The sequence below is a fragment of the Salmo salar genome, chromosome 03, assembly GCF_965601325.2.
Source record: "Salmo salar chromosome 03, fSalSal1, whole genome shotgun sequence".
Lineage (NCBI taxonomy): Eukaryota > Metazoa > Chordata > Actinopteri > Salmoniformes > Salmonidae > Salmo > Salmo salar.
Window position 1 is genome coordinate 51659694 of NC_138293.1, and position 112807 is coordinate 51772500.

The following is a 112807-nucleotide window of genomic DNA, read 5'->3' on the forward strand; positions in this document are numbered from 1 at the left end:
ACCTGGAGATCACTGACATCATGATTTGCCCTCGTTTTTTTTGCGAGTGTCCTAGACCTTTTGCAACGCCCACTTCCGCTCAACACACAGCTTCATGTCCTGTACGCTTGATTGTAGCCATACTAGCCTCTAAGTCTCGTATCATTATTTCAGTATATTAATATTTCATTTCTCTAGTTTTTTTTTAATCATTATTATTAAAAATTCTCCTTATCGGTTCAGTTAGATTTTTGTAATTCGGTTGTGTTCTTTGTCTCTTAGCTAGCCTCTCTTGGGTAGGGGGCAGTATTTTGACGTCCGGATGCAAAGCGTGCCTGTAGTAAACTGCCTGCTACTCAGGCCCAGAAGGTAGGATATGCATATTATTAGTAGATTTGGATAGAAAACACAGAAGTTTCTAAAACTGTTTGAATGATGTCTGTGAGTATAACAGAACTCATATGGCAGGCAGAAACCTGAGAAAAAAAGAACCAGGAAGTGTGGAAATCTGAGGTTTGTAGTTTTTCCAAGTGATTGCCTATACAGTGACTTAGGGTTCATTTTGCACTTCCTAAGGCTTCCACTAGATGTCAGTCTTTAGGACGTTGTTTCATGCTTCTACTGTGAATGGGAAGAGAATAAGAGGTCTTGGAATCAGATGACTGAGAAAATGACATGAGCTCAGTGGCACGCACTCCCGTGAGAGTTAGCTGTGTTCCTTTTCATTTTTGAAGACAAAGGAATCGTCCGGTTGGAATATTATGGAAGATTTATGATAAAAACAACCTAAAGATTGATTCTATACATCGTTTGACATGTTTCTACGAACTGTAATATAACTTTTTTGACTTTTCGTCTGAACTTACTGCGCGAGCACAGTGCATTTCGGTTATTCGACTGAACGTGCGAACAAAAAGGACGTATTTGGACATAAATATGGACTTTATCGAAACAAATGAACATTTATTGTGGAACTGGGATTCCTGGGAGTGCATTCCAATGAAGATCATCAAAGGTAAGTGAATATGTATAATGCTGTACTCAGATTATTGTAAAGTGTGCTTTCGCTGTAAAGCTTTTTTGAAATCTGACACAGCGGTTGCATTAAGGAGAAGTGTATCTATAATTCTTTGAATAACAGTTGTATATTTTATCAACGTTTATGAGTATTTCTGTAAATTGATGTGCTCATTCACCGGATGTTTTGGGAGGCAAAACATTTCTGAACATTACACGCCAATGTAAAATGGGGGTTTTGGATATAAATATGAACTTTATCGAGCAACATGAAGTCCTATGAGTGCCATCTGATGAAGATCATCAAAGGTTAGTGATTCATTTTAGCTATATTTCTGGTTTTTGTGACGCCTCTCTTTGCTTGGAAAATGGCTGTGATTTTTCGTCTGGGTGCTGTCCTAACATAATCTAATGCTATGCTTTCGCCGTAAAGCCTTTTTGAAATTGGACAGTGTGGTTGTATTAACGGTAAGATTATCTTTAAAATGGTGTATAATACTTGTGTGAGAAATGTAAATTATGAGATTTTTGTTGTTTTGAATTTGGCGCTCTGCTATTTCACTGGCTGTTGGCGAGGTGGGACGCTACCGTCCCACATACCCTAGAGAAGCTAGCTAAACTCAAACTTAACATGTGTAAATATTTGTATGAACATAAGATTCAACAACTGAGATATAAACTGAACAAGTGCCACAGACGTGACTAACAGAAATTGAATAATGTGTCCCTGAACAAAGGAGGGGGAGGGGGGGGGGGGGTCAAAATAAACAGTCAGTATCTGGTGTGGCCACCAGCTGCATTAAGTACTGCAGTGCATCTCCTCCTCATGGACTGCACCAGATTTGCCAATTATTGCTGTGAGATGTAACCCCACTCTTCCACCAAGGCACCTGCAAGTTCCCAGACATTTCTGGGGGAATGGCCCTAGCCCTCACCCTCCGATCCAACAGGTCCCAGACGTGCTCAATGGGATTGAGATCCGGGCTCTTTGCTGGCCACGGCAGAACACTGACATTCCTGTCTTGCAGGAAATCACACACAGAACGAGCAGTATGGCTGGTGGCATTGTCATGCTGGAGGGTCATGTCAGGATGAGCCTGCAGGAAGGGTACCACAAGAGGGAGGAGGATGTCTTCCCTGTTAACGCACAGCATTGAGATTGAGCTTGTTGTCATTGCAGGCAGTCCGATGATGCTGTGACACACCGCCCCAGACCATGACGGACCATCCACCTCCAAATCGATCCCGCTCCAGAGTGCAGGCCTCGGTGTGTCGCTCATTCCTTCGACGATAAACGCGAATCCGACCATCACCCCTGGTGAGACAAAACCGCAACTCGTCAGTGAAGACCACTTTTTGCCAGTCATGTCTGGTCCAGCGACGGTGGGTTTGTGCCCATAGGCGACATTGTTGCCGGTGATGTCTGGTGAGGACCTGCCTTACAACAGGCCTACAAGCCCTCAGTCCAGCCTCTCTCAGCCTATTGCGGACAGTCTGAGCACTGATGGAGGGATTGTGCGTTCCTGTTGTTGCCATCCTGTACTTGTCCTGCAGGTGTGATGTTCGGATATATACCGATCCTGTGTAGGTGTTGTTATACATGGTCTGCCACTGCGAGGATGATTAGCTGTCCGTCCTGTCTCCCTGTAGCGCTGTCTTAGGCGTCTCACAGTACGGACACTGCAATTTATTGCCCTGGCCACGTCTGCAGTCCTCATGCCTCCTTGCAGCATGCCTAAGGCACGTTCACGCAGATGAGCAGGGACCCTGGGCATCTTTCTTTTGGTGTTTTTCAGAGTCAGGTCACTGAAGAGGCCTTTCTACTAAGCTTTCATAACTGTGACCTTAATTGCCTACCGTCTGTAAGCTGTTAGTGTCTTAACGACCATTCCACAGGTGCATGTTCATTAATTGTTTGTGGTTCATTGAACAAGCATGGGAAATGGTGTTTAAACCCTTTACAATGAAGATCTGTGAAGTTATCTTTGAAAGACAGGGTCCTGAAAAAGGGACGTTTCTTTTTTTTGCTGAGTTTATTATCGCGCTAACTAGTAAGGTGGCTAGCAATTAGCCAACGCCCCTGTCCCTTACCAACCATGGCACTGTTTTACTCAAGGAGCTTGCAAGAGCTGCCAAAGATAACAGTGACGGATGTACATCGTCTGGCCAAGACAAGTAGCAAAGCACCAAGGATTCAAACAGTCTCCAGTTATCTTTTCAACTATGAAGGTAAGTATAGCCAATTTGCCTATCAGACCAGACAAGGACTTTTACTCAAAGCTGTAACGTAGTTTAAGACATGCATTTTACAGTAGCTAGGTAACATTATGATTGCTCATTCTTTTTATTCCAAACAATTTTCGAACAGGGACAAAGTGACAGGAGAGGTCAGCATAGGGGCTTGCTGCTACAGGTCCATGAGGAAAAATGAGAAACCACAGTTTGAGTGTAGGGTGAAAAGTCAGCTGTTTGTGACAGACTACATGCCGGTTACACAGTCAAGAGATGAAGCCTAGTCTTAGACTAAGAAGTTCCTGTCAATGGAGATCTGCATTAAGAGGCATTGCTTAGTCTAGGACTAGGCTTAACCCATATCTATGAAACCGTTCTTAGTGTAGTAATTGTTAAGTTGTCTTCCTTGCTGTTTATGTAAGCTCTTATGTTGGACGCATTAGATTCAATTTAAACAAGGGCATTTACCCTTAATAGAAAAGTTTAAACCCGTATTGCTGTAATGAATTTAGTGGCTGTTGCATGTTACGCCAGTCACTTCTGTTTGCCGGTCGTGACACATGTTGAGTGATTTTTTTTTTATAGTGAAATTGTATTTTTATATCCCCACGTAGGTTGTACTTAAGCCCTAAGAGCCAGTAACAATGACACAACATCACTGTTCATGTGTTGCTGGCACTGCATTATGCAACCACACAGTTGCATTACTATTCCAGTCTGCACACTATTCCGAGATGGGAACACCAGTCGTCCCACCTGTGCACAGCTGCACAGAGGCCTAGCAGCAGTGGCATAAGCCAAGAACTATGGCATGTTTTAATAGCTATACCAAATAACATATGGTTATAGTGTCATAATGCTAATAAATTATTTAATGAAAATGTAAATCGTCTCGTGATTAGATTTAGAATAGTGCCCCTGTACTGTCTTTTTACAGGGTCTGCAACCTTGGGCCCATAGGAAAAATGACCATCACCAAAAAGCGCATGGCAGGAGGAGGGATTAGGTGAGTATTACCTAATAGCCAGTATAGTAGGTAGTAGCTGGTCATATCCTATCACACTTTGACTATATCAAATTATTTAATTTCAGGTGGTTTCAAGTACATTGTCTAGATTGGCTAACCACAGCAGCTGCTGTACACTACAGCGCCCTTGTTGAAACACTCCCTGACCTCTCAGTTCTCCAGATAGAAGAGGCATACAAGAGCTTTGACCCTCTATCCAAGCCATTGATCTGCAGCATGGGGATGTCTGCTGAAAAGCATTTAGTCGACTTCCACTTTGGAAAGGTACAGGTGGGGAGCCTCCTGTCTTACCAGCAGCCTCCAATCACAACGTGACACACAGTTCACCATAAGGAGACACCACCATTCCCGTCACTGCCCCTGGATGGCAACTTTCAAGGCTGCACATTTGTGCTCAGTGAAGAAGACCTGCTTCACATAGTTTCTTCAGGTGAGAGAATACAGAGACCCAGTGGTGTTCTCACTAATTAGAGAGAAGGGTGACTGATACTAATGTGTACATGCAAAAGTTCTTAGGCAGGAAAGACTAAACAAGGGAGAGGCTCCTTTATCTTTCAATTAATTAAAGAGAAACAAACAAACCAATCTCTGAAATTAATTTAATAATTCAGTTACGTGTTTCTGTCCTCTTGTCTGTGTAAATAAAAACTCTTTAACATTTTGTTCAGAGTATAAGCAGAGGTGTTAAATAACAAATGGACTACAGGGTGTAAGACAATGGATGATCACAGCAAAAAAAGTAAAGATGCATTGCAGTAGTAGCCGATTGCTCCTTGGCCCATGCCTTCACAAGAGGCCTGAACGGATAAACATAATTTAAAACATGAATGATATAAAAAAAAAAAGCTATAGAAATATGATTATATTTATATACTGAGGTAATGATAAAACGAGCGACTTCGAGGCTAGTATGGTATAATCAGGCTGACAGGAAACTATGTATAGGGTAGGAAGTTGAACGGAAGTGGGCGTTGCTACGTTGTGCAAAAGTTATGTTGTCTTGAAATCCACATGACGACACAAACAGCAAGTAACACGTAGCTAGTTGCGTCATTACGCTACGCAATGTGCCAAATCTGGAGGGAAAAAAGCAAGCAGAAACGTTTTAACTAGCTAAGAAATGGTGTCAGCGGAAGAAACACAGATTCGGAGGTTCGTTTCTGGACAACTCCGTGATTGTCCTGACCTAAGGTAAACTCCCTTTTGCAGTTTCTTTAGACGAAGTCAAATCATGCATGGAAATTCCTGCTAGCTTGTGGCAAAGGTTTAACTTACCATAACCGGTCTTGCGTGGTAAGCTTGCATGTTCCCCTGTATGCCGTGTCTGCTCTCTAACGCCAAGGGCCCGGTTTCCCAAAAGCTAAGTTCATCATTATAACCATAGTTAAATCTCGAGCTGTTTCCCTAAACCATAAACGCGTATTAATTACCGATTGCCTCAGACCACTCGAATGCCTCGTTCACAATACACATAAGCACTTCGTTTAGTGATGCAGTTCGCGAACTATTCGTTATTTTTGAACGACTCTTTTTACTGACTGTAAAGTCGTTATTTTTTCTTAATGACTCGTTCATAAAAGGCGATGCATGGTCATTCAGACGTCTGTATTGAGGCCCCCCGAAGGGCGCTGTGGTCTAAGCACCTCATCTCAGTGCCAGAGGCGTCACTACAGTCCCTGGTTCGAATCCAGGCTGTATCACATCCGGCCGTGATTGGGAGTCCCATAGGGCTGCGCACAATTGACCCAGCGTTGTCTGGGTTTGGCGGGGGTAGGCCCTCATTGTAAATAAGAATGTGTTCTTAACTGACTTGCCTAGTTAAATAAAACAATTCATTTTGCAGAAGTCAGAGCATTCATACTTTGCAGCAGAGCTCTTGTGGAGAAAGTTGTCCTTCAGTGGATTTTATATGGTGGTTGGCAACCAACTTTAAGGTTAATAAGGTGCATTATTTTTTTAATTTAACTGGGTAAGTCAGTTAAGAACAAATTGTTATTTACAATGATGGTCTACCCCGGTCTAAACCCTACCCAATAATCTTGTCTCTCTAAGGAAATTAAATATATAATACTACATCCCCTGAAGATTTCCTCAGCACTACGTCATATTCGTTTTGGGGAAGATTCTTGAAACATTCCAAAGAATATACCGTCTCGTCATACTGTCTGTCTGTTTCATTGAAAATGTATGTATTTCATTCTCTTTTTTTCCCCCCCTTACTCTGTCTCCTAGCACATTGACTCTTGGCATCTTAAGAGGGCGATATTTGGCATGTGTTGGTCGGGACTCACTAAACCAGGAGGACAGACAGTTGATGAAGAGAGTGGTAGAGGAGGAACTGATGAGGATGCAGGTAAGGACATTCGTGAGTAGATACGATTTTTGTCAATCAATACATCTCCCTCAGACCTGGATCAAATAGGTAAGTACTTGAATTAAACTCAATTTAGTTTGCCCAGTACTATGGAACAGTCTCAAAGGTGCAAACCCTCAAACTAAATCAAGCTGATTGCAAGTACTTTCACATGTAGCCTATGTCTGTATGTATTTGTAAGTAAAGATTTTGACATGTATTTGACCCAGAGCTGCTGTCCTACAATCTTTCACAGTTTGAGGCCCCATAACTTTTGATAAAATATTTTCTTTCTCCGTTGAGTACACACAGATCTGAAGTGATTAGGTGAAAAGATGACCACTACAGCTCTTGGGTGGTCAGGAGTGTGGAAGGAATATTTTTAAAGTACATTTCGTTCTTAAATGCACTGAACAAAAATATAAACGCAACATGTAAAGTGTTGGTCCCATGTTTCATGAGCTGAAATAAAAGATCCCTGAAATTTTCCAGACGCACAAAAAGCGTATTTCTCTTAAATTTTGTGCACAAATTTGTTTACATTCCTGTTAGTGAGCATTCCTCATTTTCCAAGATATGCCACACCTGTCAGGTGGAAGGATTATCAAGAAGCTCATTAAACAGTATGATCATTACACATGTGCACCTTGTGCTGGGGACAATAAAAGGGCCTTATAAAATATGTGGTTTTGTAACACAACACAATGCCACAAATGTCTGTTTTGAGGGAGAGTGTAATTGGCATGCTGACTGCAGGAAGGTCCACCAGAGCTTTTGCCAGAGAATGTAATATTAATTTCTCTGTCATAAGCTGCCTCAAGTCGTTTTGGAGAATTTGGCAGTACGTCCATCCAGCCTCACAGCCGCAGACCATGCAGTTTGTTGTCGTAACCGACTTCAGTGGGCAAATGCTCACCTTCGATGGCCATTGGCACTCTGGCGACGTGTGCTCTTCACGGATGAATACCGGTTTCAACTGTACCGGGCAGATGGCAGACAGCATTTTTATAGTGTTGTTTAGGCGACGGTTTGCTGATGTCAATGTTGTGAACCGAGTGCTCCATGGTGGTGTTATGGTATGGGCAGACATAAACTATGGACAACAAACAGAATTGCATTTTATCAATGGCAATTTTAATGCATTGTCGTGCCATTCATCCGCCTCATGACTTCATGTTTCAGCATGATAATACGCAACCCCATGTCGCAAGGATCTGTAAACAATTTCTGGATGCTAAAAATGTCCCAGTTCTTCCATGGCCTGCATACTCACCAGACATGTCACCCATTGAGCATGTTTGGGATGCTCTGGATTGACGTGTACGACAGCGTGTTCCAGTTCCCGCCAATATCTAGCAACTTCACTCAGCCAATGAAGATGAGTGGGACGACGTTCCACAGGCCACAATCGACAGCCTTATCAACTCTATGCAAAGATGTCGAGCTGCATGAGGCAAATGGTGATCACACCAGATACTGACTGGTTTTCTGATCCATGCACCTAACTATTTGTATTTTTATAATTTGTAGTGTATCTGTGACCAACAGATGCATATCTGTATTCCCAGCCATGTGAAATCCATAGATTAGGGCCTAAAGAATTTACAGTACATTCGGAAAGTATTCCCCTTGACTTGTTCCACAATTTGTTACGTTACAGCCTTATTCTAAAAGGGATTGCATTTCCCCCCCCCCCCCCCTCAATCTACACACAATACCCCATATTGACAAAGCAAAAACAGGTTTTTTGAAATATTTGCACATTTTATAAAAATAAAAAAACTCACATTTTAGCATTCAAACCCTTTACTCAGTACTTTGAAACACCTTTGGCAGCAATTACAGCGTCAAGTCTTCTTGGGTATGACAGTACAAGCTTGGCACACTTGTATTTGTGGAGTTTCTTCCCTTCTCTGCAGATCTTCTCAAGCCCTGTCAGTTTGGATGGGGAGCATCGCTCCAGAGCTATTTTCAGGTCTCTCCCGATTATGTTCAAGTCCGGGCTCTGGCTGGGCCACTCATGGCCATTCAGAGACTTGTCTTGGCTGTGTCCTTAGGGTCGTTGTCCTGTTGGAAGGTGAACCTTCGCCCCAGTCTGAGCGTTCTGGAGCATGTTTTCATCAAGGATCTCTGTACTTTGCTCCGTTCATCTTTCCCTCGATCCTGACTAGTCTCGCTGCCACTGAAAAAATCCCCACAGCATGATACTACCACCACCATGCTTCACCGTAGGGATGGTGCCAGGTTTCCTCCAGACGTGACACTTGGCATTCAGGCCTAAGAGTTCCATCTTGGTTTCATCAGACCAGAGAACCTTGTTTCTCATGATCTGAGAGTCTTTGGGTGCCTTTTAGCAAACTCCAAGCGGGCTGTCATGTGCTTTTTACTGAGGAGTGGTTTCCGTCTGGCCACTCTACCTACCATAAAGGCCTGATTGGTGGAGTGCTGCAGAGATGGTTGTCCTTCTGGAAGGTTCTCCCATCTCCACAGAGCAACTCGGGCGCTTTGTCATAGTGACCATTTGGGTTCTTGGTCACTTCCCTGACCAAGGCCCTTCTCCCCCAATTGCTCAGTTTGGCTGGGCAGCCAGCTCTAGGAAGAGTCTTGGTGGTTCAAAACGTCTTCCATTTTAAGAATGATGGAGGCCACTGTGTTCTTGGAGACGTTCAATGCAGCAGACATTTTTTTTTGTACCCTTCCCCAGATCTGTGCCTCGACACAATGCTGTCTCGGAGCTCTACGGACAATTCCTTCGACCTCGAGGCTTGGTTTGTGCACTGTCAACTATGGGACCTTTATATAGACGGGTGTGTGCCTTTCCAAATCATATCTAATCAATTAAATTTACCACATGTCTACTCCAAGTTGTAGAAACATCAAGGATGATCAATGAAAACAGGATGCATCTGAGCTCAATTTCTAGTCTCATAGCAAAGGGTCTGAATACTTATGTAAATAAGCTATTTCTGTTTTTTTTTATTTTTATAAATGTGCAAAATTGTCTAAACCTGTTTTTGCCTTTACATTATGGGGTATTGTGTGTAGATTGAGGGAACATTTTTTTTTTTAATCCATTTTTGAACAAGACTAACGTAACAATGTGAAAAGTCAAGGGGTCTGACTTTCTGAATGCTGTGCATTTCAATTGACTGATTTCCTTATGAACTGTAACTCAGTAAAATCTTTAATTGTTGTGTTTTTATATTTTTATTTCGGATGAGAACTCACTACAGTTTTCCAGTCCCAATTACATTCATGTTATTGCTCCTGGTAGGTGCATGCTGTCACGACAGTCCCGAGCTGTTGCATTTATCTCGATTTTAGCTGGTTTCAATTATAATCTGACCTGGGACCTCTGCCCCTCTCTCAGGACAGTGACAGCAGTGACAATGAAGCCATTATTGTCGTTACCCCGACGCCTCTCCACAACAAACGGAAGAGGGGTGAGGAGGAGGACAAAACAGAGAAAGCAGGCAGGACCAAAGCAGATGGATCCAAGGCAAAGAGATCTCGGCGTCAGTCGGCCCAATCAGGTCATTTTCAATAGTAGTGGCTCATTGAAGTTCTCCTCACTTAAAACGGCACAGAACTGTTAAAAAAAATACTGTCTGCCGTACTATTTATTTATATTAAACTTTTTGTTTAAAATGTCTGAAAAGGTATATTATCCAATAACTTGAGTTAAAATGTGTCCACAGCTCAACTTATATTATGTGCAGTCCCATCTATTTAAGTTTTTAATTATAGCGGTGCAATGAAAATGCTGCCCTTTGTCATAGTGAAAGCCCACAGTGTGTGCTGCGGTTCATATTGCTGGTCAAATATTAACTTGAGACACATTTATTCAGATTTGTGTGAACCATACCTATTATGTAGTTTTGAGACTCACCCCATGATTTGTTTTAAAGAGTTAAGACTTACCATATCTGTGATAGCCACTGTATTTGAAGAAATACTTTCTCAATCTAATTTGGCCATTTTATTTCCTTTAACTATTTTAAGATTCCCCAGATTCTGGAATCGAGAGAGTGGGAAATGGAGAAAGGCAGAGGGCAGAAGAAGAGGGGAAGGACATTGGAAGTGATGAGCAAGTTTCCCAAATCGACACCAAGAAAAACAAAGGGGGACACAAAGGAGTACCAAATGGTGGGAAGACAGAAATTAGCTCAGAAAGTGATGTTGAGATCAAAACGGTGAATCGGAGGAAGACAAAACAAGACTCTGAAGTCGAAGAAGATTTTGAGGAGAACAAAAAGAAGAAACGAGATGAAACCCACAAACAGGAAAAGGACAAAGTCAATTCAGAAAGTGACTCTGAAGAGGATAAAAAAAGGAAAAGAACGGGAGGAAAAGAAAATGTGGATGTGAAAGTGAAAGTGCAGAGCAAGTGTTTGAAAAGGAACAGAGGGAGGGAGAGTGAAAATGAGGAAAAGGGAAAACCATTGCAGAGAAGAGAGAGTGTGCAGGTTGAGAGTGACTCGGAGCACATTGGAGAGGCTGAAGTAATGGAGCAGAAAAGGGTAAAAATACAAACAAATGACAACGACTCCAGGTCAGAGAGTGAGGGAGAAAAGAATGACGGTGCATCTTCAGAGGAAGCCAGCGGGGGAGCGGGTGAGTTATGAAGTGGGTGTGTTCATGAGCATGCATAATGTGTCCTAGTAAAGGCCCAAACATAGTGAAAAATCCAGGGATAGGATATCATTATGTAGCCCTAATGACAAGCGTTCAAGTAATGTACTATTTCCCCCTCCCTAAAGTAATTTTTCTTCTTTCTCAGATGAAACCAAAGAAGTGATGGCTAAGACGAAGGATGAGCCAGCCCAAGACTCTGACTCTGGCTCATCCCTCCCATCATTGGAGGACGAACAGGAAAGTGAGGTCAGGCCAGAACAGGTGAAAAAGAGGAAGTCTGTGGCGAAGCGGCCAATAAAGGGCGAGGGCAGTGAGAGTGGATCCAAAGGTGGAAAGGTGAGGCCAGCGGCTTCTATGCCAACTCAAGCACACAGTAGGCACAGGTAGTTGCCAACACATTTTCACATTCGCAATGTACCTGGTTCAGACCTGGTTCAAATACTGAAGTAGTTCTGAAGATATTGGCTCAATATAATATGCAGTATGGTGAAACTACAAGCCAAAGGCAAGGTGGAGCTACTGCTATATTGCCCATGCATCCCCAAATCCCTTCTGATCTATACAAAGTGTTGTCTGGAAACCCAACGTTGAATTGCATTTAATTCTATGTTGGGCAGAAGTTAGCGTTTTGAATCAGGAAAGTTTCCCATCCTGACCTCTACAAGCCATAATGTTTAATAAAATTGAATTTTAACGTTGATGTAATTATACTTTCCTGTGGATATATTGTCTCGCATTCCCTACCACCAAAAGGACCTACTGCATGGACAACCGGTAAAGTATGTTAAAATATAATTTTATTCAACATTCTGGTTTGTAGAGGTTTTAAGAGGAAACTTTCCTGACTCAAACGCTAATTTCTACCTGACGTAGAATTCTGTACACTTTTATGTCTGGTTTCCAGGCAGTATAAAGTGTAGAGGCAAGGGGCTCTTTCTGGAGTCGGCCTTACACCGAACCCAAACTGGCTGCGCGCATGTGCCATTGTGCGCTATCGTGCATACATTTATTTTGTCCCCCTACACCAAACGCGATCACGACACGCAGGTTAAAATATCAAAACAAACTCTGAACCAATGGCATTAATTTGGGAACAGGTCGAAAAGCATTAAAAATGTATGGCAATTTAGCTAGTTAGCTTGCTGTTGCTAGCTAATTTGTCCTGGGATATAAACATTGAGTTGTTATTTTACCTGAAATGCACAAGGTCCTCTACTCCGACAATTAATCCACACACAAAAAAGTCAACCGAATCGTTTCTAGTCATCTACACCATCTTTGAACTTATATGGTGATTGGCATCTACACTTTCATAGTATTACCACGACAACCGGCAAAACGGTTCGTCTTTCAATCACCCACGTGGGTATAACCAATGAGGAGATGGCACATGGGTACCTGCTTCTATAAACCAATGAGGAGATGGGAGAGGCAGGACTTGCAGCGCAATCTGCATCAGAAATAGAATTGACTTCAATTTTAGCCCTTGGCAATGCAGACAGACGCTCATTGGGTGCGCAATAATTGAATAACATATTTTCCTACATTTATTTTGCAACGCTCGCGCATGCAACGTGAGCGGTGTAGTCATGGTATTAGCCTAGGCTAATCCTGAAAATGTGCTCCATCCATGTAACATGAAGGACAACGAGGCGGTAGCCAGGCTGAAGCGTTACATCGCCCTCTGTGGTGTGAGACGGAACTACAAGAAGCTCCTGGATGGCTGCCACTCCATCAAGTCAAAGGTGGCTGTGCTGAAGAGGGAGCTTGAAGAACTGGGTGTCGAAGGTAATTGGGGAGGCAGGGGAAATGAATTAGAATTCTCTAATTTGGTCCATATGCTCTCGCTCACTCCACCAAATTGAAAATATTTCAATGAACTGGATAGGTTGTATGCAATAGCTCCATGTAGCCTTTCAATTGGTTAAAGGGCGAATCCACTTGATTGTTTACACCTATGTGATGCTCTTAAAGTCATGTTTATACCTAGCGCTAATATGTGTCCTTTGGCCTGATCTTGTCAACATTCTGATTGTGCACACATTTTGACATACACATGGTATAAAAATGTCTCTGTCCACTGTGCCGCATTGTTACCAGATTTCCAGAACCCTGCCTGTATGCGTAATTGTTTTAATAATGTTAAATGTATTTAAAGACTCTTATTGATGTCATAAGTCAATTGTGCCACCTGTCAATGATTTGAGGGTGAGATGACGATGATTTAAATGGTTTCACTGTCCAGATGCGTCTACACTTGTAAGTATATCCAGACACGATGCGTGCCTGAATTCCTCAATGTGATCAGATCTTCCTAATAACCATCATCACAATGCGTCTTTTAATCGTCTACACCTATATAAAAATTGGGGACAATCAGAATGTGGACAAGATTAGTACAAAGGACACATTAGCGCCTGGTATAAACGGGGCTGATATCTGTGAGGTGGAGTGAGCCATGGTGGCATTGCTGGACAGTGGAAAACTTGCCGGGGTCTAATGGCTTCTCTCTCTCCCCCTCAGGCCAGCCTTCTATAGAGAAGTGTAAGAAAGCCAGACTTAAGAGAGAGGAGGCTCAGGAGTTGGCAGACCTAGATGTCGGCAACATCATAACAACACAAGGTGACATTTTCGCCCACTCCTTAACCTCTCTGGGGTATGTGGGACGCTAGCGTCCCACCCACGGGACACACTATTCAACAGCCAGTGAAATAGCAGGGCGGCAAATTCAAAACAACAAATTTCATAATTCAAATTTCTCAAACATACAACTATTATATCCCATTTTAAAGATACACTTCTCGTTAATCCAACCACATTGTCCGATTTCAAAAAGGCTTTATGGCGAAAGCATAACATTAGATTATGTTAGGACCGCACCGAGGCAAGAAAAACCACACAGCCATTTTCCAAGCAAGGAGAGGCATCACAAAAACCAGAAATACAGATAAAATGAATCACTAACCTTTGATCTTCATCAGATGGCACTCATAGGACTTCATGTTACACAATACATGTATGTGTTGCTCGATAAAGTTCATATTTATATCCAAAACCCCCCTTTTACATTGGCGTGTAATGTTCAGAAATGTTTTGCCTCCCAAAACTTCCGGTGATTGAGCACATCAATTTACAGAAATACTCATCATAAACATTAAAATATTCAACAATTATTCAAAAAATTATAGATACACTTCTCCTTAATGCAACTGCTGTGTCAGATTTCAAAAAAGCTTTACGGCAAAAGCAAATTTTGCAATAATCTGAGTACAGCGCTCAGACACCAACAACAAGCAATACAGATACCTGCCATTTGAGTCAACTAAAATCAGAAATAGCATTATAAATATTCACTTACCTTGGATCTTCATCAGAATGCACTCCCAGGAATCCCAGTTCCACAAATGTTTTATGTTCGATAAAGTCCATAATTTATGTCCAAATACCTCCTTTTTTGTTTGTGCGTTTAGTCCACTACTCCAAATGCAGGAAGCGCACGCAAAATGTCACGACAAAGTCAAAAAAAGTTATATTTACGTTTGTAGAAACATGTCAAACGATGTATAGCATCAATCTTTAGGATGTTTTTATCATAAATCTTCAGTAATATTCCAACTGGACAATTCCATGGTCTTCAAAAAGGAAAAGGAACGCAGCTAACTCTGACGTGAGTGCGCGCCTCTGAGCTCATGTCATTCTGTCATCTGACTCCAGGACCTCTTACTGTCTTCCCATTCACAGTAGAAGCATGAAACAACGTCCTAAAGACTGACATCTAGTGGAAGCCTTAGGAAGTGCAAAATGAACCCTAAGTCACTGTATAGGCAATCACTTGGAAAAACTACAAACCTCAGATTTCCCACTTCCTGGTTGGATTTTCTCAGGTTATTGCCTGCCATATGAGTTCTGTTATACTCACAGACATCATTCAAACAGTTTTAGAAACTTCAGTGTTTTCTATCCAAATCTACTAATAATATGCATTTCCTACCTTCTGGGCCTGAGTAGCAGGCAGTTTACTACAGGCACGCTTTGCATCCGGACGTCAAAATACTGCCCCCTACCCAAGAGAGGCTAGCTAAGAGACAAAGAACACAACCGAATTACAAAAATCTAACTGAACCGATAAGGAGAATTTTTAATAATAATGATAAAAAAAAAACTAGAGAAATGAAATATTAATATACTGAAATAATGATACGAGACTTAGAGGCTAGTATGGCTACAATCAAGCGTACAGGACATGAAGCTGTGTGTTGAGCGGAAGTGGGCGTTGCAAAAGGTCTAGGACACTCGCAAAAAAAACGAGGGCAAATCATGATGTCAGTGATCTCCAGGTTGGAGCTCTGGAATTCCGAGTTGGACGACCGTTCAAAAGATTTTTCTCAAGTTCTGTCGTCTTGAACGCACTGAAGTTGGAAGTCTTTCTTTTACGCCTGCTATGTTAGTTTCGTCACTAGTTAACAGCCACAAGAATGGCTAAACCCCGCCTCTCTACAATTTATCTTAAAATGTTATTTTAAACTTAACCCAGTGCATGATTTAGGCAGAAGCTCATAGGAGCAGAGTATTGGAACCATAACATTTCTACTACTTGAGCTTCTGTTCCTATTATAGAATCTCAGCAAAAGTATTATGGAGCTCCTTCACCTGAATGTAAACAGTACCGTCATCCAAAATGAGTACCTGCAACTATTTCAGTCCAAGTCAAGCACTGACCTGAAATTTACACACGGCTAACCTTATGCCTAACCTTAAATTTAAGACAAAAAGCTATCCAATCTAGCGAGTCTGGCCATTGCCAGAGGGGGGAGAGAGAAGAGATCAAGGTAGCCTATACAATTTGATAGACCACAACATTAACGAGTTGTCCTCTTACCAAATATATTTTTCTTACGTCGGTGATAAGGCTACACAACGTTCCTGCAGATTTTTTGGGGGTTCTTTAAACCATTATTTTGTCAACAGTATGGTGCAGTAACCTGCTTCCTGTAATGAAAGTATCTGCCCCTATTTCGCTTCTCTTGCACTCCCGCTCCCCCATTGCACACAGAGTAAAAGGAAAGTTGCAACTCTAGTTAATGTTGTAAATACTACCACCATAACTGTTAACGTACCAGCATTTACACCCGGTGCACATGACCGTAAGAAAGACTGACTAATGGGCCCCAATTGGCCTATTTAGTGTCACCATGTAATTCTGAGTTCAGTCGAACAAATAATGGAGTGAGCGTGCCTAAATATACAATTGTGTGTTGTCTTTGTGACCGGTATAGTGTTTCATCAGTGATCATTTTTGTTTGCATTATTTTTGAGTTGGGTTATGGCCTATTTAGTGTCACCATGTAAGTCTGTGAGTGTTCAGACTTATTCTTTGACAGGTGTTGCTCGCATTTTGCGCAAGGAAAACAATACGTAATTCGATAAATTGAACTAATTCCTGCGCATAAGCTATACATATAGTGACGATATAGGAAAGATGGTTTAGAGACTTGTCAACCAAGCTCGAGTTATCAGTGTGGCCCTATCACCTGGACATGTTGAAATAATGTATCTTCACACAGAATAGAAACCTTCAGGCTTCTGTCATAACTGTCAATTTATTGGAAAAAAATGTACAATTACAGGGGGCAGTTTGGGGAAAAAAACTAATCCCGTCTGATTCGTCCTCTGGAATAACTAATCCTGTGCAAATAGGTCTTTGGTCACGTGCATGCGACGCATACATGTGTGACGTAAAGAGAACAGGTTGAGGGAATAGGGAATGTTTTTGTTAACAGAACTTTTCAAATGGCTTTATGTTGCAGCTTCAGCAACATGGACAGAGCGATAAACACTTTGCTCTGTTGTGGTGAGGAGAGAGTAAACAGGTGCTAGTCAGTCACTTGTCTTTTTTATTTTACTTTTTTTTTTAACAAAGCGCATCAAGTCAGCCCGGCACAATCAAATCAATTGCTGTTTGGACTCGCTCGTCATTTGTATGACTTAATTATTTAATCAAACCATGTGTTGAAAGCATCAGACATGCTCAGTGATATAGTTGATTTGATTGGAACGCATAGGATGTGTCAGTATATGAGAAAATATACATGGGAAAATGTAGTCCAATCGATTGGTTGAAATATTGTTTGGGGTGGGGGAAAGTCCTAAATTGAGAAGATGCGCCAACGGAGCGGAGCACCACATTTGCCATGGCTACATCAAGTAGCCTATATAGGCATACCAATGGAAAAAATTTGTAGGACATTACATTTACTGTTCGATCAATTGCATAGCCATCTAGCAACAATATCATATTTGGGGAGTTTCTCCCATTCTTCTCTGCAGATTCTCTCAAGCTATGTCCGGTTGGATGGGGATCGTCGCTGCACAGCTATTTTCAGGTCTCTCCAGGGATCGGGTCCAAGCTCTGGCTGGGCCACTCAGACTTGTCCCGAAGCCACTCCTGCGTTGTCTTGGCTGTGTGCTTAGGGTCGTTGTCCTGTTGGAAGGTGAACCTTCGCCCCAGTCAGGTCCTGAGCGCTCTGGAGCAGGTTTTCATCAAGGATCTCTCTGTACTTTGCTCCGTTCATCTTTGCCTCGATACTGACTAGTCTCCCTGCCGCTGAAAAACATCACGGCATGATGCTGCCACCATGCTTCACTGTAGAGATGGTGCCATGTTTCCTCCAGACGTGACACTTGGCATTCAGGCCAAAGAGTTCCATCTTGGATTCATCAGACCAGAGAATCTTGTTTCTCATGGTCTGAGATTCTTTTGGTAAACTCCATGCGGGCTGTCATGTGCCTTTTACTGAGGAGTGGCTTCCGTCTGGCGACTCTACCATAAAGGTCTGATTGGTGGAGTGCTGCAGAGATGGTTCTCCCATCTCCATAGAGGAACTCTGCAGCTCTGTCAGTGACCATCAGGTTCTTGGTCACCTCCAAGGCCCTTCTCCCCCGATTGCTCAGTTTGGCCAGGCGGCCAGCTCTAGGAAGAGTCTAGGCGGTTCCAAACTTCTTCCATTTAAGAATGGAGGACACTGTGTTCTTGGGGACCTTCAATGCTGCATACATTTTTTTTGGTACCCTTCACCAGATCTGTGCTTCGATACAATCCTGTCTTGGAGCTCTACGGACAATTCCTTCGACCTCATGGCTTTGTTTTCCTCTGATGTGCACTGTCAAGTATGGGACCTTTTTATATAGACAGATGTGTGCCTTTCCAAATCATGTCCAATTATGAGTTTACCACAGGTGGACTCCAAGTTGTTGTAAAAACATCTCAAGGATGATCAATGGAAACAGGATGCACCTGAGCTCAATTTTGAGTCTAATAGCAAAGGGTATGAATACTTATGTAAATAAGGTATTTCTGTATTTTGTTTGCCCCCAAATTTAATAAACTGTTCATTTTGTCGTTATGGGGTATTGTGTGTAGATTGATTTAAAACTTTTTTTTATCATTTTAGAATAAGGCTGTAATGTAACTGGTAAAAAGCCAAGGGCTTTGAATACTTTCCGAATGTACTGTGCTTAGTTACATATGAGAAAATCAGTCGAAGTAAATAAATGAGGCCGGTATCTATGGATTTTACATGACAGGGAATGCAGGTATGCATCTGTTGGTCAAACACCTTGTGAAAAATTGGCCCTCACAACGGGCTTCAGGATCTGGTCACGGTATTTTTGTGCATTCAAATTGCCATTGATAAAATGCAATGATGTTCGTTGTCTGTAGCTTATCCCTGCCCATACCATAACCCCACCGTCACCATGGGGCACTCTGTTCACAACATTGACATCTGCAAACTTCTCGCTCGCATGATGCCATACACATGGTCTGCGTTTTTGTGTGTGGTTGGACATACCGCCAAATTCTCTAAAACGACATTGGAGGCGGATTATGGTAGAGAAATGAACATTCAATTCTCTGACAACTTTGGTGGACATTTCTGCTGTCAGCATGCTAATTGCGTTCTCCCTAAACTTGAGACATCTGTGGCATTGTCAAAACTGCTTATTTTAGTGGCCTTAGGGTCCCCAGCACGAGGTGCACCTGTGTAATTATCGAATTTTGTCACATGCGTGAAATGCTTACTTACAAGTCCTTAACCAACAATGCAGTTCAAGAAATAGAGTTCAGAAAATATTTACTAAATTAAAGTAACACCGTAACAAGGCTATATACGTGGGTACAGGTTAGTTGAGGTAATTTGTACATGCAGGTAGGGGTGAAGTGACTATGCATAGATGATAAACGCCGAGTAGCAGCATTGTAAAAACAAAGGGGTTGGGGGGGTGTCAATGTAAATAGTCTGGCCATTTGATTAATTGTTCAGCAGTCTCATGGCTTAGGGGTAGAAGCTATTAAGGAGCTTTTTGGAACTGGACTTGGTGCTCCGGTACCGCTTGCTGTGCGGAAGCAGAGAGAACAGTTTATGACTGGGTGGCTGGAGTCTTCGCCAATTTTTTTGGGGCCTCCCTCGGACACAGCCTAGTATATAGGTACTGGATGGCAGGAAGCTTGGCCCCAGTGATGTACTGGGCCGTATGCACTACCCTCTTTAGTGCCTTGCAGTCTGATGCCGAGCAGTTGCCATACCAGGCGGCGATGCAACCGGTCAGGTTTCCCGAGTGGTGCAGCAGTCTAAGGCACTGCATCTCGGTGCAAGAGTCATCACTACAGTCCCTGGTTCGATTCCTGTATCACATACGGCCGTGATTGGGAGTCCCATAGGGTGGTGTACAATTGGCCCAGCGTTGGCCGGGGTAGGCCGTCATTGTAAATAAGAATTTGTTAACTGACTTGCCTAGTTTAAATAAAGGTTTAATTAAAAAAAAATTAAATGCTCTCTGGTGCAGATGTGCAACCTTTTGAGGATCTGGGGACCCATCCCAAATCTTCTGTTTCCTGAGGGGGAAAGGTGTTGTCATGCCCTCTTCACGACTGTCTTGGTCTGTTTGGACCATGATAGTTTTTTGATGTGGACACCAAGGAACTTAACTCTCGACCCGTTCCACTACAGCCCCTCGGTGAATAGGGTCATGTTTATCCCTCCTTTTCCTGTAGTTCACGATCAGCTTCTTTGTCTTGCTCACGTTGAGGGAGAGGTTGTTGTCCTGGCACCACACCCATCAGGCCTACCACCGTTGTCATCAGCAAACTTAATGATGGTGTTGTAGTCATGCTTAGCCACGCAGTTGTGGGTGAACGGCGTACAGGAGGGGACTAAGCACACAACCCTAAGGGGCCCCCATGTTGAGGATCAGCGTGGCAGATGTGGTTGCATACCCTTAACACCTGGGGGTGTCCTGTCAGGAAGTCCAGGATCCAGTTGCAGAGGCAGGTGTTTAGTCCCAGGGTCCGTAGCTTAGTGATGAGCTTTGTGGGCACTATGGTGTTGAATGCTGAGTTGTAGTCAATGAACAGCATTCTCACATACGTGTTCCTTTTGTCCAGGTGTGAAAGGGCGGTGTGGAGTGCGATTGAGATTGCGTCATCTGTGGATCTGTTTGGAATTGGAGTGGGTCTAGGGTGTCCGGGAGGATGGTATTGATGTGAGCCATGACCAGCCTTTCAAAACACTCATGGCTACTGGCGGGAGTCCTTTAGGCAGGTTCTTCGCCTTCTTGGGCACAGGGACTATGGTGGTCTGCTTAAAACATTTACAATAGGTATTACAGACTCGGTCAGGGAGAGGTTAAGAAATGTCAGTGAAGACACTTGCCAGTTGGTCCACACATACTAGGAGTTCACGTCCTGGTTATCCGCCTGGCCCCGCGGCCTTGTGAATGTTGACCTGTTTAAAGGTCTTGCTCACATTGGCTACGGAAGGCGTGATCACCCTGTCATCTGGAACAGCTGGTGCTCTCGTGCATGCTTCAGTGTTGCTCGCCTTGAAGCGAGGGTAAAAGGCATTTAGCTGGTCTGGTAGGCTTGCGTCACTGGGCAGCTCGTGGCTGGTTTTCCCTTTGTAGTCTGTAAAAGTTTGCAAGCCCTGCCACATCCGACGAGTGTCAGAGCCGGTGTAGTAGGATTTAATCTAGTCCTGTATTGACGCTTTGCCTGTTTGATTGTTCGTTTGAGGGCTTACCGGGATTTCTTATAAGCGTCCGGATTAGTGTCCCGCTCAATGATAGCAGCAGCTCTAGCCTTTTTGCTCTGTGTGGATGTTGCCTGTAATCCATGGCTTCTGGTAGGGATATGCATGTACAGCCACTGTGGGGACAATGTTGTCGACACAATTGTTGGCGACTGAGGTGGTATACTCAATGATATTGGATGAATCCCGGGACATATTCCAGACTGTGCTAGCAAAACAGTCCTGTAGCGTCCGCATCATCTGACTACTTCCGTATTGAGCGAATCACTGGTGCTTCCTGCTTTGGTTTTTACTTGTAAGCAGGAATCGGGAGGATAGAATTATGGTCAGATTTGGGCCGGGGTCTCGGAGAAGCAGTATATACTTTGCATCGGACTCATTAAAGAAAAAAATCTTTGTCCAGTTTGACGTGAGTAATCGCTGTACTGATGTCCAGAAGCTCTTTTCGGTCGTAAGAGACCGTAATAGTAACAACATTATGTTCAAAATAAGTTAGAAACAATGCGAAAAACACACAAAATAGCACAGTTGGTTACGAGCCCGTAAAATGGCAGCCATCCCCTACAGCGCCATTATATGTCATGCTGTTTAATCAGCTTCTTGATATGCCACACCTGTCAAGTCGCTGGATTATCTTGGCAAAGGAGAAATGCTCACAAACAGGGATGTAAACAAATTTGTGCACAAATTGAGAGAAGTGTTTTGTGCGTAATGAAACAAGGGACCGACACCTTGCATGTTGCGTTTTATATTTTTGTTCAGTGTAGATGACCAGCAGGGTCAAATAATAATCAATAAATAATCATAATAATTGGTTGTAGAGGGTGCAATTTTTTATTTAACTAGCCAAGTCAGTTAAGAACAAATTCTTATTTACAATGATGGCCTAACCCGGACGACGCTGGGCCAATTGTGCACCGCCCTATAGGACTCCCAATCATGGACTGGATTCGAACCAGGGTCTGTAGTGATGCCTCTAGCAATGAGGTGCAGTGCCTTAGACTGCTGCGCCACTCGGGAGCCCCTACATGTCAGCACCTCAGGAGTAAATGTCAGTTGGCTTTTCATAGCTGAGCATTGAGGTGGAGACAGCAGGTGCGGGAGGGAGAGATCCTGTGAACGGGTCAGGGAGCAGTTTGTTTTATTGACAAGGGTGCTGGCTCCACCAGTCCACACACATTGGACAACTGAGATATATTGTTATGCTTTTATTGTTGATCTTCGGTAATGTGTAACCAAACCCTGGGCCGGGAGATACCATTGATTTTTAATACAGAGTAGGTTTTTTTGACCACTTACATGTTAATGTCAAGTCTATTTCCAAAAATAGACATGATTAGAATATGGGCCAAAACAACAAATGCAGACGTAATGGTTTTATCAGAAACTTATCTAAAGAAATCTGTCAAATAACTTGATTTCTATGTATTTATTTTTTAACCTTTATTTAACAAGGCAAGTCAGTTAAGAACAAATTATTATTTTCAATGCCGGCCTAGGAACAGTGGGTTAACTGCCTTGTTCAGGGGCAGAACGACAGATTTGTACCATGTCAGCTCGGGGATTCGAACTTGCAACCTTTCGGTTACTAGCCTAACGCTCTAACCACTAGGCTACGCTGCCGCCCCTATTGATGGGTACACAGTTTTTAGAACGGACCGGATGGGTAAAGGTGGAGGGGTTGCAATTTATGTGAAATCTGAGTTTAACACCTCTCAAATTCTCTCGATTTACCAAAGCAAAACATTTTGAATTGCTTGCGGTTAAAGAAAACAACATAATATAATGACTCCCACATCACTGTAGTCGGCTGCTACAGACTGGCTTCGGGAGACACACTTAACTCTCTGATGCCCTGCACAAGCTAAATGACTCTGAATTCATTCTTTTAGGAGATTTGAGCTGGGACATGCTTACATCTCTATCGGACTCTTTTAAAGAACTGTGTGACTCTGAATCTTGCTCAATTAATTAATGCTCCTACAAGACCGAATCCCAGAGCATCTAACAAATCAACACTTATTGGACATTCTAACGAATACCCCTCAGTCTGATTCCCGATGTTGGGACTAGTTTTATATCAAATTTGTGATAAGCATGCCCCTGTGAAGAAATTTAGAATCAGTGGAAGGGACAATCCCTTGTTTTCGGATTACTTGGCAGAATTAATTAGAGATCTCTTGGGCTCAAGCTAGACATACAAATGCTCCTGTTGACTGGGCCTCCTTCAGAGCACTAAGAAACAAATGCACAGGATTGATCAGGAAGTCTAAATCAGATTACTATTTAAGTGCAGTCACAGAGAACCTAAACAACCCTACCAAGTTCTGGAAGATTATCAAATCAGTGTAGGGTTCTAATGTAACCAATTCCATACCCAGCATTTGGAAATCAGCTTATGACCTCCCACTGCTATAGGGTGGAGATCCCTCAGATACTAATAACTATCGTCCTATCTCTAAACTCCCTATCCTGGCCAAAGTCTATGAATCCCTAGTGAACTCATTTAAACTTCTTAATTGAAAAGAACATACCGAGCGGGGTTCAGTCTGGCTTTAGATCGGGGCACAGCACCACAACTGCAGCTATGGCAGTGGCAAATGACATCATTAATGCACTTGATAAAAAGCAACATTGTGTTTGGATTTATCAAAGGCCTTTGATTCAGTTGACCATGAATTGTTGTTAGCTAGACTCGGAAACATTGGTCTCAGTGAAGGGGCAGTAAATTGGTTTAGGAGCTATCTTTCTGACAAAACAATGTGTATATACTGACAATCACAAGTCTAGCTTTCTTGAGATTAATAGAGGTCTACCCCAGGGTTCCATTTTAGCTCCTGTGTTATCGATTTTTATTAATGGTTTGGGAAATGCAACCAGCAAACTTACATCTATATAGAATGTACAAATGTACCTTTACCAGAGCTAGAACTCTGCCAGAGAACATTAGCATTGTCACATCTGGTGACTTATCCATTGAAAAAGTGGCATCCTACAAATACCTAGGCATTTGGTTGGATGACAAGTTGTCCTTTAAAGTTCATGTGGATAGTCTTGTGACAGAGCTTAAATTGAAATTGGGTTTTTATTTTTGTAATAAGGCTTGCTTCCTGCTTATGGCTAGAAAGAAGCTTGTTCTGGACACTTTTCTCTCTGTAATTGATTATGGTGACTTGTATATGCATGCAACCTCTGTCTTACAGACTGGACTCTGTTTCTCATGCATCCTTGCGCTTTATTACAAATGCCAAGTCACTCACCCACCATTGTCCCAAATGGTAGGTTGGACCTCACTTTATATTTGCAGAAAGATACATTTGTGTTCATTTACAAAGCCCTTTTGGGTAAACTCCCTCCTTACCTCTGTAGTCTGGTCTCCTTCACCACCAGCAGTTACCATACCCGGTCTGCTAGGTGGTTGCTACTTAAAGTCCCCAGGATATTCACAGTATAAGGCAAGACTGCCTTCTCTTCTTATGCACCAATCGCATGGAATAATCTACAATCCATGCTTCATCTAGATATGTTAGTGCCACTGAATGAATTTAAATATTGATGGAGACTCTGTTAGAGTAGTGTAAATGCTTTTTTTTTAGGCTGTATCATGTTTTAATTATGTAATGAATGTTGCTGTCTTCTTGGCCAGGTCTCCCTTGAAAAAGTGACTGAGTATCAATGGGCTTTTGGTTAAATAAAAAAGAATACTTAAATACACACAGGATAAGACAGGACAATTACACCAGATAGGACAGAATGACCCTAGCCCCCTGGGCCAACAACGCAGGATAACCCCACCTTACTTTGCCAAAGTACAGCCCCCACACCACGAGTGATATCAAGACCACCAAGTTACTACCCTGAGACAAGGCTGAGTTCAGCCCACGAAGATCTCCCCACCGCATGAGGAGGCTTAAAACAGGACAGGAAGATCATGTCAGTAACTTAATCCACTCAAGTCGAGTATAACGAAAAAAGCCTGAAGTTACACCCCCTCCTAGAGACGGCATGGAAGAGCACTCGTAAGCCAGTGACGTGTCCCTCTTAATAGGTTCAGAGAATCCCAGTGGAGAGAAGAGAGCCGGCCAGGCAGAGACGGCAAAGGCGATTCGTCACTCCAGTGCCTTGCTGTTCACCTTCGCACCCCTGGGCCAGACTGCACACAATCATAAGACCTACTGAAGAGACGAGTCTTCAGTAAAGACTTAAAGGTCAAGACCGAGTCATCTGCATCTTTCACATGGATAGGCAGACCATTCCATAAAAATAGGGGAAAGCCCAGACTATACCTAGTTCTTTGCTCACTGAATAAGGGAATTATTTTATTGTACTTTTTGGTTGTAGGCTAATGTTATAGCATAATACCTCCAGGAGAGCTACTGGGCGTGTAGACTTTTGTTCCAGCCCTACTCTAAACACCAGATTCTACAAATCAACTGCTCAACCGGACCTTGTTAAGCTGACTTGGGTGTGTTTGAGCAGTGCTGGATCAAAAGCCTGCACACCCAGTAGCCTAGCTCTCCAGATGATGAGTTGACCACTTGTTTTATACTATAACAGTGCTGTATATTTGACTTTTAAGGCTTTGTTTTCAGTGGTATCGTTATGGTATTGACTATCATTATAGCTGGTATTGGTATCGAAGCCAAAATTCTTAGTTTATGATCTAGCTAATTGGAGTAGCCTAAACAAATGCAGATGGTCAACATCATACTTCAGCCATCTATAGCCTAGCCACTATGCTATTACATCCGTTAGGCTACAGGAGAATGCTCATTGCTAAAATAGCACACCTGCCTGAGGCTATAGCCTTTGACGCAAGAGCCATCCCTAAACATATGGCACTATTAGCAGGTGTGTGGCACGCAGACCAATTTTTATTAAATTGTATTCAAAATGGCATTAAAGATCTTAAGTCTCTTAAATTCAACTTCATGGAACCTGCAGATGCCGTGAATAAAATCAGATGCTATAGGCCATGCAAAAATGGGTCTCTAAACAGGATTTAAAAACCTCAGTGGTATCTGCCTCTCTTACAGGACAGGGTAAATTACCTCTGCTATAATGACACTGCTGCTAACTACTCACTCAACATAAATCAATGTGTCACTTTGTCTATTAATAAAGACCTATGAAGATAAAGTGGTAGGGTAAAACAAAGAATGTTCACATTGATGGATGTACTAACTGATAAATTAACTAATGTTCTCCCTCTCTCAGGTCGTCCAAAGCGGAGAGGGGTGTCCATATGGCAGCAACAGTCCTCCCCTCCATCCTCTGCTTATAAGCGTGTAGTCAACTCAAGCTCAGACAGTGAAGAGGACAGTCACGCAGGCAGGGGGTGCAAGAGAGCCACAGACTGGAGTAATCTGCAGGGGATCATCAGTGATGACACAGACAGCAACTGACAGGCTTTGCTCTTCTGGTCAGGAGGATCAAGTTGCCTCCAGACTAGAGGTCTTCACAGGTCCAAAAAGTTGGACCGGTTCTGAAATGGACCTGGGGCTGTCCCACCTGGACCCGTTATGCATAAAACATTCTAGACCCGTTCCTGGTCGGCTCCACACATTTTTTACATTTTACATTTTAGTCATTTAGCAGACGCTCTTATCCAGAGCGACTTACAGTAGTGAATGCATACATTTCATACAATTTCATACATTTTTTTTTTCTGTGCTGGCCCCCCGTGGGAATCGAACCCACAACCCTGGTGTTGCAAACACCATGCTCTACCAACTGAGCTACACCCAATCCGAATGAGAAAAGCAACAAAAGTATTTTTTTAAGCTACTTTATTAATTCTGGAAACGAACCCGACCGGGTAACGGGTACAGGTGGGTCTGTGAAGACCTTTTGCATTTTCCTCTACACTATGGAAGTTTTGTTGCACGTTGTTTACCGCCCATTTTAGCTTAATGTTGTCTGTATGGTTCTCTGATACACATGATTAAGGCCTAGATTCAATCAGACCAGCGATGGCAAACACTTGCATAGCAGATGTTTTGGTGGTGTCAGAGATGGAACTGTGTTAGCGCCGTCAAATCTGTGAGCTGTTGCGGTCATTGTCACAAAGCCACACCTGCCCCACTGGTATTAAAGTTCACAATGAGGAAGTGTCGGCTATATAGAAATAATTACACTCAAATTGAAAAATCATTAACAAAATAATTACGATTTTTATCATCCTAATCGAGGTGTAGATTACATCTCACATTCCAGTGTTCGAACTTGTAAACCAGGCTGAATGTTATGAGCGACTCCGTGCAGCCAATGGCAAAGTCCGCATTAGGTGTAATGCTTGGAGCCACTTGTGGATTTGACAGCTCTAAAACAGTTGGACCTCTGACACCACTTGTTTGCTAAAGCAGATCTGATTGAATAGAGCCCTAAATCAGTTTCTCCCCTCATTAAAACACTTAGTTGTAGGCTAAACAAACCTTTGCAATATAAGCTTTTGCCTTAACTACTTCAGTGTTGCCATGTACAAAGAAAAGAGGCATATTCTTGTATATAGGTACGCAAATATGACTACTTTCCTTCTATTGCCTTACAGTTTGAGACACGTTAGGTTAGCTGTTGAGTCAAGTGTGTGATTTATATTACTATTAGTGCTGTGTTCTGTTCCATTTAAGTCATGAATCAATAAAGCTTTGAATTTGTATAAATGGTAAGTGTGTTGTCCTTTTCATTGATCAAATAAGTTTGACACCGGTTGCATTTCAATTTGAACATTCTCAGATTTTAGGACACTAGCACCACCCTGCCCTAAAATTCCCATATTCAAATCCCCTAATCAAATCAGTGACTTTGCTTCACAATCAATTTTAGATACTTTTGGATTATTATTTGGACATGTGCGAAAAATGCTAATATCGGTATGACATGAATGGTATTCTTGCCACAATGGAAACGGTGCCAGGGAAATGAAATCAAAGCAAGGTTGGACAGCATTTGATGCTTTGGTTTCATTTCCCTGGCACCGTTTCCAAATGCTAATGTTTTAGCATTTGTGGCAAGAATACCATTCATGTCATACCGATATTAGCATTTTTCACACCTGGGGTGTTTACATTCCACTGATTCTGCTTGGATTTATTTATGTCGCACCACGTTACCGTTTGCTTTTGTCCAAGAAACGTTTTGTAACAGACTTGGTGGATTGACATTACCCCTGCTTACAGGGTAAAGAAATCAAAATGTATTTTTATTTGGGTGGCCTAACCCTTTAATTAAACCAAGCCTAAAAGTTTTGGAGAATGGAGATAATGTGTAAGACTAAGAGATCCAAATAACACATTTTTAAGAGGCTTAACATTGAGGCTAACTGTATATGTTTAGTTAATATTTAAACAAAATACAGAAACCACCTGGAGTACAGTGGAACGTAGAAAGGCAATAGATTATATGCTGGTACAACGCATTAGCAGACGGACTCATTCGTCCGGTCCGTCACGAGTAAGATCCGTCAAAGGTTGCAATTTGACAGGTCTGTATTTGCTACACGGTTATTTTATTTTCTCTTACCTACATTGTATCACGTATTAGAACAAATGAATGCATAACTTCTGTCCTCGTAAATCCTCAAGCGAGTTATGTCACATTGCTTGTTCGTTATAACAAGTAATAAAAGGTTAGCTCAGAAATGCAAGATCTCGTCAAAACAGTGGATCAGCACAGTCGGTCATCTCTCGTGGAGATGAAACCGCGAGAATCTGTGAAGGCTCACGTTTAATTATAGTATGGGTCATGGCTAGAAGGGATCCAGATTTTGTCAAATTAACGCGCATTTTAGCTAAACCTTTAATTAACCTGAACACAATTCTACTCATCTGCTACGAAAAGTCAAATCTGACGTTAATTTGACAAAAACTGGATCCCTTCTAGCGATGACCAGATTGTGATTATGAGCAGCAGTAGTTCCTGGTTTTTGTTATTGATTATTTGGACAAAGATTGGGCGAAGGCTTGATTTTGATCTGCCCGTGTGCAGATGATAAACGGTTTCAACTAGATTCCATAGCCACAAAGTCACAATTGGCTATATCATAAAACATTTTTGTTGCGCAAAATAGTACGCAGCATCACCTGGATATGTATGCAGCAAAAGTTCAACATTAACCTACCATTTCTGTCAAGCCGTCTATGCATACGTTTGATAAATCCAACATATGCACCACACCGAACGCTCTGCAACAATGCTGCAAGGCAAACGCAGTGTTTCATTGGAAATGAATGTAATTCTGGTGTACAAAAATGCAATTTTGCTGTCGGTGTGTTCTTAGCGTTACAGATTATAGTTTTGGAAACCGAAAACTGTATGGAGATGGGGGGCTTCCATAACGCAATTTAGGAAATGTCTGCCTGATTTTTCTTATTGCATATAGGTTGGGTATTTCCCCCATAAATTCAATGATTTACTCTGAGCATTATAGGCTGCATTTCAAACTCATAAAAGACACACCCTTGTCCACTTACCATCGCCTTATGCACTTGGGGGAATCCTCGCAGCCATATTTGTCTTTGGTCCTAATGATTAGCCAACGTAAGCCCCTCAGCCCTCACGATTTGGAAAGGCACACACCTGTCTATATAAGGTCAGACAGTTGACGGTGCATCTCAGAGCAAAAACCAAGCCATGAGGTCAACGGAATTGCCGTAGAGCTTTGAGACAGGATTGTTTCGAGACACAGATCTGAGGAAGGGTACCAAAACATTTCTGCAGCATTGAAGGTCCCCAAGAACACAGTGGCCTCCATCATTCTTAATTGAAAGAAGTTTGAAACCACCAAGACTCTTCTTAGAGCTGGCCGCCTGGCCAAACTGAGCAATCAGGGGAGAAGGGCCTTGGTCGGGGAGGTGACCAAAACTTGGTCACTCTGACAGAGCTCCAGAGTTCTTCTGTGGAGATGGGAGAACCTTCCAGAAGGACAACCCCTGCAGCACTCCACCAATCAGGCTTTTATGGTAGAGTGGCCAGATGGGAGTCACTCCTTGGTAAACGGCACATGACAGCCCGCTTGGAGTTTGCCAAAAGGCACCTAAAGGACACTGACCATTTGAAACAAGATTCTCTTTTCTAATGAAACCAAGAATGAACTCTTTGGCCTGAATGCCAAGCGTCACGTCTGGAGGAAACCAGGCACCGCTCATCACCTGGCCAATTCCATCCCTATGGTGAAGCATAATGGTGGCAGCATCATGCTGTGGGGATGTTTTTCAGCGTCAGGGATTGGGAGACTAGTCAGGATCAAGGGGGAAGATGAACGGAGCAAAGTACAGATGAAGTACAGATGATGAAAACCTGCTCCAGAGCGCTCAGGTTCACCTTCCAACAGGACAACGACCCTAAGCACACAGCCAAGATACCACAGGAGTGGCTTCAGGACAACACTCTGAATGTCCAAGAGTGGCCTAGCCAGAGTCCTGACTTGGACCCAATCGAACATCTCTGGAGACCTGAAAATAGCTGTGCAGCGACGCTCCCCATCCAACCTGACAGAGCTTGAGATGATCTGCAGAGAAGAATAGGAGAAACTTCCCAAATACAGGTGTGCCAAGATTGTAGCGTCAAGGCTGTAATCACTGCCAAAGGTGCTTCAACAAAGTACTGAGTAAAGGGTCTGAATACTTATGTAAATGTCATATTTCTGTTGTTTTTTTTATATATAAGTTAGCTAAAATTTCTAAACCTGTTTTTGCTTTGTCATTATGGGTTATTGTGTGTAGATTGATTCTAAAAATGTTTTTCCCTCATCAATTTTAGAATAAGGCGGTAACGTAACCAAATGTGGAAAAAGTCAATGGGTCTGAATCCTTTCCGAATGCACTGTATGTTGAAAGTTTATGAATGTCATTTGTAATAAACTAGCCTATATTGTAGTAAAAACTGAGTCATACAAAGATGAAACACCATTCAATTATATTTTTTCCAGAACAGGAATGTGTCGTTAGCTATCATCTTTCAATATTCCAGGTTTATTGATAGCCCTGATAAAGACTCATTAGATTATGTGCTGCAACAGGACTAGAGACTACTAGGCTATACTAACTGCATATTATAAACTGGGTAATTTGGCTCCTGCATGCTGAAAGCCGTGGCATATCAGACTGTATACCACGGGTATGACAAACCAATGATTTTACTGTTCAAATTACGTTGGTAACCAGTTTATAATAGCATTAAGTTACCTCGGGGGGTTTGTGGTATATGGCCAATATACTACGGCTAAGGGCTGTGTCCAGGCATAACGCGCTGCTTCGTGCTTATGAACAGCCCTTAGCCATTGTATTTTGTTCATATACCACACCCCCTCGGTTCTTATTGCTTAAATATAACACATTTCTTTATTGCCTAAATATATATTTGTTTTATTTCAAGTATGGAAGAGGACAGTCCGGAAGAGTTTCTTGCAGAGTTCAAGGAGAAACATCTAGGTGCTTGGGGAATTGTCCAGATAACTGCTGGCACAGGGCTAGCTGTCTATGGCATGTGGGCAGGGGTTCTCATGCCGGGATTTCGAAAAGTCCCTCTGAGGTTACAGGTAAGACCTGGGTTGTGTTCACTGGGGTGCAATTAAATTACAGAATCATCAGATATAAATATACTGAACAAAAATATAAATGTAACATATAACAATTTCAAAGATTTTACTGAGTTACTATTCATATAAGGAAATCAGTCACAATAAATTAATTAATTAGGCCCTAATCTATGGATTTAACATGACTGGGAATACAGACATGCATCTGTTGGGGACAGATACCTTAAAAAGAAATGCAGGGGCGTGGATCAGAAAACCAGTCCGTATCTGGTATGACCACCATTTGCCTCATACCTCATCTCTTTTGCGTAGAGTTGATCAGGCGGTTGATTGTGGGCTGTGGAATGTTGTGCACAATTTGAGAGAAATTAGCTTTTTGTGCATATGGAACATTTCTGCTATATTTTATTTCAGCTCATGAAACATGGGACCAACACTTTACATGTTGCGTTTTATATGTTTGTTCAGTGTATATTATGTAGATCAGACTTGTCTTTCTGTCATGAGGATTGGGGAATTGTGTCGGCTCTATAGTTTACACTTCACTTTAAAGCATCCAGGAATAATGCTTTATAATATGAGCCTTTATAATGTCTTATAATAAGGCTTATAATATGCTATTCCTGTCTTTATATCACATTTCTAAATGGGCAAGCTCCGTTCAATAACAAAGAGGGCTACCCGCCACTGTTTTGGTTAACAGCTGTGGGATGGGGCTGGAGAAATGTAATCAGTAACCACTCTCAAATTCATAGGCAGAGCTATGGATGCAAGGACTGACCATCCATGATACCAAAATGATAGTTTTAACCATGACGCTATACAGTGTTTGTTTACAATGACATTGTTTACAAACAATAGAGTAAAATAAGCTTATATTTTGGATTCTGCTGGGGTACGCACGACAGTTGAACTGAGCTCATGAGGCTTTTATAAGTCATATTCTTTGAGAATCTATGGGTTTATCATTAAATGTAAAAGTCCCAAAATGGATGTACTATTCACGGATTGCCATTTTTTTATTAAATCAGAATCATTATGAGATGATTATAAGACGGGGATGAGCAACTCCAGTCCTTGGGGTACCGGAGTGGTGTCAAACTGATTGCATTCTAAACTGAAGATCATCATTAGTTGATTATTGGAGTCAGGTGTGTTCGCTGGGGCTGGGGGAAAAAATGTGAGACCAATTAGGCCCCAAGGACTGGAGTAATTTAGCAGACACTCTTATCCAGGCCAACTTACAGTAATGAGGGCATACATTTTCGTACTCGTCTCCCGTGGGAATCAAACCCACAACCCTGGCGTTGGAAACGCCATGCTCTACCAACTGAGCCACATAGTACCATTTCTGCTTTTTTCTTGTTTTTCAAGTGAAGGTATTTTAAGGGAGTATGCGAGCACCTTCGTTCGGTTCGACTAGCTGAGGTCAGCTAGTCGCCAGCCGAACAGAAGCATGCTGACGCCTTTATAAGACAAGGGCGTTATACATGCTCATGACAACTCTTACAATGCATTATAACCACATCGTAGTACATTGCATCTGTAGGCTTTTAAGTAAAGTGTTAAAGACATTTCTGTCTCCTAGTTCTGATAACCGATGTGGGTTGCGATATTTTCTGCAGGTGCCCTATCTCCCCGCCAGCAAGAAACAAGTGCGGAATGTGATGGCACTGCTGAGTGGTCGACATGGTAACCTTGTGGACTTGGGCTCCGGTGATGGCAGGATTGTAAATAATTTAATTATTTTCTTAAAATAGTTCAATAAAAAACATGAGCTGGCGCACACCCTGAAAAATATGTTTGTGTGGAGGTGCTGACTATAAACTATCAAAATAAAGCGAGTCGCACACTCCATATATAAACTCCCAGTAATTTATTGGGTATTTACCAATGTTTCGGCACCACTGTGCCTTCTTCAGGGTAATGTCATGAACACTTGAACCAGGTTATGTAGACAAACATTGTAATTAGTGCAACCAATGACAATAGTGAGGGGAGTGTCATAATTATGAAGTTAATTAGTGAAACTGTTAAAAAAACAATAGTTTATGGCATATTAAATATATTAGGCTATTGTTATCATATAGAAACATAATTGAATATTGTACATAATACTAGCATCAACATGCATTATTGTTTAATTCAATTTCACATATTTAATTGTTTCATATTTCATTTCATATTTGTTACATGTAATCTTTTGGTTCAACCTTAATGCATAATAAGCATCATCAACCGGGGAACATATTAGGTGTATGCTAATAGGCTGTAGAAAGAATATATCAATTTATAAGACTTGTTCATAAAATTTAAAATTGTTCATAAGAAGGGCCTGAGATCAAAGTCAATATTCAAACCACTAGCGATCAATGTTTTAGATAGGATATCCAGTAAGCCTCCCTTTTTAGAAGTAGTAGGATCTCGATGTTACCTCCTCTACTTGGTAGAGCAACAGACTCAATGCCTGTGTATTTGAGGGAGGAGATTGGATGGTTAGCTTCAACAAAGTGAGACGCTGCTGGATAGTCATGCGAAATTGAATTAAACAATAATGTATGTTGATGCTAATATTATGTGCAATATTCAATTGTTTCTATATGATAACAATAGCCTAATATATTTAATATGGCATAAACGATTGTTTTTTTAAGTTTCACTAATTAACTTAATCATTATGACACACCCCTCACTATTGTCATTGTTTGCACTAATTACACTGTTTGTCTACATAACTTGGTTCAAGTATTCATGACATTACCAAGAAAGCACAGTGATGCCGAAATGTTGGTAAATACCCAATAAATTACTGGGAGTTAAAATATGGAGTGTGCGACTATTTATTAAAATAGTTTAACCTGCTTTTTTGCAATAATCACTGATCTGGCTTTCAAGTTTGTCTATGAAAATGCCCTTTTTGTTACAAATTTAACCAGAACCATGCATAATGCACATTCACTAATGACTAACTTATTGTAGCAGGCATTATAGAAAATGAACACAGGTCTCATAAACAATCTCTCAAGTACAAGCCCACATGCTAGTGAGTAGCCAGCTAATCTTTATATTTCAAGTTTAGACAACTTGGATCTATTTGCTAGCTAACAAGTTAGAACACTTGAATTGTTATGCCCTTCTGTCTCTCTCCAACTGTTTGAACAGAATGCTAGCCTGTCCACTTTGTTCAGATGTGGAATTAAGTCACCTACCTTATTTCTCAGAATGAGAACGAGTTGACAATTGCTTATATAATTGTGTTTTATGCTTATTGTACACTTATAAAACACAGACTAGACTGCTAGTATAACAGTCTTTGGCAAAAAATGCTACTAGCGGTATGTTATGCCTCCCGCTATAAACTGAGAATATATTTTCCAGAATGTTTATTTACACTCCTGTTTTAGTAGTGTTTGCTCTGTGGAGTGGAGACATAAATAGGGTATCGTTATAAAGGTTCACTTTTCCTTTATTACAGTAAAATAATGTCTCAATGTGTTTCAGTGTCCATATGACTGATTCTGTTGGACCAAACCTGAAATGCAAATAGCAAGTAGAAACAATAGTGTGTGATTGTGGCCCGTAATTCGGAGCGTTCTATGCCCCCCCCCCCCCCCCTCAAGTACCCTGTCTTCATGCTTGTGTGACACTTTTGATATTCTGGATTTCCCCTGATTGTCTATGTAGGTCAAAAGGGAAATAAAAGTATTATCTGAGTTTTTCGGGGGTGAAGGACGGCTGGCTAGCTAGCTACTGGTGTCGCTCCCGCCTGCTATGTACCGGAGCCCTCCTAGCTAGCTAGTTAGCACCCAGTGTCCTTCGCTAACGCCTGCTGAACACCTACCATCTTTAACAGAACTGTGGGAAAACAGTGCCTAACAGGGCTGTGTGTGTGTGTGTGTGTGTGTGTGTGTGTGTGTGTGTGTGTGTGTGTGTGTGTGTGTGTGTGTGTGTGTGTGTGTGTGTGTGTGTGTGTGTGTGTGTGTAAATAGTAAGCTTCACGCAGCACTGAAGGAGCGAAGGAGACGAGAACAAGCAGACATAAACGCTCATAAAAACATGATTATTGAGAAACATACAGTTGAAGTCGGAAGTTTACATACACTTAGGTTGTAGTCATTAAAACTAATTTTTCAACCACTCCACAAATTTCTTGTTAACAAACTATAGTTTTGGCAAGTCGGTTAGGACATCTACTTTGTGCATGACACAAGTAATTTTTCCAACAATTGTTTAGACAGATTATTTCAATTATAATTAACTGTATCACAATTCCAGTGGGTCAGAAGTGTACTAAGTTGAATGTGCCTTTAAACAGCTTGGAAAATTCCAGAAAATGATGTCATGGCTTTAGAAGCTTCTGATAGGCTAATTGGCATCATTTGAGAAATCAGCCAAGACCTCAGAAAAAAAATTGTAGACCTCCACAAGTCTGGTTCATCATTGGGAGCAATTTCCAAACGCCTGAAGGTACCACGTTCATCTGTACAAACAATAGTACGCAAGTATAAACACCATGGGACCACGCAGCCGTCATACTGCTCAGGAAGGAGACACGTTCTGTCTCCTAGAGATGAACGTACTTTGTGCAAATCAATCCCAGAACAACAGCAAAGGACCTTGTGAAGATGCTGGAGGAAACAGGTACAAAAGTATCTATATCCACAGTAAAACGAGTCCTATATCGATATAACCTGAAAGGCCGCTCAGCAAGGAAGAAGCATGAAAAAGCCAGACTACGGTTTGCAACTGCACATGGGGACAAAGATCGTACTTTTTGGAGAAATGTCCTCTGGTCTGGTGAAACAAAAATAGAACTGTTTGGCCATAATGACCATCGTTATGTTTGGAGGCAAAAAGGGGGAGCCTTGCAAGCCGAAGAACACCATCCAAACCGTGAAGCACGGGGGTGGCAGCATCATGTTGTGGGGGTGCTTTGCTGCAGGAGGGACTGGTGCACTTCACAAAATAGACAGTATCATGAGGAAGGAACATTATGTGGATATATTGAAGCAACATCTCAAGACATCAGTCAGGAAGTTAAAGCTTGGTCGCAAATGGGTCTTCCAAATGGACAATGACCCCAAGCATACTTCCAAAGTTGTGGCAAAATGGCTTAAGGACAACAAAGTCAAGGTATTGGAGTGGCTATCACAAAGCCCTGACCTCAATCCCATAGAAAATGTGTGGGCAGAACTGAAAAAGCGTTTGCATGCAAGGTCTACAAACCTTACTCAGTTACACCATCTCTGTCAGGAGGAATGGGCCAAAATTCACCCAACTTATTGTGGGAAGCTTGTGGAAGGCTACGTGAAACATTTGACCCAAGTTAAACAATTTAAAGGCAATGTTACCAAATACTAATTGAGTGTATGTAAACTTCTGACCCACTGGGAATGTGATGAAATAAATAAAAGCTGAAATAAATCATTCTCTCTACTATTATTCTGACATTTCACATTCTTAAAATAAAGTGGTGATCCTAACTGACCTAAGACAGGGAATTTTTACTAGGATTAAATGTCAGGAATTGTGAAAAACTGAGTTTAAATGTATTTGGCTGAGGTGTATGTAAACTTCTTACTTCAACTGTACATTCGAATTCATTTAATATATCGTTCAGCTCTAATTTTAAGTTTGGGCTCCTGCAGAAATGGAATGGGTATCAGTGTATGCTGAAGGTGTAAACTGCAACAGCACTTTGGTGTCCACAAGGTGTGTGTGTGCATGTGTGAAAGAGAGAGAAACGGTACCTTTGAGAACCAAGTTCATGTTTTTATCTTTTCAGGTGCTGGAAGCACACAAACACGGCTTTGGTCCCACAGTAGGATACGAACTCAACCCCTGGTTAGTTCGTCTAGCTAACTTCCACGCATGGAGAGCAGGTCATTATGGGAAGGTGTCGTATCGGCAGGAAGACCTCTGGAAGGTGTGAAACGGGCAGATGTTATGTCTTTTTCTCAACCCCAAACCAACTGCTAGCTTCTTCACTTCAGATCTAAGAGGATTGGATAGTTAAACAATATGGCCAATAGCTTAATCTTGCACTCTGATAGGCTTGTTGGAATTTTCAGCATATTGCTTACACCTATCCAATTATTTAAAAACGACATACATGTCCTGGGGGCAGGGGCTAGGGGTTGATTAAGTTTTGAGTTGAGTTCACATGTTTGGTTGTTGGTAAAACTCTTCCACATATTTTATACCTTTTTCACTATTACTAGTTCCACAAAGAGTTACTACTAGTTGTTTTACCAAGCCTTATTGTTAGGGCCCAGAGTTTTCCAGATTAGGTCAGGAAAAACACAGGACCCTACATACTGTAGTTTCTTGGTTACTCTTATTTGTTTTTGGTCACTGTTTGTATTGCTTTGTTCAGTTACATTCAAAGAGGACATGTTTACACTGTAAAAATACAATTATGATAAACATAAAATGTGGCTAATAGGTTTATTTTTGGATTATGATATTTGCATTTCTCATTCCAGGTGGACCTTACTGAGTGTAAGAATGTTACTGTGTTTTTGGCCCCCAGCGTGGTAAGTATTTTTTTGCATTGGCACACATTATTAATTAATGTGTGCAGACGATATGGATACTCAGCCATAGCGGTCAAACCATTTGCTCAGTAAGTTGGAGCATGGTGCCACTGGTGACGAGGATGAGGGTTCAATTCCCATATCATCTGGCTTCTCACTGCCGGAACAAAAACACCTGTTCGCTAGCAATCAATTAATACAGCTGCTAGCCAACTGATTTGAAAAACAAACAGCTGGATGAATATGTGTGTATGTGTTTGCCTAGCTCTCTTTACTGCAGGAGAAGATGGAGGCTGAGCTTCCAGATGACGCCTTGGTAGTAGCCGGTAGATTTCCCTTCACTGAGTGGACTCCATGCAGGATTGAAGGAGATGGTGTAGACAGAGCTTGGGCCTATACCATGCAGGCCCAAAGACTGCCAGCAGGGAGTGCTGTGCTACCTGTACCTAAAAGAGTTGAAATCACCAGTTTGAACTGAAAGTGAGAGAACTGTCTGGACCAGGAAGACATGAGCATGAGACATAAGCATGAGCGTTTGTCTGATGGAAGAAACCATTGGTAGTCTGAGGAGGAGGGACAAACCATTTTCATCTACATGGGTTGACACAAGTAGCTGACTGAGACCCACTCCTCACAGTGTTGAGTTGGTAGTTAGAGAAAAGAATTGAGAAAAGAACAGGGAGTGAGATGCCGTCTGAGTATATGAACCTGTCAACAGATAAACTACCAAGCACATAGTACAATCCAGACATCTTTAAAAACCATACCTTTTCCACATTATGTTACCTTACAGCCTTATTCTAAAATGGATTAAATAAAAACATGTCCTCATCAATCTACACACAATACCCCATAAAGACAAAGCAAAAACAGGTTTAGACATTTTAGCAAATTTATTCAAAATAAAAACCAGATACCTTATTAACGTAAGTATTCAGTCCCTTTGCTAGGAAACTTGAAATTGAGCTCAGGTGCATCTTGTGTCCATTGATCATCCTTGAGATGTTTCTACATCTTGATTGGAGTCTACCTGTGGTAAATTCAATTGATTGGACATGATTTGTAAAGGTACACACCTGTCAATGAAATAAACATCCTCTCACTGTCAACTGTTTATTTTCAGCAAACTTAACATGTGTATGTGAAAATATTTGTATGAACATAATATTCAACAACTGAGACATAAACTGAACAAGTTCCACAGACATGTGACTAACAGAAATGGAATAATGTGTCCCTGAACAAAGGGGGGCGTCAAAATCAAAAGTAACAGTCAGTATCTGGTGTGGACACCAGCCGCATTAAGTACTGCAGTGCATCTCCTCTTCATGAACTGCACCAGATTTGCCTGTTCTTGCTGTGAGATGTTACCCCACTCTTACACTAAGGCACCTGCAAGTTCCCGGACATTTCTGGGGGGAATGGCCCTAGCCCTCACCCTCCGATCCAACAGGTCCCAGACGTGCTCAATGGGATTGAGATCCGGGCTCTTAGCTGGCCATGGCAGAACACTGACATTCCTGTCTTGCAGGAAATCATGCACAGAACGAGCAGTATGGCTGGTGGCATTGTCATGCTGGAGGGTCATGTCAGGATGAGCCTGCAGGAAGGGTACGACATGAGGGAGGAGGATGTCTTCCCTGTAACGCACAGCGTGGAGATTGCCTGCAATGACAACAAGCTCAATCCGACAATGCTGTAACATACCGCCCCAGACCATGACGGACCCTCCACCTCCAAATCGATCCTGCTCCAGAGTATAGGCCTCGGTGTAACGCTCATTCCTTCGACGATAAACGCAAATCCGACCATCACCCCTAGTGAGACAAAACCATGACTCGTCAGCAAAGAGGGCGGCAGGTAGCCTAGTGGTTAAAGCGTTGGACTAGTAACCGAAAGGTTGCAAGATCGAATCCCCGAGCTGACAAGGTAAAAATCTGTCGTTCTGCCCCTGAACAAGGCAGTTAACCCACTGTTCCTAGACCGTCATTGAAAATAAGAATTTGTTCTTAACTGACTTGCCTAGTTAAATAAAGATAAAATGTTAAAGAGCACTTTTTGCTAGTCCTGTCTGGTCCAGCGGCAGTGGGTTTATGCCCATAGGCGACGTTGTTGCCGGTGATGTCTGTTGAGGACCTGTCTTACAACAGGCCTACAAGTCCTCAGTCCAGTCTCTCTCAGCATATCGCGGACAGTCTGAGCACTGATGGAGGGATTGTGCGTTCCTGGTGTGACTCAGGCAGTTGTCGTTGCCATCCTGTACCTGCCCGCAGGTGTGATGTTCGGATGTACCGATCCTGTGCAGGTGTTACAAGTGGTCTGCAATTTATTGCCCTGGCCACATCTGCAGTCCTCATGCCTCCTTGCAGCATGCCTTAGGCACGTTCACGCAGATGAGCAGGGACCCTGGGCAACTTTCTTTTTGTGTTTTTCAGAGTCAGTAGAAAGGCTTCTTTAGTGTCCTAAGTTTTCGTAACTGTGACCTTAATTGACTACCGTCTGTAAACTGTTAATGTCTTATCCGTAGTGCTCCGAGACAGGATTGTGTCGAGGTACAGATCTGGGGAAGGGTACCAAAACATTTCTGCAGCATTGAAGGTCCCGTAGAACACAGTGACCTCCATCATTCTTAAATAGAAGAAGTTTGGAACCACCGAGACTCTTCCTAGAGCTAGCCACCCGGCCAAACTGAGCCATCGGGGGAGAAGGGCCTTGGTCAGGGAGGTGACCAAGAACCCGATGGTCACGCTGACAGAACTCCAGAGTTCGTCTGCGGAGATGGGAGAACCTTCCAGAAGGACAACCCCTGCAGCACTCCACCAATCAGGCCTTTATGGTAGAGTAGTCAGACAGGAGCCACTCTTCATTAAAAGGCACGACAGCCTGCTTGGAGTTTACTAAAAGGCATCTAAAGACTCTCAGACCATGAGAAACAAGATTATCTGGTCTGATGAAACTAAGATTTAACTCTTTGACCTGAATGCCAAGCGTCACGTCTGGAGGAAACCTGGCACCATCCCTACGGTGAAGCATGGTGATGGCAGAATCATGCTGTGGGGATGTTTTTCAGCGACTGTGAGACTAGTCTGGACCAAGGGGAAAGATGAACGGAGCAAAGTACAGAAATCCTTGATGAAAATCTGCTCCAGAGCGCTCAGGAACTCAGACTGGGGCGAAGGATCTCCTTCCAAAAGGACAACGACCAGCCAAGACAACGCAGGAGTGGCTTTGGGACAAGTCTCTGAATGTCCATGAATGGCCCATCCGGAGCCCGGACTTGAACCCGATTTTAACATTTCTGGAGAGACCTGAAAATAGCTGTGCAGCGACGCTCCCCATCCAACCTGACAGCTTGAGAGGATCTGCAGAGAAGAATGGGAGAAACTCCCCAAATACAGGTGTGCCAAGCTTGTAGCGTCTTACCCAAGAAGACTCAAGGCTGTAATCTCTGCCAAAGGTGCTTCAACAAAGTACTGAGTAAAGGGTCTGAATACTTATGTAAATGTCATATTTCCGTTTTTTATTTTTAATACATTCACAAAACATTCTAAACCTGTTTTTGCTTTGTAGGGTATTGTGTGTAGGGTATTGTGTGTAGATTGAGGAGAAAAAACATTTAATAAATGTTAAGGCTAATGTAACAAAAAATGTAAAAAGTCAAGGGGTCTGAATACTTTCCGAATGCACTGTATATCACGATCATAAAGGTGTATGAAGTAACAAGTTATGGAGCAAACACATAGGTTGTAATATACGTAGGTTGTAATATGAATGCACACAGGCGCTAGCACAAGCACTCTACACACATGTACATTGTAATATTGTTGTATGGTGGTATTATACATTTTGTATTGTAGATATGTACTGGTGTAATAATGTTATGATGTACTGTTTTATATTTTGTTTTATGTGTAATGAAATTTCCTTAATGTGTTTGGACCTCAGAAAGAGTAGCTGCTGCCTTGGCAATAGCTAATGGGGATCGCTAATAAATACTAAAATGTTTGTTTTTTTAATGGCTTCCACAGTGATTTAACCCACGCTTCGCTACCGTTCTAGCCCTCAGTTAAGAGCTAGATTGTAGCTTCAACAGTTTTAAGACTAATAAGATTGAGTTTTCACCAGATCATCAAAAGTCAACCCAACCTTTGTTTTCCCTTTCAGAAAATGTTTTGGTGTTGTATGTGACATACAAAAATATATAGATCTGGAGTGAGTTTCACAAAAACATGAAGACCATTTTTAGCACTAGGCAAAGGACATGGGATGATTAAGGGCGAAACACACCTGATCAGGCACAAATGATCATGGTGAGGACATCATTCCCCAGGGGCTCCTTGTATGCCTGATTCTGAGTTAAGATTGGCGTGTGTTTATTTAGCCCTCTGTAGACAGAAACAGCGTCTAACTGGCAAGATTCATGTGGGTTTATAAAGCCCACTCGGGCCACTCCAGACAATGACAGTCAGAGCCAGATGGTGGCTGAGATTCAGACTAGTGTCTCTCAGCATCTCATATCGAATTTTTGGTACACCGGTGTCACTGCTCTGATGCATCACTCAGACATTTCTGGGGGTAATGGGCATTGCTGAGTATCTTCAAAGAAAGAAAAATGTGCACCGGGCCAAGGTTCTGATGGGGTGGAGGGAAGCATGTGGGGTTGATCTTGATGTGTGTGTGCTGTAAATTGATAACACAGAATTCCTATTCTAAATGTGACACCCTTGGTGGGGCATTTGCAAATATAGATAGACTTGTGAAAATATTTAATGTAATACGGTATATTTTGTTTGTGGCCGGCGGACTCATCCGGCTCAAGATTACAATGTTACTTCCTGTGGGGAGGGGCTGATTCACAGGGAGGAAGTTGCGACTGCAAGGCCTCAGGCTCAGTACAGCCGCTCCAAAGCAACCAGTTAGCTTAGCCAAAGCTAACACTGGGTCTGGGCAGGGCAGAGCCGCTTGAGGAGAATAACACAGAAAACAGGAACAAAGCACGCTGCTGTAAATTCAGTTTGTATTCGATTTTCCGGAGGACTTACGACGCAAACCCCTCAAACAGACAATCTTTAATGCGTGCTTTATTTTTAACCGGGGTTCCCACTGCAACAGCTAGGCAGAGTTAGCTACATGTCTGGTTCACCTCCACTAAACCCTGTGTAGCAACATTATCAACAATAGCAAGGGTCGTCTCTTAAAAGCCATACATTGTATCGACATCTATATTAATAAATGACTTTACCTGCATTTTTATGATGCAATGTCTTGTAGTCGCGAGTGGGCCCATTGCCACAACATGAGCCTCTGCCGGTGTAGCCAACACCTCAAGTAGCCTGCTTGCTACAAATATTTATTGGACGCCAGGAGAGCCATCAAAATTAACTCCGAACATGGTGAGTATGTGTTTTAGTTTGCCACATTATTACAGTTAATTAGCTAATTAACTAACATGTCAGGAAATGGATACTATTAAAAATCCAATACATAGCGGACAATGTAGAATAGATGCTGTAGACTTCAGCAAAGCGATAACTGAACAGAAATTGTCTATCCTTTACTGAGTATAATATTTGTATGAAAATGTGAAACCCTTAGTATTGAGTCATATCCATTTATTTCGCTGATCATTTGCATGTATGTGTTAGTTACCGGTATCGTCAAATGTGGCGTATCATAGCTTTAAAGCTTTCTAACTGATCTATTCAACGATATTTTCCCAGTATATAATTCCAGAATTCTGGAAGAAGATACATTTTAAAGAGCATTCAAACCCTGTCGCACAAGATAACGGTTCTTGTTTGTACTCCACACATGATTAGGCTACCTGGTTTCCGGGATGTGTGTCGAATTCGTCTGTCTGCGACACAAGACGCCCATCTTGCAAGACCAAGTATTTGCATTGAGTAATCCTTGCATGTTGCGGCCCATTTGAAGAATTCGGGCCTTTTGATCTGCAAGATGCTTCAGATATGCAGAGAAATCACTATATTCCTTTTTGCTATATGATATGCAGAGGAATCGCTATATTCCTTTTTGCTATACTGTCCTTCCTGACTCAAATGCTAATAATTGAACACAATTCTCTCTTAAATAGTGAATTGACATTTTAGTTGTCATCACAGACCCCTTTGCTGCTAGTTTAGTGCATACCATTATACTATGATTATGAATGGCAGTTGAGTGGAAATTACCAATGCGATGAGGAAGTTTGTGAGTATTTTCCATATGCGTCACAGTGAAGCATCTGTCCAGGGCCCTATGCAATTTGTATAAATTTGTGACACCCATTTGACCTTACTGCCCCTAAAGCTGTGTGTACACTACATTACTTTCAAAATCCTAACATTGTTGCGCCTCTCACATTAAACCATTGTCATTCCTGTCGTTTTTTTCACCCCCCCCAACGTAGTGGTGTGCAGACTAAACAATGTGACATAGACGGGGTCACACAAGATTTTTCACTTGGTCGTGAGGATTCTCGATACCACGCTGTCTTGCTAAAACATTGATGTGATTACATTTTAACGTAGTTAAGAATTAGCTGTGGCTCAAAGCTGCGGCTGGAGTGGTGTAACGCTTGCTGCTATTGGACTCCGGAGCAATGGAAACACCTTCTCTGGAGTAATGAATCACTCTGAATCACGCATTCTGACAGACAAATCTGGGATTGGAGGATGTCAGGAGAACGCTACCTTCCCCAATGCATAGTGCCAACTGTAAAGTTTAATGGAGGAAGGATAATGGTCTGCGGTTGTTTTTCATGGTTCGAGCTAGGCCCCTTGGTTCTAGTGAAGGGAAATCTTAATGCTACAGCATACAATGACATTCTACAATTTTGTGCTTCCAACTAGGAAAGGGGAAGGCCCTTTCCTTTTTCAGCATGACAATGCCCACTTGCACAAAGCAAGGTCCATACAGAAATGGTTTGTCGAGATCAGTGTGGAAGAACTTGAATGGCCTGCACGGAGCTCTGACCTCAACCCTATCAAACACCTTTGGGATGACTGCGAGCCAGGCCTAATCACCCAACATCAGTGCCCAACCTCACTAATGCTTGTGTGGCTGAATGGAAACAAGTCCCTGCAGCAATGTTCCATCATCTACTGGAAAGTCTTCCCAGAAGAGTGGAGGCTGTTATAGCAGCAAAGGGGGGACCAACTCCATATTAATGACCCTGATTTTGGAATGAGATGTTCGATGAGCAGGTGTCTACATACTTTTCGTCATGTGCTACCTGTCCCAGACCTGCTGTTTTCAACTCTCTAGAGACAGCAGGAGCGGTAGAGATACTCTCAAAGATCGGCTATGAAAAAAAACAACTGACACTCTTGTGTTACTGACTTGTTGCACCCTCGACAACTACTATGATTATTATTATTTGACCATGCTGGTCATTTATGAACATTTGAACATCTTGGCCATGTGCTGTTATAATCTCCACCCGGCACAGCCAGAAGAGGACTGGCCACCCCTCATAGCCTGGTTCCTCTCTAGGTTTCTTCCTAGGTTTTGGACTTTCTAGGGAGTTTTTCCTAGCCACCGTGCTTCTACACCTGCATTGCTTGCTGTTTGGGGTTTTAGGCTGGGTTTCTGTACAGCACTTTTGAGATATCAGCTGATGTAAGAAGGGCTATATAAATACATTTGATTTGATGTAGTGTGTGTAGCCTATATATTTTGAGTTCAATAACATTTCTTGTGAACTTCAGAGCTGTAACGATTTGATGCTTTGGTTAAAGGCTACAAACACATACTAGTAGTAGTCATCGCCCATGCTCGAGAGTATACACATTCTGGGTGATGCGAATCAACATTATCATCTCATTGGCTATTGCTGATCACTGTTCAAAATCTTTCGTTGCATATCTCACACTACAACAGCATTGCAGATTTTGTGCCGATAAAATCAAACATGTTTGAAAATATCCGTACAGCTCGAAGACTGGATCCGTAGCCCCTAGATTGTCTCTATGACCCACTCACATTCAATGAGCGTCGGTGACAGCCGCACGCCCCGAGTAGGCAACAACATCGGGATTTATTCTCTGATCTCAAACTAAATCGTGGCCAAAATCGTGTAGTGCATTCCCAGCTTAATGAAACTGTCATCAGTGTGCTGCTAACAGGGTACTTTCCTCTACTGTCCCTGTCCCCATACCGGGCTCGAACTAGTGATCCTCTGATTGCAAACACTCGGACCGCCCTTGACAACGTACCAACCAAAGGAGCTAAAGAAAACAATCCAATTCGCTAGCTCCATTGGCAAAATTGTAAGCTAGCTGTGGAGTGAGTTTAGTTCACATTCTTAACTTTGATAAACTAACAATATTTTCTTAAAGCTCTCTATCGCTCATATTTTCCAATTCCTATTCCCCGCCTTTCTATCATTCCTCCCTCCCTCGCTCCCTTCTTCCTTTGATCCGGCAGGCATCAGAGGAGAGCTCACTGCGCGCTCTGGAGAGTCTCATGACAGAGTTCTTCCACAGCTGTACAACCAACGAGCGTAAGAGAGAGATTGGTGAGTGTGGCACTGGTGGTAGTACCGTGCCTAAATTTGATATGGGTGCAGAAACCTCAATATTCAAAAGTATTGTTGTGCAACCTTCTGAGCAAGTCTGGTCACCCTTATGAAATTTGGCATTATAGTAGGATGGACCAGAGCCATGTACTGTGGTGCACTTGATATGTGATCTTAAAATTGTAATGGGTGCTGCTATGTTGGCTCAAAGTTCCATGATAATTGCATTCATTCAACTCTATTGTCATGGAACATTTGGTGGCGAAATGGTGGCCAGTTTGCGGAACTTTTTATATTGATTTGCTATGGACTATAGAGTGTGGATGCATTTTTAATTACAGATATATCCTCATATTTGTAAAGTAAAATAATTCAGTGCTGAGGCAAAAGGCTTGTAGTGAGGACGAAGGGCTACTACTCTGAACTGTGTTTGGTGAGCTTTCTGGCGCCCAGAGCTGCTGAGGCATCGCCCAAGTGGGTGCTGCACATTGTGAAGGAGGAGAGGTCCAGTAGCTACACGACAGACTGGTTCCGTAGTCCTGCACTAGACTCATCAACCATCGCCCTGACCATCTTCCTCTGATCATGTCATGAACTGTCTCTCTTCATCATTAGAGCATGCATGCACTCAGACTTGGCCTCTATTGGTTGACCTAACTAGCTAAGCTACTCATGATGATGTATTGCTTGTTTGTTTTTTGCATTTTAAGCGCTTTGACATTCTTATGAAAAGCACTATAGAAATGTTATTATATTTGTGATAAGTTGTCATAATTACTTTTTTTATGTAAGCAATGACTTGAAATGACTCCAAAAAATGTTTAATCTTGTACTTCCTTTATTTCTGCCCTTTCTGCAGAAGAGCTGCTGAATAACTTTGCTCAGCAGATGGGAGCTTGGCGCCACTGCTTGTTCTTCCTCTCCAACACTCGCAACGAGTATGTGATGATGTACAGTCTCACAGTGTTTGAGGTAAGTTAATTTGGTGAACGTTATGAATAGTCAAAATCAAATAAAATGTTATTGGTCACATACACATGGTTAGTAGATGTTAATGCGAGTGTAGAGAATTGCTTAGGCTTCTAGTTCCGACAGTGCAGTAATATGTAACAAGTAATATCTAGCAATTTCACAACTAGCTAATGCAACGAAATGTAAAGGGATGGAATAAGAATATGTACATATAAATATATGGATGAGTGAAGGCCGAGCGGCATAGGCAAGATGCAATAGATGGTATAAAATACAGTATATACATATGAGATGAGTAATGTAAGATATGTAGACATTATTAAAGGGGCATTTTTTTTAAGTCACTAGTGATCCATTTATTAAAGTGGCCATGATTTCGAATCTGTATGTAGGCAGCAGCCTCTCTGTGTTAGTGATGGCAGTTTAATAGTCTGATGGCCTTGAGATAGAAGCTGTTTTTCAGTCTCTCGGTCCCAGCTTTGATGCACCTGTACTGACCTCGCCTTCTGGATGGTAGCGGGGTGAACAGGCAGTGGCTCGGGTGGTTGTTTTCCTTGATGATCTTTTTGGCCTTCCTGTGACATCGGGTGCTGTAGGTGTCCTGGAGTGCAGGTAGTTTTCCCCCGTGATGCGTTGTGCAGACCTCACAACGCATCACCGTGTCCGGTAGTAATAAGAGCACACCATTACATAGCAATGGTTATTTTAATGGGGCTGCTTTCTGTTGATAAATAAACTCAAGAAATTCTCAGTACTTAATGCAGATGTCACACATTGACATTTTCAGAACATGAGACATTGTGGTAAAGACATCTCTTTGCTCGGAGATACAGGACTTTAAAGTATAGTTTATTTTATACTAAACTAACATTGGCTAACCTGTTGATATTTCAATTGGTACGGCTGTATTTATGGCTAAGCTTGTTGTGACTTGGTAGTGGTGTGAAGCCTGATTAGGTCAGTGGAAGGTTGACATGCTTTATTGTTTCTATGGGTTTTTGCAGCTGTGTATGGGCTACACTTTTTCAGAGTAGTAGTTTCCTGGGTGATGATTGTAGCGGCATAATTGGAATTTTGTACGTTGGTTTTGAATTTGTATTCTGTTCGTTGGAACTTGTACTGTGTATCTTTTCAACATCACTTTGCTTGATGATCATTTCCATGTTTCCATGGAAATGGGTCTCTCCAAGAGGTTCTTGGATGCATGTCCTTTGTGTAGGCTCATTGGTGTTTGATGACTGTTGTTGAAAACATTAACGTTGTAGTCATTATGCAGATATATTTTTGGAACCTCCAAACAAGAAGTTCCCTCGTGAAAATAAACTTATTCTAGTCTGTATTTTTATATGTGCATCAGTGCATGGCTGACTTCCGAACGTCGTTGCTGTAAATTAGTGTGTTCTCAGTCAACGAGAATGTGTCAACTTGCCTTGTAAAACAAGGGTTAAATAAAATGAGGCATGTCACAAATGAAACAATTTTCTTAGTTTAAACAATTTGAAAAAATTGTTTTTCCGTTTAAATTATAAGAAAATTCATAAAATACCATGTGAATTCACAATGTAGCTGCCAGCAACGGTTTGGGTCTTACGGTGCGTTCCTTTCAGATGGTTAAGCATTGCACCTGTACTAACATTACTGTACCTCAATTCCACCTCGCAAAGTTTGCATTTCCTTCTCATTTAACTTCTTTTAGTATTGCCTTACAGCACTTCGCTGCTGTCGCCTTTTTTCCATCTGTTAACAACAGTGACGTAGTGGTGGTGAGCCGACTTCAAAATAATTTATTCCTCCCAGTGTCGACTCCCATTTCTAAGTGTCAAGATTCGATTCCGCTATGAATAGACTCCTAAGACACTCACATCTTTCATAGCGAGCTAGCAAGGGATGGAGAGAGATGGGCACAGTATAGGCAGGTTGTCTGCCTAGTGGCCGGTCTGAATCGTGCACTAGGTCTATCGACAATCAAAAGCTGTATCTCGCAATTTCTTTGCTTGCAATGTTTTCAACTTCAGTAAAGCAGGGCCCATCAATGAATAGGCTAGGATATTGAGATGAGCGAGATGCAACACTGCTCTCACACAGTCACACAAAGTATCTGCGCATGTGCATGGGTTTACTTCACGCTGTTCACAGTATCACTAAATTGATCACTAACAATTTGAAGCTGAGCCATTTGCTCGTTCTCTGCTGCGCAGTACAGTCATATCGGACTAAGATCATAACATGGTGTCAGAAGTGCTTCAACCTTGTCAAATGTAAGACAGAAGAGATTATTTCACAGAAAATAATGTTCCTTGAGTTTAGACTGACGAAAAGTAGCCAACTGCTCTCTGTCTCATCATTGAGAAGAGCACCCCAAAGAGAGCCATTGCTATGGTTACTCACCGACTCAGCTGCCATGAGCAGAATGCATGCAGAGCGAGGTGCCTGCGCGCAGGGAGTCTGCGAGTGGGAGGAGCAGCTAATGGATTTACTAACAGAGGAAGTTATTTCTGGTTTCTGGCAGGGCTGGGTTTTAAATTTGGCAGAAGCAATCGGGTCTGGGTAGATTGGGTAGGGCCTGAATATCGCGGGCATGGGTAGGGCTTAAAATGCGTGCCTGTGCAGGGCTCTACGTGGTAGCCAGGGCACAAAAACAGCGGCGAAGTGCAGCCTTGCGCTCCACTCTTAGTTGTTGTGGAAATTGACCCACTATGCTGTTTACTTTCTGCATGTACGTGATATCGCGGAGTATAACTTTAAATGACACAGCTTTCCCAAGGCCTTTTATATCCTATCGTCTAGTTAGGCTGTAACACAGAAAATAATATTTTTAGTGTTAACTGCACTGTGATTTAAATTTGGTTTGTTAAGGATCCTAATTTAGTTTTAACATTTAAACGTTCACACCTCTTATAAAAATGGGTAAGATATATTATCGGGGCTAGGCTAAAGAAACGGACTGCCGGATCATTTTCTTATTAGATGAAACAAAAATTGAAGGCTCTCCACACTTGAAGACTATTTCCATCACTAATGCTTCATGAACTTTGGTGATAGCCTTTTAATGAGGAACTCATTTGGGGATTGGGATGAGTCTGCATCTTGTGGTCAGCCCTGGGTCCTGTGGCAATATAGCTTGAAAATAAGCTGCTGTTTTTCTTCATGATTTCCGAAAGTGTGCCGCCATCAATATTAAACATGCCATAACACAGGATTTTCTCTTAACACTGAACAGGTCATAAGAATGTTTTTTCTGAAACTGTGTTATGGGTACCTCTTTGGGTACTAGGAGAGAGCATCTGTAATGTAAGGTTATGGAGGCCTTTGCAATTGTTTCTGTAGCCTAAAGTATATTATTAAAGGGATACTTTTGGATTTTGGGAATGAGGCCCTTTATCTACTTCCCCAGAGTCAGCATTGGCTCGTGAAACTACATCTAACTTTCTTCATAAAAATGGTATCAATGAGTTCATCAGAATCTGGGGAAGTAGATAAAGGGCCTCTTTGCCAAAATCCAAAAGTATCCCTTTAATACATTTTTTTCTCACTGTAATTTATAATTATGAACATCACTAAAAGCCCAAAGATATAAGCTGTCCTCCATAACGGTTCATAAGTGTTATTAAGCTTCATAGCATGTGTCATAACTTGTCAAATATATATTATGACAATATAATTTCTTGTGTATGTGACTTTGGGTGTCTTGAAAAGCACTTCAAATTAAATGTATTATTATAATGCAATAAGTGCATATATTCATGCATTGTGACATATTGCGATATTCTTAGTCTTATGACACTTGATTATAACGGCTGCATAATAGCGTCAAGAAGTACTTCCATGGCACATGTAAAAACTGTCAGAAAACGTGTTGGATAGCTCATAATGTTGCAACATTTTAGGATTTTATGATCGTGTTATGATGCAGAACGGTAATTAATGGCTAAACCTACTCCAGGGTTCTCACAATGTACACCTTTTCCAAAATGTTAAAAAAAATTATCTGTTAAAATTTGAATTTCCCTCAACCCATAGTCATTTTATAACCCTTGTTATTGTTAACACATTGACATTACACATGTACCCAACCTAGTGGTGTGTTGCTGATGACTGGAATGAATATGCAAGAGAAGACACCCTACACTTTGAGTCTCAGCTATCACATTATAGGCCTAATTATGGTTATGATCATGATAAGTTATAATAGTGTTTTAAAACAAGTTTGGCTAGTTCAAATAAAGTTATGCAAAGTGGTCGTCATAACACCTGAAAATCTGCCCATTGTTGCCTTTTCAGAACCTGGTCAATAAGATGTGGCTGGGAGTAGCCTCACAGGACAAAATGGAGATCCGTAGCTGCCTGCCCAAGCTGTTGCTGGCCCAGCACAAAGCTATGCCCTTCTTCATACGCAACAAACTCTGTAAAGTCATAGTGGATATTGGTCGCCAGGACTGGCCCATGTTCTACCATGATTTCTTCACCAACACCCTTCAGGTGAGCCCTGCTAAAATTGTGTTAAATATGTTATGTTTGCTTTGCCAATATACCAAACGGTAATGCTTTATTTGATTAGTGCCTCTCAAATGGTTCATAGAGGTTCATCTAAATCTCCACTAGCCCTAAACCTAACTCAAGTTGTTGCATATCAGGAAGGAATAGGTGGCACCCCAGGTTTTCTGAGCCAAAAAATTAACTCAAAGTTGAGTAGATAAACATTTAATAACTTCCTAATATTGAGCTGAAACCTCCCCCCTCCCGTTTGCCTTCAGAACAGCCTCAATTTGTCAGTGCATGCACTCTACAAGGTGTTAAGCGTTCCATAGGGATGCTGGCCCATGTTTACTCCAATGCTTTCCACAGTTGTGCCAAGTTGGCTGGATGTTCTTTGGGTGGTGGACTATTCTTGATAAACTGTTGTGTGAAAAACCCAGCAGCATCGCAGATCTTTACACAAATCGGTGCGCCTTGCACCTACTACCATACCCTGTTCAAAGGCATTTAAAACTTTTTTGTCTTGACCATTCACCCTCTGAATGGCACACATACACAATCCATGTCTCAAGGCTTAAAAATCCTTCTTCAACCTGTCTCCTCCCCTTCACCTACACTGATTTGAAGTAGATTTAACAAGTGACATCAATAAGGGATCATAGCTTTCACCTGGATTCACCTGGTCAGTCTGTCATGGAAAGAGCAGATGTTCTTAAAGTTTTGTGCTCTCAGTGTATCCATTTGGGCCTCATGCGGTCAATTTGCAGTGTACAAATTATTTATGTTCCGGCCCCCCGACCATCCGCTCAAGAAAAGAAACGCCCCATGGCTGAATGTAATTGTGACCCCTGGAATAGGGGGAACTCTTGGTCACAATTAACAACTTCATACTTTATTTATCTAAATATTAAAATCACGATGTTTAGGCCGGCAATGGCCTTCATCGGAATGTTGCATATCAACACGTATACTCAGGCTGACTGGCTCTTGTTCAGGTAAATGAGAAATATGTGCACTCAGGCTATCCGGAAGGCCAAAGTTAGTTACTTTAAGGAGCGGTTCTCTCTCTGTGGGTCGAACCCTAAGAAGTTCTGGGAAACGGTTAAAGACCTGGAGAATAAACCTTCCTCCTCACAGCTGCCCATGTCCCTTAACGTTAATGATGTGGTTGTTATTGACGAGAAGTACATGGCTGAGCTCTTTAATCACCACTTCATTAAGTCAGGATTCCTATTTGACTCAGCCATGCCTCTTTCCCTGTCCAACATTTCCTCATCTCCCACCCCTTCTAATGCGACAAGCCCCGATGCTCCTCCCTCTTTTTCCCCCGCTACAAAGTTTCTCCCTGCAGGCAGTCACTGATTCCGAGGTGCTAAAGGAGCTCCTTAAACTTGACCCAAATAAAACATCTGGGTCAGATGGTCATACTATGGTATGCAATCTGGTTTCCGCTCAGGTTATGGATGTGTCACTGCAACCTTAAAAGTCCTCAATGATGTCACCATTGCCATTGATTCTAAGCAATGTTGTGCTGTTATTTTTATTGACTTGGCCAAAGCTTTTGATACAGTAGACCGTTCCATTCTTATGGGCCGGCTAAGTAGTATTGGTGTCTCTGAGGGGTCTTTGTCCTGGTTTGCTAACTACCTCAAAGAGTACAGTGTATAAAGTCAGAAAATCTGCTGTCTCAGCCACTGCCTGTCACCAGGGGAGTACCCCAAGGCTCAATCCTAGGCCCCACACTATTCGCAATTTATATCAACAACATAGCTCAAGCAGTAGGAAGCTCTCTCATCCATTTATATGCAGATGATAGTCTTATACTCAACTGGCCCCTCCCTGGATTTTGTGTTAAACGCTTTACAACAAAGCTTTCTTAGTGTCCAACACACTTCCTCTGCCCTTAACCTTCTTCTGAACACCTCCAAAACAAAGGTCATGTGGTTTGGTAAGAAGAATGCCCCTCTTCCCCACCAGTGTGATTACTACCTCGTGAGGGTTTAGAGCTTGAGGTAGTCACATCATACAAGTACTTGGGAGTATGGCTGGACGGTATACTGTCCTTCTCTCAGAACATATCAAAGCTGCAGGCTAAAGTTAAATCTAGACTTGGTTTCCTCTATTGTAATAGCTCCGCTTTCACCCCACCTGCCAAACTAACTCACATTCTGTTAAAGGTCCCCAAAGCGCACACATTCCTAGGTCACTCGTCTTTTTAGTTCGCTGCAGCTAGCGACTGGAACGAGCTGCAACAAACACGCCGGCGGTCACGAGTCATAAAGGCAGTCATATTTCACGTGACCACTTAGTCACGGTAATTAGGCTTCTCCAAGCTCTGATGCTGATAGTCATTAGCAGCCTACCAAACTTGCTAACTGCCTGGTACTCAGCACTCTATTGTCCCTTTAATCACTCTGGGATCAATGCAATTGAAAATCTAATCAAACACTTCATGAGAGCTCATGTTGCGCAACATTTCTATAAGCTATGCAATTGCGGGGGAAAACAGAGTGATGGCCTCTATTAAAAATAGGAGGATCCAATCAGCTTTCTATAGGCTAGGCCTACTATATTTATTTATTTATTTATTTATTCATCAACTTTCCTAATATTAAACACTTTGCTTATCTTTACTACATGAGTATAGCCTACCTGGCTGGCATGAAAATGAACCACGGGAAAAGCGTCCTCCATTCGCTATTTAAGTGCATAGACAACGTATTGTATGTACAATGTATTTTTTCCCGCTGCCCCTGTTTCGAGACAGGTGCATGATAGGTCCATTCTAAATCAAAACAAATTTCTCACATATACTAAATATTATATTTAAAGACCAGATTAAATCAAGAATAGTCTGATGGGTGACAATATTAGCACTTGTGAATGATGCCCAGCATAAGGTAAGAAACAATGCTTTTTTTTTTGTTGACTTTTTTGAATCATAGTCGCACACCTCATTTAGCCTAGCCCATTGGCCTATATGTTTTGATAGGGTTTATATCACAACTGAAGTGGACAAATTAAGCACATGAATCTGCTTTACAAGTGGTGTAGAGCCTAACTGACATGCATAAGCAGTGTGTGAGTTTCAAGTTTGGGGAAGATAAGTTTCACCATTAAAAATGCACCTTTTTATAATAAAAAAATGTTCCTTTATAATAAAAGCATTACATGCATAGTCACATTTGCAGTCACTTTTGATAATGGTGTTTTCCCGCTAATGGAACATTTGCGCTTATAGCCTACTGCCATGTGCACATTGCTGCTCTTATAATGTGAAGAAATAGCCTACACGTTTAGCAATGTTTTAAGATAAAAGTTCTGATCTGTTGCGTCAGCCACATTGCGTAAAAAAGTTTTTTGTATTAATTTGGCTCTATCATCCGAGACGACTGTTTGGAATATTTATTTCTCGCACAGAATAGAATAGGTCGACTTTTGTACTATGTGGGATAGTAGATTGACGTAGGCTAGTGCGTTTGCTGCTTGTTGGCTGACAAAGTAAATCTGGACAGTTCTTCCAATATCTTCAATATGCACCTCGGATAAGGACGCACGCAGTTGCGGCGTCAATGTGTCTGTCTTCACTTAAGTTAAAATAATTTTCTGGGGGTATCTATACTTTACAACAACAAAAAATGTGGACTACTTTTACTTCACTACATTCCTAAAGAATATAATGTACTTTTTACTCCATACAGTTTCCCTGACACCCAAAAGTACTCGTTACATTTTTATGCTTAGCAGGACAGGAAAATGGTCCAATTCACGCACTTATCAAGAGAGTATGTGGTCATCCCTAGTGTCTCTGATCTGGTGGACTCACTAAACACAAATGCTTCATTGTTGAATTGTGCCCCTGGATATCTGTACATTTTTTTTTTTTATGCCGCCTTCCGCATTGCATAATATATGGAATTTGATACTTTTGATATGTAAGTATATTTTAGAAATGACATGTACTTTTGATACTTAAGTATATTTAGAAGCAAATACTTTTACTTAAAAAAAAAAAAATGTAACCCTGTTTTCTCCCCAATTTTGTGTTATCCAATTGCTAGTTAGTCTTCTCTCATCGCTGCAACTCCCGTGCGGACTCGGGAGAGGCGAAGGTCGAGAGCCGTGCGTCTTCCGAAACACAACCCAACCGTGCTGCTTCTTGACACGCCTGGACTCGAACCCAGAATCTCTAGTGGCACAGCTAGCACTGTGATGCAGTTCCTTAGACCACTGCACCACTCGAGACTTTTAGACTTTTACTATAGAAGTATTTTACCGGGTGACTAACTTTTTACTTCAATAACTTTCTATTAAGGTATCTATACTTTTACTCAAGTATCACAATTGGGTACTTTTTCCACCACTGCTTGTAGCCTGTGAGAAAAACCTGATCACGTGATGGAGAGCCATGTGAGTGAGAGGTGCTTTGGAGCGCGCAGCACGCAGGAAGGCACAATGCAGTAATCCGGGCCAAGGGCACAACAGCCACTGGCCGCAAAAGGCATCGATTTAATTATTTTTTATTATAATTTAAGTTGCATTACGGCCACACAGGGGATGCCACAGTGAAATTCGAGACATTGTCAAGTGCTTGTCAAATTGTGAATGAGAGACAGATGGTGTGTACAGCCTGCGCAAAAAATCTAAGCAGAGCTCATGCCTTTCAAGCAACTTTTTTGAAATTATCAGTCTCGTCATGCAGCCTTACAATGTATTAAAAATCAAAACGTATAGCCCAACATTTGTGAACTAAAGTTACATTAATAACTCTTAAATTAAGCATATAGGAAGACCTATTTCTTTAACTGCTCAACACAGAATAGCGGCATGTGCGCACTCCACATTGTTTGGAGAAAATATCCTTTCTATTTTATTCAGCTTTGTTCAATTATATTCTTCATACTGTACAATAATGCCACGGAATTCTAAGCAAATCTTGTCTGCTAAATAAACGAATGTAGCCCCCAGCCATTTGGCATAGCCACATTAGCACCTAATATAAGGACACCTCTGAGTATGCTATTAATTTCTTCTGAAAATTACAACATTTTCTTCATATTGTGCTTCTTTAGACCGGTAGGCTATATTGCATGGATTTATTAGACTTTTTAAAATGTAGACGTTCCACAAGTCTGCATCAGGGGCTTGTAGGCTGTGTGTGGAAGCCAGGAGATGTAAAATGTTTGTTCATGAACAGTCAATTAACGTGAGACCGACAGTTATTTGCTTGACAATCACCGGCTGACAGAATTTCATGACCGAAACTCCACCCATGCAAAGCCTGCTGATTTAGAAGGTCCTGTGAAGATTGTATTTTCAACCAGCAACTGTCAGGAAATAACAATTCTATATATTTTTCACACTTTTACAGTGTTAGTTTCATCAACTGTTGTACAATATCTAAAACACAGGAAAAACTGAATTTTGACCGCTCTGGGCCTTAAACATTTGCTTTGGCCATTGGAAGCCTTTAATATAGGTTATCATCCCCATGTCATCATCCAGTCCTATATAAACACTATGTACAGTTGCAGTACAGTGCTGAGAAAGTTTGTGAACCCTTTAGCTGCCCTTTCCCACCTGGACAAAAGGAACATCTTTGTGAGAATGCTATTCATTGACTACAGCTCAGCGTTCAACACCATAGTGCCCTCAAAGCTCATCAGTAAGCTAAGGACCCTGGGACTAAACACCTCCATCTGCAACTGGATCTTGGACTTCCTGGCCTCCTCCAGGTGGTAAGGGTATTTAACTACACATCTGCCACGCTGATCCTCAACACGGGGCTCCTAAGGGGTGCGTGCTGAGTCCCCTCCTGTACTCCCTGTTCACTCATGACTGCACGGCCAGGCATGACTCCAACACCATTAAGTTTGCAGATGACACAACAGTGATAGGCCTGATTACCGACAACAACGAGACCGCCTATAGGGAGGAAGTCAGAGACCTGGCCGTGTGGTGCCAGGACAACAACCTCTCCCTCAACATGATCAAGACAAAGGCGATGATTGTGGACTACAGGTAACGGAGGACCGAGCACACCCCCATTCTCATCGATGGGGCTGTAGTGGAGCAGGTTGAGAGCGTCAAGTTCCTTGGTGTCCACATCACCAACAAACTGACATGGTCCAAGCACACCAAGAAAGTCGTGAAGAGGCCACGACAAAACCTATTCCCCTCAGGAGACTGAAAAGATTTGGCATGGGTCCTCAGATCCTCAAACACTTCTACAGCGGCACCATCGAGAGCATCCTGACTGGTTGATTCACTGCCTGGTATGGCAACTGCTCAGCCTCCAACCGCAAGGCACTACAGAGGGTAGTGTGTACAGCCCAGTACATCACCAGGGCCAAGCTTCCTGCCATCCAGGACCTCTATACCAGGCGGTGTCAGAGGAAGGCCCTAAAAATGTTCAGACTCCAGCCACCCTAGTCATAGACTGTTCTCTCTGCTACCGCACGGCAAGCGGTTACCGGAGCGCCAAGTCTAGGTCAAAGATCAAATGGCTACCCAGACTATTTGCTTTGCCATGACATCGTTTTCTAGAATTTTCCAAGCTGTTTACAGGCGCAGTCAACTAAGTGTATGTAAACTTCTGACCCACTGGAATTGTGATACAGTGAATTATAAGCGAAATAATCTGTCTGAAAACAATTGTTGGAGAAATTACTTGTCATGCCTAAAGTAGATGTCCTAACTGACTTGTGTACAGTATATTGCTCTTCAATAAGTATATTTATTGGGCGGTTTAGCAAATGCATGCAAACGTAAGTACAATTTAGACATACTAACAGTAACACAATAAATTAACATACACAAGGTACAGTATTGAGGTATGCCATTTAAAAAATAAAAGATTTTCCAAGTGACAGTCACAATCAGATTGATGTACATTTAGTTGCTTATTTTTTTTCAAAAGTGAGGCCACCACTTCTTTGTCTCTGGACAGGTGCACTGATTGGTTTGATTCAAATAATGTTGGTGTGTGTGTGTGCGCGTTTAGTTTTTTCTGTGATCGTGTGTATAATTCATAATTCTACTACTTTAGGATAATTGTTATTTTTTAACCTTTATTTAACTAGGCAAGTCAGTTAAGAACAAATTCTTATTTACAATGACGGCCTACCCCGGCCAAACCCTAACGACGCTGGGCCAATTGTGCTCCGTCCTATGGGACTCCAAATCACGACCGGTTGTGTTACAGCCTGGAATCGAACCAGGGTCTGTAGTGACGCCTCTAGCACTGAGATGCAGTGCCTTAGACCGCTGTCCCACTCGGGAGCCCAAATGAAAAGGCTACGGAATGCACTTTTGCTGTGATGTTATCACAAATTGATGTGTGTGTTCTGTGTGTGTTATTGCAGCTGATCCAGTCTCCTACCATGGCCTTTCTGGGACTGGTTTTGCTCAAGACCACATCCGAGGAGCTGGCGTGCCCACGGGAGGATTTGAGCGTTGCACGGAAAGACGAGCTGCGCAAACTGTTGCTGGAGCAGGTCCCCACAGTGCTGGGATTACTGACAGGTGAGCAACTTCGCCCATTCATTACAATGTGAAGTTGGGAGGTGAAACACTGGCCGTTACCCAAGCGGAGCGGTTTGCAGTGTTCATCCACTTTGGCACTGCTTGGATGGCAAAAACGGAGAAATTCAACTAAGCTGCACTTACGTTAGTCAGCCAAAATTGAGTAGGAAGTGCCATGGCTAAAGCAGTCTGGCTTGCTCTGTAAAACTTACGCAGCACATGGATTTTTTTGGGGGGTGAATTATGGCCACAAAGGGGATGCCGCCGTGAAATTATCAAGTGCTTGTCAAATTGTGAATGAGAGACTATTGGAGTGTGTATTGCCTGCACAAAAAAACAAAGCAGAGCTCATGCCTTTCAAGCGACATAAAAAAAAATCATCAGTCTCGTCATGCAGCCTTACAATGTATTTAAAAATCGAAACATATTGCCCAACATTTGTAGAACTAAAGTTACATTAATAACTCAAAATTAAGCATATAGGAGTACCTATTTCTTTGTTAACCGCTCTACACAGAATAGCCGCCTGTCACTCAAATCGTTTGGAGAAAATATTTATATTTTATTCAGCTTTGTTCAATTGTATTCATCAGACTATAAAATAATGTAACATAATGCCACGGAATTATAAGGAAATGTTGTCTGCTAAATAAACAAATGTAGCCCACAGCCATTTGGCATAGCCACATCAGCACCTAACATAAGGATAACTCAGAGTATGCTATTAATTTCTTCTGAAAAATACAAAATTTTCTTCATACCATACATCTTTAGACCTGTCTAAAATAAATGATGGATTTATTGTGAAGGTGTAGGATATATTACATGGATTTATTCGACTTTTTAAAAAGTAGATGTTCCAAAAGTCTGCAGCAGGGGCTTGAGGGCTATGTGTGGAAGCCAGGAGATGCTCAATGATTGTTAATTAACGGTCAATTACCATGAGACCGACAGTTATTTGCTTGACAATCACCAGCAGACGAAATTTCGTGACCGCCACAGCCCTAGTGCTGACTGAACACATTTGTCCAAGAGGAAGATGAGTTCTTGCTGGCTATCATTAACAAGTGTTGACACCTCAGTCAGTTCCCATGGCATTTAGAACTACTTTTTTTTTTTCTTCACAGTGCCGTGCATTTCAAATGCTCCTTGCTTGATGTGATGTGTGCCAATACAGAATCCTTTGGTTCTATCAATAGCATGCTTCCAGTTACAGTGCCTTCAGAAACTATTCACGCACCTTTACTTTTTCCACATTTTGTTACAGCCTGAATTTAAAATAGATTAAATATATATCATTTTTTTTGTCACTGGCACGATACCCCATTACGATTTGTTTCATGTCAAAGTGGGATTATGTTTTCAATAAAACATTTTTTTTTTTATTCATTAAAAATGAAAAGCTTAAATGTCTTCAGTCTAATTATTCAACACCTTTTGTTATGGCAAGCCTAAATAAGTTTAGGAGTAAAAATGTGTTTAACAAGTCACATAATAAGACCAGGGAGGTTTTCCAATGCCTCGCAAAGTAGGGCATCTATTGGTAGATGGGCAAAAAAACAAAGCAGGCATTGAATATCCCTTTGAGCATGGTGAAGTTATTTATTCTACTTTGGATGGTGTATAAATACACCCAGTCACTACAAAGATGCATAACTCAGTTGCTGGAGAGGAAAGAAACCACTAATGGATTTCACCATAAGAGCAATGGTGACTTTAAAACAGTTACAGAGTTTAAAGGTTGTAATGGGAGAAAACTGAGGATGGATCAACAACATTAGTTACTTCACAATATTAACCTAATTGACAGAGTGAAAGAAGGAAGCCTATCTAGAATAAAAATATTCCAAAACATGCATCCTGTTTGCAACAGTAACACTACAAAAAATGTGGCAAAGTAATTTACTTTTTGTCCTGAATACATTTTATGTTTGTGGAAAATCTAATACAACACATTACTGAGTATGACTCTACATAATTTTCATGCATAGTGGTGGCTGCATCATGTTATGCAGAGTTTTTCAGAACATAAAAGAAACGGAATGGATCTAAGTACAGACTAAATCCTAGTAGAAAGCCTGGTTGTCTGCTTTCCACCAGACACTGGAAGATGAATTCACCTTTCATCAGGATAATAACCTAAAACACAAGGCCAAATCTACACTGGAGTTGCTTACCAAGAAGACCGCGAAAGTTCCTGAGTGGCCGAGTTAATTTTGAATTAAATCTGCGGCAAGACCTGAAAATGGTTGTCTAGCAATGATTAACAACCAATTTGACAGAGCTTGAAGAATTTTCAAAAGAATAATGGGCAAATGTTGCACAATCCAGGTGTGGAAAGCTCTTAGACTTATCCAGAAAGACTCACAGCTGGAAACGCTGCTAAAGGTTATCCTAACATTGACCCAGGAAGTTGAATACTTATCTAATCAAGATATATTAGTGTTTTTTTATTTTTTATTTCTCACCCATGTATTTTGTGTAGATTGTTGGCATGAAATGGTATGGCAAAGTGGGTTGTGGGGAAGTTGAAGCTCATCAACTGCATTTCTACACAATAAAACAAAACAAAAAACCTCTAATGCTATTTAGAGAATAGCAAAAACAAACACATGACTCCAGACATTTAGTTATCAGCACAATATAAAATGCAAAGGTCTGTGGAAAGGCATATACAATGTCAACCAGTACTAAAACTGATCATAAATTCATTCATTTACTTGTGGAACAGTAAAACGTCAAATGCTGACATCCGGAGCTATTTTTTTCACCATAAAATTGCACCTTTATATTAAACATTACGTGCATCTATAATCGCATTTGCAGACTAATGTAATATAGGCTACGATTCCTAATTTGAGCATATTGCATAGCCATAATTTAGGCTAATAATATAACTCAATCACTGTTAGCAAGACACAGTTCTGAACAATGCCTTCCTTAGGGCGTAGGGACAGAGTAAGCCTAATCAGAGACCTTTCTTCTTCTTTCATAGCACGGGAAAAGTGTGGCATTTTATAAACCAGAACCAAATGGATCGCTCCTACAGAGTGTGTCACATGGCTATGGCTTGCTATATAAAACAGGCAGACAGGCATCGAGGCATTGTTACTGTTTGATTGAACATTCGAATGGGCAAAACGGGGGACCTAAGTGACTTTATTATGCAACCATCATTAAATGCAAATCAATTTATAACATTTTTGACATGCGTTTTTATGGATTTTTATGGATTTTTTGGTTGTTACTGTCTCTCACTGTTCAAATAAACCTACCAGTAAAATTATAGACTGATCATTTCTTTGTCAGTGGGCAAACGTACAAAATCAGCAGGGGATCAAATACTTTTTTCCCTCACTGTAACACTATTTACCGTGTCAAATAAGCTTGTTGACCAATCAGGACCTGAAATGACTGCACGTCACATAGTAATTGAATGCGTTCATAAATGTTTTACGTAGTAATTACACTGTCACTCATACTTCATATGTCACAACGATTCATCGATATGTGCTATGATATGATGCTGGTAAAGTTGTCTGGCGCACCTACAGTGCTGGTCATAAAAAAAGCTAGCTAGCTCATGGATGCAAACAATGTTCTTACCCAGAAACATAGCAAAACGACATCTGTTTCAGTAGCTATCGTTAGCTAACTATATAGCTAGGTGTCATCTAAAATAACCCTAATTTAAAAGACAGTTCTATTTTAATTAATGGTGGTCGGACCATCTATGTGAAGCTAGCCACAATAAGAAGTAGCCACAATAGTAGACTTTGCGGTTAGCCTTCAAAATAAAAGTCATTGACGGTGATGCAAATTAATACAAATGGTAGAATTATGCCATAATTGAATATATCATGCTAAACAAGGTTGGAATGTTATATAAAATCAACAAAAGACTAATTTGTTTATTTGACAATTTGAAATCACACTGATTTATTATACTTTAGAATTGCATTTGAGGCATACTTATTTCACTGTACAGCCTTACCTATGGATTGTGGATCAATGACATGGGTTTTCAGTCTACTCAGTGACACCCAGAGAACAATAGCGTCGTAGCTCTAATTGCGAGACTCTGAAACAACTGTTTGTTAAGCCACATTTATTGTCAACCTATGTATTGAACACTTCCCGAGAAAAAACAATACTGCGTGGATGTTTTGGAGTCTAACTGAGGAGGGAAAATATGTATTGAGTAGACTTTTACCCCATTTCATTGATCCCCATTCCTTAGGTAAAGCTGTACAGTGCAATATGAATGTCAATACACACAATAGGCTGACTGGGGAGGTGATGTCACACAGTCCCCCGATAAGCGCTACAATCGCTAATATTTGCATAAACTCTTCAGTTGTTTTCTGTGGGTGTCACCGAGTAGACTGATACCCCATTTCATTGCTTCACATTCCAACCTTGTTTAAAATGATCTAGTCTTAATATGGCATGATTCCACCAATTGTAACCTTCTGCATCACTTTCAAAGAGGTACTTTTATTTTGAAGGTGAACCGCAAATTCCACTATTGTGCCTAATCCTTATTATAGCTTGCTTCACAACACATCACCCGGTCAGGCACTTTTAGCTAATATCGGCCGATTCCGATATCGTGCATCCCTAATATAAACTCATTAAAAAAAGAAACTTCCCTTTTTCAGGCCCCTGTCTTTCACAGATAATTAGTAGAAATTCAAATAACTTAACAGATCTTCATCGTAAAGGGTTTAAACACTGTTTCCCATGCTTGTTCAATGAACCATAAACAATTAATGAACATGCACTTGTGGAATGGTCGTTAAGACGCTTACAGACGGTAGGCAATTAAGGTCACAGTTATGAAAACGTAGTAGAAAGGCATCTTCAGTGTCCTGACTCTGAAAAACACCAAAATAAAGATGCCCAGGGTCCCTGCTCATCTGTGTGAACGTACCTTAGGCATGCTACAAGGAGGCATGAGGACTGCAGATGTGGCCAGGGCAATAAATTGCAATGTCCGTACTGTAAGACGCCTACAGGGAGACAGGACGGACAGCTGATCGTCCTCGCAGTGGAAGACCACGTGTAACAACATCTGCACGGGATCGGTACATCCGAACATCACACCTGCGGGACAGGTACAGGATGGCAACAACAACTGCCCGAGTTACACCAGGAACGCACAATTCCTCCATCAGTGCTCAGACTGTCCGCAATAGGCTGAGAGAGGCTGGACTGAGGACTTGAAGGCCTGTGTAACTATGGGCACAAACCCACCGTCGCTGGACCAGACAGGACTGGCAAAAAGTGCTCACCGGGAGTGATGGTCGGATTCACATTTATCGTCGAAGGAATGAGTGTTACACCGAGGGCTATACTCTGGAGCAGGATCGATTTGGAGGTGGAGGATCCGTCATGGTCTTGGGCGGTGTGTCACAGCATCGTCGGATTGAGCTTGTTGTCATTGCAGGCAATCTCCACGCTGTGCGTTACAGGGATGACGTCCTCCTCCCTCATGTGGTACCCTTCATGCAGGCTCATCCTGACATGACCCTCCAGCATGACAATGCGACCAGCCATACTGCTCATTCTGTGCTGGATTTCCTGCAAGACAGGAATGTCAGTGTTCTGCCATGGCCAGCAAAGAGCCCGGATCTCAATCCCATTGAGCACGTCTGGGACCTGTTGGATCGGAGGGTGAGGGCTGGAGCCATTCCCCCAGAAATGTCCGGGAACTTGCAGGTGCCTTGGTGGAAGAGTGGGGCAACATCTCACAGCAAGAACTGGCAAATCTGGTGTAGTACATGAGGAGGAGATGGACTGCAGTACTTAATGCAGCTGGTGGCCGCACCGGATACTGACTTACTTTTGATTTTGTCCCCCCCTTTGTTCAGGGCCACATTATTCAATTTTTTTGTCACATGTCTGTGCAACTTCCTTGACAACAGCTCTGCAGTGCTCCGTGAAGCGCAAGAAGTATGAATGCCTTGACTTCTGCAGAGACCGTATCACTGTAAATGCTGCATGGCTAATGCAGACGTCAGATTGACCATGCAGCGCCCAGATGCACAATGCACTTCTCTCTCCAGAATGCCCTCTCTCCCACCAATTTATGCACATTCATTGTTTCTTAACTTCATTGTGTGAATTGTTTACGTTTGATTGTTAGTCTATATCAATTCCCCATTACATACTGTATTTGATATCATTCCGCTCTAGTCATTACTATGAGCCCGTTCTCCCCAATTAGGTTGCCACCAACCTGTGATCTTTACTACCCCCCTCTCTTTCTCCCCACATCTGCGCACATCCATAATAACACTTCTCAACATTTCTACCCTGCAGGTATCCTGGAGACGATTTGGGATAAGCACAGTGTTACGGCTGCCACCCCCCCTCCCTCTCCCACCTCAGGAGAAAGCGGTGAGAATTTTGGCTATAAATCAGGGGGAACATTTCATTCCAGGAAGTTGTTCACACCCTTTACGTATCTGATTTAGATTGTATAGACTGGCTGTAAGTAGGTTATGTTACTGTTTTCACCCACCCAGTCATCTTAGATTTACAAGGGGGAGTGAACAATGGGGGAGGAGAGGAGACAACTGTGCTAAGTGTGTTTTGTGAAGGTTGTATGACAATGTGTGTGTGTGTGTGAATATGATAGTGGGACTGGGAGAGATTGTTAACCCGGCCTCTCATTTGTCCTTGTCCCCCCTCCCTTTAAGCAGAGTTGCTGGGCAGTCTATTGCAGGGCACCCAGTACTCCAAGCTGCTATCCCAGCCCATCCCAGCACTGGACGATGACAGTCAACAGTTGTGCTCCCTAGCTCTAGAGTGTCTGGCCCATCTATTCAGCTGGATCCCCCTTTCTACCAGCATCACCCCTTCCCTTCTCGCCTCTATCTTCCACTTTGCCCGTTTTGGCTGTGACCTGCGGGTCAAGCCCAAGACTCCCCCTTCCATCTACTCATCGTGCTCGTCCAATGGCGAGCATGCTCCCCCTGCCAATGGCGGAGGTCGGCCCGGGCATGAGACGGGCGGCGGCGGGCAGGTGGACAGGTCGCGGCTGGGAGTGCTGGCCATGACGTGCATCAATGAGCTGGTGTCCAAGAACTGTGTGCCCCTTGACTTTGAGGAGTACCTACTGAGGATGTTTCAGCAGACCTTCTTCCTGCTACAGAGGCTGACAAGGGAGAACAACGCGCACACCGTCAAGAGCCGGCTGCAGGAGCTGGACGAGAGGTAGGCCCACACATGGCATTAAATAGAACACATACAGTAGACAGTGCCTTCAGAAAGTATTCACACCCTTTTACTTTTTCCACATGTTGTTGTTACAAGGTAGGATTAATATGGATTTGTCTTTTTTTAATTATTTTTATGTTCAACACAAAATACACTGTCAAAGTGGAAGAAAAATTCTAACATTTGTAAAAAAAAATATATGAGAAATATAATATATATAGATATAGATATATAGATTTAAAAAATAAAAAATGATTTAACCCCTGAGTCCATACATGTTAGCATCACATTTGGCAGTGATTACAGTTGTGAGTCTTTCTGGGTAAGTCTCTAAGAGCTTTCCACACCTGAATTGTGCAACATTTGCCCATTTATTATTTTCAACGTTCTTCAAGCTCTGTCAAATTGGTTGTTAATCATTGCTAGACAACCATTTTCAGGTCTTGCCGTAGATTTTCAAGCAGATTTAAGTCAAAACTGTAACTCGGCCACTCAGGAACATTCACTTTCTTCTTGGTAAACAACTCTAATGTAGATTTGGCCTTGTGTTTTAGGTTATTATCCTTCTAAAAGTTGAATTAATCTTCCAGTGTCTGGTGGAAAGCAGACTGAACCACGTTTTCTTTTCGTGTGCTTAACTCCATTCCATTTCTTTTTATCCTGAAAAACTCCCCAGTCCTTAACAATTACAAGCATACCCATAACGTGATGCAGCCACCACTATGCTTGAAAATATGGAGAGTGGTAGGTACTCAGGACAAAATGTTAATTGCTTTGCCACTTTTTTTCAGTATTACTTAAGAGGTTAAGTGCCTTGGATGCATGTTTTGAAATATTTTTATCCTATACAGGCTTCCTTAATTTCACTCTGTCAATTAGGTTAGTATTGTGGAGTAATGTAACTACAATGTTGTTGATCCATCCTCAGCTTTCTCCTATCACAGCCATTAAACTATAACTGTTTTAAAGTCGCCATTTGCCTCATGGTAAAATCCCTGATCAGTTTCCTTCCTTTCTGGCAACTGAGTTAAGAAGAACTCATTTATCTTTTGTCGTAACTGGGTGTATTGATTAGGGCAGACCCCATTTAGTCAACTGGTTGATTGTTTGTTCGATAGGCTGTTGGTAGACCGAAATTTCTTAAGTTGAGCAGTCGCAATGTTTTTTTCTTTCTTTCATGGTGAACAGAACACCTGTCTGATTCGTTGTGGAGGCCACGGGGATGGCACAGTCCATCACTCTTAAGACGTGTGATACTGAAATTGTATATGGTTGCCTCATGCAACCGCAATATGTCGGATAAAGCAATTTCACAGATTTAGCTGTTTTTAATCTATGCTGTAATTAAAATCTTTAGTTTTTTTCTCTCGTTAGAACAAACTAGTATTACTTATTTATTTAGCGTTTACACTGTTCCAAACAGGCAGAAAAATATTGTAATCTAACAGCACCTGTTTGTCACACATAGTATGCACACAGCTCTCACTCCTATACCCTCATTTTTCTTGCTCTCCTTGTTATTATTACAATTATTATTATGATCGTCATTATAATAATAAGTAATGTCGTTATCATTAGTAGGCTACTCTTTAGCCTTGTATAACCACAATCGAGCTGAAGGCCTAAGAGGGAGTTCTGTTTAGTCTTAATACCGTAACTTACTTAGGCCTATATTTCAATATATAGGTTACTGTATCGTTCATTCGTTCATGCCATCACACAGAATACGGGATATTCATGTTTTGAAATGCAATCAAGCATTTTAGTTTTAAAATTAAATAACTAAGGGAGCTTTGAATAATTAGCCAAAACGATAAATAAACAACAATTCACGAATGCATGCAACTCGTTTGTTATATATAATTTTTTTGCACAGACTCTCTGGTACACTTATTTAATGTTTGTAATGTTCCAAATGGTCAGAATTGTTTTTTAAATATTGTAATCTAACAACAACTGTTCGGCACACAATACTCATGCAACGCTTGCTCCTATACCCTCCTTTTTCTTGATCTTTAGTAGGTTCCACAACAAAGTCAAATGTCTTCCACAGATCTGACTTCCCCTGAGCAACCAGTGAACATTTGCCCGTTTCAAATGTATTTTTCACGTCCTCCGCATCCAATTTGCTGTCGACATTACTGTGTACAGAGTTAGTTATAATTTATTGATGTAATTGATCGCCTGCGATGCACGTGAAGAGAGCGAGGGTTGAGGGAATCGGGAAGGTTTTTCCTAAACAAATTAGGGATTTCAGTAACAACTTTTCAGTCAGAAATATGAAACTTTGTTGCAGCTTCAGTACAGACAGTGCAATAAACACTTGCTGTATTTGGGGAGTTTTTCCCATTCTTCTCTACAGATCTTCTCAAGCTCTGTCAGGTTGGATGGGGAACATTGCTGCACAGCTATTTTCAGGTCTCTCCAGAGATATTAGATTGGGTTCAAGTCTGTGCTCTGGCTGGGCCACTCAAGGACATTCAGAGACTGGTCCCGAAGTCACTCCAGCGTTGTCTTGGCTGTGTGCTTAGGGTCATTGTCTTGTTGGAAGATGAACCTTTGCTGCAGTCTGAGCTCTTGGGCAGGTTTTCATCAAGGATCTTTGTACTTTGCTCCGTTCATCATTCCCTCGATCCTGACTAGTTTCCCAGTCCCTGCCGCTGAAAAACATCCCCACAGAATGATGCTGCCACCACCATGCTTCACCGTAGGGATGGTGCTAGGTGTCTTCCAGACGTGACGCTTGGCATTCAGGCCAAATAGTTCAATCTTGGTTTCATTGGACCAGAGAATCTTGTTTCTGATGGTCAGAGGTTCCTAGGTGCCTTTTGGCAAACTACAAACGGGCTGTCAGGTGCCTTTTACTGAGCAGTGGCTTCCGTCTGGCCACTCTTACCATAAAGGCCTGATTGGTGGAGTGCTGCAGCGATTGTTGTCCTTCTGGAAGGTTCTCCCATCTCCACAGAGGAACTCTGGAGCTCTGTCAGAGTGACCATCGGATTCGAAGGCACAGTGTTCGTGGGGACCTTGAATGCTGCAGCCGTTTTTTGGTACCCTTCCCCAGATTTTTGCCTCGACACTATCCTGTCTCTGAACTCTACAGACAATTATTTTGACCTCATGACTTGGTTTTTGCTCTGACATGCACTGTCAACTGTGGGACCTTATATAGACAGGTGTGCCTTTCCAAATCATGTCCAATCAAATGAATTTACCAGTCAAGTTGTAGAAACATCTCAAGGATGATCAATGGAAACAGGATGCACCTGAGCTCAATTTCGAGTCTCATAGCAAAGGGTCTGAATACTTATGTAAAGAAGGTATTTCTGATATTTTATAAATTAGCAAAATGTTCTTTAAAACCTGTTTTTGCTTTGTCATTATGGGGTGTGTAGATTTCATGAGGAAATAAAATAATTTAATCAATTTTACAATAAGGCTGTAACTTAACAAAATGTGGAAAAGTCAGGTGGTCTGAATACTTTGACCATGGCCAAACTGCAATATTCAATTATCATTTTTAAAATATTAAATAGCAGACTACACCAAATGGCATTGCTTTTAGGGGTGGAGTCGATTTATTCTGATTTGGATAAGTACTTTAATTACATCATAATTACACTTAAAAAAATCTAAAAATAGAAATATAAACGCATGTAAAGTATTGGTCCCATGTTTCATGAGGTGAAATAAAAGATCCCAGAAATGTTCCATACCCACAAAAAGCTTATTTCTCTCAATTTTTTTGCACCAATTTGTTTAAATCCGTTAATGAGCATTTTAGCCTTTTTTCAAGATAATCTTTTGAATTTGGCAGTACATCCAACCGGCCTGACAACAGCGGACCACGTGTAACCACGCCGGCCCAGGACCTCCACATCGAGCTTTTTCACCTGCGGGATCATCGGACTAATAAAGCCCTTTTATGGGGAAAAACCCATTCTGATTTGCTAGGCTTGGCTCCCCATTTTGTGGGCCTGGCTCCCAAGTGGGTACGCCTAGGCCCACCCATGGCTTTGCCCCTGCCCAGTCATGTGAAATCCATAGATTAGGGCCTAATAAATGTATTTCAATTGAATAATTTCCTTAAGTACTGTAACTCAGCAAAATCTTTCAAATTGATTCATGTTGCGTTTTATACTTTGGTTCAGTATAATAACATAGTAACTCACTGTTTAAATATAACAGGTCATCAGTGTCGTTTTCACAAAATATTCTGTTTCTCTGTTGGCATAGTGTTTTGACGGTGACATCAATGTGTATCATGGAGACAGCAATTTAAAAAATGTGATGCTTTTTTCCAGGTGTCTCTATAGTCTTTTAAATGGTTTGTTAGACAAAAGTTAATATTTTGAGGAAATTAAGCCAGTGTAATCTATATTGAAGTGAGCCTTTTTGTGCTGCTAACACATCTTCTGATGCATCAAATACTTTGTCAGATACTTCCTTGTTGCAATTAAGTGCATCGGATTGCCTGGATTGTAAGCACAGGTCGACTTTTTAGAAGGGGCTGGGGACAGGCTTTGAGAGGAGTGTTCAGTGCTTGACTTGGATATCTTTTTTATTTATTTTTATTTCACATTTATTTAACCAGGTAGGCAAGTTGAGAACAAGTTCTCATTTACAATTGCGACCTGGCCAGGATAAAGCAAAGCAGTTCGACACATACAACAATAGTTACACATGGAGTAAAACAAACACAGTCAATAATACAGTAGAAAAATAAGTCTATATACGATGTGAGCAAATGAGGTGAGATAAGGGAGGTAAAGGTAAAAAAAGGCCATGGTGGCGAAGTAAATACAATATAGCAAGTAAAACACTGGAATGGTAGATTTGCAGTGGAAGAAAGTGCAAATAGAAATAATGGGGTGCATAGGAGCAAAATAAATAAATACAGTAGGGGAAGAGGTAGTTGTTTGGGCTAAATTATAGATGGGCTATGTACAGGTATAAAGGATATAAAGAGTACCGGCACCTATTTCAGTCCACTTCAAGTCTGCTATTTCTGTTCAGTGCAGAATTTGAATACCTCAGCCCCTAGAATCAAATCAAGTAGCTGGCCAATGCATTCACGATTTGGTTATTGGTTCAGAAAATTAGCCTGAGACCTCAATACAAAGTAGAGCCTGACCAATATGGGGGCAGGTAGCCTAGTGCTTAAGAGGGTTGGGCCAGTAACCGAAAGGTTGCTGCTTCAAATCCCTGAGGCAACTAGGTGAAAATTCTCTGTGGCCTTGTGCCGGCCATTAAGTCACTCTGCATAAGAGCGTATGCTAAATTTAATAAAATGTAAAAATGCACAAATTCCGATATGTCTGCCGACAAGTTTTCCAGCCATGGACCAGTTTTCTGCACATAATGTGGTCCTAAGGAAATACAGCTCCACAAAGATGGAATCAGCATTCAAATCCTATCATTTGAAAAATAAACTTGATTAAACTAGAGGCTAGACGGGATCTTGGAAAACTGCATTGGTATTTTTTTAAACCTTATGTTTTGGACTTGACGTGTCAGTGTATGGCTCATTACACGCATAATATACTATCTGCAGTCCTTTCCGATTCCCAGGGGAGTAAGTCACAGAATCCTTACAAGATCTGCACACTCGTTCCGGTCATGTAGGCCTAGTAAACGCATGCTCTGAAGCAAGAGGGTTAAGAATGCAGGGGAGATAAAGGATACAATTTCTTTACCTTAATTTATATATATTTAAATATGTTAATGTGAATATCTCAAGTACCTGTTTTTAGATTTAGTTCATGTTAAATGTTAAACCATATACTCTACAAGTAAAAAAAAAAAAAATGAACATTTTGAGCATGGTTTCGTTAGAGCAGGTGATCCAGTTTTAAATTTAGTGTTTTAGAAAAATGTACACATGTCTGAGGGACAAAAAGGCACATCTGACGTTGTACACAAAACTACTGTCTGAAATTATACAAAACCTTTTTCTCCATCCATTGTAAAGGCAGGTATCATCTGTAAAAGCCCAAAACAGGCCAATATCAGTCAACCAATATATCGGTTTGACTCTAATGCAAAGATATGTGGCACTCTCTCCCTCTCTGTCTGCAGTTATGTAGAGAAGTTCACCGACTTTCTGCGCCTGTTCGTCAGCGTGCACCTTCGGCGGATCGAGTCCAACGCTCAGTTTCCTGTGGTGGAGTTTTTAGCCCTGCTTTTCAAGTACACTTTCAATCAGGTAGCACATCCTTTCAACCATTTTGTTTAGTTTCTACATTTGCCTTTACGCTGCTCACAGGGGCTGCTGACACAAAAATATCCTATGGAAGTATGTGCGTACTACAGTATTGTATGCCGCAGTTGGGGAAAGATTAGAGAAAAAGATAACTCTGCAGCTTGCCAAGATGGCTTCCATAATAATATTACCTAGAGTTTGACTGTTGAGAAAATGACTGCTCTTCTGCTCTATCGTTCTAGCCCACCCACGAAGGCTATTTTGCCTGTTTGGACATCTGGAGTATCTTCTTGGATTATTTAACCACTAAAATCAAAAGTAGGCTGGCTGACCGAGACGGTGTGCTGAACAGGTACAACTCAATTTCACTGTTGCTCTGGTTCTACTTGTATATAAAGGAAAGGAATTTGGATGTACTATCAATAATGTATTCTGATGCGTGAAACATTTATGGATCTGTGTCTGTAATGCAAGGTTATCCAACTTTGATCTTGGAGAGCTACTGGTTGTGCAGACTTCTCCCAGCACGTCACTTGATCAATACACCTGATTCAAGTAATCAACTAATCATAGTATTCATTCTGGGATATTATTAGCCGAGTCTGTCTTATTGAAGGTCTTATATGAAAGCCTGCACACCCAGTAACTCTTGAGGGCCAGAGTTGCTTTAATGTTTTTAATATGGTTCTGTCGTTAGTTACTAGCCTCTTGTATGGTGCTGCTTCTTCTATTGGCCGATAATCTGGCCTCTTGTGCGGTTCTACAGGTATAAGGATGCTTTGGTGCTGCTATTAAGAGAGGTTCTCAACCGAATCCAGTTCCGATATAACCAGGCCCAGTTAGAGGAGCTAGATGATGAGACCCTGGATGATGATGTAAGAGGCTTTACTTCTCGCACTGCTTTCGTCAGTTGTGCTGAGAATTATATTTGTCTGCACCTTTTGTTGCCTAGTGTGTTAAAGGAACATTTTGTTTTCCCCATTATCACATATATTACAACAGTGTATCAAAGGATACAGTTCTATTAAAAAATAGTTAAACTCTTTGTGCTTACCATAGCAACAGACTGAATGGCAACGGTACTTGCGGCAGAGTCTGGAGGTTGTTGTCAAGGTGATGGAGCTGCTGCCGTCCCATGCCTTCGCCACGTTGGTGAGTGTTCTCCTTGTTTCTTCAATTTTTTTTATTCCTGGAAAATCCCCCAAAAAGGTCAACACACTGAAATGCGCCTAATTAATAAAATGTTGTTGATTTTAAAGGTGGTATTATGCACATTGAATGTGCAGGCCTTTTTTGTCTGGTTCATGTATCACTTTTCACCCTGCAATAGTTTAATGTGATATGCTTATGACAACATGATGTTGTCTTCAAGACAAAACGCCTGACAAACATTGATTTTGGAGTTAACTATTTCTTAAACCCCTGAATCCTGAACCATTTCTCTCTCTCTCTCTCAGTTCCCTGTCCTTCAAGAGGACTTGGATGTGTACCTGGGTTTGCAGCAGTTCATCGTCACTTCAGGAACAAGTGAGTGAACATTTTTGCATGAGACCATTTTTAGCTGTCAGAAATGTCCAGATCAACTAGCCCATGTCAGCGTACGTTTTTTTTATTTAGGCCTTTTAGCCCAGAGATGTTGTAAAAAAAATTGTCACTCAAATATCACATGAATACACATTAGAAATGGCGAAGTGTATAGAATTGCAGAAAATAAGCTTTAAAGGTGCAAAATTCTCTCCACTAACAAGAGGGGTGTGAACAGTTTGTGTCATGAACAGTGCTTGTGCCCATAAAAATAGGCATGTGCGTGCAGGGGGGGCACGGGATGTAACCCAATGCTGGAAGGGGGGCCACCCCAAGTGAAAAAGTTGGGGAACCCCTTATTATATATTATATGATGCGTTCTCAGAATGGGTGAGCCTAGTATGTTGATATTTTTTGCCCACTACTTTTGTTTTTACTATACAGTACGGTCTAAATCGTATGTAGTACATTTAGTAGTAATACACAGTATGTTAGGTCCATCGAGGAACTTTAAACTGCAGACCGTCTCCTCTGCAGCCCCGTCGATGTGGGTGGAGGTGTCTGGTACAGTGCGAAGTGAAAGTCTACATGCCCCTTTCAGTCATCATGTTGCTGCCTTAAAATTAAATAAATAAATAAAATATCTACACAACCAACTCCACATTTGAAAAGTGAGTAAATTACAGAAATGTTACTAATTAATAAAAAACAAAGCGTTAAATGAGAAGTTTGCTTTTCTACAACCAAATCTCTTTTTTTTAATGTAAATGGTATATCATAGAAGGGTGCAGACTTTTTTTTGAGATGTCCCTTGTTTTTGAGAAACTTACCCAAACCAGTGAATCAATTCCTCATCCAGTGCAGTATGGGGGGGCTCAAAGGCTTTTTTTCCCCTCTCTGCATTGTTGGGAAGGGCCTATAAGCATTTCACTGTTACACCTGTTTACGAGCATGTGATTTATTTTATTTGACTTCCTCATCCTCGTATGCTACTACACAACAAGGATGAGGAAGTGATTCGCTGGTTGGAGTATGTTTCTCAAAAACAAGTCAAGTCACAAAAGAAGTGTCTAGACCCAGGGGTTCCAAAAAAACATACAAAATGCTCCAAAAACACCCAACTACATCATTGTATAAATGGAAACGCTCTGAGTATACTGTGCAGGTCTTTAGATGTTGTACACATGAAATTGTTTCATTCTGAACTTGACTCAGACTGTTTTGCCTATCCAGCTGTTCCATCTCTCTGCTGCTAAAATGGACAGAGAGGTGTCACAACTAAATGGAATATAACGTTGCGGATAAAGTTTGGAATGCAACAATTTCATGTATACAACATGTAAAGACCTGCTTCACTATACTAAGGGCTTTTTTTGTTTCTAAAAGGACATATTTGGGTGTTTTTGGAGCCTTTGAGCCCCAAACTGCACAATGAAGATGAAGTGGTTCACTGGTTGCGGTAAGCTTCTCAAAAATAAGTGAAATTGCTAAAAAAAAAAAAAAAAGTGTCTGGACCATTCTATAACATGCCATTTACATGAAAAATGTAGATTTGGTTATAAAAAAAAATGCTAAATTATCCTTTAATACTTGGTGGAAGCACCTTTGGCAGCCATTAAAGCTGTGAATCATTTTGAATAAGATTCTACCAACTTTGCGCAACATACTGTATATCCATTGTTTTAGGGTGTAACACGGGGTGTAACATAGGGGGTGTAACACGGGGGAGGGAGGAGCAGGTAGCTGACTAGTAGTGGTGGCTATTCAGCAGCCTGATGGTCTGAGGGTAGAAACTATTGGCCAGTCTTCCAGTTTTTGCCATGATGCTCCTGCACTCCCGCGTCTGAGTGATTGAAGTGTTGAGAACAGGACATGGTTGGGGTCCCTGATGATCTTCTTGGCCTTCCTGCGACACCTGGTGTTGGTGGCCTTAAGGGCAGGCAGTGTGCATCACCCACAAAAATATTTTTTTTAAATAATGCTGCAGACATTTTTGGTACCCTTCCCCAGATCTGTGCCTCGACACAATCCTGTCTCGGAGCTCCACGGACAATTGCTTCGACCTCATGGCTTGTTTTTGCTCTGACATGCACTGTGGGACCTTATATACACAGGTGGTTATTTTTTTTACTTACCTTTTATTTAACTAGGCAAGTCAGTTAAGAACAAATTCTTATTTTCAATGATGGCCTACCGGGAACAGTGGATTAACTAACTGCCTTGTTCAGGGGCAGAACGACAGATTTTTTACCTTGTCAGCTCGGGGTTTTGATCCAGCAACCTTTCGGTTACTGGCCCAATGCTCGAACCACTAGGCTACCTGCCGCCCCGTTTTCCTTTCCAAATCATGTCCAATCAATTGAATTTACCACAGGTGGACTCCGTTGTAGAAACATCTTAAGGATGATCAATGAAAACAGGATACATCTGAGCTCAATTTCGAGTCTCATAGCAGTGTCTGAATACTTATGTAAATAAGATATTTCTGTTTTTTATTTTTCATATATTTGCAAAGAAAATCTACAAACATGTCACTTTTTCATTATGGGATATTGTGTGTAGATTTATGAGGGAAACAAGTAATTGTATACATTTTGGAATTAATCTAACGTAACAAAATGTCGAAAAAGTCAAGAGGTCTGAATACTTTCTGAATGTACTGTATCTACCTCAATTACATCGTACCCCTGTACATTGATCCGGTACTCCCTGTATATGGCTCCATTCTTGTGTATTTTATTTATTGTATTACTATTTTTCTTTCAATTATCATTTGTTTAACTCTGCGTTGTTGGGAAGGGCTCGTTATCAATGTTCCCTCTAAACTGCGCACGTGCGCAGCCTCTTACTTCCTCTAGGCCATGCCGCGCAGAGACGCAGGAGATTGAACGTCACTGAGTTCGCTCCATTCGTTTGCACAATATAAATCAACGTTTTTTTCTGTGATCAAGTCAACATATCAGCCCCTTTTCAATGCAACAAACAAACAAAAAATATCTAACTTTGCAAGATTGAGTCTGGGATTTTGTTGTAGGCAGAGCCAGAGCGCAGCGGAGTAGAATTCTATTGGCGAGGGTAGCCCACAGACTTTAAATCACCCTCGAGTGAATGCGTTTTTCAGATCCGTGCATGTGCACATTTGTTTATATTCTTTGCTAGTTAGCGATTTATTAGCCCAGTGTTGATGATTAGTTATTTGAGAAGGAGACAAGTCAAGACGCTGGACCGGGTGATTCAGTTTATAGTAAGGCAGTTTATTATGAGACAAAGATATTTGGCAAAGCGTGCACGGACTCCTTCGTTTAGCTCATAGGGAACTAGCAGAAGAGAGCCCCGAAACATAGTATACATCCAATTTATACAATGAAATAACAGTGTGTTGACGTTGAGTCTAGTAGGTCCGCTCTCCTGACTGGTCGATGAGTGGAGGGACGGTCCATTCTCCAGGTGGTGTCGACTTCCCATTGGCCCTTGGCAGTGTCCTTTGTCCTCGGAGTCCAACACACCTAAGTGTGTGTGTGTGTGTGTATTTCTGGTAATTCGTGTCTGGGTCCTTGCGATATTCATGGAATGTTGTTCTTTACACCAGTGGTCAGTTCGTGTGGCTAGGGCTTAAGTCAGCCATCTGTCTCTGGGTGTGGTCGTGATTGGTATCAGTTGGTCGCTCAATATGTCTCTGGAATTTTGTTGTGTGCTGTTGTGAAACATGTTGTGCAAATGCCCTCCTTATATATCATTAGGTAAAACGTTAGATTATCTTTATTACACCAGTCATAGATAAGTATAGGTCAACAACGGGGGTTACTGCTTCCAACAAGAGCACAAAACGTATAGGCTACATTTCAAGCCGTCTTTGAAAAGCCAGTCAGGTAAATACCTTATGCCTTAATTAAAGGGGCGGTGTTGTATTTTGACAGGCTTGAATATGCAGATAAGCCAATAGGCAGAAGAGAAGCCTACATTGTCTAATTCTCTGTATGGTAATAATAATAATACATTTTATTTTGTAAAGTGGTGTCTTGTATCATACAACACAATGCAATTTACAGTCACCTATTTGGTCCATGTTACAGACCAACAAAAAAATCATGAATTAATGTCAAGCTCTTCATAATTAAAAGAAAAATGTTTTTAAAAGTCTCATGCAATATAGGCTTGCGTTGAACACCATATAAATGCCACTGTAGGCTATATCATAGAAATCAAAAGCTAAACTCAGTAAAAAAGAAGCGTCCCTTTTTCCGGACCCGGTCTTTCAAAGATAATTCGTAAAATCCAAATAACTTCATAAATCTTCATTGTAAAGGGTTTAACACTGTTTCTCATGCTTGTTCAATGAACCATAATCAATTAATGAACATGCCCCTGTGGAACGGTCATGAAGACACCAACAGCTTACAAATGGTTGGAAATTAAGGTCACAGTTATGAAAACTTACATGGAACCCAAACCGGCTGTGCGCGTGCACCATCGTGCATAGATTTATTTTGACCCCCCACACCAAACGCGATCACGACACACAAATTAAAAAATCAAAACAAACTCTGAACCAATTACATAAATTTGGGGACAGGCATTAAACATTTATGGCAATTTAGATAGCTAGCTTGCTGTTGCTAGCTAATTTGTCCTGGGATATAAACGTTGTTATTTTACCTGAAATGCACAAGGTCCTCTACTCCGACAATTAATCCACACATAAACCGATCAACCGAATCATTTCTAGTCATCTCTCCTCCTTCCAGGCTTTTTCTTCTCTGGACTTTATATTGCGATTGGCAACTTTCATAAATTAGGTGCATTACCGCCACTGACCTCGTTCGTCTTTGTCACCCACGTGGGTAAAACCAATGAGGAAATGGCACGTGGGTACCTGCTTCTATAAACCAATGAGATGGGAGAGGCAGGACTTGCAGCGCAATCTGCGTCAGGATCGGTACATCCGAACATGACACCTGCGGGACAGGTACAGGATGGCCTCAACAACTGCCCGAGTTACACCAGGAACGCACAATCCCTCCATCAGTGCTCAGACTGTCTTGCAATAGGCTGAGAGAGGTTGGACTGAGGGCTTGTAGGCCTGTTGTAAGGCAGGTCCTCACCAGACATCACCGGCAACAATGTCGCCTATGGACACAAACCCACCGTCGCTGGACCAGACAGGACTGGCAAGAAGTGCTCTTCACTGACGTGTCGTGGTTTTGTCTCACTGGGGGTGATGGTCGGATTCGCGTTTATCGTCGAAGGAATGAGGGTTACACCGAGTACGCCTGTACTCTGGAGCGGGATCAATTTGGAGGTGGAGGGTCCGTCATGGTCTGGGGCGGTGTGTCACAGCATCAGACTGAGCTTGTCATTGCAGGCAATCTCAGCGCTGTGCGTTACTGGAAAGACATTTTACCAAATAGGGCTATCTTCTCTATACCCCCCCAACTTGTCACAACACAACTGATTGGCTCAAATGCATTTAGAAGGAAAGAAATTCTACAAATTAAGTTTTAACAAGGCACACCTGTTAATTGAAATGCATTCCAGGTGACTACCTCATTAAGCTGGTTGAGGGAATGCCAAGAGGGTGCAAAGCTGTCAAGGCAACGGGTGGTTACTTTGAAGAATCTAAAATATTTTTTTATTTGTTTATAAAATGAAGAAAATAGTAAAAATAAAGAAAAACCCTTGAATGAGTAGGTGTGTCTATACTTTTGACTTGTACTGTATCTCATATACTGAGAGAGTGGAAAAAAAACAACGGTTTATAGATCTTACAAATAAACAAAAAGGAAATGTTAATTTGAGAATACAACAGACACATTAAAACCGAACCCCTTCCCCTCTTCATTGCAGAATTGTGATTAATCAACATTGACACTCGTTTATTTTGTTATTAATAGTTTAACAATTAACATTTTTAAACACTTCAAAGAATCAACACTTAATCACTGCAAAATGTACAAATAAGCTAACTCGTATGTAAAGATAAGTTATCTTAAGTCTTTACAACAATAGATAATTGAGTTGTAACAAGTGGGCTATTATTACTAAAGCATAATTTCAAGTAAACAAAATGAACTCGATACCAGTGGTGGCCAAACTTGCCCCACTGATCCCTAATCTACTGGGTGAGCAGACTACTATTCCAGTACAGCAATAGCACACTTGAAGTTTAAGTTGAATCAGGTTTTATATTGCTGGGCTGAAACAGAACCCAGCAGACCTCCAGCAGGGTTGGCCTGCTCCAATTGTATTAGGTTTATACGTTGTGTGATGTTTAAACTGTGTTTTTGTGTACATTTGCTAACGTATGTAGGCCAACAGATACAGTGCCTTCCGAAAATATTCACACCCCTTGACCTTTTTCCACATTTTGTTTCACAGCCTGAATTTAAAATGGATTAAATTGAGATTTTGTGTCACTGGCCTACACACAATACCCCATAATGTCAAAGTGGAATTGTTTTTAGAAAATGTTATAAATAGATTACAAATTAAAAGCTGAAATATCTTGTCTCAGTATTCAACCTCTGTTATTACAAGCCTAAATACACTGTGTACAAAACATTAGGAACACCTGCTCTTTTCAATAACAGACTGACCAAGTGAAAACAAGGATCACTTATTGATGTCACCTGTTAAATCCACTTCAATCAGTGTAGATGAAGGTGAGGAGATCGATTTTTAAGCCTTGAAACTGTTGAGACATGGCTTGTGTATGTGTGCCATTTAGAGGGTGAATGGGCAAGACTAGATTTAAGTGCCTTTGAATGGGGTATGGTACTAGGTACCAGGCGCACCGGTTTGTGTGTGTCAAGAACTCCGATGCTGCTTGGGTTTTCATGCTTAACAGTTTCCCATGTGTATCAAGAATGGTCCACCACCAAAGGACATCCAGCCAACTTGACACAACTGTGGGAGGCATTGGAGTCAACATAGGCCAGCATCCCTGTGGAACACTTTCGACTCCTCATCCATGCCCCGATGAATTGAGGCAAAATGTGGTGCAATTAATATTAGGAAAGTGTTCCTAATGTTTTGTACACTGTAAGTTCAGGAGTAAAAATTTGCTGAACATATATAATACTTTTTGGGGTTGTTAATTTGTGTCCTGTTACATACAAGTTTTGCAAATCTCAACTCCCCCTGAGACACCCGTAGGGTGTCGCTGTGACCTTGAGCTAGGCACTTAACCCTAATTGCTCCAGGGGCGCTGTACAATGGTGACTCTGGCCGTTTTCCCATTAAGTTGCATTGACTCACTCTGTGTGCAATAATAATGTTTAACGTGATTTTTGAATAACTACCTAATGTCTGTACACATACAATTATCTGTAAGGTTCCTCAGTGAATTTCAACCACAGATTAAACTACAAAGACCAGGAAGCTTTTCCAATGCCTCGGAAAGGACACCTATTGGTAGATGAGTAAAAAAAAACAACTAAAAAAAACAGACATTTTAAATATCCGTTAGAGCATGGTGAATTTGGATGGTGTATCAATACACCCAATCACTACAAATACACAATCGTCCTCCCTAACGCAGTTGCCGGTGAGGAAGGAAACAGCGCAGGGTTTTCAACATGAGGCCAATGGTGACTTAAACAATTTAATGACTGATAGGAGAAAATTGAGGATGGATCAACGACATTCTATTTACTCCACAATACAGTGAAAAGAAGGAAGGCACTAAAGTAAAACTGCAAAAAAAAAATTTTATGTCCTGAATAGAAAATGTTAAGTTTGGGGCAAATCCAACGCATCACTGAGTACCACTCTTCATATTTTCAAGCATGGTGGTGGCTGCCTCATGTTATGGGAATGCTTGTCATCGGCAAGGACTAGGGAGTTTTTTTGTGATAAAAATAAATCCACTTAAATCTATGGCAAGACTTGATCATGGCTGTTTAGGAATGCTCAACAACCAACTTGACAGAGCTTGGAGAATTGTTTTGTTCAAATATTGTACAATTCAAGTGTGCAAAGCTGTTAGACTTACCCAGAAAGACTCACAGCTTGTTTCATCCTAACATCGTTGGTGCCGACGTGGATAACAATATCTCTATACTCTCTACACTCGCCAGTTTTAGCTTTAGCCAGCACCGTCTTTAGATTAGCCTTAACGTCGGTAGCCCTGCCCCCTGGTAAACAGTGTATGATCGCTGGATGATTAGTTTTAAGTCTAATACTGCGGGTAATGGAGTCGCCAATGACTAGGGTTTTCAATTTGTCAGAGCTAATGGTGGGAGCCGTCGGCGTCTCAGACCCCACAACGGGAGGAGTAGAGACCAGAGAAGTCTCGGCCTCCGACTCCGACTCGCTTAATGGGGAGAACCGGTTGAAAGTTTCTGTCGGCTGAATAAGCGACACCGGTTGAGCATTCCTACAGCGTTTCCCTCCAGAAGCCATGAGAAAGATGTCCGGCTGCGGGGACCGTGCGAGGGGGTTTATACTAACGTTACTATCTGTACTTACTGGTGGCACAGACGCTGTTTCATCCTTTCCTACACTGAAATTACCCTTGCCTAACGATCGCGTCTGAAGCTGGGCTTGCAGCACAGCTATCCTTGCCGTAAGGCGATCGTTCTCCTGTATATTATAAATACAACGACTGCAATTAGAAGGCATCATGTTAATGTTACTTAGCTTCGGCTGTTTGAAGTCCTGACGAACCATGTCCAGATAAAACCTCCGGGGATGAATGAAAAAAGTTGAGTGAGGAAAAAAGTTGAGTGAGGGAAAAAGTAAAAATATACGGTAATGAAAAAGTAAAAAACCGTCAGGTATCAAAGTAAGATCGGCAACAAAAACGCACAGCAGCGTAAACAAGTCTGCAAGTTGTGACCGGAAACAGGAAGTGTTTGCGTCATCACTGCCAAAGGTAATCACTGCCAAAGGTAATTCTAACGTGTTGACTCAGGGGTGTTCAAATATACCCTTACTTATGTAAATTATATGTATTTATTTCTATAAACTTGCAAATATTTCTAAAACATGTTTTCACTTTGTCATTATGGGGTTGTGTCTGTAGATGGGTGAGAGGATAAAAAAATATTTCAAGCATTTTGAATTTGGGCTGTAACACAACAAGATGTGGAATAAGTCAATGGGTATGAATACTTTCTGAAGGCACTATATAACCCATGACATCTAAGATATACCCTTAGTCTTTTGTGACATTCATTGGGAGTGCTCTCTTCATTTGCAAACAGGCTTTAGTTTCCAAATCTGAAGACAGAAAACATCACAAAGACACATGCTTCATTATACTCAAATTAGATGGCACTGAATATTATGTTATTATCTCTTTGTCCTCAAAGTTTTACTCTCTAGGGACTGGAACTGGAGAATCTTTTCATAATGTCCTCCCACAAAATTACCTGCCCTTTGCAGTAGCCTACGCTCTCCTTTTACTGACAGCTGGAGCTGCAATTTCAACCTTTTTCGTGGCTGTTATTTACAAATGCATTTTGAGACTTTTTAATTACAATGAATTACATCAAGCTAATAGGAAGTTAGCTAGCTGATACATTTTAATTTACTTAGCTAGCAGCTTAGTTGAGTTAGCCTACAAAGGTGCCTACTGTAGCTAGCTAGCTAGGTAATAATACATTTTTTACATTTTAAAAATATATTTACTTACTTGAATATGTTCTCCCACTGTCTCAGTTTTTTTGGATCTTACAAAAATGAAATAATGGGAAATCTTCATTTATTATTATGTAGGAAAAAATCCTGGTAGAAAAGCATAACGTTAGCCAGCAGCCTAACAAATGGAGATGCGGCAAAAAGTGTTTTTCTAGGGAGGCGTGACAATGACGTGATTTTGGAGATAACCTAGTCTTGCGTTTCCTTTTCAGAAGACTGAATGCCAGACACACCAGAATAATTTGCTAGAAGGGCTTTTCAAGTGGTTTTAAGTGGTCCATTCTCATTCCTGACAAAACATTTCTTCATAATCAGAGACCAGGTTTGAATATTGCTCTCCATCAATGATTCCCAATCAAATGTATTGAGCTTGGGCAATTTTACAAAAACAATGGATATACACTCAGTGGCCATCGAGTAATGGGTCGGACCCCGTTTGCCTCTAGAAGAACCTGAATTCTTTCGGGGCATGGATTCTACAAGGTGTTGCGTTCAAACGTTGCTCAATTGGTATGAAGGGACCTAACGTGTGCCGGGAAAGCATTCCCCACACATTGTTATCGTGCTTTGCTTTATGGTATCAGGGGACTATTGAAAATGAGACCCAGATCTCAATTGGGCTCCCCTGATTAAATAGAAGTTAATAAAACATTAACACCACCGCCACCAGCCTGTACTGTTGACGCCATGGACTCATGCTGCTTACGCCAAATCCTGACTCTGCCATCACGAACCAGGATTCGTCAGACCAAGCAATGTTTTTCCACTCCTCAATTGTCCAGTGATGGTGATCGCGTACCCACTGGAGCCGCTTCTTCTTGTTTTTAACTGATAGGATTGTAACCCGGTGTGGACGTCTGCTACAAAAGCCCATCTGTGATGAGGACCGACAAGTTTGCGTTCTAAGATGCCAATCTGCACAGCACTGTTGTACTGCATGTTATTTGCCTGTTTGTGGCCCGCCTGTTAGCTTGCATTATTCTTGCCATTTTCCTTCGACCTCTCATCAATGAGCTGTTTTTGCCCAGAGGACTACCGCTGACTGTTTTTTGTTTGTCGCACCATTCTCAGTAAACCCTAGACACTCATGCGGGAAAAGCCTAGGAGGCCGGCCATTTCTGATATACTGGAACCGGTGCGCCTGGCACAAATGGTCATATCACGTTCCAAGTCGCTTAGGTCACTAGTTTTGCCCATTTTAATGTTAAATTGAACAGTAACTGAATACTCGATGCCTGTCTGCCTGCTTTATATAGCAAGCCACGTGACTCACTGTCTGTAGGAGCGAACCATTTTCATGAACGGGTGATGTACCTAATAAACTGGCGACTGAGTGTGTGTTGCCTTAAGAGTTGTACAGTTGGTAGAATCGTATTCAAAATTATTCACAGCTGGCTGGCTACAAGGTGCTTCTACCAAGTATTAGCTCTGGGGTGTGAAGATGCACACAATCAAGAAATGTAATTTTTTTTACAAATCTGTAGGGAAAAAATCACAATCGTGGTATCCAGAAATAACTTTCAGTTCCTAGCTCATTGTTACAGGTGTAGATTTTAAGGAATTGGATAGGTCTAAGTGATATGGTAGTAGCTCTCATAGGCTGGGACATTTTTCTAACACCTAATCAGTTCTCTCAGGTGGCAGGGGCTAGGGGTTGTTTGCCTTTCATTTTACCAAAAGTGCTGTAAAAAAGCACAAAGACATTTTCAGTACTGAAAGAGTCTTCTGAAAAGCACACAATGCATGTAATGCACTGTAAAAAAAAACTAAAAAACTAAAGAAGTTGGTCATTTAAAAGGTTATTTAATGAAATTGAGCATGTGCTTATCCTCATCTCTACTCTTTATTTGTGGCAGGTCGGAGACTGAACATTACAGCAGAGAATGATTGTCGGAGGCTGCACTGCGCTCTCAGGGACCTCAGCTCCCTACTTCAGGCTGTCGGGAGGCTGGCTGGGTATTTCATTGGGGACGTTTTCGCCGCACGCTTCAACGATGCACTAGCGGTGGTGGAGCGGTTAGTGTGCCACACTGCTTCCTTCAGTCACTTTCATTGAAATTTCAGTTTACTTCCTGTATTGGCTAAATTTTAAATTAATTTGACCCACTTGCTCTGCTGTCAAACATCAGTGTCTACCTTCGTTTTGGTTCCTATTGTCTACCCCTTTGGTGGCCTCCAATATGTGAAAGAGAAAGGGAGAAAATAGCTTTTGGCCAAAATGAAATTATGCATTTTCCTGACTGACCACCTACATTTAATTATTCCAAGTGAATTTTTGAAAAGTGGCAAGGTGATTTTATGTCTTGATTTGGAATTGACAATGCAGTATTTCCTGAATTGAAATCAAATTGACCTCAATCCTGTCTTTTATTACAGGGGAGAATTTTGATAAGGAAATAATTCAGATTGCATCATTGTTTAGTGTGTCTGCACTTGTGTTTCTAGGTTGGTGGAGGTCACATGCTATGGCTCTCAGATCAGCCTGTATGACTTGGAGACTGCCGTGCCATCTGTGCTCAAGCCTGACCTCATCGACGTGTGAGTGTCAACCGTTTACTTCCACTGTCTACAGTGCCTTCAGAAAGTATTCACACCCCTTTACTTTAACCACATTTTCTTGTTACAGCCTGAATTTAAAATTGATACAATTTAGATTTTGTGTCACTGGCCTACACACAATACCCCATAATGTCAAAGTGGAATTATGTTTTTAGAAATGTATTCAACCCCTTTCTTATGGCAAGCCTAAATAAGATCAGGAGTAAACATTTCCTTAACAATTCACATAATAAGTTGCATGGACTCACTCTATTAGTGTTTAATATGATTGTTGAATGACTACCTCATCTCTGTACCCCACACACACACAATTATCTGTAAGGTCCCTTAGTCGAGCAGTGAATTTCAAACACAGATTCAACCATAAAGACTAGGGATGTTCTAATGCATTGCAAAGAAGGGCACATATTGGTAGATGGGTAAAAATAAAAAGCAGACATTGAATATCCCTTTGATCGTGATTAAGTAATTCATTACACTTTGGATACATCCAGACACTACAAAGATCAAATTTTATTTGTCACATACACATGGTTAGCAGATGTTAATACGAGTGTAGCGAAATGCTTGTGCTTCTATTTCTGACAGTGCAGTAATATCTAACAAGTAATCTAACAATTCCCCAACAACTACTTAATACACACAGAACTCGAAGTGATGCGACCATCTCTGTCGGCGCCATCATACAGGTGTCCTTCCTTACTCAGTTGCCGGAGAGGAAGGAAACCACTCAGGGATTTCACCTTGAGGCCAATGGGGACTTTGAAACAGAGTTTAATGACTGTGATAGGATAAAACTGAGGATGATTCAACAACATTGTAGTTACTCCACAATCGAGTGGCGATTTCAGTGCAGCCATTGATATTATTGAGCATAACCTGTTGTTGAAAAAAACCATATGCTGTGGCTTTTCTCTGCCATAGCGTGGATTCAGAGCTATCTATCAGATAGAACTCAAAGGGTTTTCTTTAATGGAAGCTTCTCTAATGTCAAACATGTAAAGTGTGGTGTACTGCAGGGCAGCTCTCTAGGCCCTCTAATCTTTTCTATTTTTACCAATGACCTGCCACTGGCATTAAACGAAGCATGTGTGTCCATGTATGCTGATGATTCAACCATATACTCATCATCAACCACAGCTGATGAAATCACTGAAACCCTTAACCTCTTGTGGATCAGTGGGACGCTAGCATCCCATTTCGACACCTTCCGGTAAAATTGCAGAGCGCCACTATAAATACTAAACTTTCATGAAATCACAAGTGCAATACATCAAAATGAAGCTTAACTTGTTGTTAATCCAGCCGCCGTGTCAGATTTCAAAAAGGCTTTACGGCGAAAGCAAACCATGCAATTATCTGAGGACAGTGCCGAGCACACACATGCATAACAAATCATTTTCAGCCTGGGAGTTGCGACACGAAAGTCAGAAATAGCGATATAATATGTGCCTTACCTCTGAAGATCTTCTTCTGTTGGCACTCCAAAAGGTCCCAATTACATTACAAATGGTCCTTTTGTTCGATAAAGTTATTTTATATCCATAAAAACTCAGTTTAGCTGCCGCGGTTCAGTCAATAATCCACTGTTTCCCTCCTTCAAAATGCATACAAAATGAATCCCAAACGTTACCAATAAACTTATCCAAACAAGTCAATCAACGTTTATAATCAAATCCTTAGGTACCCTAATACGCAAATAATCGATCAAATTTAAGACGGAGAATTGTTATTGTCTTTACCGGAGAAAAATACCAAAGAATGCGCTCTCATTCACACACTTGGAAACACTACAGCCAAAATGGGAGCCACCTAGAAAAACTACAATTTCTGGCTCATTTTTCCAAAAACCAGCCTGAAGCTCTTTCTAAAGACTGTTGACATCTAGTGGAAGCCCTAGGAACTGCAATCGGGGACGATTTCGCCCTATTATAAAAGTGCCAGCCATTGAAATCAGTGGTAGGATAGAGTGTTTTCTATCCAAATCTACCAATTATATGCATATCCTAGCTTCTGGGCCTGAGTAGCAGGCAGTTTACTTTGGGCACACCGGATGTCAAAATACCGCCCCCTATCCCAAAGAAGTTAACAAAGAGTTGCAGTCTGTTTTCGAATGGGTGGCCAGTAATAAACTGGTCCTGAACATCTCTAAAACTAAGAGATATTGTATTTTGTACAAATCATTTCCTAAGTTCTAGACCTCAGCTGAATCTGGTAATGAATGGTGTGGCTTTTGAACAAGTTGAGGAGACTAAAGTAACTTGCCGTTACCTTAGATTAACTGTCATGGTCAAAGCATATAGATTCAATGGTTGTAAAGATGGGGAGAGGTCTTTCCGTAATAAAGAGATGCTCTGCTTTTTTGACACCACTCTCCAAAAAGCAAGTTCTGCAGGCTCTAGTTTTGTCTAATCTTGATTATTGTCCAGTCATGTGGTCAAGTGCAACAAGGAGATCTAGTTAAGCTGCAGTTGGCCCAGAATAGAGCAGCACGTTTTGCTCTTCAATGTAATCAGAGGGCTGATATAAATACTATGCATGCCAGTCTCTCTTGGCTAAGAGTTGAGGAGAGACTGACTGGATCACTTATTCTTTTTATGAGAAAAATTGTGTTGGAAATCCCTTATTGTTTGCATAGTCAACTTACACACAGCTCTGACACACACACTTACCCACGCAGACATGCCACCAGGGCTCTTTTCACAGTCCCCAAATCCAGAACAAATTCAAGAAGGCGTACAGTATTATATAGAGCCCTTATTGTATAGAACTTCCTTCCATCTCATATTGCGCAAATAAACAGCAAACCTGGTTTCAAAAAACAGATAAAGCAACACCTCACGGCACAATGCCTCTCCCCTATTTGACCTAGATAGTTTGTGTGTATGCATTGATATGTAGCCTACGTGTGCCTTTTTAATATATATTTTTTTAATGTAGCTCTGTACTAGAGCTGACTCATGTCTATTGATGTTATGTATTATGTCATGTTTTGTGTGGACCCCAGGAACAGTAGCTGCTGCTTTTGCAACAGCTAATGGGATCCTAATAAAATGCCAAAAAGGAGGAAGCCTGTACAGAATAAAAATATTCCATCTGGTTTGCAATAAGGCACTAAAGTAAAACAGCAAAAAATGTGGCAAAGAAATGAACTTTGTCCTGCATACACAGCGTTATGTTTGGGGCAAATAAATGTAATGGAGGAAAACCTGGTTGTTTGCTTTTCAACAGACACTGGGAGACAAATTCACCTTTCAGCAGGACAATAACCTAAAACACAAGGCCAAATATACACTGGAGTTGCTTACCAAGGCAACATGAATGTTCCTGACTGGCCATAGCTGCAGTTTTGACATAAATTGGCTTGAAAATCTATGGTATGACTTGAAAATGGCTGTCTTGCAAGGATCAACAACCAACTTGACAGAGCTTGAAGAATTTTTAAAAGCATAATATGCAAATATTGTACAATCCAGGTGTGCAAAGCTCTTAGCAACTTACCCAGAAAGAACCAGAATGACTCACAGCTGTAATCGCTTCCAAAGGTGATTCTAACATGTATTGACTCAGGGGTGTGAACTTGTGTAAATTAGATATTTCTGTATTTAATTTTCTGGAAGACAGTGTCTCCCACGGGGGGCCAGCACAAAATAAAAAAATAAAAATAGAATGTATGAAATGAAATGTATGCATTCACTACTGTAAGTCGCTCTGGATAAGAGCGTCTGCTAAATGACTAAAATGTAAATGTAAAAATCTTAAATAAATTTGCCAACATTTTGAGACAACATGTTTTCAATTTGTCATTATGGGGTATTGTGTGTAGATGAATGAGAAATCTATTTAATCTATTTTGAATTCAGGCTGTAGCGAAATGTGGAATATGTCAAGGAGTATTAATACTTTCTGAAGGCATAAAGTGTATTCATCGCAAATTGCTGTCTCTTACCCTTGTCTGTAGACGTAACTTAAGAATTCACCCCTTTATTAAACCAAAAATTTGTGATAAGAAAATAGTCAGAGAGCGTTTGATTTTCTTGGCAGATATAACTGTATTGTCACAGTTGTTAATGTGTGTTTGTGTCCAGCCATGCCCAGTCCTTGGCGGCGTTGCAGGCCTACTCCCACTGGCTGGCTCAATTCTACAGTGAGGTCCAGAGGCAGAATCAGAGCCGCTTCATCAGCCTTGTCACCTCCACCATGGACGCCACCGCACCACTCATCACTGCCAAGGTAACCATACACACACACACACAGTATGTGGTAGTAACAGTATGTCTTTGTTAAATCTTACCTAGTTGCTGATGTTGTGCAATTGGTATCATGACACCGTGGTTCCATTTTTATGCTGACCAACTGAGCTTGCATGTTTGTGTTCTCATTGGCCAAAAACTGGTTATCAGATCATTTTAGCAAGTCAACTAAGAGTCTTTGTCAATTCCTTGTTACCTATTTCATTGTCAGACTGTATTTCTATTCTAGGTACCTGAAAAGTTGCTGCTGTCGGCATGCCATCTCATGGTGTCCATGGCCACCACCGTGCGTCCTGTTTTCCTAGTCACGTTGCCTGCTGTGCAGAACATCTTCAACCTCATCACAGAGAGCCAGACTCGCAGGCTCCCCCAAGAGGTCAGAGTGCGCCATTATGGCTTCAATGTTATTTTGAGGCTTAAGGCTGAAAATCAATCCACCCGTGGGTTGTTGTCAATGCCCGGCCGTCATCTTATTTCCTGATTAGCAGTGGACCACTTGAAATAATAAACATTTTCTCTGTCTGGATTTTGGGGTGTAGCGCTTTAGGGCTCTATCTAATCTGCCAAAGGGTGAGGGTGATATCCAATGTGTGTGCGTGCGTGTATGCATAATGTGTCATGGAATGTCTATACCCCCCCCACCTATAGTCGCACATGCTGGAGTAAGTATGGTTATGTGTGGAGGGATCTGTCTAATGTGTGTGTGTCTCCACTCCTCCAGGCCCACATGCTCGTGTGCAGGGCTCTGTCCAACATGCTGCTGCTGCCTTGGTCTAACCTGCCAGAGAGCGAGCAGCAGTGGCAAACCCGCTCCAGTAGCCACGCCAGCCTGCTGGCTGCCCTTACCCGCCACTACCGCCTACTGAGGGGCACTGCCAACCAGCCCCCACACCGCCTTGGCCTGGAAGACAGTCAGTTGGGCATCACGCCATTTATCAACCTTACGTCTCTCATAGTTTTGATAACGCTTCCTTCTACAGTCCTATTTCGGCTGGTATTTACTAAGAAAGAATGTGGTGAAAGATGTGATGACAATGGGTACTTTTAAGTACTTATTTCTAGGCTTGGGCGGTATACTGGGGTATTTTCAAGTACCAACGGTATGATTTTCAATACCGCCAAAAGCTTCTTTTTTATTTTTTACAAAAGTATATGGAGTATGTTTATAAAGACCACATGGCGCAAACATGACGTGACGATCCACTGTTGAGCATCACGAGAGATGATTAAGTGACACTTTAAATTCATTTGCCAGCTATATATCTTATAACTAGAATTTAAGATGTGCCAAATACATTTGCTCCGGCTCAGGGCTCCAGCTATGCATTTGGTTTGCTAACTTGCTAGCTGTAAGTGGCTAGCTTTCAAGATTTAAGCTTATTGGTTACAGCAAAGACAATCAATTCCCTCCTGGATCAAGTGTGAGTAGCCTTTTTGAGATAGTTATGACTTTATTCGCTGGGTTGTCTGTCCTTGCATTTAGTTTATGTTCACTTGCTCTTATTAGCATTTATTTAGCGTCCCTTATGAGAATTTGCTAGTACTTTGTTAGCAAACATAAATAAACCATGTTTGGAAATAAATTGCACCCCATGCGGACACTGCCGGTAATACCGCATTAATACCGCATACCCCAATATGGTACATGAACGGTGTGAAGGTACAGTGGTTACTCCACTAAAAGTTTTGTGATTATGCTGCAGGCCTTAGAGGTAATTTGTGGTTTAGTACCCGGCGTCACCACTTCATTACACCAGACCAGCGCAAGGGGGAGTTTGAGCACTGATTATGCTTTTGGGTCCTACTGTGTCTCTAACTGACAATGAATGGAGATAAATAATTCTAAATAAGAAACTGGCTTTATTTACAAATTCAAACAATGTCTCACCCAATGTTCAAGAATGGCCTTTTTCTCGCTCATTTTGCGTTATTTGAAAACAAAATAATCTCAAATATTTTTATTTCAAACAGAGCGATTTAAAAAATATATATATTATTCATTTAGAATTATATAAAAGCCTGTTGGATATTCTCACAGATATATTATTAACCCTGTTATTAGCAGGACAATGTATATTGATCATGGCTCCTGAGTGGCGCACAATGGGATTGCCTTGCAGTTCTCCAGCTGTATCCACTGAAAACGCGCGAGGTTCAAGCTACGAGGGCAGGGGGCACAGGATGGGCCGCAGAGCCGCGCACAGAAGACTGACCTAGCCCATGGGGAAGGGTAGACACCCACCCCGCTACACTGGCAACACTTTAAGGGGCATTGCACTAATAATAGCGCTGACTAGGGATACATTCCTGCTGTTCTGTTCTTAGTGCCAGTCTGCACGTTCAAACTAAAACAATGTAACTGATAATGGCGTCTTTATGAGAATGACGTATAGAAGAGGGCGAGGAACAAGATGGAGTCACAATCCATGCCAGGCACACCTGTGAGCTCTGGAACTCCACCTCGGACAGGCAGAGTTAACATACCTGGCGAGGTCGTCGGTTCACCCTGACATTTCCATTCCTCTTCTGGCAACAGAACTTGACCAACTGCTCACCGGGCACAGCAAGGGCCGTCCAGACCGTTATGCTGTTCTGCTATTCCAAGGATGTTTAACCGAAGAGATACCGCAAGTGGGCACAGAATGGTGCCCCCACATATTGACTCTGTACCGGAACCCCCCGTATATAGTTTTGCTATTGTTATTTTACTGCTGCTCTTTAATTACTTGTCACGTTTATTTCTTATTCTTATCCATATTTTTTTTTAAACTGTATTGTTGGTTAGGGGCTCATAAGTAAGCATTTCACTGTATTCGGCACATGTGACTAATACAATTTGATTTGAATACCAACAGTGATTTATCCCGAGGCAAATGTGGCTTACCAGTGAACCTCTGTGTGTTCATCATTAATACTGTGTCTCAGAACTTTCTGTTCATGACTGATGCAACCCAAAACCGCATTAAAGACAGAGTTGAGTACTTGAGGTCACCGAGAAAGTCTGAACATGGCCTGCTCTCCCTTCTGTAAGGAATTAGGCACTTTACCATATTTACTACAGTATGTACTGTAGGCTATGTTTACTTGTCAGACTGCACAGTAGCCTAATAAACAAATGCAGCTGGGTTATATCTTGAAAATGCTTTATTATCCAAATTTAAAAACATATACTGTACAGTACTGTATTTCTTTAGCATCTTTATGCTTTCGTTAATAAAATAATGATACAAATACTCTTTCAAACACACACGATCATGTTGTACAGCGCCATTATGGCTATTAGCAGAACTATATTTTGGCCTTTATGGGCGGCGCACAATTGGCCCAGCGTTTCTCTCCCTCTAAAAACAGAAATAAACGTTTTGGCCTTTACAAATATTATTTAGGCCTTTATTCAGATTATAGTCGCTTTCTTTCGTTTTTTAAAAATGAAATAACTTTCAAAATGTCGTTATATATTATCAAGTTGACGACAGTCATATAGCCCTGCACCTACATAAAGCTGAGTGACTCACTCATTTATGGCTTTGGATCAAAATAAATATGTACCAACATTCTTTCTGATAGTCTTTAATAAAGAAATGTTTTGGTTATCCTGACCTGGACACCATGTACAGCATTATAATAGCCCATTATGGGCTGTTAACAGGACAATATACCTTAACCAACACCTCTCTGTATTTTGATACTTAGTGGATGTGGGCTCCCGCAGTGCCAAATGCGTTGCTACAGATACAGGTTCGATACCAGTGCCGTCCGCCACCGTGAGACCCATGTTTTAATTTCGAATCCTCTATGTAATTATTGGTCACATCATATTTTTCAATATACTGTAGGCCTACCGTAGGCGACATGAGTCTCACCAGCCCAATCTCCAGACCTGAACCCAATTGAAAACCTCTGGAATGTGATCAAGAGGAAGATGGATAGTCATACGCCATCAAACAAAGCCGAGCTGCTTGAGTTTTTGCGCCAGGAGTGGCATAAGTCACCCAACATCTATGTGAAAGACTGGTGAAGAGCATGCCAAGACGTATGAAAGCTGTGATTGTAAATCAGTGTTATTCTACCAAATATTAATTTCTGAAGTCTTCCTAAGTTAAAACATGAGTATTGTGTTGTTTAAAAATGAATTTGAACTTCTTTTCTTTGCATTCGAGGTCTGACAACACTGCATCTTTTTTGTTATTTTGACCAGTTATTTTCTACAAATAAATAGTCTAAATGACAATATCTGTATTTGTAATTTGGGATAAATGTTGTCAGTAGTTTATAGAATAAAGCAAAAATGTTAATTTTACCCAAACACATACCTATAAATAGTAAAACAAAAGAAACTCATCATTTTGCCGAGGTCTCTTAGTTTTTTCCCAGATCTCTAATATATACTGCTCAAAAAAATAAAGGGAACACTTAAACAACACAATGTAACTCCAAGTCAATCACACTTCTGTGAAATCAAACTGTCCACTTAGGAAGCAACACTGATTGACAATAAATTTCACATGCTGTTGTGCAAATGGAATAGACAACAGGTGGAAATTATAGGCAATTAGCAAGACATCCCCCAATAAAGGAGTGGTTCTGCAGGTGGTGACCACAGACCACTTCTCAGTTCCTATGCTTCCTGGCTGATGTTTTGGTCACTTTTGAATGCTGGCGGTGCTTTCACTCTAGTGGTAGCATGAGACGGAGTCTACAACCCACACAAGTGGCTCAGGTAGTGCAGCTCATCCAGGATGGCACATCAATGCGAGCTGTGGCAAGAAGGTTTACTGTGTCTGTCAGCGTAGTGTCCAGAGCATGGAGGCGCTACCAGGAGACAGGCCTGTACATCAGGAGACGTGGAGGAGGCCGTAGGAGGGTAACAACCCAACAGCAGGACCGCTACCTCCGCCTTTGTGCAAGGAGGAGCAGGAGGAGCACTGCCAGAGCCCTGCAAAATGACCTCCAGCAGGCCACAAATGTGCATGTGTCTGCTCAAACGGTCAGAAACAGACTCCATGAGGGTGGTATGAGGGCCCGACGTCCACAGGTGGGGGTTGTGCTTACCGCCCAACACCGTGCAGGACGTTTGGCATTTGCCAGAGAACACCAAGATTGGCAAATTCGCCACTGGCGCCCTGTGCTCTTCACAGATGAAAGCAGGTTCACACTGAGCACATGTGACAGACGTCTGGAGACGCCGTGGAGAATGTTCTGCTGCCTGCAACATCCTCCAGCATGACTGGTTTGGCGGTGGGTCAGTCATGGTGTGGGGTGGCATTTCTTTGGGGGGCCGCACAGCCCTCCATGTGCTCGCTAGAGGTAGCCTGACTGCCATTAGGTACCGAGATTAGATCCTCAGACCCCTTGTGAGACCATATGCTGGTGCGGTTGGCCCTGGGTTCCTCCTAATGCAAGACAATGCTAGACCTCATGTGGCTGGAGTGTGTCAGCAGTTCTTGCAAGAGGAAGGCATTGATGCTATGGACTGGCCCGCCCGTTCCCCAGACCTGAATCCAATTGAGCACATCTGGGACATCATGTCTCGCTCCATCCACCAACGCCACATTGCACCACAGACTGTCCAGGAGTTGGCGGATGCTTTAATCCAGGTCTGGGAGGAGATCCCTCAGGAAACCATCCGCCACCTCATCAGGAGCATACCCAGGCGTTGTAGGGAGGTCATACAGGCACGTGGAGGCCACACACACACTACTGAGCCTCATTTTGACTTGTTTTAAGGACATTACATCAAAGTTGGATCAGCCTGTAGTGTGGTTTTCCACTTTAATTTTGAGTGTGACTCCAAATCCCGACCTCCATGGGTTGATAAATTGGATTTCCATTGATTATTTTTGTGTGATTTTTGTTGTCAGCACATTCAACTATGTAAAGAAAAAAGTATTTAATAAGATTATTTCATTCATTGAGATCTAGGATGTGTTATTTTAGTGTTCCCTTAATTTTTTTGAGCAGTGTATATATACACACACACAGTGGCAAGAAAAAGTATGTGAACCCTTTGGAAATACCTGGATTTCTGTGTAAAGTAGTCATAAAATTTGATCTGATCTACATCTAGGTCACAACAATAGACAAATACACAACAATTATATGTTTTCATGTCTTTATTGAACACACCGTGTAAACATTCACAGTGCAGGGTGGGAAAAGTATGTGAACCCTTGGATTTAATAACTTGTTGACCCTCCTTTGGCAGCAATAACCTCAACCAAACGTTTTCTGTAGTTACGGATCAGACCTGCACAATGGTAAGGAGGAATTGTGGACCATTCCTCTTTACAAAACTGTTTCAGTTCAGCACTATTCTTGGGATGTCTGGTGCGAAGTGCTCTCTTGAGGTCATGCCACGGCATCTCAATCGGATTGAGGTCAGGACTCTGACTGGGCCACTCCAGAAGGCGTATTTTCTTCTGTTGAAGCCATTCTGTTGTTGATTTACTTCTGTGTTTTGGGCGTTGTACTGTTGTATCACCCAACTTCTTTTGAGCTTCAATTGGCAGACAGATTGTCAAAACATTTTGCAAGGAGAATGTTAGGCTAACTTGAATTCATTTTTCCGTCGATGATAGCAAGCTGTCCAGGCCCTGAGGCAGCAAAGCAGCCCCAAACCATGATGCTCCCTCCACCATACTTTACAGTTGGGATGAGGTTTAGATGTTGGTGTGCTGTGCCTTTTTTTTCTCCGCACATAGTGTTGTGTGTTCCTTCCAAACAACTCAACTGCAGTTTCATTTGTCCACAGAATATTTTTCCAGTAGCGCTGTGGAACATCCAGGTGCTCTTTTGCGAACTTCAGACGTGCAGCAATGTTTTTTTGGGACGGCAGCGGCTTCTTCAGTGGTGTCCTCCCATGAATTGTTTAGTGTTTTACGTATCGTTGACTCGTCAACAGAGATGTTAGCATGTTCCTGAGATTTCTGTAAGTCTTTAGCTTAGACACTTTAGGATTCTTCTTAACCTCATTGAGCATTATGTGCTGTGCTCTTGCAGTCATCTTTGCAGGATGACCACTCCTAGGGAGAGTAGCAACAGTGCTAAACTTTCTCCATTTACAGACAATTTGTCTTTCCATAGACTGATGAACATCAAGGCTTTTAGAGATACTTTTTTAACCCTTTCCAGCTTTATGCAAGTCATCAATTTTTAATCTTCGGTCTTCTGATCTCTTGTTTGAGGCATGGTTCACATCAGTCAATGCTTCTTGTGAATAGCAAACTCAAATTTTGTGTTTTTTTTTTTTTATATAGGGCAAGGCAGCTCTAACCGGCATCTCCAATCTCGTGTCATTGATTGGACTCCAGGTTAGCGGACTCCTGACTCCAATTTGCTTTTGGAGATGTCATTAGCCTAGGGGTTCACATACTTTTTCCAACCTACACTGTGAATGTTTAAATGATATATATATATATATTCAATATAGACAAGAAAAATACAATAATTTGTGTGTTATTAGTTTAAGCACACTGTTAGTCTGTTGTGACTTAGATTAAGATCAGATCATTTGATGTCTGATTTATGCAGAAATCCAGGTAATTCCAAAGGGTTCACATACTTTTTATTGCCACTCTATGTATATAATTCTATGCATAAATACAAAGTTTGATTTAAATGTAAGGGTAATTATATACCACTATACCATGTAATTCCTAAAAACGACCAAGTAAAATTTAGACTGAGTAAAGCCCTTTTTTGACTGGGACAATGTACAATAATCAACACAGAGTAATGTAGTCGTCTCACCTCTGAAGTTTAATGAACTGATTGTAAGAAAGGAACACTAGACATTCTTTTGGCTTTATAGCATAAACCTTAACATCTTTCTTACCACCCACGCCTCTTTCTCTCTCTCTCTCTCTCTTAGCGAAAGCAGTGTTGCACCAGACATTGCCAGTGCTAAGAGACATAGTGGACAGCATCTCCGGGGAATCCACCAAATCCCGACAGATCTGCTACCAGAGTCTCCAGGAGTCCGTGCAAGTTTCCTTGGGCCTCTTTCCTGTCTTCATCCAGCAGCCAGGTCAGAAGAAAAAACACAATGTTACAACATAATAGTTTCAGTCATAATAGAGAGCTGACGTGTTGTAACTTTACTATTACCCATTCACTGATTTTTATCTCCATTTATATTAAAATCTAAAATCCATCACCACAGTACATTTCAAGTAATTTTACAATGTAATGTTATACGCGTGATATGCCTGAGCAAGGTCAATGTATGTGACAAAAACGTTGCACTTAACAAAATGTTTATTTACAAGTACACACATTGTGTAACTGTACTTTCAGCCATTCTAACAATTTCACAGGAAATGTTGCTTGTGCCTTTTTCCCATTTTCATTGAGATTCACCTTTTTATGAATTATATTTCAAGCGTACTACAAGCTCTATGCATACGCAAGATTCGGAGTGTTGCAATGTCGTTTTTCGTCTACTAAAGTGTCGGCTCCTTGTAATACGCCCTGGCGTTCTACATAATTTTCAGGTAGTAAAAAAGTGAGACGTCGTATCATTCCTTCTGCTGCCATGGAGGCAGTGTTGTCGCTTGTTTCTGTCATCTGATAAATAGGCTATTCCTCAAAGTAGCCTATTTTGCATTGATAACCAAATATAATCTTAACAGCTGTTCAAACAGTAAACCAAACAACAAGAATCAACCCAAAAGGTTGGATATTTCGAAATGGTAGAACCTGCTGTAGCCAACGAGCTAGCCATGTGCTTTTTTACTCTGTGACCAAAACATGACGTTCTATGTTTAGCTAGTATGGGAATTAATATGCAAGCAGCATATCAAAGTGCGATAATGTTTTAGGTTACACCGGCAAGTAAAATAATATTTGGCAGGGCATATTTTTTTCATTATGATTATTTAACATGGAGATGTGAAGCTAAAAAAGCTAGCGAGCTAGCTTGCTATGTTTTTATCCAGGCTAAAGTCAGCTAGCCAGGCTGCCAGCTAGCTACTACTAGTAAGGGAAGGTAACTCTTTATTGCTTTCACAAAATTAAAAGACAAAAAACTATCGCCCCCTTGTGAATGGGAGTGAGACGGCGAGGATGTCATGTTACCAAAATGTGTCCGCCACTCCAAAAATCCCATTCCACCCACAAGCACGCACGTACAGTAGATCAATGGAGTGAAGCTTGTAGTTACCTTAGAAAGGACCGTTGCAGATTTCATTCTCTATCACTTCAAATTTAATTTTAATTCAAAACATTCTGGTCGTTGATTTGATATAATGCCAAAGCTGAGTTATTCTTTCTGACATTCTCTGTCTTTCCCGTTGTCACTTTCTCTATCCTCAAGATGTGACGGATGAGATGCTGAGCTTCTTCCTCACACTGTTTCAAGGTCTGCGTGTTCAGATGGGTGTGCCCTTCACCGGACAAATTATACACACCTTCCTCAGCATGTTCACCAGGTAGGTCACACACACACACGCACGCGCTTAGACACAAATATTGTGACCATTTTAAAGCTACAATCTGGGATTCTGAAAACAAAACAGCAGCCCCGACACATGTTTTGATATACAGTTGAGGGATGAGGCTAGAGAAATGTAACCCCTCTCAAATTAATAGATAACGCTGTAGACGCAAGGACTGGCCGTCCTCAACATCCCCATGATAGTTTTACACGTTTAGAAGATATAAATTGTTTGTTTATGTTCTTGTATGTCCGTCCCAGGGAGCAGCTGGCAGCCAGTATCTTGCAGGAGGGCAGCGCAGGCTGCCGAGTGGTGGAGAAGTTCCTAAAGATTCTTCAGGTGGTGGTTCAGGAGCCCGGCCAGGCCTTCAAACCCTTCCTACCCAGCATAATAGCTCTCTGCATGGAGCAGGTCTATCCTATTGTGGCAGAGGTGAGAGTGCGCACTCTCATTCACACTGATATAAAAAATAAAAAAAAGGGATACATGCACTGTGTGTGTGGGGGGCATGTCCATCGATTGGTTTGGGCACTGGGTCAGCAAATAATATGAATTTATTATCAACAATGGATAATAAAGGTCTATTGTGATTTCTTTGTCTGTCCCACAGCGTTCCTCTCCAGACGTCAAAGCAGAGATGTTTGAGCTGCTATACCAGGTGCTTCACCATAACTGGAGGTACTTCTTCAAGACCTCTGTCCTAGCCAGTGTGCAGAGGGGATCGGCCGAGGAGGCCATGGAGAATGAGGCCCAGTTTAGTGCTGCCATGCAGGTGTGTGGGTGTGGGTGGGGGGGGATGCTCACACCATGTTTAGCTAGCTCATCTGGGCTTGTTGATGTTAGATAGTACTACTGCAGTTGTCAGACATGACAAGAATTACCACCATAACTGGTCCTTCATTAATTTTTGCACTACACAATAAACTTTTATGAGAACGGTCAGCCCTTGAATGCTAGCTACCTAACATTAGCTAGGAAATCAGAGTTGAATTTTAGCTGACCAGGTCATAGCGAACGTTAGCAAGCTAAATATATGGGTATGAGTATGTGGTAACGTTAGTTATAGCATGGTGAGGGTGAATTCAGTTCTTCATTAGCGAAGCCAGCTGCACGTCACATAATGGCTACCTATCAACATTACATTATTTATAATTTTTTGAGGCAGTGGAAACGCAATTCAAGCTAGCCCACCTAGGCCAGCCCAACCCAGATTGACTTCAAAGTGCTAATAGAAACGGAGCTTTAGTGAATTTGTCAATACATTTCAAAAAATGTCTAAACGAAACTGCAACGCCAAGTTAATAAAAGCCTTTTTTTATATTTACCTCATGTACATGATATAATTGGTTTATAGCACCCTTCTAATCATTAAGCAATGTGCAGAAAATTCCACCTCCTAGCCTTTCCATTGTAGAGCTATCCCAAGTCATGGTTTGCCTGCTGAATTTGATGATAAACTTTTTGCCTAATTTCAAATGTAAGTTGTACTCACAATCCAGCATGTTGCTGCCATTTGTACAATGTTCTGTTGAAAAAAAAAAAAAACGGTTAAAAAAAATAATATATATATTGCTTATACAGGATTGTGGTCAATTCGAATTGAATTCAGTCAATTCAGGAATTAAGCTCGAATTCAATTACTTCTCAATAACCTGAAAAGTAGAAGCTATTTATTTCAAACGTTTTTCGACTTACTGAATGAACTGCCTTCAATTCGAATTGACCCCAACCAACCCTGGATTATAACTATCCAGTTATTTCAGTATCTAGGGTGAATGGGTATGTTTTTTTTTGGACAGGACTGTAGAATTCCCTGACATGGGCTCAAATCTGTTTCTCCAGGCATTTGGGCAGTCTTTCCTGCAGCCAGACATTCACATCTTCAAGCAGAACCTCTCTTACCTGGAGTCCCTCAACAGCAAGCACAAGCTCTACCACAGAGTGAGTTCAGCTCTTATATGCCATACCATTAGCTCCTGAAGTGCAATTTATTGTTGCTCCAAAATTACCCTTTGTCTCTCTGCCTTGTGACAATTTATTTGAATGGTCCAACTTAGTAACCTCACCTCATATTGTTGTCATCATGAAAATATGATTACTATTCTATTTCTATCTAATTCTAAGCTATATATACAAAAGTATGTTGACACCCCTTCAAATGAGTGGATTTGGCTTTTTCAGCCACACCCATTGCTGGCAGGTATAAAATTGAGCACACATCCATGCAATCTCAATAGACAGACATTGGCAGTAGAATGGCCTTACTGAAGAGCTTAGTGACTTGCAATGTCGCACTGTCATAGAATACCACCTTTCCAACAAGTCGGTTCATAAAATTGCTGCCCCGGTCAACTGTAAGTGCTGTTATTGTGAAGTGGAAACGTCTAGGAGCAACAACGGCTCAGCCACGAAGTGGTAGGCCACGCCTAAGATCACCATGCGCAAAGCCAAGCGTCGGCTAGAATGGTGTAAAGCTCACCGCCATTGTACTCTGGAGCAGTGGAAATTTGTTCTCTGGAGTGATGAATCCCGCTTTACCATCTGACAGTCCGACGGACAAATCTGGGTTTGGTGGATGTCAGGAGAACGGTACCTGCCCCAATGCATAGATTTTTTTTTTTTTTAAATGTATCTTTATTTTAACAGGGAAAACAGACTGAGACCTGGATCTCTTTTACGGCTGTGCCCTTTGTAAACATGTTGACATGTACAGTTTTAAGCATACAGACAAGAACATTTCAAACATACAAAATAAAGACACAATTCAACAGAAACAATCACAGACAACATCATATTGATCCTCCATAACATTTTGGAAATGGGCAAGGGACACCAGAGTGTCTAACTTCAGTTGGATCTGCAGTTTGTTCCATAAATAAGGTGCAAAGGAACTGAAGGCAGTCCTACCCAACTCTGTGGAGACCGCAGGATTCTCTAATGTAATCCACATCTGTGATCTGGTTTTAAAATTAGTATATGGAAATTAATGGAAATTAATGATGATATATAAGGAGGTAATTTTAAAAGAAGTGCTTTATAAATAAACAAGAGAGCATGTTGCTCTCGCCTCACAGATAGAGAGGCCCAACCCACATGTTGATATAGGATACAGTGATGAGTTTTGTAACTATCACACGTGATAAACCTGAGTGCACAATGGTAAATAGCATCCAGTGGTTTTAATGTGTTTGCCGATGCATGCATATAGATAATATCACTATAATCTAAAACGGACATAAAAGTAGCCTGCACAATTTGTGCCGACTGTAAAGTTTGGTGCAGTAGGAATAATGGTCTGAGGCTGTTTTTCATGGTTTGGGCTAAGCCCCTTAGGGAAATCGTAACGCTACAGCATACAATGACATTCTAGACGATTCTGTGCTTCCAACTTTGTGGCAACAGCTTGGGGAAGGCCCTTTCCTGTTTCAGCGTCACAATGACAATCCACTAAGTGGGGTCCATACAGAAGTTTGTCAAGATCAGTGTGGAAGAACTTCACTGGCCTGCACAGAACCCTGACCTCAAACCCATTGATACACTTTGGAATGAATTGGAACCAACTGCGAGCCAGGCCTAATTGCCCAACATCAGTGCCCGACCTTACTAATGCGCTTGTGGCTGAATGGAAGCAAGTCCCCGCAGCAATGTTCCACCATCTAGTTCAAAGCCTTCCCAGAAGAGTGGAGGCTGGTATAGCAGCAAAGAGGGGACCAACTCCATATTAATGCCAATGATTTTAGAATGAGATGTTCGACAAGCAGGTGTCCACATACTTTTGGTCATGTAGTGTATTTATATGATTGCCATAATATAAAACAATATAAATATAACCTTGACATTACATGTCATGATGGTTTATGCTATTATTATCACACTAATTATGTCAGTCAATATAGTGCATGATAGCAGCACTAAATGCTGAGAGAACTATGAAGTTTAATATATTTGTCCATTACTTCACTTTTGCATCTCAAAAAGGTCAGTTAAGGGGGTGCTTATTTGTCCTGTTTTACACATGTACAAGTGTGTAACCTTTACAAGTGGATGGTGATAAATGGTAATGTGTTTTTTGCATATCCCACTCCCCTGAGACACCCTCGGAGAGCGGGGCCAGCGATCAGCCATTATTGACGACGATCCCCAACCCAATTAGGATTGTGCAGATTGACATATTTTCTTTACCTAGTCAGCTCAGGGATTTGAACTAGTAACCTTTCGGTTACTGGCCCAACGCTCTAACTGCTAGGCTACCTGCCGCCAACCGTCCGAGTCTTGAATTCATAAATACATGTATTCTTTAGGTTGATAGACTGGTTGTATTTTGCAGACCGCTCTCCTTACTACAGAAGTTTCAAACATGGCATAATTATAAGTGCATTTAATGAATTATTACTACCCGTAAAATATTGTGACCGATTTGTGGTCAACAACTAGCCAAGTATATCCAGTTTTTAAATCATTTCCGAGACTACTCTTTTATCTTCTTACCTTTTGTTTCATGCATATACAGTGCCTTTGGAAAGTATTCAGACCCCTTGACTTTTCCCACATTTTATGTTACAGCCTTATTCTAAAATTGATTATATAAAAACAATTCCTCAGCAATCTACACACAATACCCCATAATGACAAAGCAAAAAATTTTTTTGCAAATGTATTAAATATCAAAAACAGATACCTTATGTACATAAGTATTCAGCCCCTTTGCTATGATACTCGAAATTGAGCTCAGGTGCATCCTGTTTCAACTACTTGATCGGAATCCACCTGTGTTAAGTTCTATTGATTGGACATGATTTGGAAAGGCACACACCTGTCTATGTAAGGTCCCACAGTTGACAGTTTGTGTCAGAGCAAAAACCAAGCCATGAGGCCGAAGGAATTGTCCATATAGCTCCAAAACAGGATTGTGTCAAGGCACAGATCTTGGGAAGGGTACCAAAAAATGGCTGCAGCATTAAAGGTCCCCAAGAACACATTGTCTGCCATTATTCTTAAATGGAAGATATTTGGAACCAGCAAGACTCTTCCTAGAGCTGGCCGTCCGGCCAAACTGAGCAATCGGGGTAGAAGGGCCTTGGTCAGGGAGGTGACCAAGAACCTGATGGTCACTCTGATAGAGCTCCAGAGTTCCTCTGTGGAGATGGGAGAACCTTCCAGAAGGAAAACCATCTCTGCAGAACTCCACCAGTCAGGCCTTTATGGTAGAGTTGCCAGACGGAAGCCACCCCTCAGTAAAAGGCACATGACAGCCCGCTTGGAGTTTGCCAAAATGCTCCTAAAGGACTCAGACCATAAGAAACAAGATGTCTGGTCAGATGAAACCAAGATTGAACTCTTTGGCCTGAATGCTAAGCGTCACGTCTGGAGGAAACCTGGCACCATCTTTACGGCGAAGCATGGTGGTGGTGGCAACATCATGCTGTGTTGATGTTTTTCAGCGGCAGGGACTGGGAGACTAGTCAGGATTGAATGAAAGATGAACGGAACAAAGTACAAAGAGATTCTTGATGAAAACCTGGTCCAGACTGCTCAGGACCTCAGACTGGGGCAAAGGTTCACCTTCCATCAGGACAACGACCCTAAGCACAGAGCCAAGACAACGCAGGAGTGGCTTCGGGACAAGTCTCTGAATATCCTTGAGTGGCTCAACCAGAGCCCGTACTTGAACCCGATGCAACATCTCTGGAGAGACCTGAAAATAGCTGTGCAGCAGCGCTCCCAATCCAACCTGACAGAGCTTGAGAGGATCTGCAGAGAAGAATGGGAGAAACTCCCCAAATACAGGTGTTCCAGGTTTGTAGCGTCATACCCAAGACTCGATGCTGTAATCGCTGCCGAAGTTGCTTCAACAAAGTACTGAGTAAAGGGTCTGAATACTTATGTAAATGTGATATTTCGGTTTTTAATAATAAATTAACGAACGTTTATAAAAACCTGTTTTTGCTTTGTCATTGTGTGTAGATTGAGTGGGGGGAAAAATCAATTTCAGAGTAACGTACCAAAATGTGGAAAAAGTCAAGTGGTCTGAATACTTTCCGAAGGCACTGTATGCTGTTTGCACATGATCTGTAAACAAATTTCTAATGTCAATTTTATTAGGATCCACATTTTTTTATTTAGTTAACCTTTATTTAACTAGGCAAGTCAGTTAAGAACAAATTCTTATTTACAATGACGGCCAAGGAACAGTGGTTTAACTACCTTGTTCAGAGGCAGAACGACAGATTTTTACTTTGTCAGCTTGTCGATTCGATCTAGCAACCTTTTGGTTACTGGCCCAACGCTCTAACCACTAGGCTACCTGCCGCCCCCAAATTACGTCATCTTCCTGCGGTCCAACACAGAACTAAAAAGACCTTACAATTACATTTTACATTGAAGACATAACCAACATTTAAAAAATGGACAGACGGTTACAGTACCTGACAGATTAATATAAGCACTCTCTGGGATTAGTATCTGTCCAGTTTATATGGTCGATTTGCCTGGCTACCCAAGCTCCTTGCTCCGGCCAAATGCTGTGTGGCCCACAGACGTTAGTTTCTTCTCCACAATTGTTCTGGATCCATTCTAGACCGTCTGATTGCTTGCAGAAGCTGATGGGTTGGGCCAGAACACATGGGTAAAGTGGCGTTTTGAAAATTCATCATTGGCTTTAATACTCTGATTGGTTAGATGATCCAATCGCTGATGACTTTGTTTTGTACTACACCCCTCATTTTGATGTCACAACAAACGACTTCAATGATGGCGGTCTCAGACTGAAGTATAACGATAGAGCAGCGGAAGAATTTAGTTTGCGTCATCAGGCAAATGGCATTAGAGGTTATTTTATTATTTTCTTTAAGGTGAATTAACTTTTTGCCTGAAGTGTGAGTTGGTAAAGAGTTACATTCAGTGATTGCCATTGTGGACAATAACGATGCGTGGAATTTAAATCATTCATTTGGGGACAATGAAGATGCATGGAATTAAATTGAATGATTCTAACTTGGTGTTTGGCAACACTGTTCTTTCTGTCTGTGTCTATTCCAGAAGCTGTTCCGGACCTCCATGCTGTTTCATTTCATCAACGTGCTCCTACAGGTGCTCCTCCACAAAAGTCACGACCTGCTCCAAGAGGAGATTGCTCTGGCAGTGTACAACATGGCCTCCGTGGACTTTGATGCCTTCTACTCTGCCTTCATGCCTGAGTTCCTCAACGGCTGCCAGGGTGTGGACGCCAACCAGCGGGCGGTGCTCGGCCGCAATTTTAAACTGGAGCGGGTGAGACTTAATGGGAATTGGTTTATAGAGTGGGTTATGGCCGCGGCAGTGGGAGTCCAGGGTAGGGTATACTGTGTTTCATAGTAAAAGAGGTGATGATGGTGAGGTATTAGCCAAATATGATATAGTTATGTGCTCTTGGAATTATCAGAGACTCTGGACTGAGAAATGAGTGGAAAACTATGGTAGCATTGTTGTATCTCAGATTTATCTGTTTGAACTGGATGCTTTACAGTATGACAGGATACAATTGTTTAATTATCATAGTCTGTTATGCATGTGACTGCATATGTGCAACAAAATGTCGAAATTTCCCATGGCCCATATTCGGGGATGGAGGAGGGCCAGGGGGCACAGTATGTGGGCTTATAAACAAACTCCCATGCGCAACATAGAATTTACATTGGCTCTTTTCCAATATATACACTAGCGCACACTGGTGGGATAGTTCCAATGGGTGTTCTTGTACATTGAATGTTTAAATTTCACATTTTAGATTTCTTTGTAACCAGTGCCTCTCTCTTTCGTTCTCTCTTTCGTTCTAGGACTTGCCCTCCTTCACTCAGAGTGTGCACAGACTGGTAAACGACCTGCGATATTACAGATTGTGTAACAGCAGCCTTCCCACTGGCACTGTCAAGCTATAGCACATCGCCCATGGGCACACTCCAAACAGCTCAGATTTTCAACATTGGGGTCTGTCCAAACCAGTGCTGCCCGCTCCCCTCCTATCTACCCCCTCTACTTCTGAGCCACCACCTCTATTGAGCCTCCCAGGGGGATAGGAACTCCACATGGGCTGGCCTGTCTTTTGGGTTGAAGATTCTCTGAGAAAAGTACGGACTGGCGGTTGTGCTCAAGGAGCTTAATTTCTGCTGTAGAGGGTTTTATTATTTTATTTTTTTAGCAACGCCCTCCTTCACTTGTCTGTTGCCATTGATGATGATGAGGCCAAATTGATGGGTGGCAAGATGGGCAGATCTGGTCTTGTCTAGACCCAATTTAAACCCAGACTGAAGCGGTCTGAGCCAGGCCTTCCGTCCCAGGACTCTGCGACAAGGCCAGGCTGGGACTCAGCACTTTCCAACTCGATTTTGAGTTTTTAAAACAAACGTGTTCGCTTTTATTGATCTTGCCTTCAGTTTTTCATCTCCAAAGGAGACAGACTTTCAACTTAATGTCTTTCATATCATTCCATTCTGAAACAGAAGAAACTATGCTTAATTAATAAAGTTTATTAAAAAAAAACGTTTTGTTCATTTGTTTTTGTGCTATGACGTGACACGGAATCTTGCGATGTCATTGTTTTTGCAAGTCTTTCAAATGTAAAGTAGACTTTAAAAGAAAGCAGTGTACAATGATCACAATTTATTATAAGGTTGGAATAAAAAAAACTGCATTCACAAGGGGTTCTCCAGAACTGACTATCAAACTGACAATACCACCCTGGGTTCCGGTTTCCTGGATTCTTCATAAAAAAATGTTTTTTAGTCCAGGACTAGGCCTAATCTGTAAATAAGTCATTGTAAATAAGAATTTGTTATTAACTGAATTAAAAAATATATATATAATCTGTGTCTGGGATACCGGCCCTATGTGTGCTCCAATAATTCTGAATTAGTTCATCTGACTAAGCAACAACAAAGGAGTGGATATTTTCGCTGTTCAATCTAGTGCAGTTAAGGTCGAAATGGTCCATTTCAATGTTTAAAAAAATATGCCTTGTGGGGTTAGACCTATACATTCAATATTTATTTTTGTCTGATGTTCACAGGTATTTGCTTAACGTACAAGAAAATGCACTGCGATAGGGTGCACACTAAGGATCCACTATAACATGAAATTCGGATTTCCACTCTAGCGTCACCCTCGTGGGTGCTAGCAAACTATCAAGCATGCTAGGTACCGCTAGGTATCAAAAGCCAATCCAGTAGGGTCTGGAAGCTATAATGAGCATTGATTGGTCGATAGTGCTGTGATTTCGCAGAATATTTGCATAAAGTTCAGCTTTCCCTAAATGTGGTCCCGCCCTGTTCATGCTCCCTGGCCCATGCTCGCATCGCGCAACGGTCCCCCCGCCCACTTCTCTTCCCTCCATTGAAAATGAATGGGCCTCCATTGTTTTATCGTCCCAACGTTCTCTGTGGATCTCGGCCATTACCCCCTCCCCCCCCCCCTGTTCTCAATATCAGCTTGTTGACGTGTGGCTTAATTAACAATATGCGGTAAATGTGCAATTATTTGGTTGCAATGATTTTTATACTGCTGTGAAAGTTCAATGTTGTGTGACAATTTTTCAATGACTTGACTTTGTGGAAATAGTGCAGTGATTGGCAAGATCAACGCAGATCGCCCGCTGACCAGCGCCTGATGTTTCCTGGTCACAGTGTGTTGTGTATATTATTTATTAAATATCGATAATTATATTGGAGATAATTACATACAAAATGTAACATTTGCTGTTGGCTTGCTAGCAACTACATGGCGTCCCTATGTCGGTGCTAGCAAGCCAACAGCATGCTAGGTATCAACTGCCAATCCAGTTGGGGCTGGAAGCTACTGTGTATAGAGCTTCTGGTCAATCACACTGCGATATTGCTGAGCATCTGCATAATATTGCGCTTTCCGCAACTTAATGCTACCTTCATAACCATGTAGGAAGGTGTTATAATTACCACATATGACTGGAAAAAATCCAGTTGAAATGCCCTCCAACTGGTAATTACAAGGGGGAAACTTGTCTATTATACCTGAGCTGCGACTTCTCCCACATGCTGAACTCTGACGTCACATATTAAGGAAATTACCTCGATAATAGCTGTACTTTCTTTATGGTTGACACAGGTTGTTTGCCGTTAACCAATCTGCTTTTTTCACATGAATGCATCCAACTCGCATTTATGACTTCACAAGTTGTAATTACCACTTGGTTATGAACGCAGCGGCGTATGTCGTGTCCTGTTCATGCTCTGATACCATGTTCACATCGCCCAAAGACCCCTGCCCACTTCATCTTCCGACTTCGCCCTTAGTGGACATTGGACGTAATGGTCGACCAAATGTAGAGGTGTGCGGCCGTAGCCTTAGTGATGATCCACATGCAGTGATGTTTACGCCTAGCCACGCAAGCTTCTGCCAGAGTGGTTTGTCATGTGGTTGCCAACAGCATGCTAGGTATCAATAGCCAATCCAGTAGGGGCTGGAAGCTATAGTGAGCTTTGATTGGTCAATCGCACCACAATATCGTGGAGTATCTGTACGAAGTTCAGCTTTCCCCAACTTAAGTCCCGCCCTGTTCACGCTCCCACACCTTGTTTGCATCACCCAGAGGGTCCCTGCCCTATTCTCATCACTTTTCTTCCATTGAAAATGAATGGCTCCCATTGTTTCATTGCCCAATGTCGTCCCTAGTTGAACAGGTCCATTACAGCATTAGTCTAGGGGGGTGCATGTCAATAGTCTAAAGTGGCTTCCCCCCTTTTCTCTTTTGCTCCTGATGAGTTAAAAAACAAAACGCTGAATTACCATCAAGGTACTGATATGCACTGAAGATGGTGGACTGAACACAGTGGTGCAGATCACCTCACGATAAAAATGTAATATTCAATATCGGTAAGTTAGACTAAATATTAGCACTTTACATACTGGTGGGTAATAACCTTCAATCTGGATAACAAGACAAAACAAATCATAAGGCTAGAGAACATCTTTCTGAGAGAAGCCTTACTTGACATAGACTAGATCTATGAGAGAGAATCGGAATTTACTGGTATCCAAGAGAAAGAAGTTCCTGAGGGTGTAGTGAGGGAGTTCCTCCTTACAGCGTTTCAGATCCCACGCGAAGCTGTTGACAAAATCCAACTCGAATGTGTACACCGTTTCGGACAGAGAGATGAGCGCCCAATCGTTTGCTTTCTTTAAAGATAACATAATGTTTAAAAGCCTGGGCAAAATACTTGCTGGCATGAATGATCAGTTCCCAAAGGAAATTGCAGAATGGCGCAAACTTTTTGTTGTCTTCTATTAATCTACAATGTAGAAAATCGCAAAAATAAAGAAAAACCCTGGAATGAGTAGGTGTCTGTATATGGTAGTTTATCAGACACTCAACAAGGTCTGATTTCATTATTACTGAAACAGATCCAAGTGATAAATATAAAGATCCAGTCCATTTAAAAAATTGGAAGCCTCTTGCACTACAGTGTTTTGATACAAAAATTCTAGCGAAATGCTTAGCTCATCGACTTAAAAAGGTATTGTCGGATATTATTCATTCTAATCAGACAGGTTTTTTACATGGACGATACATTGGAGATAATATAAGTACTGGAAACAATAGAACACTATGAAAAATCTGGGATGCCAGGACTGGTATTCATAGCTAACTTTGAAAAGGCCTTTGATAAAGTATGACTGGAGTTTATATATAAATTCCTTGAATATTTCAATTTAGGAGAATTAAAGTTTTATGTATAGTATCCTTGTGTAAAATGGTAAATAATGGCTACTTCTCAAAGTTTTAAACTGTCAAGAGGAGTAAAACAAGTTTGTCCACGATCGACATATCTATTATTGCCATCGAAATGTTAGCTTTTAAAATCAGATTCAACAAAAACATTAAGGGGTTTGATATCCAGGGCTTAAAAACAAAAGTGAAATGTCTGGGAACATGCAGGTGCCTTGGTGGAAGAGTGAGGTAACATCTCACAGCAAGAACTGGCAAATCTGGTGCAGCCAATGAGGAGGAGATGCACTGCAGTACTTAATGCAGCTGGTGGCCACACCAGATACTGACTGTCACGTTTCATTTTG

General features: G+C 41.6%; 3 protein-coding genes across 6 annotated transcripts; all 3 read left to right on the plus strand.

The window, feature by feature from the left end:
• The first annotated feature begins 5230 nt into the window (after window positions 1-5230).
• hirip3 (HIRA interacting protein 3) lies at window positions 5231-27990 on the plus strand. 3 transcript variants are annotated; one of them, XM_045714300.2, is made up of 9 exons: window positions 5231-5446; window positions 6488-6608; window positions 9979-10141; window positions 10611-11222; window positions 11389-11579; window positions 12887-13031; window positions 13767-13865; window positions 25377-25536; window positions 26546-27990. In XM_045714300.2, exons 1-8 carry the CDS (start codon window positions 5376-5378, stop codon window positions 25505-25507), a joined length of 1533 nt encoding a protein of 510 aa, XP_045570256.1. In that variant the 5' UTR covers window positions 5231-5375; the 3' UTR covers window positions 25508-25536; window positions 26546-27990.
• A 720-nt stretch (window positions 27991-28710) lies between these two features.
• antkmt (adenine nucleotide translocase lysine methyltransferase) lies at window positions 28711-39510 on the plus strand. 2 transcript variants are annotated; one of them, XM_014192152.3, is made up of 6 exons: window positions 28711-28811; window positions 31703-31865; window positions 33491-33595; window positions 37651-37791; window positions 38351-38401; window positions 38667-39510. In XM_014192152.3, the coding sequence occupies exons 2-6, from the start codon at window positions 31704-31706 to the stop codon at window positions 38877-38879; spliced, it is 672 nt and encodes a 223-aa protein (XP_014047627.1). In that variant the 5' UTR covers window positions 28711-28811; window position 31703; the 3' UTR covers window positions 38880-39510. The 2 variants fall into 2 exon arrangements, with proteins under 2 accessions (XP_014047627.1, XP_014047628.1); XM_014192153.3 differs by lacking the exon at window positions 33491-33595.
• A 3725-nt stretch (window positions 39511-43235) lies between these two features.
• xpo6 (exportin 6) lies at window positions 43236-109253 on the plus strand. Its single transcript, XM_014192154.3, has 24 exons — window positions 43236-43794; window positions 46829-46919; window positions 47779-47891; window positions 52173-52370; window positions 59732-59891; window positions 66216-66293; window positions 66599-67112; window positions 73194-73320; window positions 73560-73669; window positions 74084-74192; window positions 74377-74469; window positions 74775-74844; window positions 86337-86496; window positions 86926-87018; window positions 91128-91272; window positions 91522-91668; window positions 92014-92203; window positions 99163-99318; window positions 100606-100720; window positions 100987-101158; window positions 101337-101498; window positions 102569-102667; window positions 107765-107995; window positions 108541-109253. Exons 1-24 carry the CDS (start codon window positions 43792-43794, stop codon window positions 108640-108642), a joined length of 3438 nt encoding a protein of 1145 aa, XP_014047629.1. The 5' UTR covers window positions 43236-43791; the 3' UTR covers window positions 108643-109253.
• Window positions 109254-112807: the final 3554 nt, after the last annotated feature.

Excerpts from the sequence above, each read along its gene's own strand:
- hirip3 (XM_045714299.2), top strand. The coding sequence starts at position 5,376 with ATGGTGTCAGCGGAAGAAACACAGATTCGGAGGTTCGTTTCTGGACAA. Across the intron at positions 6,609-9,978 it reads AGGAACTGATGAGGATGCAG|GACAGTGACAGCAGTGACAA; the intron begins GTAAGGACATTC and ends CCCCTCTCTCAG. Across the intron at positions 13,032-13,766 it reads TGAAGAACTGGGTGTCGAAG|GCCAGCCTTCTATAGAGAAG; the intron begins GTAATTGGGGAG and ends TCTCCCCCTCAG.
- antkmt (XM_014192152.3), top strand. The coding sequence starts at position 31,704 with ATGGAAGAGGACAGTCCGGAAGAGTTTCTTGCAGAGTTCAAGGAGAAA. Across the intron at positions 31,866-33,490 it reads AAGTCCCTCTGAGGTTACAG|GTGCCCTATCTCCCCGCCAG; the intron begins GTAAGACCTGGG and ends TATTTTCTGCAG. Across the intron at positions 37,792-38,350 it reads GGCAGGAAGACCTCTGGAAG|GTGGACCTTACTGAGTGTAA; the intron begins GTGTGAAACGGG and ends TTCTCATTCCAG.
- xpo6 (XM_014192154.3), top strand. Across the intron at positions 74,845-86,336 it reads CATCGTCACTTCAGGAACAA|GTCGGAGACTGAACATTACA; the intron begins GTGAGTGAACAT and ends TATTTGTGGCAG. Across the intron at positions 102,668-107,764 it reads AGCACAAGCTCTACCACAGA|AAGCTGTTCCGGACCTCCAT; the intron begins GTGAGTTCAGCT and ends TGTCTATTCCAG.